Source organism: Chelmon rostratus, chromosome 3, assembly GCF_017976325.1.
Source record: "Chelmon rostratus isolate fCheRos1 chromosome 3, fCheRos1.pri, whole genome shotgun sequence".
Lineage (NCBI taxonomy): Eukaryota > Metazoa > Chordata > Actinopteri > Chaetodontiformes > Chaetodontidae > Chelmon > Chelmon rostratus.
The window spans coordinates 26,548,685-26,692,863 of record NC_055660.1 but is presented as its reverse complement, the minus strand read 5'-3'; the positions used below and the strand labels follow the sequence as shown (position 1 = coordinate 26,692,863).

At 42.8% G+C, this 144,179-nt stretch overlaps 2 protein-coding genes across 2 annotated transcripts; one reads left to right on the top strand and one right to left on the bottom strand.

Moving 5' to 3' along the window:
• The first annotated feature begins 60,188 nt into the window (after positions 1-60,188).
• Positions 60,189-103,062, top strand: neurl1aa (neuralized E3 ubiquitin protein ligase 1Aa). The gene is made up of 6 exons (XM_041933490.1): positions 60,189-60,470; positions 72,343-72,593; positions 72,874-73,195; positions 88,264-88,992; positions 98,600-98,749; positions 99,875-103,062. The coding sequence occupies exons 1-6, from the start codon at positions 60,437-60,439 to the stop codon at positions 100,114-100,116; spliced, it is 1,728 nt and encodes a 575-aa protein (XP_041789424.1). The 5' UTR covers positions 60,189-60,436; the 3' UTR covers positions 100,117-103,062.
• An 8,311-nt stretch (positions 103,063-111,373) lies between these two features.
• On the bottom strand, positions 111,374-142,962 carry LOC121603952 (SH3 and PX domain-containing protein 2A-like). The gene is made up of 9 exons (XM_041933288.1): positions 142,839-142,962; positions 129,003-129,116; positions 125,122-125,205; positions 120,297-120,414; positions 118,397-118,800; positions 118,255-118,269; positions 116,850-116,899; positions 115,792-115,911; positions 111,374-115,416 (listed from the first exon to the last, which is right to left on the bottom strand). Exons 1-9 carry the CDS (start codon positions 142,945-142,947, stop codon positions 113,398-113,400), a joined length of 3,033 nt encoding a protein of 1,010 aa, XP_041789222.1. The 5' UTR covers positions 142,948-142,962; the 3' UTR covers positions 111,374-113,397.
• Between the last annotated feature and the right edge of the window lie 1,217 nt (positions 142,963-144,179).

Below are 144,179 nucleotides of genomic sequence, written 5' to 3'. Positions count from 1 at the left end.
AGGCTTTTTCCCACTGTTTATCAATGATGATCAAACTGGTTTTATTAAAGGTCGCACTTCACATAACAACATGCGCAGGTTGCTGAACACAGTTCAGTATTTTCATCAGAAGTCATTAGATGGTATGGTTGTTTCGTTTGACGCTGAGAAGGCGTCCGACCACATTGAATGGTCTTACCTGTTTCACACATTTAATAGATTCAGTCTAGGTGAAAAGTTTATAAAATGTTACTGTATAATAATCCTCTTTCTGCAGTTCTTACCAGTGGTTAACTATCTTCCAACTTTCACATTCAGGGAGGTATTTGGCAGGGCTGTCCCCTCACCACTATAGTTCGCCATGGCCATAGAACCACTTACTGAGGCAGTTAGCACTAACCCTGAAATACATGGCCTAACCATCGCAGACAGACAACATAAGATTACGCTCTATGCTGATGACGTCCTGATTTTTCTGACTAATTCTGATGTATCGATTTCTACCCTTATTGAGGTCATCAACAAGTTTAGTGCTTTTTCTGGGTATAGAATGAATTCCAGCAAGTCCGAAGCTATGCCCTTGGGTAGTTTAAAACAAAAACCTCAGACTTTATTTCCATTCCCATTCAAATGGTCTCCTGAGGGATTTGCATACCTAGGAATATATATAACACCCACCTTTGACCAAATGGATAAGAGAAGTTCTGCACCCTGATGGAATGTTCTTCCTAATTCTTGGTTGGGCCATATTGCTCTCCTAAAAATGAACATTCTCCCTAGGTTATTATATCCAATCCAGGTGATTCCTGCTATATTTTCACATAAAACTATCCAAAATTTTATTGGCTGGTTTAGCTCCTTTATATGGGCGAAGAAGAAGTCACGCCTCAAAATGGCCATATTATGTCTCTCATCCTCAGAGGGTGGTCTGGACCTCTCAAACTTTATGCTCACCTGCGCATCATAGCAGAATGAGTGCATAATAAATCCACATCTCTTTGGCTGCATATAGAAAGCTCCATGTCCAAATTTCCCTTAAAAGACTTACTAATTATTAAAAACCATAAATCACAGACCCTTATTTGTGATAACCCAATTACAGGCTGCACGGTTAAAGCCTGGAGGATTATTAGAGGTTTAGAAGGTAGATCTCAGATCACTAATATCTTCACTCAATATGTGATAACCCTGATTTCTGACCAGGAATACAGGACAAAGGTTTCCAGGGTTGGGCAACTAAAGGGCTCTCTAATCTGTATGATTTATTAGATGGGTCAACTTTAATGTCTTTCAGTCAGCTGATTGAGTAATACCGCATTCAAAATCAGGACTTTTTCCCTTATCTACAAATAAGGGTTTTTATTGAGAAAAGTATTACAATCCTTGTCAATCAAAATATCCCTCACTCTGAAAGGCAGCTTATCTCACTACAGTTGGGCAATTCTGTAAGCTCCTTCTATAGCATCCTTAAAGGGTACAGTACCACAAGCACCTCCCACTTAAAGAAAACATGGGAAAGGGAACTCAATGTAAAGATTACAGATGACGAATGGAGTGATGCTTGGGAGACTGCAAAAACCTTAAGTGTGTGTAATAAAGCGAAAGCAAGTCAATGTAAGTTTCTACAGAGAGCTCACATATCTCCCTCCCAACATCATAGGTTTCACAGTGACTTTCCCCTCTGTGTCCCTAGAGACTAGAGACTGGCAGTCTCACTCATTGCTTGTGGTCCTATAGGAAAATGCAGCGATTCTGGCAGATTGTATGTGAGGAAATTTATAAGGTCTTATCTGTTCGTGTAGAATGTGACCCATTATGCATGTTACTCGGGATACCAAAAGGTCCTGTTACTGATAAATATAAAAGAAAACTCTACAAAATGTTAACATTCTGTGCAAGTAAATGCATTCTCTTCAAGTGGATAACAGACAAAGCCCCATCTAAAACATATTGGCATAAGGTCATACTTCAACATTTATCTTTAGATTATTTGACATGTAATTTTTTCATTCATTTGTCATGATGACCAAGCTCAGAACAAGTGAGAAGACGCTAAGAGAAACTATGACTTGCTAATCAAAAATAACCAAATATAGCAAAATAGTAACCCTAAATTCATGAAGTACGAACGACCCAAAATAGATTCTAATCTGACTTGCTGTGATGTGATAATGTGTGATGGATAATGTTCTGAAGCTCTGCATTATAACATGTCATCTACATATAGTATATATAGTATACAGTAAGTGTGTCGTTTAAGTTTTCCAAGTGAAAACAAATAGTATACCTGGTGGACTGCAAGACATTTCTCACACTCAATAACTATTGGACGGATTGCTTTGACATAATTGGTACAGACATCCATGTTTCCCTCAGAATGAACTGTAATAACTTCAGTGATCTCAAGTTTTTAACCAGTGCCATCATCACGATTAAGTTTGAATTTGTCCATTCCTTTGGTTTCTACCCAGTACTTGAAAAACTAATATGGCATACCCATGAGCCTCAGCTGTACTATGGGTTAAATGCTAATTATCAATAGTCAGGATGCTAACACACTTAACTAAAATTAAGTCCATCATAAATGCTATAGTTGCTAGGCATCAGCATGTCATTGTGAGCATGTTGCCATACCACAGCTAGCATTTAGATCTTACCACTGCTGTGCATAAGCAGTATGAGCCACACAGCGCAAGACTAGCATTTTCCAATTTAGCAGCTCTGTAGGGTTTTCTCTAAAAGCAACTTTAGGATAGAACTAAACAGCTTAGCACAGATGAAAGAAAGAAATGGAGACATTGCAAATCCATCCACACAGGAAATGGAAATAGCTTGATGCTCTAAATTCATAACCCTCCTAATTCCTCCTGTACTGTGTTGCTCCTCCGGTAGTTTTTGATCATTTCATGTCTGTTTTCTGTTGCAACTGTGACAAAAGCTAATGAGTTGAACTGTGTGGCATGGGGCCTACTCTCCACGTGGGGAATCACAGTCTTGGTCAGGACACAGGCCCGGTGGACATCCATGATTCACTAAATATTTTATACTATTGCCGCTGCCCACACTTCTGTGAACCTTGTGAGGGAAATGTTTATTCCTACCGTATTTTCTCTGTCAGATGTGGCACTTTTGTTGCAGTGCCCCACTATCACTGAATGAATGATGGATGTACAGTGAACAATGACTCTGTGGGGAATTCACATGCCACCTCTTATTACTCTGACTAGCGCTGTGTCACTCCCTCCATTTGGACTGTAACTCATTTTGTTGGTTGGAGGCACTTTCAGTGATGTGCTCAGTCAGACAGATCATAATTGCTTTTTTATAATCGTGGCCTGCTGTTCAACAGCTAAAACATGGGAAAACAGAAGAAAAAGAAACACCAACACACAGACAAAGACACACAGATATTTTCCTTTTGCTGTGTCCCCATTTCCTCTGGTCTTGTCAGCAAGCCCCCCAGTGGTTGAGTCAGCTAGCCGTGAACATCAGGACTACGCTCTCCCCGAAAACCTTCCGGTGCGCCCCACCAAATCCATCTGTTCAGACCTCTGGTGCTGGGCAGCCCCACAATGTCCCCACACAGCCGGGGAACTGTTGGACCCGCACACCTCCCTGTTTGGCCGACTGGCTGGTTGCTGCCTCTCACTCTTTTGCACACACACACACACACACCTCCCTCGATTCTGATGGAGGAACTTTGTATGAATCTGCATGTATTGTGCACACTAAGGGGTTAGACCGGAATGTGCGAACGCATACATAATGATGAATATCTCGTATGGATGCCACTCCATATTTGTGGAATCATGGCAAGGAAATTGGTTGCCATAGGGAGGCCAAATGTTAGAGTGTTTTAAGCTTCATCCACAACAACTGTAACAACACTGAAACATGCCCACACTTTGGCCTTTTCACAGTTGAAAGCCCATTTATTTATACATACATTATGCAAACAGACATATTAAAAAAATGATTTCTGAACTGATCATTTCTTTTAATTTCTTTGCCCACCACCCACCACACACAAATATCTTACATATATATTAACAAGAGTCTGCAGCCAATCTAGCAACCCTGTCCCCTAGGCAATACAGGGCTTTAAGCTTAATGAGATTAATGCTAATGTATGCATGCTAACATGTTCACAATTTAAGCGAGGGTAATGTTTACCATGTGCACCATCTTAGTTTGGACTGTTTGCATGCTAACAGCTAATTAGCTCTAAAAACAAAGTGCACATGAGACTGATGGAATTGTCTCTAATTTTATAGGCTTTTTTTTTTGCTATAAATCAGAGTATTGGACAAATTCAGATTTGTCTTGATGATGGCACAAGTGAAAGCCAGGAAAGCACCAAAGTTATTACATGTCATCTTGAGGGGTGAATGGCAATGCCTATCAAAATTTCACAGCAATCAGCAGTTGTCGAGATATTTCACTGAAAGCTCACAACCTCAAGGTGGTTTCATCCTCTGGGGACCATGCATGTCCCTACAAAGATCAAAGCAATGCAATTTCTACCAGCTGATTGAACATGCTCCCATCCTTACAGTCATGCTGCTAGCATGGCTAATAAAAATGAATGTGCAAGTCCAAAGTGAAGACAGGAATTATCAGACAGCTACAAAGTATTGCTTATTATAAACAGTGAGGCAAATTCTCATCAATTATCTGATACTAACAAGGTCTATGAACGGCCTCCTTGATTTCAAAAACAGACCTTGATGTCTTTAGACTCTTCACATCAACTTTTTGTGCATTGGCATCTCAAATATAATCCTAAATATTGATGCAGCACCTTTTCTGTGATAAACATGTTCTAACAGAATTTAATTTCTGTCGTCAAATTAGAGCCAGATCTCATTAATGAGATGAGCCAGTGCCTGAGCTGGAGGTCCTTCTAAAAACCTGTATTTGCCCAATTATGAAGTCCAAAACAGCTGAATTTTAAATAGAAATAAGCTGAATAGACATACTCTCCAAGAGCACACCTTATTCAGTAATCTAATAGCATCCCTATCTCATGTCATTTTCCAGTGAATCTCTGTTACTTGAAGCTGTACTGTACATATGAAGCTCTTCAATCAAGGAATTGCTTATACTGGTCTGCAGAGACATCATCATGCGATGAATATTGACTATGATTGAGAGCCATTAAAAAGAGTTAAAAAGACCTTATCAGGCCTCTTTTTTCTTAATCAATTCATTTAGGAATCCAGAAAAGAAATCACATATTGCATGCAAGGTTGTTCAACTCTATGTGCCAGTAATTTAATCAAATATTTGACCTGTTATTATTGTCATAAATACAACTCTGCTTTGAAAGAAAAGTCTTCATTTTAAAGTTTACATTATGTATATGTTTCCAACTTGTGAGGTGTAGGTGATGACAGAATAAGGTTGGTAATTGTGCTTTATCGTATATTAATTCAGGTATTTAGGACCACGCATACGACATGTTTTCATCTGCTGCCATTTTTTTTCTTTTTTTTTTTCGTCTTTCCAGTACAGCAGAAACTCGTGTGACATTTCAGCAACATGCTTGTCGTCTTGGCACATGTAAGCTTTTTGTCGTATTTTCTTTTTATTGATACATCCACTTTTCCATCTCAGCCAAGCATAAACAACATTTTGGCAATGTTTCACCTTTTCTGCATTTTTCTGTCCTTCCAATGTACTACGAATAGCTGTCAGTGTTAAAGATGTGTTTTGTCTATTCCTTGATTTTATTTTTTTATTTTATATTCAATATGCTTGGCATTACTGAAGATGATTACTTCAGTCATTAACTACATTTGTCCAAGGGCCAAAATGTTTCCAGGCAGACACTATGTGGGCCACACTTTCAAATAAAACACACACACACACACACACATTTGTAGGAAGGATCAGACTAATTGAAGGAGGAAGGATTAATCATGTACATTCTAACATAAAAAATGCAACGCAGCATGTCAATTTTTATATATATATATATATATATATATATATATATATATATATATATAATTCATTTATTGTTTAATATTTTCACCTTCTTACAAATTGCTATTTTTTTTATGAGTCAGTGTGAAAAGACTCCTAAAAATCCTTATGATAACTAGATAGGAAATGCAGTGCTTGACATGTCCCTGCAAAAAATACTTTTCAGGATCCCAGGAAACAAACAAATGTGTTCAGTTTGAAACTCTATACAACAGTTTTCCAAAAAAAATCAACACAACTGACGCCCTTAGTGTCTGGTAGACAAGCTCTGAGTTACCTCCCGTAGACCAGCCACCGGGCTGCTGTCAGCTCCATGGAACGGCCAGCCTGGGAGCCGAGTAGTTTGATGGCAGATGTAGGGAGCGGAGAGGATGGAGTTGGAGGATAATTCCACTAAATGGGTGAAGTATGAGTGAGGCAGTCTGTGGAGGTTCTCATTTTGGCTCATTGCCAGGGGTTGGCATGCTAATCTACAATAATCACTCAGGACGGGCTGAGAGTCTTCCACTGGTGAGTAAAGTTGTTGCACACATTTTCTGAATTCATTAACTCTCTGCGGGCCGGATTGGAAGCTGCGGCTGGTCAGATGTTGCCCATGGGCCACCAGTTGATGATCACTGGTCTATAGTCAGAAAAGTTCGGTGCACATCATGATGGTACATCTCAAGCCAACATATATTGACATGCTGCATTGCATTTTATATGTTAGAATGTACATGATTGATCCTTCCTCCTTCAATTACTCTGATCCTTCCTCAGTCAAATGGCTGTCATGGTCCATGGTAGGACCACTTGCTTTACAGAACAATGATTATGAACTCCGTTGGTAGCCACTTTTTCTGTTTTTGTATGTGTGTTTTGTTTGGTTTGGAGCTATCACTCATGGTTTTGTAAGGGAGTGTTGAAACTCCTTGATCCTGCAGCATAAACTTTTCCCATTAGTATTATTTCTCAACCCAGGGACCTCCCATACAATTATCAGATAACATCTAGTTTTGTAAATTCCAAATGCTGTAGATATATTTTAGTGTACAAACATTTTTATTCAAATTTCACTATCCTGTGGATCTGAAAATGAAATTGGCCAAATAAATAAAGTTATAGACGTCCAGAGTCATTATTCAAGTTCTATTTTTGCTGCTAGACGACACAACAAAAAGCTCAATGTGTTATTATTTTTTTAAAATTAAGTGAGATTGTGCCATTACAAGTATCATGAATTAATTCCCACAGCTGTGCTTCCTCATAAACAAGATCGTGTTTGTGAGAAAGCACTCCTTTCACACAAAGGACAAAGTTCACTGGATTGAACACAGCAACAAGAACAGTCCTGAGATCAGCGGAAACTCTGAGAATATTGTTAATTCATCTAGTGTTCCATCATTCTTCTCAGACACACATCATGGTTTAGGGCACATGTGTCAAACTCAAGGCCCGCGGGCCAGATGTGGCCCACCATGTCATTTTATGTGGCCCGTGAGAGCTTAAAAGGTTTGAGTGTCTAAAAATAAATACTAAAAAAATTATTTAAGAGCGTGCTTTGACCAAAAACTACATTTCCCACAATGCCTTCCGACTACGCTAACCACGGCAGTGTCCATGCCAACGAGTGGAATTGAGATATAAATAATGATCCCAAAATGTCCAGAAAGAGAAAAGTTGATGCAGATGGAAGACTGTTTCAAGAAAGATGGGAGGGCGAATACTTGTTTGTGCTTCAAGGAGAAAGACTGGTATGTCTTTTGTGTTACGAGGCGGTGTCGGTTGTCAAAGGGTACAATCTGCGTAGACATTTTGACACCAAACACGGAGCTAAGTACGCTAAAGCTAGCCTTCAAGAAAAGCAACAAATTGCCCAAGAATTAAAAGGCAAACTGCGGTCGCAGCAGAGTGTGTTCATGAAATCCACAGGCAAAAACGAGGCCGCGGTGAAAGCTAGCTTCATTGTGGCTGAAGAAATCGCCCACGCTTCCAAGTCTTTTTCAGAGGGAGCGTTTTTGAAGTAGCGCATGCTGAAGGTATGTGAGCAGGTGTGTCCCGTACAGTTACAGACTTTTAAAAATGTCAGTTTATCAAGAAACACGATGGCCGACAGAGTGAAGGAACTAGCAGAAAATCTTACAACACAGCAGGCCGAGGAGACACGCAGCTACACGGCTTTTTTATTAGCTGTTGATGAAAGCACAGATAACACGGACACAGCGCAGTTATCAATTTTTATGAGAGGCGTAAAGTCGGACCTCTCTATCACTGAGCATCTCCTCATCAAAGACTAACCGAAAAACTTGATCAATATAGTTGTGAACTGAGTCAGCCTTTATTTTGGTATTTTTAGTTGATTACGTATTATTTATGTGTAGCTGCTGTTTGCAGGTCTTATGTGTGTATGCAGACAAATTGTTGTCATCAAACCATCAGTTGCAGATGCAAGGCTGTGTGCAGCCTTTTTTTGTAAAATGCCACATGTGTCATACATGTTCTTTGCAGCTCAGTTTTATGTTATTTTTCTTTATTCACTTGGACAGTTTGATCTTTCATTAATGGAGTTATGTGGGTTTTCATAAGCTGACAAAATTTAAAAGGATTTATGTTAGAGCAACAAGCAAGCATATGTTTTCTATGCAACTGTAATTGTCACTTGAATAAGTTATAATAAATATTGAGTTATTTAACATTAAGGAGTAGTTACATTTATTTTACATTACATTCGATTACATTTAGTTACATTTATAAGTTACATCTGGCCCTTTGAGGAAAGCCATTATGCTGATGTGGCCCTCGGTGAAAATGAGTTTGACACCCCTGGTTTAGGGTATGAAGCACAAACAAATGGTCACAGGTTTAGCGGTAGCAGGCTTGGAGCCAGGAGTTCGGTATGCTGTAAGCAGCTGTGGAACGTCAAAAGTGACTCAAAATGCAAAAAAAATCTCAAGACAACAAACACGTTTTTCTGTGATAAAAGAAAATAACATAAAATAGTAGACTAACACATTCTTCCAAGAAATCCAAGAGAAGACGAAGTCCAAGAATGCCGTATTGGTTATGGTGACTGCCAAGACAAAGAGTCGATGCAGAATTTCACACTTTTTTTTCACATTTTTTTTTGTTGTTGTCATTGATAGTTTTTGGGGACACCAATGCCGTGATGAAAAAGGCCAATCTAAAGTGTCATCGCAGCTTGAAACAAGATAAACTGGACAAGGAAATATACATGGATAAATAATATTGTTGCTAGGTCACTGAAACCTCATTCAGAAGAAGAAGAAGAAAAGTATAACTGTTCCAAAGTGTCAGTTTGGCCACTTGCTTTAACTCAGTGTGTGATCTTGGCCTTCATGGTAAATTGGACATTATACATCATCTCTCAGAGCTTCTCAGCTTTGCTTTCAAATGAGAAATCATGATTTAGCCAAATTAAAGTACAGCTGGAAAGAGGAAACACTGTACATTGTCCTACTCTACAAGAACAAAAGCTGCTATGACCTCTGAATATGCTACTAGGAGCAACAACCTCCCTCTGTTCGCGCTCTTTAAACTGCATGTGTGATTGCATTGTATTTTCCCATTCGGTGAAGTTTGCATGTTTGGAACAGCCTAATGCTCTGAGCAGTTCTGTCAAAACTGGCTCTTACAAATATCTGTTCAGATCGACACTGACCGGAACCTGGAAAACCAGCTGCGATTAACATCATCATCATCACCATCTGACATCAGATGCCTCCACAGCATCACAGAGGTTAGTATATGTGTTCAATAATTTATTCAGGCCCTTGAGGGACGTTTTAAAAATTGAAATTGCCCTTTATAGGAAAACGGTTCTGGAGTTCTGCAAACCTCCGTTTTCCTTTCTTCGTACTTCAGACCCTTGCTATCTTTGCAGTCCTTGGACACATTTAAGTTACATGAACTGGACCTCTGTGATCTCTTCTCCAGTTTGGTCACCAGTATGTGCGTGGAGAAAAGGCTGATCATAATCATTCAGTGGAACAGCGGTTGAGCCTTGCTGGCTCGTATGCTAGATAAATTAGCTCTTGCTATCATTACTTTGAAATTAGCATTTTTCTGTTCCCAATTAAACTTCAATTTCAATCCTGTGTCAGCAAGTTTTGACCGAGGTTCAGGCTTGTTTGATATATAGAAGTATTAAAAGAACTGGATGCCTTGCTGCCAGTTCCACTCACAGTGCTGCAACTAAAACACTACCTGTGGCACAAAAAAACATTTCCCCCTTAGCCCTCAATTATTATATTTGGATTATGTTTTTCTTTTTTATATCCATGAAGGTTTTGTATTTGCAATACTTATCCAAGAAAAGTGAAGCTTGTGATGTGGGTCCAGCAAGACAAACGCTAATGTGCATGTGCAGTTGACCACACGATGGGAAGCAAAACACAAAGAGTCTGGGGGAAGGCTCAGGTGAGTTTTCTCTTTAATCTCTGGGTTTGTCTCAGGGTTGTCGTCTGCAGGCTCAGGAACACCGAAGAAGATGAGATTCTTTCCGGATGTTTCCTTTCATTACCACAAATCTCAAAAAACAACATCGAGAAAGAAAAAAAGAAAACAGAACAGCAAACTCATTTAGTCAATCGTCTATTTTTAGCACAGTTACCTGAATTTAACACACTTGCATAAAGGGCTAATTTTAGTGTAAAAATCGTTTAACATGGTGAAGCATGCTGACGTTGTTATTGGGAGCATGTTAGAATGCTAACATTAGCATTTAGCTCAGAACAGCCTCACAGAGCTACTGGCGTGGTTGTAGCTTTGTTTTTTAATAAATGCTAATAAATACTAATAATAAGTCTAATAATAAGTCTACATAAAGCGCGGGCTGTAGTTAGGGTTGAGTTATGTGATTCCTTGTCCCTGGCAAAATGACCTGGATGTCATGATTTTCATCTCATTATCGATACAATTTAACCCTGACTAAAACGAAAAGGGCAAAGTGTGTCCTGTATCAGTCACTTGGTTGGTTGGTTGGTTGGTCAATCAGTCAGACCATGAGAGACAGTGAATGGGACAAAAGGACAAGTAAAAATCCAAGCAGAGATTTCGTCACACATGCAGAGGGGGAGAAAGGCGTGAGGTGGGGTCAGGCCAGGGTGCACCGGGACTCTCATTAAATAATTACAGCCTGTGGTCAGAAAGCTGTGAAAAAATGTGACAAGGTCGCTGTGCTTGTCAGTGGAGGACACCCTCAGAGAAAAGTGGGAGATGAGCCTCAGCCTTCTTTTCAAACTATCAAAGACATGATATGAAAATATGATGAAACCAGAAAGGAAATCAAAAAAACTTTGATATATGCTGTACCAGAACTCTTCCTGTGATTTGGCATTTTGTGACATGAAAGCCTCTCGCAGTCATATTTTCCTCCTTTCCCCCAACAGTCGATGCAGTGCGTTAATATGGCAGCCTCTGTTGGCAGCGCGAAAACGTCCAATTGGTCTGGAACAGCGTTTTAATGTGGAGCAAATGGAACAAGCTCAAACAAACAAACATTAGGCTCCGAGTTAATGAGCTTGGCTGCACAATATAAATGGCCTGCGTGAGGCCGCGGCGCCCTTCGCTCCGTGCAGTGCAGCTGCACTGTCTGCTGTGAGAAGTCCAGTTTGCTGACGGAGGCGGCGTGCACAATTTAATGTGTGGATAAGATGAGGTGGTGAGGCAGGTGAGAGAATGAGAAGGCTCACTGATACTAATGGAGTCATATATTTGTTATAGTCGGAGCTTTTAAGCATTCAAACACAGGTCTCTAGTATATAAAAGTTTTGTAATGGCTTATCCAAAAGGACGCGCTGCATTGCTCGCATGCAATTTAACATCTCGGGCGTGGGAGCGGCGGCAAATACAAAATACTGTCGCAGAAGAGAATGAGTTCTCAGTATATGAGCGATGAATTTTAAAATTAATGTCCTTTGTGAGCACAGAGGATGCTTGGCCTGCTTTTCACTACCCACTACTGTATCTTCATCAGTTTCATCCTTTATTAGATAGAATAAAGAATTCTGCAGCCTAATTTATACAGCTCTACAAAGGCCAAGCACGGCTACTGTGAGTAGATGACATGGATGAAAGCTGAGATAATGGTCTGGTGATTATTGGGACTTCTAAAGAGTTTTTTTCCCGGCAACGCCAAGGGAAGAAAATCCAAGAAAACATAATTTATAGACTGCTGTGACATCAGAAGAATCTCCCCAACAACTTAAAGCTGGCTCATTTAATGTTTTATGTTATTAAACTCATTTTATTATAATGGTAGATTTATTACAGTGCTCTTAACCCCTTGATGCTTGAATTTATTTAGAATTATATTTAAAAAAAATAATTCTTTGTGTTTTTGCTTTCAAATTGATCCTAAATTAAGAGGAGTTTGTTATTTTTTCTGTAGCACATACAATAGATATAAATTTAGGTAGGTTCACCAACGAGAATAGTGTTCAAACAAACAGTATATGTCCACTTTTTTCAATGCTTAAATGCAGTAAAAACATCTTTTTTTGTGTATTCAAAATTCATTTATTTCATCAAAGCAGCCACAAAATTGGCTTACAACCATTACATTGGCCGGTCCGACGAGAAACCAGTGCTTGCAAAAGGTTCCTAGGTGTGTGTTGAATATGCACAAACCGGCATTAGAGGAATGCATGCGCGATTCAGCTGCAATGTGGATTAAAGCGGAATGATGGCCCAACGTAAAAAAAATAATCAAGCTCTAATCCTGTGTCCTACAGTATACATACATTTATCCAATCAAATGTGATTTTGGGATGACCAGTGTAGGCAAACAGTCCCCCTCAGGTCCGTATCACATGACTCCACAAAATCAACCACCTTAGAGCAAAGCAAATTCCAGTTTTTGCTTGATCGTTACACTCTGTTCGCATTTTCTCCTTCAGTCAGAAGCATGGAACGCCACAGAAGCTAACCGTGGCCTCTAACGTTGTGTGCTGTACTTCAGCTTACACGTGACATCATGTCAGACTGGAGTCCTGTTGGAAGGGTTATAAAACTGTTCCCACATATAGTGACACTGCCTTTGTGATGTTATACAGAAAAGCAGCTCAGGGGCTTCTTCAAACATGAGACGATCATAAAACGTCGCTGGCATATTTATGCTGTATGTGTATATAAGAGGTGTTTTCTTGCCGTAGCAGTTCCTGATGTACAGACTCCGATGTTGCTTGAGCTCTGGCTCAGTGACCTTTTTCTTTACGCCCAAATACCACCTTCTTTTCCACATCATGTGTTGCTGCACATATGGAGGTGTCAGAGGGAGAGAGTTGTAGTTTGAAGCATCATTAGAGACAGGGGGCTTATAACCAAAATGATGATGTTTGGAGGGTATTTCAGATTCATATTTCTCTTTTTCACCTCACGTCTGTAGTCAAAAACTGCTACGCTGGCAAAAACCAAGCAGCTACAACAGCCCCAGAGTAAACCTAACGGCTCCCGTTGGTGTTGGATGACTAAAGATGTGTGTTAAAGGCTCTGTTAACAGCCCAGGCCAATTTCAATTCGTACAACATGAGATCAATACAACTTTCACACAGGCCATTGTGTCCCATTTTTTTTGTTTTTTTCCCTACCTCTCCTCTGTCCGGCACAAAGCAAGATAAGAAACATTAAATTACATTTTCTGATCCTTTCCAAATCAAATTAGATTTCTGGGTTGTATTATACTGCTCCCTGTCTACGGTCTGCTAATCTAATCATGCAGTGCCCAGACTCACTTCACCCCAGTCCGAGATAACATGGACAGAATCTAATGATTTTAGTCGAGAGGGATTTATGAATGAAGCAATCGTAAAGCGGCGCCCTATTTGTGTTGGTGAGAAACGCCCCAAGTAACAGTAAGCCAGGAGGAGACGGACTCTGAGTGTTTTCACTGTAATTCTGTGACTCATGAATAAAGAGCGCACTCAAATCCAAAGCTGTTTCTTTAAAAGTAGCTCTGTTCTGGATATCAAGTGAGATCAAAAATCAATGTTTTCTTCCTTATGAAATACTTGTACTTGTTCAGCTTCTTTGGCAAAACAAAAGGCTGAAAGCCTTTTCCTTTCACCTCCCAGGTTGCCTCAGGCTGTGAAGAAACAGGAATTAATGCTGCTGAAAAATGATTGATTAAAAGAGGAAAATTGGATTAAAATCAATACCCGCGCTGCAATGCTCAAGTAGAATTTTATTATTTTAACTCCGCTGACTGCCCCAGCTACAGTTTCAGATCGATTATCAAGTGTTTTGTGCACTGCTGGCAGATTTATAAGCAAAAAGGGAAATATTCATGAATGTTTAAGGGTTTCAGTGACTCAGGGAGCTAGTCAGAGGTAAAGACACATTCAGAAAACCATTACCAGGAGGCTGGTTTCAAACTCCTGCGCAGGGCTTTGTGACAGCATTCACTGTGGCAGCTAAGGGCTGTAGGAGATGTTATTCACCACCCTCAGCTAGACGGTGCTTTAAAGGCCAACATGGGAATATTGTCAGTGGGTTTTAAAGTTCAAATTGAAATGTAGAATTGTAATTTTTTTTACGTCAGACAAAAGTGACAGCTTAAAACCGACCAGAAGTAGCTGCAGTATAACGCGCAGTGACATCGGCAGAGGGCTGAATATGAAGACAGTGAGCAAAATCAAAGTGAAAGTTTGAGAGGAAGCCGACGAAAACAGCGACTTCTGATTCCACATCTGGAGAACTGGTGCACCAAACAAAAGAAAAGAAAAGAAATTACAGGACTGAAATGAAAATCCTGACAAAGGAAATGGAAATGATAAACCCTGACTCTGAGTTACACTGAGTTAAAAATAGGGAAAGCATACTTTGAGCTTTTTTTTCGCTTCAAAGCTACAGAGAGAAGGACGAGCTTAGTTTAAGAAGAGTAACTGGTGGTGTTTTTCCTCTGCTATTGTTCTACAGTGTAACACAATCACACTGGAGGAATAAAACCAGATAATAAGGTGCAGTAACACCACTCCTAATACAATAATTAATCCGTGGGCTTTGACGACTGTGCTCTGCCCATTAGAGAGTGCAGAACAGGGCTGCATCTTGAGAGATTAATGCACATGGCTGAGTGTCCTGCTACTACAGTGCACTGTAGAACAAAGCCTTTCTGCAGGCAGTTGCTGTTTTGAGTGCCTTTTCCAAACAGTTTTCCACTCTTTTAGAGAGACTGAGACGTATAGCTATGATGGAGGGGAGCAGTGAAAATGACTGTAAATGTGTGCAGGGGCTCTGCTGCACTGTCATTACCACCTGGATTGCTGGTTGTCCCTCCTCTCTGTAACATCATTGTGTTTTGCAGAAAGCAATGTATCCAGCTGACAGAAACATGTTGAAATTGTGGGACAAATGTGGCGAGCTAAGGATAACGTCCGTGTTGCAACTAATAATCGAGACAGAGTGTCAGCATATAGCCAGGAGTCGTTGATGATAAATTACCATATTTAAATCAAGTCGCTTCCTTGCTCATTTTTTTCTGCCTCATCGACAACACGTGTAAATGTTTTATGTTCAGCACCCCACATGTTGCAAGTTATGGAGCACGTCATTAGACCATACTGCCGGTGTGTGCCTTGAATTCTAATATCATCTGTATTCATACACATTTGTGTATGAGTGTGTGCGTTGACTAACAATGAACTAAATTCATAAATCCCACAAACCATTCAAAGCTGTTGCTGCATGGGGGAAAAGTCTAACATAACTTCCTACTCCTGAAAGTCTGCTCATGAAGGGAAATGTGTGCAACAAGCTGACACACATATTCTGACATTTGATTTCACATCAGCCAAACACAAGGTACCATTCTGTTGCAATGTGAGCATTTTAAAAAGGAGTTAATACTACAACCCCAATTCCAAAAAAAATCTGGACGCTGTGTAATACATAAATAAAAACACAATGCAATGATTTGCAAATAGTTTTCGACCTATATTCAACCAACTACAGGACAAAGATTATTTTCAAACTGATAAACTTTGTTTTTTGTAAATGTAGACTCCCACTGAATTTGACACAACACACCACTCACTCAGGCAGGGAAGCCACGCTGTGGTGACTATATGCAGAATGGGGCTTGGCATCGTCTTGCTGCAGTAAGCAGGATTGTTCGTGAAAAAGACGTCTGGATGGCAGCATGTGTTCCCAAAGGCTTAATGGCGCTTTCACAGACATACAAATTATGCAATTCATGGATACTAACCTATACCATCACAGATGTTGACTTTTGAAATTCACGCTGGTAGCAATTCGGATGGTGCCTCTCCTCTTAAACCTGGAGGGCACAATGTCCATGATTTCCAAAAACAACGTGAAATGTGGACTCACCAGACCACAGTGCACTTCCCCACTTTGCATCAATCCATCTCAGATGAGCTCTGGCTCAGAGAAGACAGTGTTCCTGGGTGTTTCCTTTCGGTTTGCATGGTAGAGCCTTCACTTGCATTTATGGAACCAGTCACAAACTGTGTTTACTGACAACGGGTTTCCAAAATGTTCCAGAGTCAATGTAGTAATGTCCTTTACAGCAGGCATGTCAAACTCATTCCATAAAGGGCCGTGTGGCTGCAGGTTTTTGTTCCGACCAAGGAGATGTGCTTCAAAACACATTTTTTTCCTGAAAACTCTGTGTGGGCAATATGGCCAAAATCACTCTATAAATACATAGCACGGTACAGTATTTGTAATAAGCATTGCTATGTTTGGTAGCCAAAAACGGATCGTGATCTGGAGAACAAGGGAAAATCACGCACACAGTGCCAGACAGTCTCGTCATTGTCATCATTCTTCGGCTGTCGATGAACTTAGTCTGGTTCTTGAAACAAAAGCTGCAAGTCCTTTTTCTCCTTTTGATATAATGGCACAATCCATTATTGATCAGTGTCATCACTTTGGTATCAGCGTGTATGGCCAATAAGTAAGAAGAAACTGAAATACACAAATAAATGGATTTCAGTTAGCTAGCCTACAGTAGTGAAGATGGTAGTGGCACCTTATGCACCACTATATGTTTGAGGTCGTTCAGAAAGTGTCTCTGTTACTTCTTTGGTCTGATTTAAACTGTATCTTAGTCAGAATTCATTAATAACTAGAGTAAATTGATCCCTATAAATTATGTTTGTTATGTATGTTGATTAAAAAAACATAACATTAATATCTGATCTGTTTTAAATCTCAATTATGCTGTATGTTGGCTTTTAACTAAATCGTGTATGAGTTGGGTTCTATTACATTTCTCAAAAGTATGGATTTGGTTGATAAGACAAGTCAGACATTCATTATATCCATTTTTTTTTTTTTTTTTTTAAGAACAACACCTCCTTTGCTCGTCAATGTCGAGGCTGCTCACACAATCCTGCATCTCTTAGCAAACCAGAGTGTGGCGCAGTGCTGCCCAAGCCAATTAAATATGAATGGGCACTCATCTCCTTATACACAACAACGATACAATATTTAGCACATGATGATCTGTGTCAGGAGTACTCTTTCCCTTGCATCTCACATCGAGAGCCCTGAAGAGCAATTAGGGCCCTTTTTTCAAGAAGAGGAGAGATGGCTGGGACTTTAAAGAGCTGTGTTTTAGAAGAAGCAGTACTCCAGATCAAAGCCTGCCTGTCAAAGCCTTTTAGAAACCATTTTTGGGCTCTGGCTTGTGTACTGTCAATAAAAAGTAGGCCATTGGTCCGTACCTCTACAGGAGCTGTATATTTCTATATGTTTCTATGTTAGGGGAAATCAAGGAGCAGCACAGTTTTCCTCTGCATGCTTGGAGTGCAAACAAAAATATCGCTTTCAGATGCTGAAAGTTTTGAAGAGTCGGTTAACCCAAATTACGCAAATTAAAATAAGTTTGAACTCACTGTTACCCAGTGTTGTGAGGTGATTTGCTTTTATTCGTCCTGGTTTTAAGATATTTCAAGATAGCAAATGGAGTTTAATCGAATGCTCTGCATTGACAATGTATCTGTCCTGAAACAATGTCCTCGTGTATGGAAAATGCTGTCAGCACTTTTCACAGGGACTTTGTCTTTGGTGCAAAGTAAGTTCTAGTAGAAGCCTAGAACCTGATGATCAGCATGACCTGCCATTTACATGTTCACCTTATTTGTCAGTCTTGCATTGTGCTCATATTGACCATCTTCTGTTGTGAAGTAGTTGTTATTTTGTCCTAACCAGCTCTGTTGTCCTATTGTCTTCTACTGCAATTCAGTTTATTGGCACCTCACCTCAGAATTTGCACTGTTAAGTGGATTGGCGGGTCTATTGCATGCTTGGGTGTGAGACTGGGCTGAAGCAGTTAGCGGTTAGCACAGTTAACTATTAGCATTAGGTGCACTAGGCTTTGCGTTTCATGTTGATGGGAAAAATGTATTTGATTTTAGTGTTCTTCTTTCTCTAAGTCCATTTACAATAACCTTTATAGCTGCTTCAATCAAATTTGTCACAGTTCTTCGTCATTTTGCAAGCTCTGGCCCAGAAAGATGACTTCACCATTCTAAATCCCTGCCTACAAAGCTCCAGTTGGCTTGGTTGTATTTCCAAAAGAGAACCAACTCTAGAACCTGTAAACCCTGTGACATGGGCATGGAGGCAGAGGTCTGGAACCAGGCTAGAATAAGCGGGATATTGGAAATAGATGATAGATAGATTCCATTTAATTCAATCTTTAAATGCTGTGAGCATGCACGATAAACTAAATTTCATTTCACCTCTATTCTGCTGGTGTGAAGGCAGAAATCTCTGTGACAAATATTTCAAAATTGAGACACACTTTCTGTATGGCTAGAGACCACTGGGAAGGTTTGTGTTTTTGTTTTGGCTGTTTGTGTATTCTGTAATTTGTGGGAAGTGACCCTCTAATAAAGAACCACCCGGTGCTCGTGCAGCATACATACAGAACAAGCGCATTTACAAAGGCTTTACTGCTTGTAAATACATTCGATATGTGTTCCTGGGAAACACATGTAATGCCAAGCAGCCTGAGTATATAAAATTTGACACATGATGTTGTGCGTGAAATAACATGCCAGGTAGGTCTTGTACTAGTTACATCATGGAGCTGCAAGATGTGTGACCTTTAGAATGAAACATGGAGGGTCTTCATATGGGCTCAAACAGGAAGAGGGAAATGGAAGTGACAGGCTTATATACCTCATCCCACTAAATTCAGAAGCCTGCAGTGAGGCTCAAGGCTTATTCAACGTGTCTCTCGGGCCTGCTTCTCTGTCAGCCTCGGCTTTACTTTTGGGGGGTCTCGAGTTCTGCCCGGGGAGGGTGACAGACAGTGCGCATTGTAGTCAAAACAATTTGCTTGTGACATTTTGATAACTACTGTTTTTCTTGCATGGCGAGGAGTGTGCCAGTATGCCATTTAATTTTGCAGCAGGAAGTGGGCTATGAAGTCTGAAAGCTTACAATGGTGAGAAAAAGCCTATTATTTTTATGTCTAACAGAAAATGATGAGAGTATACATAACAGAAACAGTGCAAAGAGAGAGAGATGGTAAAAGGAAGGACGCGGCACAAGCACATCTCTTGAAAAAGTAAAATGGGGAGAGGTATAAAAAAACAGTGAGGGGCAAAAGTAAATCTGGATAAAAACAAAGAGATCTAAAGGATGACAGGTAGACAGAACAACATGAAGGGATAGAGGAGAGGAAGAAAGTGAGAAACATGATAAGAACAAGAGAGGGATCGCGTCTTTGAAAGCAACAGGGAGACCAGTGAGCATTGCTAAGTGCATACAGTGTCAGAAAGCATGAGCATCTGGGTTGTCATAAGAAATGGGCATTTCGTGTTCTCCCTTTGGTCGCTGTGCAGTGGATCGTGGCTGTTGACCTCCCTGTCAGATCCTGGGCTCCCATCCATCACCTCCGGCAGACATATTAATGTGGCAGCATGTTTTTAACTCATCCATCACAACATCAGATGGCCCACACAGTGCTCAGGTAAGGACACAGTCTAGTCCCTCAGACGATTGATTAATCAGACCTCGTCTCACTCTCTTAAAAGGAAAGGCCATGTAGTATTTAGGTGGTTCTTTGTCTCTCAGTAGACAAGTTAAGTGAACTGAAGTGTGTCTATTGGTGCTTCCGTTAGGAGCAGAACAAAAAGCTTGATTTGACTAAATAAATAAATGGGAAACTAAAAAATACAGACACACTGTGTGAAGGTTTGTTCTATCAGCGGTCCTGCTGCTAAAAAATTACAAGAGCACCACAAGATTTGAAAATAATGGTGCATCACACACTATAGGATATTATTGAAATTGCTGTGGGAAGGCAGATGTAAGCCAAATGGAGAGTGAAAAGGAGTTCAGGAGGTTTAAGACAGGATCTGTAAAGCCCACACATTACCACACAATCTGGGCTGCACATCGGTACTGAACAATCCCAGACCAGATTTCTCCTCCAGCTGTCGGGAGGGGTGAATCGCCCAAAACCCTTGTAGACCGAGGCAGGCTCCGAACAAATGAAGTTGTATTGAGATATCATTTCAGGAGTATTTGAGAGGCAGCATAAACAGAGAGAGAAGAGAGATGGGCTCAGCATTGTATATCCCTGATCTCATTAATGTCGTGGTAGTAGAGAAAAGAAGGTGAATGAATCTTTCATGAGAAATATGATCTCTCTAAGAGATCCATTGTTTCCATCGAAATCTTTTGTGTACATTTTTATTTATCACATTAACTAAAAAGAGAAAACTAAAATCACCTTTTTTGAATAAGTTTGGATGTAGCAAACATTTAACTCACATGACTAATCAGCTGTTTCTGTTCCAAGAGGAGAAGAACAAGAAAAGAGAACAGGAACAAGATGCTTTGAGGTTCTGGGGTTGGCTAGTCTGTTTCCTGTTTTATTTTGAAGGTTACTCTCCTCACGTGTCATGTTTTGTCTTTGTGTGTTTTTTCCTGCCTTTGTGATTGTTCATATATTTCACCTGTCCCTCATCACCCTTCCAAACCAAGTGGAAGTAGCCTTCCAGCCTTTCCTTTATTTCTTTGTTTCGTTTCCCTGGACCTTGCCCAGCTTTGTTGGACTTCAGATTCTGTTTCCACAGAGTGTAATGTCTCCTCATTGCTCCACACTGTTGTGATGGTAACCATCCTCACACTGATACATGAAACAAACTGAAATGTCACATTTCCATCAAGTTTTTCTTCATGTTTTTCACCATCTGAGGTCTGACTGGCGTCCTTTTTGTTGCACCCCTCTTCTTCTGCAGTGGTATAATGGTTTTCTGATTGGAGAATTGGTGCCACCTACTACTTGTAGAACCAATTCCTAATAATCACATAGACCAACAGTAGCAGTGAGACAATGTCATATCCCAACCTGAGAAGAAGAAGACCTGCTTTAAGCATTAAATTCACCTGATTAAAGCCCTTGATTCTTCAGTCATACAATTCAGCCAGTGAAGATACTATGCCTCTGCACAGCCATGTCAATAAGTCAAATAAGTCAACATTTAAAAAGGTACAGATACACACAGATTAGAATTATACCTCTTTGACCTGTGAAGATCTGTCGTCAGAAAGGCGTCATCAAGCTGCTGTCTTTTGGGGACATCAGAGAACCACTGCTCTCCGATGAGCTTGACGATAGTGACGAGGTGTCCGCACTAGGACGGGACAGTCTGAAAAGAGGGAACTTAACATAACGGTCAAAAACATGTTTCACCTGTAATTTCATTCAACGCTCCCCAGCGAGCATGAGGAGACTGCTCCCAGGAAACCGTGAGGTTTCTTTCCAGTCATAGGCTACAGGTGACCTTTGGTAGCTGATGTGAGCAGATGAAGTCCTCAGGTCAGTGTTCTTATCAGGACATCCTTTTCATAGTTGCTCAGATTGGTTATGAAAATTTGGCACTCGTGACATTAGAAAATGGAAAGCAAATTATGCTTTTGAGAAAACTCCAAAAGGTTATTGGTGAGAAGATAATGTTTTGTTTTATTTCATTTTGGGTGATGGAAAATCTGTTATAATGGCCACATGTTGGTCGGCCTACTGTAACATGCAATGGACACTGTAATCATAAAACCATTTACCAGTCACTGAAAGAACCCCGTGGTCCTCAGGATGTGTGTTTTCCCTCCAGAATGTTGCTCTTTGTTGGCCTCTGTTTCACTGTCATCCACCACAAATGTTTGCCTCAGTGCGTATGCTGAATTTCTCTTAAGCTTTGAATTCAGCAAAAAAAAAATTAAACGAAGCCTGGAATACACCATATTGTTCATCTCACTGCCACAGATACAGAGGTCGTTTAGCTTAAAGATGCTACAAAGAAGGAAAGCAACATGCTTTTAGCACCATTTCTATATTAACCCCTTGACGCCTGAATTTTATCAGAATTATATTAAAAAATTAATTCTTTGTGTTTTTGCTTTTAAAATTGATCCTAAATTAAGAGGAGTTTGTTAATTTTTTTCACATACAATAGTTATAAATTTAGGTATGATGCAAATTAGCGCTAGCAGGCGTTAAGTCTTAAATGCAATAAAAATCCTTTTTTTTTCAAAATTCATAATTTCTCTTTGGAGATTAATAAAGTATCTATCTATCTAAAAGACACAAAATTGTTTACAGCTATTTACATTATAGCACCAACTAGAATAGGGTTCAAACAAACAGTATATGTCCACTTTTTTCAATGCTTAAATGCAGTAAAAACATCTTTTTTCGTGTATTCAAAATTCATTTATTTCATCCAAATAGCCACAAAATTGGCTTACAACCATTACATTGTAACAACAACACAACGGATGTAGTTTTCACTTTGACCGGTCCGACGAGAAACCAGTGCTTGCAAAAGGTTCCTAGGTGTGTGTTGAATATGCACAAACCGGCATTAGAGGAATGCATGCGCGATTCAGCTGCAATGTGGATTAAAGCGGTATGATGCAAATTTGTGACAATCAGCGTTAAGGGGTTAATAGTCAAATACTGTAGACCAGCATGGTGCCAAGAAGAAAACCTACCCGAAACTGCAAGAGGGACAGCCTAAGCAACCAGAAGAGAGATGCTGAGCTGCCTGACTGTAAAACTGAGACGGCCCACAGCGCAGCTTCTTCAGTGGATTCAGTGTGAAAAATGATACGAATGAAAGCAAAACATGTCTTCATCTTCCTCATCGTGGGCAGCTGCGATCGGGCTGTGGTGCGTATCTCTCATTCAGTTACGCATGGCTGTCTTTCAAAGTAGTGGAATAGATTGCTCCCATCATTCATCTGGAGCTCAAACAGCTGAGGAACGTTCAGTCCTCAACCGGGACACACGGTCTGGTCCACAGGGACGGCAGTTCAGTAAGGTGGAATCCACGGCATCCAATCCACTCTCACTCTCAGTTCATCACTTGCGGGTAGCTGGTCAGCACCCCTTGGTGTCACTTTTTACAGCATGGGGTACTGTGTTAGTTTTAGTGTTGTTTTTCAGCGTGCATTGTACATAACATACAGATTTTAAGCAAAACCACAATCTTTTCCTAAACCCAATCGCATAGTTTTTGGTGTCTAAACCTAACCAACTATTTTTGTTACCTAAACCTACTTAAGTGTGATTGTTCTCAGCAAGCTTTATTTTGAAAGTGTATCCAAACATTGCTGACCAGACGTATGCATATTTATTATTGCTAACTTGACTGTGGAGCCCTGCATGCTGAAAAATGACAATAAAGGGGTACCCAGGGTCTTAAAAGGTGACTCCAAGGGGTCCTGATCAAGCATTCGTCTGTGGCGAGTTGAGAGTGCGATTGTGTTGCTGCATCCCATATTCTGATACCATTTAAGGTTTCACCAGATGGAGCACCACTCAGTTTCAGTGCACTCGTCCCTGTTAATGGTTTGTGCTTTTTGTGGACTTCCACATTCTTCTAGAAGTTCCACCAGACTTTTCATATTGAGTATGTTGCAGAACTCAAGGTTTGGAGGCAGCAGACCTTTAAACTCAAGAAGCCCAGTGTCATGCATGTCCTGGCCAGTGTGAGACACCATCAGACATGCCCTGACTGCCGCTAAGCTCTTATCTCAGGGTGGGAAACTTACATAAAATATAAATCTTACCAGGAAAAACCTGATGGAGGTTTTTTGATTAAGGTCTGTACACTGTGTAGTCAGTAACACAACAAAAAAAAAGTGATGTTAAGCAGTGTAATGATGCACGCACTAAAATGAAAGTAAAAGTCTGACATCAGTATTGCGGAGGATAAACGTTACTGTTGCTCCCGTCTTCCATTACTGCTGATCAGATGATAAAGGTGGCCAAAGCAGAGCGATAAATGCTCTGTTAAATGACCTACACTGACTTTTTCCTCAACTGCTGAGGTAACTCAGTCAATACTGACAGTGGCTGTTCCACTGCGGCTTAATGGGAATAATACAAAAGGAAAAAACTGATACCTCAACAGTATGTAGGTATGAATAACAAGCTTTCTCTATGTTGAACAAGGACACTAGAGTGCATGTAAACATGCTCACTTCTTTTTATGCTGCCTTCTTGGTCCTGAAAAGGACACTTTCATCACTTCTCCCAGGTTAATTAAAGGAAAAGAAAGAAAGTCAGGACATCTCAGCCTCTGCCACTTCCATCCCTCTTTAAATCTGTCTCTCACAAGCCCCAAAACCTTTGGACGGTGCAGGCCTAAATTGCTGGATGACACCACTGGATGAATAACTTATGTTACGTGTGTGTGTGTGTGTGTGTGTGTGTGTGTGTGTGTGTGTCCTGTGCCTCTCACACCTGTCCACAGATGTGGGTTTCAGTGTCTCCATCAGCAGCCCCGCCATGTGTGCCTGCTGGCTCTCCACCTTGTGAAACTTTTTTTTCTTTCTCCTGGATGACTCTTGTCACTTTCAGCCCTGCAATCTTCTGCCACATCTGACGTACCTGTTCTGCTTTTAACTGACACCTGCATGGGAGGGGCAGGGAAAGCTCTGAAGAAGGCGGAGATAGAGAGGTGGATAATAGATTTTATTGTGTCGCAGGCATTAGGGTTATCACCCTATCTTCTTTGTCTCTCTGGCTGCATTTCATGGGAGACCTCTCCATTTTCCAGAGGATTTGCTCGAGGAAGACAGGTATCATAGTGGTTTGGGAATATGTAATCAACTTCTTTTTCCTTCCTGTCTTCCACCACCCTCCCTCACGTCCCCTTTCTCAACCCTCTCTGTATTTGATTTCTACGTCTCTTATCTTTGTCTTCCTCCCTTTCATAAGTTACGACCTCCGCCTTACAGGAAATGACAACAATCCTGCAGCAGCATGAAGAGAGCTTCTCATGTGAAATCAGAATGCACATCATGTGCCAGTACATCAAAAGCAGGCTGTGCTGGCATGCTCCTCCGCCTCACAAGAGACATTAAGGATGCTTGGTTGCAAAGCTTTCCAGTGGTTTGCATCTAAATGAAATATAAAGTTAAATAGAAAATTTGTCCTGCTCAAGATTAGAAATGATCTTCCATCTCGTGATAGTGGAAAACAAGGGCTTGAGCAGATGTGGTTGTTTTGTCTGGGTCCAACACATGATGAATTGTGTCCAAGCAGTGCCCCCTTGTGGCTGCATGTGAGTCCTCTGACAGATTATCCATGGAAGCATTCAGACATGTTTCCATTCAAAGGAGGAAGAAATAGGATCTTGCCATGCACTCACTTCATCTGAGAATAGCCGACCGCCTTTATTATTTCTATTTGAAATTAAGATGACGTGATTTAAAGATTTATGCGTCTGAAGGTATAGAATGAGGAATCCAGAGCTCTGCCTCGAGCCATAATTTTAAAATGAGTACCATAAAGCAAAGATGTTATATTGGACAATATTGGACAAATTTAGCTGGGTATAAATGTAAAATCAATGGAGGTGGGGGGCTGAGGACTGTTAAGCTCCAGCTAAGCATGAATCATACCCTAAAGAGCAGTTATTTTCAAGCTCTACGCGATACAGTGCAGCAGTCGGATGCAGTCAAAGCTCAGAATGCCAAACCAAGAGCTTTTCTTTTCACCATCCCGTTGCCTGAGGCTCGAGGAGGGTTTTTTTTTTCTTTCTATGGAGATTCTCCCAAAGAGGAATAACATTAGAAACCTCTCCACTTTTCCAAAAAGGTCAAATATCTATCAGTTCGTGTCTCGCTGACGGCTAAAGGAGAGGCAGGACGTGAAAAAGCAGTACTGGACTCCCAGGACTGCTTAGTTTCTTTCTGCTGGCAGCGCCACCGTCCACAGCAAGAACACTTTGAGATGAGAGCGCTGTGCGTGTCTTTCATCTGCACAGTGTGAATCTACTGTCAGATCCTCTACTCCTGCTCCTCGTTCTCTCTCAGGCTCTCACACTCATGAACATGCATGTGCAGACACAGAAACGCCCGATCCACACACACACACTTACACACACATGCACACACACACACACACACATGCACTGCGAACATCAGAGCTGAGGCATGTTCCCCTGCTGCTCAGGTGCGTGAGCGTATTGGCTTCAGGTCACCCGCCGACGTTCCAGTGAGGGCCGCTCATTGGCCGATGCCAGCAACTTCTCACTTGTACGGTAGCTGCTCATTTTTTAGGTTACTTCACGCCTTGACAGGTGGGGGAGGGTGTCTGCGAGAAACAACGCAGGGCAAGATGAGAGGTCTAAATGGCAGGCTGGCGCAACTGATCTAGTATCTGAGTGCAGGGGCAAAGCAAAAGAGAAATACATTTATTTAACAGTTCTCAGCAGTGGGCTCGGCAGCGGCCATTTGTGAAATGTCACTAACCACTTCAAGCTATGGCAAACGACAAATGTCAACAAAAAAATCAGCGATGGCATGCTGACTCAGATTGAGTGCAGCCAAATGATAGAGGCAACAGCTGAGCGTTTATCGCTCTCCAGGCCAGCAACACATCCGATTGGCACGGTGGATAAACTTGGCTCTGCCACACGGCCGAGGAGAAGCAGTCGACGGTGGAGGAGAAGAGGAAGAGTGGGAAAGATTGGGGGACAGATGAAGATTGGAGAGTGTCTGTCTGATTGCACGAGTCTCATCATGTTTTTATCTGCACTAAGCTAGAGACAGTGAGTTGATGTGCTAAGCAATACACACAATACACTCCCTAGTGTGAACTTCTTAGTATACTGACCTGTTGCCAGTGCAGACAGTTTAAATGTGATTGGTATTTGTCAGCCTGGGTCGTATGCTCATGTTCCTGCCATCTGGACCATCTTTGACATACCTGTTACCTAAACCCTGCCACCTGCCCGTCAGGCTGTTTTGCTGTGGACCGGGTTCAGGTTTGGTCATTTTTCTGTCCTTCTTTTTCTGATTACGCCAGCCGCCTGCATCTATGTATGTTATATGTCGCCAGTCGATACACAGGGCCCAGTGGAAAGACTGAAGCCAATGACTATTAGCTAACCATTAGTGACCATTAGCCTGGCAAGCTAATGGTCACTAATGGATGAAATAAAGCATAAAATAGGTCTCGGGTCAGATTCAGGTCTTGCATTCATCTAGCAGGAGGAGCTGGGTTCAGTCTGCATCCATTCACACTCTGACACATTATCACTTTGTAAAGTTGTTATGTTGCATGTGTTAGCAAACAGTGGTATATGTGCACATCCAGCAGGCACGGAGAAACATTATCATTCAGTTTGAGTTGTGTTTCTGGCCACTCAGTGAATCCAGCCCTCTCCATAGCTGCCTCCTTTCCGAAACGCTCGTCTCTTCAGCCATCCACAGCTAAGGTACCAGGCTCTCTGGCTCTCCTGGATAGAAGCCTGCTTTTTTATTCTTTCTTCTTTTAATGTGCGATTAATGTTATACATTTTGTGTGTACGATCATTTTACCTTATGTTAAGGTGTTTTCGAGTATCACGACAAGCACATAAGTGATAAGCACATTGGGCTCGAGGGTTTTCAGGACTCAAAGGCAGAACTCAAAACAAAAAAAGCGAGCATGAAGGCTGAATTTATTAATAGAAGGCGAAACTCCAAACAGCCAAAAAAAAGGCGCTCAGGATACTACTAAGTAAATAACAAAAGGCACTAGGATGGCAAAAAGGGCAAAAGGCTAGAATACAGGTATGGCTAGATGGCTCAGGTAACTGCAAGACAAGGTTCACAAGACGTACAAGACAATGTGGCACAGGACAAAGGGAGACGCGGACGAGGTAACAGTGACCAGGCGGAAACAATCAGGGCGGGGCAGACAATCAGACAGGCGGGAAGGACACCAGGAAGTCAAGGGTCTGAAACGAGGGGAGATTTAGGTCTCACAATAAAACAGGAAGTGCATAACAAGACATGACACTGTGAACGGACACATCAGCAGACATGACAATAAGCTTTATTATTATCAGCTGCATCCACTCTCTTCTTAGCTCTGTTGTGCTTTCCACCAACTCCTGAAGGGAGTATCTGACTGTTTAGCTGCTAAACGTTCCACAGTGTTCACCAGCTGGTTGGTAGCTCGGTCTGTCTGCTGTTTGGTGCGGGGAAGGTAGCGTAGGATTGTAAAAGCAGTGGCACAGAAAACCAAAACAATGAGCTTCAAGGAACTGAAAACCTCTGGGGGGCCGAGGGAAAACAAGCAACTCATTTCATACTGTAAATACGTCATTATATCAGTTGTTAATAAAGAAACAAACATCTCTGCTTGAGGCCAGAAGCTCAAGCTCCATTAGCTGCAACTGGCATAACACACCCAAATCTCAGGCCCAACAGTCAGCAGGGGAGTTGCACTGTGGGTAATGTAGGCGACAGGTTTAATAAGACAGAAGAATGCATGGGTTAAAAAACAAATTATCTCAACCTGTGACTTTCTTCTGTTTGTGTTGGCAAAGATTGCCATGCTTGCCTCCTCTGTAATGCCTGACAGCTGCCGTGTTAGTGTGTACATCCTGAAATGACGTACACGTGTGTGTATTTGTGTGTGTCAGTGGGTCTGTGTCTGGCTGCTGGTCGTGCATTGGCCTTTCCTTCACTTACTCCAGCCTCCTGGACTCTTTTTGGGCCCTCTTGCCCCTGCAGTGTCAGGGCTTCTGCTGGACGCTGCCTGTGCAGCTGCTTCACCTCCTTCTCTAGCTTCTACTTCTCCTTCATTTCTCTGGAGATCACACAGATCAGGAGGTCCTGCTAGAGCTGAATTTGGAAAAACACCAAAGAGCAAAGAGATGAAAAAAATGCTTGACTTGTGGAGTTATATACTGTATACCAATGATGGCCAGTAGGACTGTATCCTGCTGGGGCTTTCTACCTTTCTGGCTGCGCAGTTACTCATGTACAAAGTAACACTTCCCTTATTGATTTTGGCCGTTTGTTTAGCAGAAAGCCCACTGGCTCTTTCTTTTATCTGCTATCTTTAAAAAGACAGCAAAGGTGAGGTATAAGGTGGTGTGATGCAGAGGTATGAACAGAAAATCAGACTCTGCATGTCTAATTTACTGTATCTAACGTGCAACTCTGAAGTCAGGCTTATGCCAATACACTATGAAGGTTCAAAGCTTCCCGCCAAGAGCTTTGAAACGTCTTCACTTTCTACCAATAACTTGCAGAACAATTTATGAGAATGTACCGCATACCAATTATTCTCCACTCGCTCTTTAGGGTGACCATCTCTTACTTTAGAGGATGCGATTGATCGAAGGGGAACTCGACAGATTTTACACATCAGACTGTGTTTACAGGTCTTTGGGAGAACTGCTGCTTTATAAAAGTCTTCAGTGTCTCCAGAGGGAGGTCGAGCTGAACACCATGAGTCTGAAATGAAACAAATCTGCTCAGATTTTGGATTTAAAAAGGGGTGAGTTTACCAGACCTTTATAGTCCTCCCCTCATCTCCGCTGGAACACACCTGAATCTCTCGCTGGTTGAATTGCATTCTAGGTAATGTAGGCATTTTTAGACAAGGAGGAAGAGTGAGTGAAATGAGAAGGACAATATCTCTGGTTCTTTAAAAAAAATGTTCATCATGACAGAACTGTGATATTAATAACAGAGTAAACTATATCCCAGCAAAATTTGTAGGAAAGATATATTTGGAGAATCACCTGAAACCACCTTCACTTCGATCATAACAATCAATTTGAAAAATTCTGTCAGCTACTCAAATGCAGAGAGAGGAATACTGAGAATATGCTGGAATTTGTCCCCCAAAGGACCCAAAGTGTCCTCTCCAGGTTTTTGCCTCTCGGGAGTTGAAAAATGGACTGACAAACTGTCGCTGAATGTTTAAAAGCTAATTGTGTAGGAAGCCTGAGCTAAATCACAGGTTACCAGAGTCTGCTCCCGTCCTAATGGAAAAAGTGAAATCCTACCCACCTGAAATGACGATGTGGCTGCTGCCTGTCCACTCGCTTCATTGCACTCAGATGACATGTGACGTGAAGACCCGTAAGGTCACGCAGAATGTTTATCATGAAATGGTTTTCCTCTTTTCTCTTCACCTGATGCCAACAGCTTGAAAGGCAGACATTTAGGTTTTTTAAATGGTGCAATGTATTAAATGTATCCGGCAATACATCTGCAGTCATGGGCATCTTACAACCAACTATATGTAGGACTGTGGTCACAAAAAGATTGAATACTGATTTGGATTGTTACACAGATACATCAGTTTAAAAACAGCATTTTACTGGTGGAGCTACTTCAGTAGCAAATGTCTGCTGTTAGTGTTATATTATTCTATTATTAGTACTGATGCATTGACATGCAGCTTTTTAACATTGTAGCTGTTGAGATGAAGCTCATTTTACTTCCTGTTAACTTTTAATAGGGCTACAGTTACTTTGTAATCTGCAAAGTAACTAGGAACTATAGCTGTCAAATAGAGCACTTGAGTACTGAGAATATAATTAATTATACTTAGTTACATTCCACCACTGCATTTCAACCACAAAACACTTATTGAAACAACTCTCAGTCTTAGAATTCTCAAGATTAGAATTGCCCAAAACAATATTTTTAGAATTGATTGACTGAATTAACGTAAGAAACATAAACAAGGTGTGAATGTGAAGGCTGTGGTTCTGAAGCTGTTTCACTAACATCTGAAAGCAGAAAGGAATCTTTCACTCCTGTTAGAGGACAAATGATTCACTGGGAGGCGGCACCGCAGGTCTGTCTGAGTCAGGCCTCATTATTTTAATTGTGAGTTCCATCAAAATTCACTAATCAACAGAAGAAAACTGTTGAACTCCTCTGGTCTTACACTGCCTCAGGGTTTCCCGTCAGAACGGGCACCTCTCATCAGCTGTGCAGAGGTGAGACAGAAACCCAGGCTGTCATTGGCTCCTTTTGTTTGGTTGTTTATTGTTGATTTACACTAGATGGCAGCTTTACACAATCCATGAAGCATGATAAAGCGCTCATTGGACATGTGTGTTTGGCCCATGTTCGACGCTGTGTGGTCGGGTTAGGGTTGCACGTCTGGAGGAGCGCAGGTGGTCGCGGCTGAGCGGAAGGTACCTGTGAAGGTGTCAGTCAGGCCTGCGGAGCTGCTTCTTATTCTGTTTCTAGTCTGCTTTCTGTTATTTTATTGCACAAGTTCCGCCTTCACCGCAACATGATGCTAACTACTTAAAACCTGCTGCATGGTGAACTTGTGACTCTGTTCATGAAGCAGCGCAGGTGCTGCGCGGGGGCACGGAGCATCACTGAGTCGTCGGACGCGGCTGCCTGCAGGATTCAGCACCGTCACACCGTCGCTGCACCCTGACTCCGCACACCTGGCGCTGCTGCCTGTTGCCTCTCTGGTGATGAGCGCACACCGTCGTTAAGAACAGCTCCACACACCCGCTCCTGTCTGCCAGCGACGAGCAGAGTGTGTGTCTGCCCACCGCGGAGGGAGCTGCCATCATCAGTCGGATAAGCAGAAGTCCGTCAAAGCCGCGGCGCATCACTGTCAGCATCTTGTCATGGGCAATAATGTGTCTGCTGTGCCGACGCTGCAGAGAGGACAAAAGCAGGGCTTTCACAGACTGCGAAACTCTCACAAAGGTCAGTAACCAGAAACCTAAGCCACTAGCCACAACCTGACCACGTCTGATTGCCACCCTCCTGTGTGTTCCGCGTCCTGAGGCGGCGCAGTGACGCTCCGCGCGGAAAGGTGTTGGAGTCACGCATTGTGCAGCTGCTGTGAGGTGGTGCTGAAGAACAGCTCCCGTCTCGGGCTGCAGGAGGCGGGCCTGTTGCGGCCGCTGTGCTGGTTGGTGGTGGTGGTCGTAGTGAATGGGACATGGAGGTGAGGTGTGGTCTAACCTGCAGCCGGTGACAGCTGGTCAGAAGGCAGCAGGTCATAGCTGGAGACAGTGGGTGGCTGGATGACAGCGTTTTTTATACAATTCTTTGATTATTGAATACTTTGGTTATTGAGCATTTGTTCATTTCCTTTACTATCCCCCTCCTCACTCCGCCCCCCCAACCCCATCAACCTGTCAGGGTGCCAGGGGCAAGCGTTGGCTGTCGGGCCCCTCTTTACTTTCCACCTGCCTGTGCAGTGTTTACAGTCACCTCAAAGTTTCAAGTACAGCGCACACAACACAAACAGGGTCCAGGTTTTGCTCTATTTTAATTTGATCACAGTTTTATTTTAAGACTTTTTAAGGAACACATCTTGATCCTTCAAATGGTAAGGGGCTAAAGACAAAATATGACGTAAAAGGATATTTGGTAACCATCCATTGGATCCACTGTAATTGCTGTAGTACAGGATAGAGATAGAAGACATTTGGACATGTGACAGGAGGAAAAGCACAAGAATAATTATGATGACGGAACTCCATTTAGCAGCCTGAGTTTCAGGGTGCTGGCATGGTGCATTCTGCCTCACTGTCACACTCTAATGACTTAAAGGGACACGTGAATAGATCATCAAATAACCTAAAACCTTTTGACACACGGTTGAACCTGGGGCTTCTGGGACCCCTCGCGGTCTGTGACCCGACGTGGTTCCAGCCTCATCCAGTTTGGCTCAAATGATGTTCAACTGTTTATTCTTGACTTGAAAAACCAGTTGACAACTAACCTCGAAGGGGTCCCTGAAGGTGTTTTAGGCTATTTGGTGATCTATTCACGTGTCCCACTAAGCCATGACAGTGTGACAGAGAGGCAGGCTGCACCATACATGCTGACCCACTTTATGGGTGAGATAATATAATGAATTACTTGGCCAGTGAGAGTTTTCTTTGTGAGTCAAGTTAATGATCACAGTCATTAGCCACGATGTTAGAATGTAATTTTTGATGTAAAGGATTAGGATTAATTGAGATGCGTGTTAAAATGCGTGTATACACAGAGGAGGGCAAACAGTGAGGTTAGGCAGGTGTTTATAAGTACAAAGCCTAACTACGGTAATGAAATCCATCTGAGTACTTTGATCAAAAGTAAAAAAATAGAATGTCTTTGTACAGCCAAACTTATTATTCTAACATACCCACTCCAAAGCTTTTGCAGGACCCTCTGGGCTGAGTCCCATGTGTAATGCAATCATGGAAAGTACAAAAAAGTCCACCTCCACACCCACCCCCCCATCCTGATCCCACTCTTACATCTGGATTACAGAGGGGAAAATGAGCCTAGGGGAGCAGTTTAAAAAAGGAGCTGTCATCAGGATAATCACCATATTACACAGTTTGCCCTTTCACATCCTCTTTCTCTGTCTCAAGCACACTTTCTTAGAGCGCACGGCTATTTTCACATCGCAGGAACACAGCGCAGAACAAGTGAGTCAGGCGAAGAGAGGCAAGGTGATGCATGAGAGAAGAGGGGCCATTATTCAGCCAGGTTTCCTTGACGACCACCCATAACATGTGCAACAGTTCCCATGGTGATGGTTTCCAGAGTGCGTTATCAGCGGGAGATGATGGCTGATTGGGATGAGGGCCAGGCGACGTCACTGGCAGCCATTCAGTAATGAAAGGACAGGGATGTGTTTGTGCTGCTCTGCATCCCAGTTTATTAGGCTGGCATTTGAAAGGTGCGCAGTGATTGGTTGGATACGGAACAAAGATATCTGCAGATCAATACTCAGCTGAGGAGATGATGAATGTACTCAGTATGCATCTTATATTCCCCCCAACACACACACACGCACACACACACACACACACACACACACACACACACACACATCCCTCCAACTCACATCTCAAAGACACACTCACTTCTTCAGTACAGACGTTCATTTGTTTTCAGCAGGATAGATGGGCTTCTCTTAGCTCTGCTGACTCAGCTTTGTGGTGATCACTTCCCATACATTGTCAGAGCAATCTTCATCTCATTTCTTACATAAACCACAAAAGTATATTGAACTGCTGCGTAATATCTGTGCTCTTGGCAGCTCCTTCATGTCTTTGTAATATCTTTGTGCATGTATGCTGCTGTAATGGGGTTACAATATCAGTCTAATATTGTAAGCAAAGTGAGTTTCAATAATCAGTTTTGGTGTAATGTGCAGTTCAGATAAGGGGTGGGCAATATGGATATTGTTATATAAACTGTATGTTTTAGAGAATAATAGGTTGATTAGCTGCAAAAATAGTCAAAAAGTGTAAAACAGTCTCTTGTTTCTGCTTCTCAGTTGAGAGGATTTGCTGTTTTTTCTCATATATCGTCAAAGTGAATATCTTTACAACTTTCAACAGCTTTCAGCATCTCACATACAAAATGATTAAAGAAGAATTGGCTCAGTTTATGGCAGCAACATAATTTGTATATGTATTTCTGGAAATGCTATTTCAGAAATAAACAGATGGTAAATATTTAATTTATTTATTTTATTTTAAAATACCTGGAAAATCAAAGCATTTCATCACATTGATGCTAAAATCCAATTCTGCCATAAAGAATGGCCAAATAGAGGCAGATATATTATGATTGCACTATGTTTGACTTTAAAATGCTGTCTGATATTATCTGAAAGTACACACATTAGTGCTTATTATACATCTGTATGTACTCAAGGTTTGTGGGGGTTTTGGGACGTCTTGTGGTGCTTTTCGGCCACAAGAGCTGATGACGGCATTGCATGCTTTACTTCCTGTGTTAATTGCGCTGCTTGTTGTCATAAAGAGGACGGCCAATGCCCTCAAGCGATGTTACTGATATTCTTTGGCATACAGTTGGCCGCTGGGTCTGCCCAGAAAGTGTTGACGGCAGTGAGGTGAGGCAGCTGGTATAAGCAACAAACAGGTGGAGTCAACCAAACAGGTTTGCAGCAGTGCTGCTTTGCTCCAGTGCTTTTATAACACACATAGTGTCATATGTAATAATACAACACTAACAGAGGACATTTTGCTACATTAATCACAGTACTTTACTTTTGATAGTTTAGGTAATTTTTATTAATAATACTTTAGTATCATTATGCAAGATTTCCATTGCAGGACTTTTACTTGTAATGGAGTATTTTTGCATTCTGGCATGGTGACTTTGGAGGTCGCTTGGAGTGATGGACCTACAGAGAATTATTACCTGAATCTGCAGCTCCCTTCAGCTTTACAGGGTTTTATAGCCAGTCAAAGACTGTAGCTGTTTCTTGAAAGTGGTACATAACTCAAAAAAGGTTGGTTTAGATGATTTGAAAAGATACAATGATGTTGTTTATATGGCAGTTGGTTATTGAACTTGACTTTGGTTTCCTCTGCAGTGGCATATTAATATATTAGCCAGTATTATATAACATATATATATATATAGTCTATGGTGTTTTAAATGGCACTAAGCACAGCTGGTCATGTGACAGAGAGGTAGTGGGACAGCATTTAGACCAGAGTCTTCCTCAGGGACGCTGCCTCACCAAATGCACTTGAACATGGTGTTCAGTCGCAGCTGCTGACACAAACATAATGTTAGAAAGTACAAGCTGCCGTATGTTCACTCTAGGTGCATGCAGAGAGACAAGAAATACTGAGGCACAAACAGATGTAGCAGAAGAGGACATGTGGTGTGATAATGTGTGTGTGTGTGTGTGTGTGTGTGTGTGTGTGTGTGTGTGTGTGTGTGTGTGCGTGTGTGTGCCTCCCTGGAAAAACACAGTGAATGCTAGACAAAGAGAGAGGCAGACATGGGGAATGCACCACCGAACAAGACGTAGAGTAATTCCTCTTGGGCAAACAACAGTTTAGTTCCAGGCCATTCCTCCATCCTTTTAGAGATGAACCCCACCTCACTCAGAGAGTCCTGCCTGAGTAAAGGAACTTAAATGAATTCCTGCTAACCAAGAAAGCAAAGTCAATTATCTTTGTTACTTGTATAGAGGTAGAATAGAGTTCATTTTTTTATGTTTATCCAACCAGGAAAATGAGTTAATTTGATATCTTCCTCAAGGATGCTTTAACTGTGTGTGTATGTGTGTGTGTGTGTGTGTGTGTGTGTGTTTGCGTGAGAGAGAGAGAGAGAGCAAACCACCCACTCTGAATGCTGTTAAATGACAGTGATAAGACCAAGAGTTCAAAGTTGCGCCGTTGCTTTTCATCCTGATTGCCTCGCAGCTCCTATGACAGGACAGGAAATGCGTTTGTGGGAAGTGTTTTATGGGCTGGCCTGGTTTGCCTCATTGAGTTGTGACACAGCCCATTTAGGCAGAGACAGGAGTGAGGAGTTAAACAGCCAGTCTGAGCGGTACATCATCGCTTTTTTCATCTGAGCGAACTGACTCCAGCTCACTTCATTCTGTGATGCTGCTGCGAGGGCACCACAAGGGCATGCTGTTACCTCGTACACACACTGACACACACACACACACACACTTATACACGTATACAAACAGATGTGCTGAATAGTTCACATGCTGTACAGTACATATTTGTGACTATTGTACCTCAAACCAAAGATCAAGTTAAGGTCCCAAATTTGCTTGAAGGGGCTCCATAATCTCTGCAGGGTTCAACACCCTCTATCCCGAGTGCCTCTGTGGGAATATGGAACATCAAAAGTGTACATCGCTGATTTCACATGCACCAGTAAGAGATTAAAACTGACCCAGCTTCCAGCCAGTAAAATGTGGGTGACAAACCTTCACACATGTGCTGACTTCAACCTAATTTGGCTCATCACGACTCCCTGTTGCCACACATACCTCAGTTACCATAGTGACAGGGCCGATGTGAACTGGATTCTGATATTGCCACTTCCACAGAGCGCACACGCAATGGGAAGAGCAGACAAACCTCCCATTATTCCGGCTTCCATGTGATCACGCGCCGCTAGCCTTGTGGTCTCACCACTTAGTAGCATAAATTTGCCACCTGTGACCTCATGCAAGTTAACAGTGTATGGCTCCTTTAAAATAGCTCACTGTATTATATCATTACTGACTTGTTTTCCGAGTCAGCTGCTCATAATTACAGGCTGAGCAACACAATGTGAATATGGTACTTAGCTACTGTACGCTAGCTGATCAGCACTAGTTGCTGGTGAACACAGAGGAGCATTTATATTGTGTTTAGGAGCTGGTGGAGAGCAAAACAGAGCAAAAAGTAGAGCAAATAGTAACTTGCATTAACCAGGTGGCCAGTAACGTAATGCTAAATGAAGAGTAACTTTAGTCCGTGTGTGCTGGATGAGTAAATGAGCGACTGTCTGCTAACTTGGCTATAACAGCTTTAATAAGTCAGCGTGGTGTTCACAGCTAGTTCTGCTGCACCCCAGAGGCAGAAAGATCAATGAAGTGAAATCTGGTGTGCATTGCTTGTTTTTAACTATGGAGGCTGGATTTCAGCTTTGTTCGCTGGAGTTCGTGCTCTGTAGCCCATATTTAATAGTTTCTGCTGAGTAGGAGCAACATGAGTAAAACCTACCTTTTTTGTTTGCTTCTTGAAGAAATTAAAAAGGCGAAATTAATGGTCTTCAAAGTTTAGCTGCAGGAGGAAACTGTTAGTCATATGAACTTAGGACAAAGCCTAATCAGAACTAAGTGTACTCACTCTTTGGGGAGTGGTCATTAAATGAAATTATATTGTATTTGTTTAGTAATTAGGGAACCGTAGACCATATTTCAAGCACTGCTGAGTGGAGTCACAACTATAAAAGGAACAAATAATATACCCCGGTAAATATTCAGAAAGCACCTTAACCATTTTATGCACTTCTTGCTGTAGCAGTGGCCTCTCTGTTTTCTTTATGTGGCAGCTGACCTCGCTTATGCAACGTGGCACCGACAGTACAGCTGCCTGCCTGGAGTGTTTTCGAACATCCTTAACACCTGCCTGAATAAGAAACACAAATACAGGGAGGTGATACGGGCACATTGTCACTCCCGCGAGGACTGGAGCTCCTCGGGCACTGAAATGCACTGTTCACACTTTGTAAACATTAGATATAAGTCAGACAGTTGCCTGTGTTGGATGAGCTCATCAGGTTAGACAACGTGTCATGTTTATATAAGACAACACAAAGGCAAGGAGCTATCTCAAGACTGTTATTAATGTACTCTGAAATTGCTTAAGAGTGCTTTGGTTGCAGTGATGCATTATTTTGCCCTTGAAAATACAACAGCCTGTCATAATATACTGTATTCATGTCATGTATTGTCAGGAATATTCAATGGAATTGATAAAATAATGCATTTATATTACTAGAAGAGAGACACAGTCAAACTGTATTAATGTAATGGCTCTATAGTGGCTTTAGTTTCTTGCTTTGGTGAAAATACCTCTGTCCATGCCCTTACACTATGGTAACCAGGACAGAATTATGGCCGTTTGTTAATCATAAGCCTTGCAGCTGTTATCCAAGGGACCTTTATACTGCCTGCCTGTATGCACAGTGACAGATGTGTGTTTAATGGTACTTTACGGTGATGTGGGGACAAGCAGCTTGCCTCTACAGCTTTTATAAGCGAAGAAATGGAATAATTAATCTCTGTTTGAATCACGATCATGTGCCTTTTATACATGCACGTCAAGTTCTGGGAATCATGGAAAACTCTGAATAGATGCAGGAAGCAGGATGTTTGGGTCAAGAGTTCATGCATCTCTGGAAGAATGCGGTAAAACTGTAAAAACTCTCAAACTCAAGCAACAAACGAATGTACCTATATGCCAACGGATGCAGATGTAAGTCACATTACAGATCAATGTGGAGACTGCAGGTTTTGCCTGTGTGACGTGATCTGTGACAGAAGCTGCATCATGTGCATGCTTACAGGCAGACTGGAGCGTCAATAGAGGCCCACAGTTCATTTTTGGCCCAGGGGTTCCCCCGCAGGTGATGCAGCCTTGTGTCTAGTATCCACCTATCCACCCAGTCTTTGATTTTTATTTTGTGCCTAGAGGATTGTTGATGCTCAAAACAGCAGCCCATTCAGACAAAACCATGTTGACAAAATGTAAAGTTTTCACTCGCTGCATCAAATAATTTGTGCAATGGAAATATCTTTGCATGGTTTCCAATAGTGGAATGTGCAGCGTGGCACTGATAATAGCTTAATTCATGTTAGATCAAATCTCGCTACTCAGCTAGGATCAAATGAAATAGAACATAAAGGCATTTTGTGGTGAGCCGCTGTGCAGAGTGGAGCCAGTGTGGTTGGAAAATGGACTGACTTGGAGAGGCCAATACCTTGTCCTAATGTGACCTCATTCTCAAAATGATTAAAAAAAAAAAAGTTGTTTTTCTTTCCAACCCGACTCCCAAAACAAACAGCTTTTCTATATGGCAGCAGATGAAAGAATCATATCAACCACACAAATGGTTTTGATTGCACAATTAAAAAAGAGAGGAAGTTGGAATGAAAGTTATGTGGAGGTAAATGTTCGCAAAATGACCAGTCAATCAGGATATAAAGGGATGCTTTGCGTTGTGCTGTGGAAGGTGATTATTTTTTAATTAGAAAGGGTCAATTACACCTAATTTAAAATTGATTTGTTTCTGTTGTTGCATGCTGGGAAACAGTAAGATGTGACTATAGTGTGATCATTTCAAAACAGGATAAATTAGTGAAATGCTGTTAAAAACAACTTTTACATAGCATTTGCAGATTAACTATTTTAATTGTGTGCAGATACATAAGTTCTTGTGGAGTCCACAACGAACTGGATTACTGCAGTCAGTCAGCCGCCATAGATGTTGTTGGTGGCTGTTTTTTTTTTTTTTTTTTTTTTTTTTTGAGAGAGAGAGAGGGACAAACACACAGTGTGGATCAGGTTTTAGCCAGAGGTGCAAACTTTTCAATTTACTTTCAGTGAGATTGGGTATCTGTAAAGTCAGAGCCTTTTATGAGAGGCCCTCTGTGAGATTACCCAGCACAGGAGTTGGGGTCACCTCTCCTCAGCACCCAGGAATTTTGTTTAGAAAGTTCAAAATTCACAACTTTAAAGTATTTCTAAATTAAAAGATAGGTCAATAATCATGGTCAGTGATGGGTATGTATGGTTGATCAGCATACTTGCCACCCTCCACACACATTCCTCATTCAGGAGACCAAACCAGACCATTTATCGAGTGATCTGGCGAAATGAGGGATGGGGGCGGGGGGCATTGAAAAAACGGGACCCTCAGGAGAATCTGGAGGAGCGGCAAGTAGTTACATCTACAAACAGCAGCCTGGTGTGAAAAGTACATAAAGAAGAAGACATTGTTCAAAAACGGAAAAGAAGGAAAAAGTTCAGAGCTCGGCTGTCGCATGATGTGATTTTCACTGTTCACACATGCCATGGCAATGCCAGAACAGATGGGGCAAGGGGCGCTCCAGCAGGTGGAGGTAATGCAGCACTTGTAGGTGTCAACCACAAAATGCAGCAGAGGAAGAAGGGATGGATGGTTGAAGTGGAGGGGCCAGGGCCGGATGTTTGTGTACGTGGTGGTGGCAGTGTTTGCAAACCAAAGAATGTGTATTGCTTGTTAGCTATCAAATCTCCCGCGTAACCATAAGCCGATCGTCAGTGGAGTCTTGTGATTGGTTCACTCGCTCCACATGAAAGCGTCTTTTCGCCAGATGAATGTAACCCTTTACATGCTTGTCCCTGCACTGCCACTGCTTCCACTCAACACAGCCGTACCGGCTTTTTCCTTTCTTCGGTCTTGAGGTTAGAAATTGGCGGTACAGATTTTCCTGGATATGGACCCCTGCTCCGATCCACACAGGCCCATGCAGGAAATGTTCCTGAACATTTCAGGGACAGACTGCATGTATGAAAGGGGCTTGAGTCAGAGGTGTGTTCACTGTATTTACTGATAAGACTGCAAAGGCAGTTCATCCTCTGACACCTTGACAGCTAAATTAACCAATGGTACTGTCCGATCAATAAGAGCTAGGATAAATACCAATGATGATTTGATGATTTGATTTTCAGATTTGTAGTACCACCTACTGGGACTCCAGTGTCACGTTACTGACGAGCCTAACCTGTCTTAATCGCATTAAATGTTTTTTATGAACATTTCATTTGGCACAGATGTGAAACTGAAGAGCAAAATGAGACAAAACTCTACATAAATCAGCCTGATGTTCAGACCTTGTCCTGTGTTCACAGAAAGCCTATTTAACTTATGCAACTATGTTTTCAATGAAGGAGTGGCTTTCAGGCTTCCTCTTATTTGAGATGAGATTTTGTAATGTTAAATTGTGTCACATTACTCGATTTCAGAGCTGAGGTACAATTACACTCATTATTTTGCATTACACTAACTTTAAAACCTGTTATTGAGAATCATGACAAGTTTTCGGGCGGCAGACACATAATCACAGGAACTCACTGCCTCTCCTGTTGCATGCATGCAGAGGTGATAGACATGAGCTGTGCGCCAGTTCGTGGGGACGGGGGGGGGGGGGCATCCTTCGAAGGCTGTGTTTGAAGACCAAGTGCGTCCCATTTCAGACCGCTTGCTAGCTAGCTAGTTAGCTACTTGGAGCTGCCTTCACTTTCAAAGCCCACTACAAATGATGGGATGGATGACACAGCTACCTGAACTTGATTATTTTGCTTCTTAAGAGTTTAGTTTGGTGGTGTGAAGCAACATTGAGGCCAGTGTAGCTTGGAGGTCCGGCAACAATAGCCCATTTGAAAAATGAGTTTGAACATCTTGACCTCTTAAGTTTAAGTGGCAATGCCTTTTTTCTTTGTTGTGTTTTTATAGTACTGTCACAGGGATGCAAGCTGTGACCGTCACCGTTTCTTTTCTTTCCTTTTTTTCAATCCAAAATACGACATCCAAGTCCGTGTCACCTTTCCCAGTCTTCCTAAGTATGTTAACTACTGTATGTTAACATGAAGTGTTTCCCCTTTCTCTTGTTTTCTCTGTGATTGGAACAATTCTGGAGAAAATGTCCTAACTTGCCTCCATCCCCGAGGACACACCAGGGCCAAGTACATCAGCAGATGACCAGCCAGCACCAGTTTGGAAAAACAGAACGAGGATGAGCTTCTTCAGCTCATGAAGGAAGATGTGAGGTTGCAGAGGAGAGGGGAGCACAGGAGAGCAGGGGGAATGGGAAAGCTTTTCTCTCTACTTCAGACATTAATTAAAAAATAAATACTGATATAATTGATTAAAATAAATGTTGAATGAATTCATTCATTCATTAAAGTAAAGTTTTAATTACATTGTTAATTGTTGTAATTGTTAGAACTCTGTTAATTTACAGCAATCTTTACAACATAAACAGAGAATTAGCCCACAAGTTCAGGTAACCAGCAGATAAGTCGCCATGTGTTTGTCTTGTTGCCGGGTGCACCTTAACTTCTGCTAAATAAATTGCAATAAGCTATAACAGATATATTTCTTATTTTCCCGCTGATGGTCTGAATACATCACTGTTGCACTATGCTGCTGTTGCACCGTGCTGCTATGTCTTATCTGCTGTCCTCATTTTACAGCACAATGTTATCAGTTCTGAAGTTTTTTTTTTCACTGCATGAAAAAATTAGTTGTTGAGCTAAACTCACAACTGTTAAATCTTTAGCATAGTTAATTGTGGCTGAATTTCCTGATTGTGAACATTGTGGACTACAGAATGTAGCACAACGTCAATGTTTGACCGGTGAAGTCAACTGCTCATAGTTTGATATTTGGACAAACTCTCCGTTAATGCAATGAACTATGCAGCACCAGTTTTCAGCTAGCAGCATGATGACCATGTTAAATGTGATCACAGTTTACTTACTGGACTTCCTGCTTCATTTTGACCTTGCATACTACGGTGGACACAGTTATCCTGTTCAGTGAGGGATTATTAGCAGCACTCCGGGTGCACTCTTTGCCACCTGTCTGATCATCTCACTGCTCTTGTTTTTGGCCACGATGGACATTGTTGTAGTGATGCTGCAAGATTCCAGTATTTTTACTGTATTGGCGCACATGTAAGAATATATCACTTCTGGACATTAGGTTTTTAAAAAGTGACAGGCTGTGTTAAATTGGAGGACTAAACATTAATGAATTGTGTGGGTCTTTTGTACTGGAGCTTTAATGTTGCTAGGCTAGTGAGTTTCTTCAAGTTTGTCTCCTGTCTTTCAGAGTTAGCAGTAAAAGTGTTTAGTTAGCCGAGTTTGACCTATTGGACTTTCCGACCACTTCCTGGTGCCACAGAGGAAATAAAGTTCTTACAAGTGGAAAGCAATTCCCGATGAAGACAGGTTAAAAATTGAGACTACCAGAGAAAGTCATTCTGACTGTTTCCAAGTGCCTGACAGCAGAGTGTGTGAGGATGTGACTGCAAAAAGATGAACAAATACGGGGTTTATGTTCTGCTTTAACTGAACTATTTCCTCTTACATTTTTACAAGAGCAAAGGCTTCAAGGGTGAACCGTCTCTGTGAGTGTCTGCAGAAAAGAGTTTTACAAAAATAGGTGTTAGAAAAGGGGGAGTCCTTCAATAAACAGTACAGTGTTTGGTGAGTACAGTGCTATCATAATCAATAGGAATGATGGCCAAAACTACCAACATAGGGCCTAAATTGTAAAAATTGAATTATCCTTTAATGTCATTGCATTAATGTAATGATTACTACATATTTGGGTGAATGAGGTGGCTGTTATCCCACTTCCTCTCTCCATATAAACTCTGTGGAGCTGCTGAGTACACACGGTGGGCTGTTTGTTTCCAAATCACCAAATGGTGCCATTAAAACACATCTGTCACTGTGCGTAAAACCATGCTATGTCCCTGTCTTTATGGGGGTAAGTCAATACATTGTGTGCTTGGATAACAGTTACAAGGCCTATGATCATAAAAGTGCTCTAATTGTATCCTGGTTGCCGTAGGAAAATCCCAAAGAGGCACCAAAATCAAGGAGCTAAAGCAACTAAATCTCTTAAATGAATACATTTTTAGTGTTATTGGTGTGTGAATCAGTCTTGCGTGATGATAGATGGAAGCTCTTTCCTCCACTGATGGTGACATAGCAAGTAAGCACTCATATGATTTGTGAATACAATCCTATCAAACCTGATGTGTCGCATGTGACTTGATGTGCCTCTCATCACCTCTGCCACTAAAAAAGCATGGGCCGCCACTCAAACACACACAGGCACTGCTTTAAAATCATTTTATACAGGAAGACAAAGAGGGATGTCCCGTCCAGCCTGCTGCTCTGCAGAGCTCCAGCAGTGTTTCTGATGGGATAATCTCTGCGTTGTCCTGCAGCCCATGTGAGGAAGGGATTACATATTTATTTGGGGAGTTTTCATCCTGCCTTTACCATCTGTCACCAGTAGTGTGGCCATGGGACATTTACAAGCTCTTTACAGTGGAGTGATGGGACGAGAGTGGGTGTGAGAGAGATTGGCTTTGAGCGAGAGTGCATGAGAGCGACAGAGAGAAAGAGGAAGTAAGGAGTGGGAGCCAGTATCCTACATGACAAACAAGCAAACAGCTGTAAACCACCAGTGCTATCACAAGAACCCAAAATCCCCCTGACACCTGCTGTGAGGGAATAATCAGTGGCGAGTGCAAAGTGGTGTGTGAAGGCAGGACTATCGTGAGACTTTTCCCATGCTCTCTGTTGTCTCTCCATAGAGCCTCTTTTTAGTGCCAGGGTGATAAAGAGCCAACTCAGCACTGATGTCATAATCCACATCCCTGTCGTTCACCCTGCCAACCTCAGGAAGGGTGAGGGGTGGGGGGTTCATAACCAGTGAAAGCATACATACATTCCATAAGGAATTCCCTTTGATTATATGAAATTCATGGATTCATGAGAAGATTATGGACTGTGTTGTTTAAAGTTATAAATCCTCAAACTTTAATTAAAAAAATCCATGTCTGATATTATTAATAGTCAGTAATAGTCATTCTCTGTATTTGCGTTCTATCGCAGCCCTGGAGGTAAATGGCAGACTCCAACTTTTCAACTACAGGATGTGCACATTTCAGGTTACATGGAAGACATTTAAATACGAATCATATATGAGCAGGAAATCTCACTGTGTGCACTGTCGTCTTAAGTCTTCTTCAAAACAATGTGAGCGGATGAGTGGTTTCAGCCCACAGGGCAGCGCAACAAGTTGTAAGACCACGTTATCTGCTTAGAAAGTTGATATGGTGAACATGTTAGCAAACAGTTTCCTGTTTAGACACGTAGCAAACACAGAGCGGCATTAGCATTCATTCGGAGGCACATTTTTGGACAGCTGGTGATTGAAGATGCGTCTGTTTCCTAAGCTGCTCAATGCTCCACTGTGTTCAATAGCTAGCTTGCATATTATCATATCCACAACAAAAATGTGTTCTGCTGGTTATGCAGATTGCTCAATTCTCTGGCTTGTGATGCGTTTCATCAAGTTACTTTGATTCGGTTTTAGTGGTGCTTCTACCTTTTGTTTACAGTGCGGCTGCCTGTTCTTGAAAGCGCTTGAATGTGCACCAACTTTGATACTTTTGATACACCATCGATCCTGGTGATGGTGTATTGTTTTGCTAAAAACGTAAGCTTTTTCACACTGGATCATACTCACAATATTAGCAAACCAGACAGGCTAATTATGACGCAATAATGCAGCCTGTTATTAATAAGGCCAGCAAAGTAAGCTGTAGTTGTGCAGCTTCACCCACAATTAAATTTACAATTCACACACAAACAGTTCTAGGCCTGAGTCAGTGATTAGCCAAAACAAAATCACTGTAACAGCACCATGTACAGCACAATACATCAAACAAGCAAGAGCACGACAATATCAGGGGATATTTTGATGAACATGACACGATGAACACTGAAAAAGACCCAACATTTTTAACTACATTAAAGCTGGAAGACAATTCTGGAAAATTCCCACAAAAATGATGGGATGATGTGATTGTGGCCTGTTTACTACATTTCGGAGGCTAATGTTGGAGCTAATAAAGCAGACGCCAGTGGAATCTCCTCAGTAAACTGTCTTTCCACTCTGGCTTGCATTTCTTGGTCAGTTCCTTCTCAAAAGCAAAGTGAATTCAGTGAGTTTTCCGTGGGCGTGACACGCTTCTTCGATGCTCAGTGAACACATTTTTCTAAGTGGAAAAAGAGTTCTCGCAACCTTTTCCTGTAAATGTTAAATTCAATGATGCATGCGCCCTAAACTGTCTACGAGGGAAACAGTACGCATCATCGCCTTTCACAGAGCACTCAAGTCGGTGTCTGTTTGGCACCATGCACTGGCCTCCCTGAGAAGAACCGGACTGGAAAACTATCCAGGAGTGTTCTTCTGGACTTGCACTGCTTAATTCTCCAAGATGAGGGTCTGCAAAACTGCTAGCTGGTGTGGCTGTGTCTGCTGAGTGACAATCCTCATTAGGTGATTTTTTCCTGTTGGTAAACCACATTCTCATGATCATTTGCACAGAGAAATTTGATCGCTAATACTTAAACCAAGCTAGCCAGACGCTGGCTGAAGTGAAGAGTCATACTGGCTGAAAAAAAAAAACACATGCACACTGAAGAGGTTGACTCACATTGTTACACACATTAAAACCAGTCTGATCGCCAGCAAAGAGTGCGCTAAGACCATCATAAGATAAGATAAGACAGAACTGTATTTAACCCAAATAAAACTGTTCCATAGAAGTCACAGTATAAAGAGTGCAGGTATGTGCAGTGCAAATATTAAATATAATATCAATATGGTGCAAATCCAAAATATGCACAATGCAACAAACATAAAGAGGTTAACAGTTAACAGAAAGGATCATCTTGATATGTTGCGTATAGATACAGTGTGTGTGCTAATTGGCATATAGCTATGCAGGCAATGTACAGTGTCATATCAGAAGTCCAGGCAGGTAAGTGTATATGGTTCATTTTGAATGTTCATGATTATGTCCATGATATTGCATGTAATTACCAATGAGTGTGCATTTTTTTCTCATGTGTCAGAGAGCTATAATGATTTTAATCTATGAAGAGACATAAATCCAGAAGAAAAAAGCAAATGAATAAAGAGCAGAGCTGACATCAGCACCCCATGTCTCTGCTGTCCATCTCTCAAAACGAGCTCTATGAGTTGTAGATTTGTGGTGCATTGTGGGGGCAACAGTCTGCTGCTGAAGGTGCACCTGTGGTAAGGGTGAGTGTCTTTATCCATGATGCTCCTCCTCTCTGACACCACCACCAAAGGAGATTGCACTGGCTACAACAGACTGTATGAAAAGACAATTTTCACATAGTTCATACAACCAGATACATCTGCACAGTCTCTGTTTCCATGATCACCTCATCACATTCATATTCTGCCACAAAGCCTCCCTCACACCTGTTGGTGTCCCACAAACATCCTTTTAGTGGCTACAGCCTTATTCCCTTTACAGTGAGGGCCCACCTTAGTGATTCTGCCTCTGTTCAGATGACTCTAAATGCAGGATTACTCTCCAATAAAACTGGTATTCTAAAATACTTTCCACGTTGCAACTTTTTCTTCATCTTTTCTTAGCCCCTGGCTACAGTACGGGATAATATTTTTACAAATTGTTTTAAATGTTTCCATTTCCTCCATGACTCCGTTTCTAAGGTATGACTGTTAAAACAGTCTAGTGTAGTGATCTCTGCTGATGTGCAACCCAGAGACATATCAAGTTTAACAAGACCTTCAAAGAAATAACAATCCAAGAAAACCACACAGAGAGTCAAATGTTTACGTATTGGTGGGCAGATATTACTTCATCTTCAGTGTGTTATAAGGACATTTGTAACTAACATTAGCATTGTAACATTAGCAAGGGGTGGAGAAATAGAGAAGGATCCAAGCATTAAATGTCAATCAGCTGCACATTAGCCGTGCAGCTGCTAATATAGCTGACAGCTAATGTCAGTCAGCTAATGTGCAGTTAAAGATGTGCAGTTAAAGACTAGCTCAATGTATATGGTGATTTGTAAAAGACGTGACCACACTGTTACATTATATCCAGAATAGGAAACAGCTAAAATAAAAAATACTGGAGTATGTTTTTTTTTTCAATACTGTACATTATTTCTACATTTTAAAATCTAAAATATTGCTAGATTTGATGTATACATTTTGAAGAGCACATTATGATATGTGATATATATATATACAGTATATATATATAGATAGATAGATAGATAGATATACACACGTGTGTATATGCATGTATATACACATATATGCGTGTGTATATATAGAGACATATCAAGTTTAACAAGAAATATATATATATATATATATATATATATATATATATATATATATATATATATATATATATAAACTTGAATTATCTAAAACAGACTGGCGGAGAAATGTGACTGTTTCCAAATGTCACATCAGGGGACCCTTAAGGAAGTGATACTAAGATAAGATAAGATAACATAAAAATTTAATTGATCCAGCGCTGGGGAAATTTATTTGTTACAGACAGCAAATATAAAAAGGAGAAGTAGAAAAAGAGCAAATAGACAATGCCCGGGTACCGTTCTCCTTTTCCATTGCGTTGCAGACCCAGGGTTTCCAGACATGAGGCATGCATACCACTGACATCCACTCCTGATTAAAAAATTAACCAGAGAGCCATAGCTCAGATATATAATCTCTTCTATCTTTTAGAAAATGGTAGGGAAATGGAAAAAAGATAATCTGTCTAACTGTCCTTGAAACTGATTACATACCACAAGGCTGCGAGAACAGCATAAAAGCATTTCTCTGGCATCTCTGTCATGTCATTTGCTTTATCTTGAAATAATGTGATTAAATAAGATCTTTTCCTTCTCATCTCTAAAATTGTTATTTTAATCCAAAGACCTTGAAAAAGCGGCCTTGCCTCAACTACATACGTTTTGTCTCAACCAAAACAGTGTTTTTGATCACTGGGCTAAGTGGTTTTCATATTACATAATCTGCTCTTTTAGAAGTGTGAAATGGTAACGTTCTGATTCTCGTTGTTGATTCTTCCCGTGCCACTCACACTGACAATCTTCAACACTGGGGAGAATTTCAGGAAGAGGCCCCACAGTTAAAGATCTTGGGAAGCTCTCGTCCTCTTTGCGCTGCTCCAAATCTTGTATAATGTTTATTATATTCCCCTTCAGGGTGTATCATTCAGAAACACAATGTCTTCTTTCATTGCCACACTGATGATGTAACGCAAAGACATTATGTCCCTAAGCCTAAGTGATATTACGTGTAAGATGGAAGTACATTTGTAAGATGAACAAAAACAAAATTGTTTGGGTTGCTACATTCTTGAACTCCTTGCCAAAAATCTGTGTGTTTTCTCAGCTCCACCCTTTGTGCAGGGTTGTTCTCTTACGTTGGATGCTTGTCCTTGGCTCACCTGCAGTTGTTTTTAAGGTTCATTTCAAGGTTTTATCATTGTTTGCAAAACTTAAAATGGGTTAGCAACTTAAATTGTTTCTCCTCTGACCACATGGTCTTGTGAGCCCCATGTAGCCTCTATAAAGCTAAAAAACAACTGCATTTTTTCTATTGCTGCCTTAAAGTCAAATTAAACAAACAAAACGCATTGCACAACACATGTAAGCATTTTCTGATCCAATGCACCTATCAGAGGGACAACATAGTTTGCCAGGGCTGGAAAAATAAATGTGTTTTATGATCTGACAGTGCATGTCCACAAAAACAGCACGTTAGCAGATCAGCAGCAGCAGCTTCAGTCCTCCATCTGTGTCTACACAGGATGTGTTCAGGCGCAGCACCGACTGTAGGTCACCCAAGCTTTGCCGGCACTCAGAGCCAAATGCAAAATACATTGTATTAGTTCCACGCATAAAATGGAAGAAAATAGACGGCAGAAAGATAGAATTGTGAAAATATGCTTTGACTGAAAAGCCGTCAGCAGTCTCCCTTGTAAAAGTCGTTTTGGTGCCTCATCCACCCAAACCTCCTCCAGCTGTGGACAACAGCAGCTTTGTCACTTGAACATAAACAAATGTTTTGCAAAAGGCCTGGTTCTGTCATTTCTCTTAAGTCGTAGATATCTAAAACTAACTTCCAGCAGCCACTGCTGACACTGAATTCACTCAAATAATGAAAGAGATTTCTTACTCAGTTAACGTTTCATCTGATCACGCAGATTTTGATTGTTGTGTCTTGAACTGTCGTCTGATTTCGGCCTCCATCCCGATACACTAGAAGTGATGGAGATTTCAACTTGTTCCACAGACCTCACTGGAAAACGTTTCTTGGGAAACTCTAGAGATAGCACTTTAGTTAAAAGTGGGTTACAGTGAGGTCTGGGAATTGTTTCTAGACAGAGACATTGCTCTGAAATTTTTAAATGTGATTTTTCAAACTTTCAGCACCAAAAATTAAACTCCATTGAGCTACTTAAAAAAAAAAAAAAATCAGTGTGTGCGCGTGCCTACAACCACACAATCTCCCTCTTTCCTTTTGACATATCCACCATTCAAAAGCAGTCATGTCTCATATACTGTAGGATGACCGTATAATATGTGGTGTCTTTGTTATTTTTAACAGGACATCTAACAGGTGATCGTAACAAATGGTGTAACTGTTGTCCTTTTCCATGGATGTTCCCCAAACCCACATAAATAATGTAGAGCACATATTCAACAAGGCCCTAGAAAATGACAGAAAATGGCTTCATCAAGTATGTGTTAATGTATCTAGCACCCTGCTCCTCATGACTTCCTGATTCTTGTACCCCGAAGCTACCGGATCTCAGCTGAATCCTGTGACTCCTCTTTCCTCTCAGTCTTCCGTCCTTCTCTCAGGCTCAGAGCAAAGCATGAGACATCTCCGTGTGTTTTTTTTCTGTCATGCTGGAGAGAAACTGATACTCTGAGCTGTGGGAACAAGCAGAAAAGATGCCCTGAAAACAGTACTTCAATCTGCTTTTCTCTGTTCTGGTCCCAGATGAGAAACGGAACAGTTTAGCCCCTGGTAATATCTTTGGTGGCCTCTCTTGTGTCTAATTAAAAAGGCTAGCGTTTTAGTGAGTACATATAAAGCAGTGATTGAGGTGATTTTCAGTTTAAGCTGTGCCAGCTCTATGGGACAGCTCTATGGGAACACTTTCAAGAACTCCATTTTTATTTGATCATGTTTCTCCTCAGCCCAGCTCCTCAAGGATCTAAACGCAGTTTAAAAACCCAGAGACACAGGTTGTAAATGTGATAAATGAGAGGAAAGTTGAAGTGAGGGCCACGTAAATGGATAAAAGAAAGCTCTGGTATTCTGTCTCTGCATCTGGATACATCCATTTGCCAAACGTGACTTGAGCCAGTGGGTGTCAAGAAGTATACAGTACGCTGATTCACAGAGGGCACAGTTTGGAAACCACTAAACCAGCAGGGCCGCTGATTGATGATCCATGCAAACTTATTCGTATGTTTTCCCACGCAGCAGCTGTCCCATATTAATCTAATGAACAATAAACTCCCCATCATGATTGCAATCGCAATTTAAAAGTCACAGTGATGTGTTCTGAGAGGAATTACAACCACATGTACTCCTTCCCGTAAGAGAGGGACAGGAAACAATGAGTTCCCCCATAAAAACACAGCCATGACATAGCTCTAAAGATGACAATACTGGTCAGTTGTTCAGGTCCTCAGACACTTTGGTGTACCACTTTGGTACAAACTGAAATAGCTAAATATCCCACCTATTGCCATCAAACTTTCTAGTCATTCATGGTCCCCAGAGGATGAATTTTCCACAATAGCACTACCACGAGGCTGACATTTTTGGGTCTTGCTTTTCCCAGTGGTAACAAAACCCATCTATCAGCACCTCTAAAACATATAAAATACATTGAATCCATAAAAGGCATGATAAGATAAGATAAGATAAAACTTTATTAATCCCCAGCCGGCAAAATTCGGCTGTTACAGGCAGCAGGCAATAGCAGTTGGAAAAAAATAGCAACAGAATAGAGATTTACGAAATACAAAATAAAAGCTGACTATATATATGTACATTTATAAAAAGGACTATATAAAAGAAAAAATATACCAAAAATATATGTATTGCCACAAAGAACTATCACAAATATAGCCATAAAAACATTCTGCCAAAAATTCTATAGAATTACACAATTTTTACACAAATTACACGGGTAGAAATTGCACGTGGTTTTAGCTTTTCACTATACACAGTGATAAATACATAAACAAACAAGATATACTGTGTTGCTTTGTGTTGCTGTAAGGCTAATTTCAATTTCTGAAGGCGGCTCACCCGGGGGAACCAGCAGTTGTATCAGGGTGGCCTTGGCCTTCCTGGCCATACTGAATTATGGAACACATGTATCACAATAATCTCTGCGTTGACTGAAAGTGCTTCTCTTGGGAGAGTTGTCTGTTGTTAGATGGTAGTGATGATGATGATGATAATGATGATGCTGGTATTCCAGGTTTGGGTCAGTCGTTCTTGAGCAGAATTGAGTCTTTGCAAGAGTCAGTTTTGATAAGAGCTGCTCTCAGTAGCAGGTCGTTGCTTTGCAGCTCAGTGAAACATCAGCTGCTCCCACATTAAACAGCAGCGAGTATGTTCAGTTGCTTTTGTTGCCTTTTCATGTCCTGAAACCTCTCACCAAATGCCTGAAGGTGTTTTCCACTCAACAGCATATTCAGAGGTCACAGCAGCCTGTGCTCTTTGAGAGTAGGAAAATGTGTTTCCTCTTTCCAGCTGCACTTGCCAAAGCTTTAATTTGGCTTCAGATAATTTCACATTTGAAAGCAGAGAGCTGAGAAGCTGCTGGAGCTTGACGCTCAACTCTGAGAGGTTCTTCTTGGTAATGTCCACCATGAAGGTCAAATCACACAGACGCTTGGTATCATTGAGTTTCATCTCTATGAATTATTCCAGACAAACTGACACTGTGGAACACTTTTACTTTGTCCAGTGCTAGACAACATGTAGACCTTATTAAATCACCAGCCTCATTGATAAATCGAATCCTTTCATATCCACAGTGAAGCCCATCACTCCTCACCAGCACATTTTGCCGCAGTATATCAGACATGGAAATGGTATTTTCAGTTCCCGAGCGGCAGAGACAATAAGGCATTTCTTTGCAACTATCCAGCCCAGGGCCGAACGGGTCTGAGAGATATTAAAGCAGAGTGACAGATCTAATTATCACCTCCCCACTTCTTCTGCTCCAACTCTGATGAAAAGTACTACATTACATCAGACATCCTATGCCCTCAAACTAACTTTCACCTTTGCTAATAACTAGGAGTGTAGTTATCTGGAATACCTGCTGAGGGCATGTCTCAGAATAGACAGAAAGGGATTTGCAATAAGGCTGGATTTATGAAAGGAGGAGACCATCATTATTCCAGAGCTTGCTGCAGTAACTGTGCAAATGCCCCCTACTTGTTATCTTTCACCTTTCCCCCCCTCTCTTTTTCCATGTTTCTCATTTTCTCCTCTCCAGATTACATAATGATCCAAAGTCACTTTTGCAAAAATTTAGAGGGTGTCACAGTTCCTGTAGTTTCTCCACCTCATCACCCGCCTCCTCTCTATCTGTCCTGTTTCTGGATTGTATGGGGTTTCACTGTTCCCACTGCAAGTGGCCTCGTGATGGGGCTCCAGAGGCTATTATGAAAAGGAGGTTTTATTTGCACGCGCGTGCCGAGCAGTACTCTCAGACAATACCAACTGCGGGAGACCCACTCTGCTGACCTCCCCGCCACTCGGCATCTGCTGCCAGATTCTCTTTCACTTCCATAGAAATCCCTCAGAAAGAGGCAGCAGGCCCCATTCTGCTGGCAGGATGTTATATCGCCCCTGTGGATTGGTATACTTTTGCACAGCTCACACCTTGCTGTGCCTTTGTTCCACTAAACTGTTATCTGTTGTGCTGTCTCCTTTTGTTGCACTGTATACCTACTGTTCATAATAACTGCGTTTCATTGGACTAATGGACCCTGTGTGTGCTAGTGTGTGTCCCTGTGCGCTCACATATGCATCCCTGTGAGCCATACGTAATTCCTTTCGAGCAGCGGTTGTCGTGGAAACCTTGGTTAGGTCTGGTCTCCAGCTGCTGTCAAAGACTGAAGCATGCTGGGACATGTGGTGACGAGGTTTGGTTAATCATCAGCCACGATGTCAGATCTGCAGCCACATGACGTGTGATGGCTGCACTCAATTTCAAATCCATGAAACATGCAATATTCATGCAGACAGACAAATTCATCAGAGGTGTCACAGCTAAAAAGGATTTTTACCTTTTTGTCCTACTTGATTGGCATTATGAAGCAGATGCCTGTATCAGAATCCATTATATTGGTTCAAGTATGTTTACATATAAAAGGAATTGGGCTCCAGTTTCCAGCAGCTATTTTTAACTATTGCATTACAAAGGATTAGAAAGGTTGATGGAAACAGAAAAAATTTCAATTTTCAATTTTCTGTTTCTGCTCATGCCGTGACATGAAAGAATTTTTACAACTTGCCCAAATGAACAAAATTCCTGGGGACCTCTCCATTTTTCTCTCATAGATGGCCAAGACGGATGGTTTTGTTGCAATAAATGCAGTAAATGGCAATAAATGTCATGTTACTAAGACATCCTTCAAACTAAATGACAAAATAGTTTGTTTGTCGTTGCCTTCAGAGTAGATGAATATGACCATTTTCTTGCCTGGGTCTGATCTACACGACAATATATTTTATCAGTGCCTCCAAGAACCGCTACCATCACGAAGAGCGTTCATAAATGTGATTTCTGATGTGTCATCTCTATGGTTCAGGTTAAGTTATAGGTTTAGGCTACTAACAATACCTGACAGTGTTGGGGAAAGATTGCAGTCATGGATTAAAGAAGTTGACAGCCAGGGTCAGTGTTGACTCTTGGTAGGGAATGGAATGGGAAGAGTGGCTTCCAAGGTTGGGCACTTTAGCTCCCAGCTCTTCATCCTGAACTCTCAAAGTCTTGCAGCACCACAACAACATAACAGTAGTTCTGCTTCTGCTACTCAGTCATTGTTCGCATGGGCATAAGATGTCACTTATCAGGAAAATACAAACACACTGAAGGTTGGCTGAAGTGTTTCGGCAAATGACCAATGCTGTCATTTATCCCCGGACAAGTCTCCAGAAAACTCTTCATGTATTCAAAGCATATTTGCTGTCAGAAATACACATTAACATACTGCAACCATCCACATATCCGCAGCCTTTATTCTTGTGCAAACATCTGATCACTCTGAAAGGATTGTCAGAAATCATAATGATCCAAGGTTCAGCAAAGGCACATCAAACCTAAACATAACAGAGCTGAATAACATCTGTTGATGATGTTTGTGGTATTAGTCAGAGATGTGCCCTGAAGCTAAGAAAATATGGATGGAATAAATGGCTGCCATTAAACATATAACCTGTCAGAAAGGCAGTGTATCAGCTGAAGCTGTATGCAGAGCCCCGTCAGTTGAACTGCAGTAAACCATGAACCAGACTGCATTATCTGAGTAAGTTATGTAATGCAATTTTATGTACAGACTTTCAGAGGTGCAACTCAGTCATGTTGCAGAGAGGACTGCGGGCCAAAGGAGGCTTTCTTTTTATAAAGGTTAAGGCAAACAGTGCAATGGCTGCATTCTTAAGACAGGAATTAAAAAGGTACTGTACAAAGGAAGGATGTTCTAGCAATGCACTCATGTACACCACCAACGCCAAGCCAGGCAAGGAAGTGCACTTTACTTCAGGCCTTTCCTCTAGTGTGGGTCTGGAGGGTTACATGACATGGGTACGGTCTGATGTTTCTTCCTGAAACGTGCCTTGCCGGTGCCCAGTCACTGCTCTTCTTACAGCTGCGTCCCTTGCATGACAAAAAGCTGTTATACCTTCGTGCAATGATGTCATTTATGGGGAGACTTTTAAGACTCAACTGACTTGTTAGATTATAAATTGTAAATTGGTCAGGACAAAAGCGTAATGTCTTGCCTTGTTCGCAAGTCTTTCTTGCTGTAATTTATCAAATTCAGATGGAATTGCTTTTTTGTTTTTACAGGATAGTTTTCCCCGGATCTTACTTATAAATACTGATGAATGCAATTAGGAAGCTATTTTCAATTCCAGTTGTTTGTGTTGTCTTGAATGCGCACTGGCCTAAGCCAACTGGGCTCTTCATAATCCTGATGCCAGATTTTTACAATTGTCTGCAGAGGTGATACATGGAACCAAATGTGGTTAGCCTCTCATTGTGCTATGAGCACTTTCCACCAACTGTCTTCACCTCAAATGTGCATGCCATGTGTGTGACTACAGTGTCTCATTTAGCAAACCAAACCTTGAGGTTGTGGTCCTGATTTCATCTTGATTAACATCCCAGCCAGGCTAAAGTATTTGTTATGGTTACATGGTTGTAATCATTACAAGTGATGGGGAAATGGGGACATGTAAATATTTAGTGCGTAACATAACATGAATGTACAATATTATGTAGCCTGCTGTTTAACAATCAGGGTTGTATATGTTTCCCAATAGAATTATTGTATTTCTCATATAGATTTCATATGCAATGATATGCATGATGCGTAACCTAGAAAACAATGATGATTTTATGTAACTGAACATGTTAAAAAATGCCATTGAAACTGTGTCAAATTGATAATAATGCAGTGCTAAAACTGAACTAAGTACAGTAACTCAAGCACTGTGTTTAAAGTCCTTGTCATTTCCATTTCAGGGGGAATTGTTGTACTTTTTACTCCACTACAATGATCTAAAGCTGTTGTGACTAGTTTTATGACACAAATGATTTGTTTAGAAATTTGATGAAAACAGGATGAACTCATAGATTAAATTACTCAATAGTTGGCCTACATAAAGAAGCTACAATTAGAATGAGCGCCACCTCCAGCAGCTACAAATGTTAAATGCTCTGTACATATTATTGTATCTGTAATAATCTTCTCTGAATTGTGTCTTACTGCATAAGTAGTACCTTAATTTTTGACAGGCTACTGCTAATATATACTTGTACCTGCATGCATGACTTCTGCTTGTATAGAATAGAATACTTTAGTTGTAGGTGTCATAGAGCTAATTTTACTTAAAGCAAAAGTTACACTTTCCAGTGTAGTATAACCATCTTCTCCTTCTCACCCCAGTGGGGTGGTATCTGTGTCATCCTCAAGTTCGGGTCCTCTACCAGAGGCCTGGGAGTTTGAGGGTTCTGCGCAGTGTCTTGGCTGTTCCTAGGACTGCGCTCTTCTGGAGTGAAGCTTCAGATGTTGTTCCTGGGATCTGCTGGAGCCACTCTCCCAGTTTGAGGGTTAATGCCCCGAGTACCCCCACTACCACAGGGACCGCGCTAGCCTTGACCTTCCACATCCGTTCCAGCTGCTCTTCCAACCCTTGGTATTTCTCAATTTTCTCGTGTTTTTCTTCCTGATGTTGGCGTCAGCTGGGATCGCCACATCTATTACCACCACCCTCTTCTGCTCTTTGTCCATCACCACTATGTCCGGTGGTTAGCCAGGAGCTGTTTGTCAGTCTGGAAGCTGAAGTTCCACAGAATCTTGGCCCTGTTGTTCTCAGCCACTTTCTGTGGTATGGCCCATTGGGAATTGGGTACTTCTACTCCACACTGGTTGCAGATGTTTCTGTATACTATCCAAGCCACTTGGTTGTGCCTCTCTATGTATACTGATCCAGCTAGCATCTTACATCCTGCTACTATGTGCTCTTTGCACAGTCTGCATCTTGGGTCTGATCTCCTCTGGTAGAAGTTTTATATATATATATATATATATATATATATATATATATATATACACACACACACACACACACACACACACACATATATATATATATATATATAAAAAACTTGTAAACGTGTGAAGAAAGCCATGTTTATGTTGTTGGACTGAACTGGCGGTCTGGACGGTACAGTGAGTCACTATCACCTCTTGACGTATAAAGTTGTATGGTATTATCAGACAGGATGGACCAAGGCTAGCTTGTTAGCATGCACACTTCACTTGATATTTCTGCAACACAATACATAGACCAGAAATGCCAGGCCTCCAATTTTCCTGGGATTCTCCTATATTTTAGCCTTCTCTCTCCCACCGTCCTGCCTTTTAAATATTTTCCCTAACCTTTCTTTAAAAAAAACAACAACAACAAAAAAAAAAAAAAAAACGGTTGCTGTAACGTTAATGGGAGGTTTAAAGTCTGGCCTCGGTCCTCATCCAGACTCTAGTCCATATTGTAAACTGGTGGCCCGCAGGTCACATCCAACCCGCCACATTCCCATCCGCCCTGCAGAACTTTAATGAATTCAGAAAACGTACGCATCTAATGTAACTCACCAGTAGAAAAGGTCCGGTCTGAGCCAAAAAGTTGTAAAAGTCTTTCATCATTTTCCCACTTTAGGGACACTCACAGAGAACAACAAAGCTTGTCTATTGCATGCAAGAGGTGTCACTCGGGTTTATTTTCACTGGCCAACTGTTGTATTGAGTCTCAAACTGAGCAGTTTTGTTTGCTTCCTGGGATCCCAAAGACGAGGTTTCTGTTGAGACAAGGACTTATTCATCGTTAGCTGAACTGTGGGTTTTGTACTGAAAAAAGTACGTCATTAATAGTTCACCAGTTCTACAGAAATTCTCACTGGGAATCACTAAGCTTGTCTATAAGATGCAAGAGGTGTCACTTGGGTTTAATTTCATTTCCTTGAGATAAGGACTCATTCATTGCTGTTTGAACTGTGGGTTTTGTACTGAGCACTGGGGTCTTTTCTAGTTCAGTATCTAGTCATCACTATGGATTTTCCATGGAGTCTGCTCACACTGACATAGACTCAGATGAACTCAAATTTTTGGTAGAGTGTTAATGTGGACATATCCTTAAGTAATACATCAATAAACCAAGTGCTGAATTTATGTGTCCTTTTGTGTTTTTGTTTCTATAAAGCAGGGATGTTCACAGCATTTCACTTTCATCCAAGTATCTGATTCTGACCACCTGACTGTTGTCACTTCATGTCGGAACTAGTTCACTCAATCCTTGTTGCTCTTATGTTTTAAAGCAGGTGGTTGCTTGGTGGTGATTTTAGGATTCACTGTGTGTAGCCTTGTCTAAATGGAAGGGGGATGTGGGCAGTGTGAACGGTGGTGGGACGACCCAGGGTGCTGGAAAATTGTCCTCATTTTCAAATCCCAGTGTTGACGGGTATGACCAGATGTCTATACCAAAACTGTTATTTCTTCACATTCTGTTGATAATTTTAGTTTTAAACGATTATACTAATATATTATATATGGTTATATACTATTATAAGAATTAATAATAATTCACCTACTTTAATTATGTACTCCCGTCTTTCACACAGCACTATTTTATTCATAATCCATTAATTCACACATGTAATTTTACGCCACCTCACCCCGTCCTCCACACTGCTGTTATCTCTGAACCTGCAGCTTCAGGCCCGAGTAAACACAGCGGTGTCTGAAACTGAGGCTGTGAGCTCACCGCGGACACGCGATGACAGCTCAAGTCAGAGGCCTGACTCCTCAGGGGTCACCCGGTCTGCCTGCCAGGGGCCTGAGGCACATCAGGAAGTACGGAAGGTGCGCGAGCGAGTGTTGAGCGCGAAGAATGTGACCACTTGCTACCCCAGATTCTGGATCCATACTTAGCTTCAGGCTTGTTGATTTTTTTAACAACAAAGTCTGCGCGGAACTACACGCGCTATAACTATGTATTCTTGACAAAAAGGATAAAACTCATCTTCGCGGTTCAAATGCTGATATTGTGTTTCTTCTTCGCGGTCAGCTCCCGGCCTCGCGCTCCGTAAATACTCCCTGTCTCGGCGGCAGTGACAGCGTTAAAATCGCTCAGCCAGTCTCCACCTTTTATGTAAATAGCAGTGTGAGTGAGTGGGACCCGAGGCGGAGAGAGCGCTCAGTGAATGGAGGGGGGGGGGAGTTGCCTTCACGGATCCCTGCGCTCACAAGAAGGAGGTGTGGGTCTCTGTGTCTAGTGTTTGCATCTATTCGGAGGAAAGAAGCGATACGCCGCCGTTGGATGCGAACGTGCAGTCATGTCACGAGCACTGGACTGTGCGACGACACCATCTGAATAATCCATACAGGCGATAAGAGGACTGGACAGAAATAAAGAAATGGGTGGCCAGATAACGCGAAATGCCTTTTACGGTAAGAAATAAATATTTACGCTGTGTGCGCTTGCGCCTGCACGTCCAGTTTGGGCCATTTGGTTCTAAATAATGATGAAGTGTTTAATTCATAGTGTTAGCTGTGTTCGCAGTAGGCTAGCAGCTGTGTTATCAGGTACCATATTGCCACTATAGCCTATTCTTTGGTCACTGTTACGTCACTCCGGTAATTAGAATAGGGGTCTCGAGACGCGCAGCTGTGTTCACTTGTCTTTTGATCAATGCGATGCAACAAACAGGATGCCACCGCCTCCTCGCGCTCTCACCCGCACATATAGCCCATATTAAAGTGTTGTAAACAGTTTAGACAGTGGGTTCAGGAGCGCGAGCGTGTCGGTTCCAGTGAAGGATGGAAAGTTGTGGGGTTTCCCTCTGCTCTGCTCTGCGCTGTGCTGTGGTTTCCCCTCATTAATGAAACGACAGCGCGTGCAGCTGTGCTCTAGGAAATCGATATATTGATTTCCTATTGCAGTATCCTCTGTGCGAACAGTGAGGTCAAAGCATCTGTCTTACTTGATGATTTATGGCTGTAAGCAAACTGCATTGCTGGGCATGTGGTAGTTTCATGTGGGCTTGAAGTGGGGTAGAGCTTTCACAGTAGTCACAGACGGACCTCAGGGTGTTTGTGTGGGATACAGGGGTCTTCAAGGTTTTAGGTTTTTTTTCTGTTGAAGAGCTTTCAGGGCTCAGGCACGTCCAGCAGAAGTCATCAGTGTGGCTGCTGTGTTCATTGGAGAATGCAAGACCCTCCTCAGGCCTTGTGTGTCTTGTTTGATGCTCCCTGTGGTGACAAACAGAAATACCCATCATGATATTTTTGTACGATGGAAATAGTCCATCCCCTGCTCTCTTTCTTCCTCTCTATCATTATAAGAATATAATAGCTGTGCAGGAGATACAGTGTTAATAGTATGATTCTGAACTCTATCATCCCATATTAACATGTTATTGGGATATATCTTCAGTGAACCTGTGGGAGTTAAGTCCCTGTTCCTAGAGCCTCTTCTGATTTTGACCACCTGATCGTTCTAATTAAAGCCCCAAGATTAATCCTATTAGTTAAAGAGGGACAGACTAAGACAGCAGGGAGAGAAGGCTATAGCTCCTTTGGGATCAAGGTCAAATACCTCGCAAAATTACTTTTAGTAAGGTGTGTGCATTCAGATATTACCTGATTAATTACCTGTTAGCTCATTGTGTAAATATTAATATTAAACAGGTGAGTTTTACAGTTTAGCTTATATCAAACTTCTTCAGAAATGCCAGAAACATTGTAAGTGGTCCATGCTTCCCCACTTTAGTTAATGCATTCAAATACCAATAAAGACTAAACTAAGACTCAAGTTGTTTCTTTGCCTCACAATTCTGATGGAATGAGTTGTATCAAAATCACCTTGTAAACGAACCAGACCACCTCTGCAGTCCCAGTTAGCCATTGCAACTGACTGCCAATCCCTCATGTGGACAAGTTTGGATTGCAACTGTGCTTATTTGGTCCCCTCTGAGTTCTTGTGTTTTATCTCCAGATTAATGTTATTAATTACACCGGCCCTTTCCTGCTATGACAAGCCAAAATGTTAGCTTTAAAAAAGTCTCTTACCTCTCCTTATTGGCAGCTTACTTTCTCCTTGTTCTTATTTCCTGGACCTTCATCTCTTTAGAGTTCGGTCCCCAGAGACATGTGATAGTGGTTTTGTCACAAGTGTACAACAGTCCTATTTATTCTATATATGTAGTGCATATCAGTGCATATACATAGCTTGAACTTCATCCATAACTCAATAGAATATTTGGCTCATTATAAGTCCTTTACACAAAATGCACAAAGAGCTGGTTGTTATTGCAACATATTTAGCAATGCTAACAAGCTTTCTGTACTTTATCCTGCTTATTACACCACTAGCTATCAAAAAGAAATCAGTAACTCAGAGAGTAGCCTTAAAGAGTTTTTATCAGAACAGGTTATACAAAGTTCATTCATGGTAACATAAGTAGTAACTTGCCTGTTACACGTGTAACCAACCGTTCTCAAAAATCATACATTTCAGTTTTCAGTGAGATACTGAATGAACTGAGTATCAAACAAACTAAACTGATGTGATTTCTCATGATGTGAAATATCCCTCACAGCCAGTTATTCATAAACAACTGGCTGCTGACCGTCTTTGTGGACATCTAGAATCAAATAAGGAGCTGTTTGATGTGCGTGCTAAAGCTGTCTGACAATCACTGCTGACTCACATGTAGAAAAGTTGTGTTTACAATGGGAAGAAGAGAGGGTTGAACTGAACTTAATATTAAAGAACAAGTGTTGCTATGGTGACCCGCAGCCACTGAAAAAAAGCATGTGATTGCTTCTTTCTAGAACTGAGAAGAAACACCAAAGTTTACGAAACCAGAGCATCATATCCGAACCCTTCCAGTGATGTTTTCCTCCATACTTGTACTTTCAGGAAATGCAGCTGGCAAAGAAGTAATAATGATCCAGAAACAAGGAGGTATGAGAAAAATGTGATTTACAGAGGAACAGTTTATGCTTTCTAAAGTTGCACCTCTGCAGGCTGTTGTTCTCAGGTGTGAAGCACCAGAGCCCATCCAAACAGTGTTTGCTGAGTTGGTTGCATAATTGAGTCTGCCGAGTGTGTGGGAGCTCCACTTCTGTGCTCCCGATTGACTGAAAGTGGGCCAGTGTCTGAAGCTGCACAGGCTGATTTGATGGAGCGTCTGGCTGCATTCGATGTGAATTGGATTCTGTATCCAAATGCGAAGTGGAGACTGAGCTGAGGCAGTGCTATGTACATAACAAAGTAAAGTTTCCTAACTTCCAAGGATCAGATGAGATCTCAGTAATGTCATGGGATATGCCTCAGGTTATTGAATGCCAAATAAAGGCAATGGATAGTTAAATACAGCATGAAGCCACAGGCCACCATTAAAAATATTTCCATTTTTTTTCTTCCTATATCTTTCCCTTTGTGTCAGTGTTTCTCTTTGTGTGAGTGAGAGCAAGAGTGAGAAAGACTTAGCTTTAATCAGGCCTGCACAGTTGCTATGTAGTGACAGAAACATATGTCTCAGGGTCAGGTGGCATTGTTAAGAGTGTGTGTCTGAGTTGCCCTTATAATACTTACTACTTCTGACTTAGGACAGCATGTTCTGGGGCAGCAGTCTGTCACCTACATCATCACAGAGGGATGGATCCCCTGCAACCCTAACCTTACTACTTGTCCACCATGCATGCAAAATTGTGTGTGTGTGTCTGCAGCCAGCTTTTTCATCCTCATTCTCAAGATAGGTCACCTTCAAGGCAGCGCCCACATAATGACTTCCAGCCAGTGCTGAATAGCATCTTGCCTGCTTTCAGTCAGTACATACTGCATATCATTACGCCTCTCCACCAGCCTGCTCTCTTCCGCTGCCAAAGGAGCATCATTGGATTGCACTGCGCTCATTGCATGTGGCCTTGCAATATTATTACTTATTGATCGCTGTTGTGTAATCCTGCTCCTGAAGTGAATACAGTGACAGCGGGAAGACTAGTGGGCCATAGTGGATGACGTCAGCCAGACTTCATCATCTCCACTGTCTCACCTTTCACTGCCAGGTCATTCATGTTGTGAATTATTGATAGCTGAGTGTCTCTATGGCAGGTAAACCCAGGGTAGGAAACTAGAGAGATATTCCTTTTGATGATAAAGACCAGTTAGTCTCTTTCAAAGCTGCACAATATCCAGTGTCAACATCGCCCCCATACCTCCCACTACATGGACATATGGACATTTTGTGCAAGGCTTCACTGTAACATTGCATCAACATTACAATGTGCGCATCAAGTGAGGCAAGTTAACTCAAACACATCATGCTTAAACTTTTTTGCTTCCGGACACAAAAGCAAAACTCTCAAGGCTCTCATTTTTTATGACTAATCTACAAGAAAAGTCTGTCTGATATTACACAATTTAGCCTGATTTAAGGGTTCTTGGATACAACAGGCCCCACTAGTCCATTACTACAACCTGAAAATGAAGGCTGCCTGTTTTGGTTGTTGGATAGACTGATCAAGTGCTCTCCCTCACCAGAGCATGTAGCAAGCTGATCACTGTGCATGCAGTCTGCCTATCAGCTGCCTGTAAACATGCACGCGACGCAGCTACCGTCACTGATCATGTGGCCTGGATGCTGGAGGCAGACGTTCAGTTACGCAAGGCGGCGTCTGACTGCGTATATTCACGTTACCAGCGGCATCTCGTCCCGATGCTGGTTAAAAGTTAAAAAGGTGGGGCGCCCCGTAGATGACCTGGTAGAGTACATACTATGTATTAAAGCTGAGACCATACCACAGCAGCCCAGTTTAGATTCTATTCCAGGCTTTCTGCTGCTTGTCATCCTCTCTCTCTCTCTCTCTCTGTCTCACTCACTGTCTCTCTCTCTGTCTCTCTCTGTCTCACTCACTGTCTCTCTCTCTGTCTCTTTCTCTGTCTCACTCACTGTCTCTCTCTATGTGTGTGTCTCTCCCTCTCTCTCTGTCTCTCTCTGTCTCTCTGTGTCTCTTTCTCTCTCTGTCTCACTCTCTCTCTCTCTCTCTGTCTCACTCTCTCTCTCTCTCCTGCCTTTCCTGTCTCTCTCCAGCTGTCACTTTCTAATAATAAAGCAGAAATGGTAAAAAAAAAAAAAGTTGCTGTCACGGGGCTGCTCTGTGCCCTAATGTAAGAAACACAGACACACACACACACAACAATCACACTCAGCTGTCCAGATCTATCTGTAATGTTAGTTCAACTTGCTGGTATATCGGTGAATCTATTTGTTGCTTGAGTTTGAGAGTTTTGCCATCCTCATATTCCATCATGCACATTAAGCGTATATATATAAACATTGCTAGCAATAGTCAATCACATGTAAACAACACAACACAAATCCATTTGTAAAGTTTATTAAGAAGCATGCTGTTTTCCCCAAACACCTCTCTACCTATTCTCTCTCCATTTGTTGTTCCATTTGTCTCCATTTGTGCTGCTAGTTTCTATTGCTCATAGACATAAATTGTAATATATATATATATATATATATATATATATATATATATATATATGATTGTTTTTTTTTATTATTATTTTTTATGTTCAGGTCTGTGTTCTGTGTTTTACATGACTCCGAGACAAATTTCCCCTAGGGGACGATAATCAATTGGTCACTAAAGTCCCGGGATAACTACTACCAATTATTTTCATTGTCAATTAATCTGCCTATTATATTCCTAGTTCATTATGTTGCCTGGTCCATAAAACATCAGTGAAAAATGGCCAAAACAACATCCTTCAACACAAAGGGGTTTCGATCGACGAATCGATTAATAGCATAACCACTGCAGCTGTATTTAATACGATTGCTGACAAGGGCAAATGTGCAGCTGTTTGCTGTCAGTGTTATTCTTGTGGCATTCTGCAGCACGTCTTTGCATTTGCACCACGTTTCTGTTCTGTAAGTGTTTTTGAACTGGCATCATTTGTGAAGCTGCAGCACGTTTCTCCTGATGGAATTGTTTTGGGCCGCTGCGACACGTTTGCCCTTGTCAGGGCAGTAATTCATGGCACTGATTTCCAGTCGTTTGCCACTTGCAGGACATCAACTGTGAGCTTTTATATTTTGTAAGTTGAATACCTTTTGGTTGTTGGTCCATGAAAAATACTTTGATGACATCATCTGGGGAACTTGATGAACGTGATTCAATGATTGATTGATCAGAAAGAAACATCTACACAATAATTTTTAGTTACAGCCATGGATCAGACTACAAATGTCATCACATAGCCTCTCCTACATTACTATTAGGGCAAGTCAAAATGTGAGCAGGTTGTATCTTGAGAGGTGTTCTCCTTGAAGATCAACAGAAAGATAAGATTTTTGAGCAGACCTGCTCCTCAGGCCGTCCTTGCAACAGACTTAATGTACTTTACATTCCAACAAAGAAGGAGCGTAAAGTGGGCCAGCAGAGTCTGTGGGAGTACTGGACTTGAATTTTGCTTTGCTCTAGGCAAACACTTTATCATTCTAGGCAGAGAGTAGACATCTGTGAGATCATGAAAGTGTCTTTGAAACATCAATCTGCTGCCGGACACCAGCTAAAACAGGCTTATATGAAGACAGTGACATGGTGAATGAATGAATGAAAACAATATGGCAGGTCAGTCTAATTTTAGGATATTATAATATGAGCTATCGTGAGGCAAAAAAGCTGCCACCAAACAGCACCTTCTCGAGAGTAAATAGTTTTAAATTCCAGGATTACCTGATGCTCCTCTGACTGGTGTCATTATTGAAATCCCCCAACATGCAACATTACCATAGGCAAAAGCCATCTATCAGTGCATCACCACTGAACCAATAGATCTGTCACGATGAAGCCCATCAGCACGTCAAGCCCTTTGGTTACCACCAGCATAGTGAGTGATGGGTCTGTAATGAGTGTCCTCAGGTAGAATAGCAGCTACAGCAACACTTACTGTCCCGCCCACATTAGCAGTCTTCCTGTCAATGAGTCACACACAGCCTATCGAGTTTCACACACACGGCCTGTATCTGTGTAGCGTCTGCCACTCATGTATAACCGTACATATGATAAACTTTGGATATCAGTGAGAACAGGAACCTGTGAACTACACTGTTTAAGGCACCGTACATAACCTGGGAGCTTCTACTAGTGTACAGAGTGTATAAAGCCGTCTTGCCTGAGCTGTATTTGAAGCATCTAAGCCTAAATGATAATGTGTGTGATTAATGTTCGCTATTATTGCATGATTCATTTCACAGTTGGTGTTACATCAGGCTGAAATGCCATTTTGTCATGAGTCAGTGGGATTGAATACATCATCCAGACGCTGCTATGTAAACATCATTAAGATGTTGTTTGTCATTGCCCTCCAGGCTTGTTGGCGGGGTTGTAAATGACACTGTCAAGAGATCTATGGGGAACAAAATCAAATAAAGAACTTGAGCAGGAAGAGTAACATTTAACAACATTAACCTTTGTAAAAGAGCCAGCTTGTGCTTCTATCTTTCATGCGTTTTCCCAAGAGTTGTTCCAAGATAAGATTAGTGTTAGAGCATAACAGTCCACATGACATGAAAATCATTTCTTAATAGCTTGTTTTGGTGATGCATCTACATTACAGTAGTGCATTTACAATAGTTTACACTCATGGCTATATCTGTACACTCATGGTTACATATTCCCAAAAGGCTTAAACATTAAGGTAAGAGACTCACAGATCCACACAGGCTCTGTGTGTGTGTGCGTGTGTCTGTGTGTGAGAGAGTGCGTGCGTGCATGCGTGTATGTGTGTGTGTCTTCTCTCTTAAGTTTCCCAGGATGAGTGTTAAGCTGGGCTTTACATAGAAACGAGTACAGGGGATGGGCTGGTATATGGGCTACCTGTGCCTCATAAGCTCTGCTGCTGTAAACTTAACATGTTACCATGGAGCTCATGTTAGTGGCATAGTGGTTATATATGGTGGAGATCTGGGTCAATTGTATCTGCGAATACCAGTCAAGGTTTGTTCAGTATTCTCATGGACAGGGTCTGCTGCTGAGACCAATAGTGAGAGAAAGCTTAGCTCACAATAGAAAATGATTCTGTACACTAATTTACCACTTTACGTGTATGTGTGTCACTAGGCTATAGCCTCCATATGCTGTTCATTGTTCTTTTACAACCCTGTAAATACACCACACCTACTGTACAATAAATGATACAGTGCATTTAATCCCAGACCTTTTGGTACACATTTCAAAAATACCAAGCGTTAATGATTTGCATATTTAACCCCATTCCATATAATGCATCTTACACCTTGCACCTGTCCTGATGAGAACATTTCATTTAGAGAACGTTTTGCTGTTTCCTTGAACCAGGAAGTCATTTGCCTACCAAATTCTGAGCAAATATTTGAATAGTTTCCTCCTGCCTCTGAAATCCTATTTGGATGGTAAACCACTTAGATGATGGTTGCTGAGTGATGACGACACAACTCTAGATTAAAAAACACACGTTGATGCACACACGAGAACACACACACACACACACACAGCTCACCTCTTGCTCACTGTCGGCAGCCAGATGAACTGGTGAAAGATTAGTTTACTGCACCATGGAGATGTTCATTGGTGTATGACAGGTATTAGCTGCACACAAGCGTGTGTATTGTGATGAGGGATTGGAGCTGGTGTGTGTGTGTGTGTGTGTGTGTGTGTGTGTGTGTGTGTGTGTGTGTGTGTTGTTACTAGTGGGATAAAGACCTCTACACTCTGGGCCAGAGGAATACAAGCTCTTCACTTTGTTCATAATAAGAGATCCTTGTCCTTTGGCAAAATGGCTCCTGTGAATGGCTTTCTCCCAGATAACACATGCATAAAGCTGTATGCACAAACAGAGGTTTTGAAGCGGTAGCTGTCAGATTGATGTTAACAAGAGCCATTTTCAAGCCTTTTACATCAAGGGTTCATATCTCGGGCTCTGTGGACATGAGCATACTCCGGGATTTGTGTTGCTGAGGTAATTGGAGGAATGAGACCAGCCATTAGACTCGAGGCTGCTTTGGTCTGTCTAATAACTTCAAACTACAACATTGGGTTTAAAAGACCACTGAATTTTGAACAGTACAACTGCCATGTGGGGAAAAATGTTTTACCATCCATAAAAGGACTATCTTGCTCAATTTTCTACAATGTAAATACAAAGGTTAACTCTTATTTTGCTGTCATACGCTCATAGGCCGTGTTCAGACAGACTTTAATCCTCAAACCAAGCATATGAAGTGGTGACGGTGTGCCCCTACAGATGAGACAAAGGAAGTCTGGTTTATCAGTTTACATTCATGTAAGGCAGGACTTGGAAGGATATCATGACATGACATTACATTTCTTTGGCTGATGCCTTTACCCAAATAGCCGTACAGAAATTGCATTCAACCATGTGGATAAAACCCCAAAACTGCAAGAATCATGCAAGTACATCACCTCTATTAGATATGCTGAACTGCTTCAAGCGCTACATTTAGAAACCGCAACATTTTTGGCTGAACGGCAGAATTAGCACTATGCTGAAAGTTACAATATGTTGTACCTGGTATATGTCAATACCAATATTCTCTCTCCCTTTGGTTTTGTCTTGCTCTCAATATCCGGCTCTTCAGCAGCTCCATTGTGTCGCTAGCAAGTCGCTAATTTGCCATTTGGTCCTGGTCAGGTAGCTGCAAACGTCAAATGAGACAGAGTGGTGAGAGTGAAACATGAAGGTTGTTTTTACCGTAAGTGTGACGTGGTCCAACATAGAAATCACTCTTCCTCTCCCTGTACTTGCTTACTCGGGTAGCAGGAAGGGTAAAAATGTCACAAAGCACATAAAGACACTTAAATCCCATTTAAACCAGTGCAACTACTCAGTAGTTGACCCGTTTCTTACAAGGTCTGAATCTGTAGATCATTCCACTGACCAGCAAATACCTGCAAAGCTCAAGGATGTGTTGTTCGTCAAGATATTTGGTCAAATAGAGGATTTAAGGCGATATATGAGAATGATACCACTAAAGTAGTGCGTCAGTTTTGCTCTGTAAACTGATGTTCTCCTTTGTTTGTCCGCATTCTCAAAAAAGCGCACACAAGCAGAGTTTCAGAAAGCTAAAATCTGAGACTATATCATTTTGTTGTGTCTGAGTAAACAAAAGGCATCTGTTGTATCCGAGCTGATAGCTGCAGAGAGAGAGTGCACTGATCAACCTTTAGATACAAGGGGTTGCTAAGGAACATGAATTCACACATAGCCTGTTTCTCTCCACAGCAGCTGCGTCTCTTCAGAGCCTGCTAATGCATTCAGCTCAATCTGCCCAGGACCATGTGCACCACATTCAACAACTGCTCTCCTGTGGCTCTGCCTAAGACAAAAGGCCTCAACGATGCTATTAGGTTGGGGCCAGATTGAACGGTAGACACGCTTACAGGATGAAAAACTGGACGGGTCATTACTCGATAAACACAGGCGAGAGGGACAGAGGGGAGACAAAGAAAGAGAGAGGACACAAAGCGTGCTGTTTTTCAGGACTGTGGTGTGTGTGTTCTTATCAGGACTCCACAGGACATCTGCTGCAGCCGCCGTGTTAGCTTTCATCTGTTTGCTTGACAGACCGTCCTGCGTGAATATGACCGTGGATATAAAGGGAGTCCAAAGCACCATAAACTGAATATCAACTATACTTTTACTTTGACACTTTCAATAGCCATTTATTTTTGTGAGCAAGCACCTGCCATGATGTGGGATGGAACTGCAATACTCTCTAAACCACTGTAGCACTCTTAGAAGCAGAAATATATGCTTTCAAGAGTTCATGTTGTTGATTGGTCCATGATTTCGTATTCCCACAGATAGATGGCTAAAGCATTTGGTGGTGAAATGTTTCCAGCATCGCTGACTAGAGTTTGTTCGGAGAAAAACATCAACTAACTGACATATTTGGGTAAATATCAGGTTTTGCTGATGTTTATGCTGATGTATCAATACCTCAGATTTGAAGAGACTGGGTTTCTTTCTAGCCAGTGAATCATACAGGGAGAAATCAATCAAAGAAAAGACAGACATACCGATTTCTCCACTGACAGCAGCTTGAATAGTCCATAATGCACAGCTGGGAGACATATGAGGCTTTGAGTCAGGAATGGGACTCCATCTCTCAGCCTGCAGTCACAATTGCTGTTGCTAGTATTATTGCTCTCTGGGCCTTCAAGTGAAACCCTGCTGGATACAAAATGTCCAGGTGAGATCTGAGGAAAAACCGGATCACTAACTGATGGAGACCAGACAAGTTGAGAGAAAGTGGGTACAACAAAAAGATAAACCATTTCACCACAAGATGCTGGAATGTTCAAACACAAACACTGAAACTTCTGGAAATCATTTCACATCCCAGAATGATAATATAGACCATACTGAAGGAGTATCAGATGATGGAATTTTTAGGATTCCCTGTCAAAACCTTTCAGCTCAGTTCAGCTTCAGAATACAAATTGTGCTGTTTTAATCTGGCAGTTACCACCTCTGGAAAATCTGCGAAAATGCTCCAGTACACGTTGTTTCTAGTAGCTGCTCAAGTGCTGCAGCCAAAGCCCCTCAGCCACTCTCACCCAGACTCCAGACACATTTACTGCCCATGCATCGAAGTATCAAGCCTGTCAAGCTGTCCTCTGCAAGTCCTCCTGACTCTTGGCACGCAGCCATAGAACTGCTGGGTTCTGGATGAATCATATGACAGAATGTAATATTTTAATTTGGTTTGGTGCTTGTGATGGAATTATTTGGTTCATTTGTTTTTTTTATATAATAATAATGTCTTAATTGTCTCAATTTCATTTAGCCAAGTAGTGGATTGTGTTATTAATATGTGTGTGTTATGTAATATTTACAGCCAAGCAGCGCATGGCTTCCGCTAAAGACTTGTGGTGACTGATGCCCGGTCGTCATGGGAACTGTTCAGTGTGTGAACAACTGAAGAGCATCATTTCTGTCTTGGACATGTGTTGTAGTCTCGACCTGCATGGAGATTTGATTTCCAGCCACCCCAGGCTGTTTAACTTATTACTCTGTCGCTCACAAATCATCAACAAAGAACCCAAATACAAGAACTCAGAAATCTTTGATTCTGCTGTAAAATCTGATCTCACTTTCTGTGATGTAAAACGTTTCGTCAGATTTGAAATAAAAACACCAGACACTAACTATTACTAAACCTAACCTCCTAATTGGAATATTTTTGTTTTATGGTGAAGCTCATCTCTCTCTGTGCTTCGCCTCTCTCTGCCTCAGACTCCCTCGGCGGCCCGTTCCCGTCCACGTCACACCGATGTCACCACAAACCCAAGAGGTGCCTGCCTATCCAGTGTGGCACCATCGGTGGGCCTCATCCCATCAGCCCACTTCTCTTCCATCCAAACACCAAGGGGTCCCAGATTGTCATGGACCTTGCCCAGAAGACGGTCAAGAGGCAGGCCAGTTTCTGCAACGCCATCACCTTCTGCAACAGGCCCATAGCGCTGTATGAGCAAGTCCGCCTCAAGGTATTTTCTGTCAGAGTGCAGCACTTGAGCCCCTAAAAGTCTGGGAGCTTTTAAACTGTCAAATCTTTGTATTGTTTTATCTTCGGTTTACACTTGAAATGTGGAACTCCTCAGAGAAGGCTCATCCACACTGAGTGCATTGGAATGAAAATCATGTAAAGTCAGATATGACGTAGTTGAGAGTTTGGATTGATTTGCAGCCTTGTGTCAAATGGCAGAAAATTATCAGACATTTTCAAAATAATACCAATGAAGCCACGTTTGCTTCTCTTCTCCCCAGATTACTAAAAAGCAGTGCTGCTGGAGTGGGGCTCTTCGTCTGGGCTTCACCTCCAAAGACCCCTCCAGGATAAACCCAGACAACCTGCCCAAGTACGCCTGCCCTGACCTGGTGTCCCAGAGTGGCTTCTGGGCCAAGGCCCTGCCTGAGGAGTTTGCTAATGAGGGCAACATTATCGCCTTTTGGGTTGACAAGAAGGGAAGAGTCTTCTACCGCATTAACGAGTCCAGTCCCATGCTGTTCTTCAGCGGAGTCCGCACAGCTGAGCCCCTCTGGGCCCTCATTGATGTTTACGGTCTGACCCGCGGAGTGCAGCTGCTAGGTAAGCTCATTGAAGAAGCACAAGATGCACAACTGAATTACTGACCAGGCGAATGAGGCAACTGCCCCGGGGACCCAGACACTGGGGGGTTCAAATTTACTTTACTGATTAAAATAAACTGAAATGAAGTTTAAAAGGATTGCACATAGTATATCAAAGAATATGATAAGGTTATAGGTCAAACTGTTTCTCGGCCAGCAGCAGATAGAACTCCGGCAAGTCAATGCTCCCGGCCAAGAAGTAGCACAGTATATAACACTCCATAAAACCACAGAATATGACATGTTAATTAGTGAGCTGTAGAGGCGCTGGCAGGCAGATTTAGTTAGCCTTGGACAGAACCAGGCTAGCTGTTTCCTCCTTGTTCCAGTATTCATGCTCAATGACTCTAAGCGGCTGCTGATTGTATTTAGCATGCAAACATGAGAATGGCACCGGTCTTTTCATCCAGCTCTCAACAAGAAAGGGAATGAACGTATTTCCCATGATGTCGAGCCATGTCTTTAAGGTAGCTTGTCCACTTGTAGCTAATCTTAAAGGATAACTGCGATTTATTTCAACCTAAATGTGGTTGTCTTGGCTCTATGAGTCGTGTTAACTTTGCTCTCACCACCTCCTCTTGTAGAGATTTGGGGAAAAGAGGACAAAACATGTATAGGGAAAAGCTCCACAAGCCTCCCACCGCTTTCCAAATGAACATCACGGCCATTCGAGATGGCTACTGTCTGTGTTTACTTTCAGTCAGACTCAGACAATTGTTTGAAGTGATTCAAGTAAAAACCATGTTTACTTGAAAAGTTTTTTGTTTATTGCTCTAAGCAGCAAAGTTTTCACCAATTTTGCCTCGATGTATGTTGTTTTATCTGAGCCCATGTTTCCCTGATTCTCTACAATGGAGGTGGCCAGTGCAAAGCTTGCATAACCTGTGGAGACATCACCACATTTATGGGAAATATTCTTCATTGAAATACATTGAAATTACCCTTAAAGGCCTTGTAGAGGCAGCCTGTGTCAAGATCTGCTTTTAATAGCTTTAATATTTTGGCTAATATTATGTTTACATGGTGCACAATGATTCACCAAACTTAATTTTGGGAACAAAGGGGGGCTCGATATGTACCCACAGTCCATTGTGGCCCAAAACCTGCTAGTGTTTTAATCCAGCCCTGACACTGTGTTTTGGCACTGGGTACCCCTTTAGCATAATTTTTCAATGTGCAGGGTCCAACAGCCGTCTATAGACAGCCCGTTCTCACTCCCAATGCTTCAAAGTCAGGTGGCGTATCAAGAGCGAGAAAAGGTGGTGGGATGGGTCAAGCATAGGGCTTTCACAGAGGAGACATGTGAAGTAACCTTACATACATAATTGAAATAACACAAATTAATCCACGTAATAAAGCAGACTTATTTTAAGCCAAACTGATGTTTTCCTGAACCTCACCAAACTGCGACTGATTCATAACGTTGACCACAAGATAATTGATCTCAGCAAGCTGTATTCTGAAAGTACAATCAGATGTCACATGTGTATTATTGCTAACTTGGCCGCGGAGCCCTGCATGTGCTAAAGTAGAGGTGTAGTCTATGACTCACAGTTTGAAGCACAAGCTACTGACCAAGCCTCTGTATGTTGGGAGTGAGAACATGTTGGTTTTTGGGAATGATATGAAACTAGTGTCCTCCCAGTGTAACCCTCTGCTAAGTCTTGTCTTCAGTTATGTCAGTTTCACTAAGTTTGGCACAATCTTTGTATCGACAGCAGTGACACATTTTTCTTTCTTTCTTGTCACTTTTTCTTGAAAGGGGTTTTTGTGAGCCCTGAGAGGTTTAGCTATTTTTAGATGACCTCAGAGTTTGGTGCTTTTACTTTCCACATTTCTACAGATGACAAAGCAGGTTTTCTTGTGTCTTCATGTTTACTGTAAACAGGTCCTTTCCAGAGGTTATCATTCCTCTTTGTGAACGGTAAAGCCTTCCATGAAGCAATGGCTATCTATATCTGACCAATATTTGGCCCCCTGTTTATACAAAAGCAGTGGGGGGAAGAAAGCCATGCTGCTGTGCATTATCAAGGTATTCTAGGTAGCTTAACACACATACCACAAAGACATAGCACAGGATAGTATGGCCCAGGCTTTGATGTGTGAGAATGTATACACACATTTTCCTTCGAGAGTCAGTGCTGTCATCTTTTCTGCTGCTGTAAAAATAGAGCAGGGGTCACATGTCCCATAGATAGCACATTTGATTGTAGTTGTGTGACACTGATATCTCCAGGCTGGTGTGGGTGAATGTTTAGTGTCTTGAGTTTGGGGGAACCCATATCCTTGTTTCCCCTCTCTGTGTTGGCCTTTCCCTTGTGATCAGTGGCACTTATGGTACTCAGAGTCCTGTTGCCATATTCAACACTGTCTGTCCTCATAAATTACAGTTTGCAGATGGAAAAAAAACATCTTTATCAGATAAAGGGACAAGCATGGCCCACTAACATGGCCCACTAACTGAGCTTACACACTCAAAGCTTTGCTCTGATTGAAGTCTCTATAATGTGTCTTTCTGAGAGACATTTGACCCCTTTGAAACACTGCTCCAAGCACCATTCAATCAAAAACCGGGCTTCTCCTTAGCCCTACTTAAGTCATTTCTGCTATCTTTTTACAATCAGGCAATGTGAAGGCCTGCCTTTAGAGCAGGGTCCCTGTTCCTCAGGCTGACTGACATCTGCCCCCACAAACAGGGGCCTGTTCAGAAGGGCGGAACGCCACCGAAGGTTGAGATAGAAATACATCATCTAGACTAGATGTGGCCCTTTGTGAAGCTGAATGACCAATAGTGTCAGCTCTGTGCATCACATTTCTGCCCACAATGCTTCATGAACCTTTCCCTATCTTCAGATAAGCCCTCGGGCTTTCACATCTGAGGCCTTTCCCTCGCTTTCACTCCTTATTTTATCTGGCATATGGAGAGCTGTTTTTTTCTTTCTTTTTTTTCAGCCTTCGATTCTCAATTAAACCCACAACAAATATAGCAAGACAAGGACGAATGCAGCATTCTCTGTATTCCTTTTTATTCCTGCTATATCTTCCACTACTTAAATAGCCATCTGAGAACAAATTTTGCTCTAGCTGATGCTGAGAAATGTTTTTTTTATATATATATACTACTATTGTAGACACATTAAGCCCCTTTTTACTTAAATTTAGATCCTTTATCACATTCTCACTTAAAACATCCAATTTTCCCCTACACCTCTTTCCTTTGCCGCTGTGATGACCACTTTTCCCACCAGGATCAATAGCATTTATATTCTCTCCATTTCAGCGTTTTTCTGCAGCGAGTGAGATTATTCACTGTGCCCCCTTGGAAAAACTATAATCCTCACTACATAAAGATTGAATTAAAATTCTATGGTGGATTAAGTTTCTTACGCAAATACATTTTGTACAGCTTGTGTATGTGGCCCTTTCATAATGTAAATTAGCAGGCGGCCTCTGGTAGTGTCTCCCGTTTCTCCATTCAGCAGGGAAAGTGCTACACACAAGTATGCACGCACCTTCCAAAGCAGTTTCCACTGCCTATTCAAGTCAGCCGCTCTACCTGTCTTCATATCACTGAATGTGCTTCTGCTTCCAGCTGTTGCATTATGTTGCTCATTTCATATCACTCATTTTATTCATGACTGCTGTGTTTTTATTCTACTCATTATCATATATACAGTATTTGGAGAGGGTTGTTTTCATGAACACATGTAGCTGGGTGCTTTGCTTTATCCAGTGGTGGATAGAGTACTGAAAATCTTTACTCAAGTAAAAGTACAATCACTCCCATAAAAAAGTAAAAGTACTAGCTCAATAAACTACTACTAATAAGTTATTTTTTTCGTTTTAATATTGTTAAGTGTGTGTGCGCCAGAGATTTTCACAAGTCATTTCATGCAAGTTTAGGTCAAGTTTCAAGTCTCTGAGTTAGAGTCACAGCTATTTGGAGCAATTTTGAGTTCAGTATCTTGCCCTAGGACACCTCAAGAGATGGGGATCGAATCACAGACCTTTTGATTAGTAGATAAGCTGCTATACCTCCTGAACCACAGTCACCCCATCTCCATGAAGGTATAGATAAGATCATTAATATCTGGCAGATGCACACGTCTCTTTGTACCTTCCTTTACAATTGACAAAAAAATGTATTTTATCCCTCTTTGTTTTTAGTTTAGTTTTGGTCTCCACCAGTCCTGAGAAAAATATCTGGCTCTTTAGCCACTAAATGCTCCACTGTGTTTACCAGTTAATCCGGTGTCTGACTTCCTGTCTGAGTGCAGATTGACACGCCGGCCGTCAAAAATAGACTCAGCATGTATTCTTTGCAGAGCAGAGCAGAGATACGCCTCGCGGACGCTTCTGAAACAGAGACGCTAGTCGCCCTGTGGAACTGCATGCATTGTCAGGTTGCATGCATTGCATAAAGAAGCATGAATTGATTTTCTTTTGCCATTTGGAGGCAGCACACCAAGTAGTAAACACAACATTGACATTATCACCATCTAAAGTTGTAATGCCAAACATGTTTACAAACAGCTAGCTATTTACATAACCAGCAGATAAGGAGCAACATTAGCTTCTGTTTGGAATCTTGTTTGTGTCCTCATGATCAATCTAAGTCCAATACTCACTCTCCTTTTAGCTCTTTTTTTGGCCTCCCCCAACTCCTGAAAAACATACCTGGCTCTTTAGCCGCTTCACTGTGTTCACAAGCTGGTTGCCACACTGCCATTTGGTGCTGGATAGATGCTGTGCGGCGGCTTTATCAGAGCTTTTTCACTGATAGCTGCTGCCTGCTATGGCTGGAAGTGAGGTTGGTGAGAGCTGTTGAGTGTATCAGAACAGTCAATTTGGAAAAAAACAAAATAATGAAGTGAAAGATGCTAAAATGCTCCTAGGGGGAACTGCAAAGTTAGGTGGTAATTCTCTGGGTTCAGAGAACACCTTTTACTTTACACACAGTCATTTAGCCCATTTTCAATAGATCAGTATTGATTAAGCAGCTATAATCAGTTGAGTTTTGTAAATATTTAGCATTTCAAGTTAAGTAAGCTGATCAGAGCTGATCATAAGAGGCCCCTTGCACAATCTGCTGAAGTTGTCCTGTGATCCATTTTGAGTAAACAAATATTGATTATGGTTGCTAAATTTCATAGCACGTGTTCAGAGCAACATATTGCATGTGCCTTTGTCTCTTGAGATGTATCATCTGTTGAACATCCCGAGGCTGTTCTGAGGTCAGCGCAGAAGCCGAATAGGGAAGGATGACCCCAGGCGACATTTGGAACACCTTTGATGTAGAAAGATTGCAATAGGAGCCGTACTGTATCATGTGATAATCCGCCCCGCAGGAATCACCAGGGGATACATCATACGTAACAGGAACAATGGGGGCAGGGCCGATTTAGTGGTTTCACACCTTCATGAGCACGATAACAGCAATTTAAAGTTGTCTCTTCTCACCTTCTAACCTGCTCATGAAGCTGAGACAGAAAAAAACGACAGAACGTCCACAGTGAGTCCATAAGCAAATGCATCAAGTCTACTAGAACACATCCATATTTTTTTCTTCTGCTACAAAGGTGTCACACACGCTGATGTGTCTGCTTGGTGCCTCAGGTAGCAGGTGATAGGCTGAACCTGGCCTTGAACTGAGCAAATACAATATTGTGGAGGTTTGGCAGGATAATCTTTGGGCCAGACTGAAGCTGTCCCCATAGGCTTGAAATCCAACAAGCTAGAAACGGTTGTTTAATATATACCCGTGTCCTGGTTCCTAAGGTTAGCTGTCACTCTCATATGTACACACTCATACGCACACACACACGCACACAGCAGAACTTTACTCGACATTGGGAAGGAGCCTCAGTAACTGAGCAATTCCAGCTGTTTTGAAGCCAGCACGACTCAGATTGTATGAGTCACTCACTGTGGAGCTTTAATCAAGAGGGGGCCTCTGTGGGACTTCCCTGAAGGACAAGAGAATAAAGTCTGATTGCACAGCCTTGAGGCCGCTAACACCTCTCAACCAGGCTGACTCAGAGAAGGAGTTGGGCAATCTAGCTGTCACCACAAAGAGGCAATGCAGTTAATTTAGTTCATACCAAACATAGTTGCCTGAAAGAGCGGCTATCTCTATATTTCACAAGCAAAACTGCATTTACATTCTGTGGGGGAAACTCTCAAGAGCGTCTGACGTCTATTGTACGATGAGAGATTGTCCTCAGGTGATGGATCAAATTACATGGTAGCTGTTGACCGGAGAATGAGCTCCCACTGTGCCATCAGGAAGCAACAATGTTTGCTGTCACTCTGGATTGGCAGAGCGGCTGTGGTAATGAGAGTATATTTTGAAAATGGCCATTTTTATCAAATCACCCAGAAAATATGTGGCAGGTTTCCTCCAAGCAGAAACTGGTACTCCCGACCGTGTCCTTTTGTGTGGTGTATTTTCTGTATATATGATGGCACAATCTCCTCTGTTTTATGCAACCAGTCATTGTTTGTGTTGCAGGACGAATCACCATCGATTGTAGAAGCATGCTTTTGTGTAAAGATGACAGATGTGGGCTAGGTGTAAGGAAAACTAATCCTGGAAAGTGCTTCAGAGAGTAAAACAATGTGTGAAAACAGACAAGTTACTGTTGTATACATGGAGCTTCTTGGAGCAATATCAGATGTGACTATTATGGGTGATGAGCAACAGAATCAGAAAAGGCTGTACAACATTATCATATTTAACCATTAATGACATGAAATTTGGTTTTAATCAGTTGGTCAGCTCACATGTAAACATGATGCTCGCCTTGGCCGGTTGGTGTAAGGACAGATATAAGTGGCTTTAGAGTGCAGCAGTGTGTGTGACTGACAAAAGAGAATAAAGAGAAGTGGATTGGCCTTCACCAGTGGTATAATTTAGTTTGCTGTGTTTTCATTAGCCCACAGCTACACACAGACTAATTATCACGAAAAACTCAATGAGAAGAGCTCTGATGAAACAACTTTTAAAACTGACCTTAATTATGAAAGTCCCAGAGCATTCAGAAAAACAAACTGCTTTACAGTTTACTGTGTAGTTAAAGAAAAATAGCAGGTTTTCATTTTTCTGGTGGTACATTAGAAACAGAGAACTCCTGTTTTTGCACTTTTGCTCACTGACTGCTTTGGCTGTCTGTGGACTGAGCTCTGGCTACACTCCACAAACATCAAGTTATCAGGAGTGACAGAAGTCTATCGGGAACTTTTGTTGCGCTGTCCAGCTCGGAGAGAGACGGACCAGGGTTCCCATACTTCTGGGAGAAACCGATTACTTTCAGTGAAATGATTATTTGATTATTGTGCGCACTTGACTGGCACTGGTTTTAGACTTGGCAGCACTCGGCCTCTCAGTTATTAGCAGCAGTTACAGATCCCGATGCTTCACGCACACCCTCCAACAAAAATACACAAAGCAGAAAAGCTGGTGTAAATCTGACTTTTTCGGACTCATTTAGGAAATGTAGCGGGCTCGGGGTTGACATCAAGCAAAGCAAATTTAGCAGTGCTGTGTTTCTTGGCGTAAGTGTGCTGCATATAATTTATGATTGTTGAAGAATATGCTGGGTTTGTATGTTTTGGCATTTTTAATCTGTTTTAAATTACTGTACCTTGGCTGGATATTCCAGTACATGAGTTTCCTCTTCAAAGCAACAGATCAGAAGACATTAGCCAAATAATTCCATCTTGAACTTTATCAGCAGCGAGAAATTCAACAGATAACTTTTAATGGGGGTAAACTAGAGGTAACGCATCAAGATAAATGTGGAGTTTCCTGTTTTTCCTTTACTCTGTGTGTTTTTCCGTGCGCTCAGAAGAAGTGATTTTTCCCACAGTTCAAAGCATGATGTTTGGTGAAGATCCTCTGAAGCATCCAGCCGTCGAACACTGCTCGCCCTCTGAAGCAGCGCTGGGGGAATCAGCACCATATTTACTGTGCCCTGCTTATACCCTTTTAGACCGAGACCGAATGACAACAGCAGTCACAGGGTTTCTGAGTGTTCCTTATGACACAGTTCAAGCAAGCGAATGGCCGTTCAGTGCCTGATCAGAAACACCATTCAAAAATAGGCAGCCATGACTGTCATGTGTTGTGATTATGCTCCTGTTTATGGAGAATTGCAGTTTATTACTGACTTGGGTCATATTTTGTTAATTTTGATGCCTGGAGGTAATAATGACAATGAACTCACCATGTTAAGCACTGAGCTCTGGGGACATTGACATCAGTAAAAAGAAGTCAGACAGGATAAGAAACATGAGCAGACAAACACATCTGAACATAGAATTATTACCTCCAAATAAAGATCAGAGCTGGAATGATTAGTCGATTCATCAATTAGTCAATTGGCAGAAAATTGACTGGTAACTCTCTTGATATTAAATCCTTCCAGTCATTTTTCAAGCAAACCAACCCGTTAATCAAGAAAATAATCATCAGATTAATGAATAATGAAAAGAAGTGTTAGTTGCCACTTCAGATAATGTGTCTTTGCTCTTGGCTTGTTTACAGCCTGTCCTCTACATTGGTGAGGGTGATGCTGTTATAACTGATAGAAATGATTTCCATCTTCACATAATATCAGAAACAATGTTCTGAAGTGCTATTAATTGGGGTTTTGGCCTTTTGGGGGCAACATAACAAGCTGTAAATGCAACTAAAATATAAAATATCAAAACTTGTAAAGTTTATACTGCAAAAAACAAAACAGTGAGCTTAAAGATGCTCTGTGAGCTGAGGGGAGCTGCAGAGTGCATCGCTACAAGCAACAGCTTCCACATTACAGATTTCACTTGGTCCATTGTTCATATAAAACTATGAATTAATGCAGCTTTAACAGTAGAACCAGTTTTCTGTAAATGCTGTATGAATGATAGCAAAGCAGTGGACATGCGTGTGTTGAGAGTGTCAGTCATCTCCCAGCAATAAATAATTAGCCTAATTTCAGCCTTTCTTCATGCCTAAGCGCAGGAATAAAACACGGGGCTTTAATATAAGAACCATATGATGGAGGTTATTAACGCTAAGGTCCTGGCATGCTGATTGGCAGAGAAGGGGCGGACCACGCTGCATTCTGCTGATGACCTAAGGGACAGGGCTTTTGTGACTTAGCGGGCATGTTGCCTGGCTCTTTGTTATGGCCATGTGTCGCCCTGGGAGCTCGCTGCTCTTTCCAAAAGCCCCCGGTTCAAAGCTGCCCAGCCTGATCAGGGAGCAGGGATTGGGCCAGCGCCAGGGAATAAAGAACATCCCAAACATCTAGTACAAAGACCCCTATTACTCCATCTCTCTCTTCTGCTGTCCCTCCTCTCTCCCTTTCTCTTCGTTGTTTTGTATCTCGGTCTCTCATTCAATTGGCCTAATGTTGTCTCCCTGACCCCATGCTTTATCTCTTCCTAGCAAAATCTCCCTGGATATCCATCTCTACCTTCTGCCTTCATAGCTGATCCCAACTGAACAGTCCTCACCTCTCCTCTATTCTCACTTTCAGATCACTCTGAGATCTCTCTTTTCATTTTCTCTTCCTAGTTCCAGCTCTCACTTCACCTTTGCTGACATCAGATGAAACCCTCCAGAGACTGTGGATAGAGATAAGCCCTGTGAGATAGATTGTGTGCACGAGACAGAGTAAATCCGCAACCCCCCACCCCCCCACCCTGCTCCAACACTGGCTCAAAACCCTGGCACGTTCCGTCTGCTCAAGCTAGCAAAGCCACTAAGCCAGACTCTGCCTCGATCCACCTCCCCATGCACAGCATTAGCTAACCTGCTTTGCTATTCCCTAATCAAAAACATTTACAGCGTGAGCCAGTGCCTGTGCGGGCCAAAATAGATGCGCTGCCATTCTCCCTCCCATCACCCACCACCCTTGTCCGTGTATTTGCAATGGATTAGCCCAACAGGTGCCTAATTATTCTAATCAAAAAACGCTCCAAGGAGGAACTGGGGAAAAAAAGGCAAGCCAAATAGGTTTCAATTTTTAAAAAGTCAGATGAAAGAGCTGACTATAACACTCACGATCCCCTGCATGAATTAATTAATGGTTCAACCCAACAGGTGCTACATTTGCTTTGAAATCCAATCAAAAGTGAAGAATCAGGTGATGAAACCCCCGACTCCCCCCATTCCACAACCCCTCCAGGCTCACAGTGTCAGCAGCTGCATCTTCCATGGCCCAATTACAATGTCTTCCTACATGAGGGAGAAATGAACACACACACACACACACACACATACACACACACACACACACTGTTTAATGCTGCTTTTAAAGTGCAAAATTCTGTCCTCAGCCAATGGGATAGAGCATCTGTGAGTGGTGGATTTGAAAAGGACCAATAGGACAAAGGGATTGTATCAGCTAAAAACGCAGGTGCACCACGATTAGCGGGCAGCAGCTGGTGAGGTCACAAACAGACACGGATAGACACACGTCGAGTGCACAAACACACACAAGCTTTTTCAAATGCACAGTAAATGTTCTGCAGTCCTTTCATTCCTCTTTCTGTCCTCCAAACTAACAACGAGCGCCCAAAATACAGCAGCGCCTCCATCTCACCAGCCTTTGATGAATAAAGAAGCAAAAAAAGGAGAATGTGTGGCACACAAGCCAATATGGGTTTGAAATGACTACTCTTTGAAAAGTGAGAGAAGAAGAGGAAATGGGAGGCGATATAAAAAGGAACATAAACCCTCAGAGAAGCTTTTTGAAAATAGCTGATGAAAGACTATATTTTTTAGAGGAATCAATTTACCGTGTGTTTGAGTTTGTGTTCAGACTTTTTGCGTTTGAGTTAAGAGTCGGGCTGACACACAGAGAGAGCAAGATGATTTGTGGCTCTTGGAAGCCACCACAGACTCCTTTCAACACAGATCCAGCATTGTCACAGACAGCCATCCCTGCCTTCCTGGATTTACCTCTCGTCTCTGTTCTCCCTCCCAACTGCTGTTATCCCCCGAGACATGTCATCATCCTCTCTGCAGCTCCGGTCCTCCCGCATGTCCCGGAGGTCCTGCAACAAAGTCTATCCCATCGTAATCCAATTTAGGATGGAGTGATGGGCAGCAGAGAAATGGCCGGCTCTGGAAGACACACACAGTTCCGTTGATGTCATTCAAATCCCCCAATAACTCGGAGTGATTGGCCGCCGACGGCTGGCCATCGCAATCGGTTTGTGGTTGAGCAGTTAGCATGCCTGCTCCTCACTCTTTGGCCAAAGGAAAGGGTCCACCCTAATCATCAGAGAACAGGATTTGAGACTTTACCACATTAAGGTTTCTCCACTTCATTAAAGACTTCCCTTCAGCAAATGGCTCTCTGTCTGAGGAAATGGCATGATATCAAAAAATGAGCTACATGGCAGATTGAGCTCTTCAGTTGCAACTTCGCAGCAGTATACGTTGATAGGCTCTGTTCATGTCCTCTAAGTCTTAGTGAGGGTTTTCATGGAGACTGAGAGTCCATCAGGGGGAATTGATAGCAGAGGAAATACTAGATGCAATCCAAGCTGGCATGCTAGTCATCTTCAGCTCGCCTCGGGGACATTGTTAACTGCTGCACACTTCTGAGCAGTGAGGTATTTAATGCTTGATTGGTTGATTAGCAGTCTCTCGGAGCTGCCCTGTGCACCAAAGGCACTGTCCTCTCCATTTTATGCCTCTCTGAAAAATCAATTAGCACAATTACAGGGCCTTAGTTCCATTAAACATTAATCACAGAGCGCCACGCTCAGGGTTAGCAGCTAACATTAATTGAAGGCTGACATGACTTTGAGGTAACGGCGATACCATCTCTGCTTTGCGGCGTACAAAGACTCATCAGACGGCATGTCAGTGATGATGCAGTAAATCAGACACGTCAGTGGAAGGGGATCAAACACTGAGGAGACTGCTGTCATCTCCAGTTCAGTTTTACACATACGCAGCATGGTACGTGCCTCTGCCTTTGTAGATGACGAAGGTAAAGTACAGTATACTGTCTGTGGAGCTGGATATTTAAACAGAAAGTCTTTGGTGGATAGAAATATCTCACTAACTAGAGTGCGGCTGGCAGTTATGACGGTTGTGTATTTTTGTGTTTATTAGATGAATTATAGTTAGAGTCCAATAAATGCATAAGGTTTTATTCATTATCAGCGCTCCTTACAGAATTTTGACCTTGGTGATTGGTTGTTTTTTCCTAAAATGCATCTGAGTCATAGTTGACTATTCTCTGGACGTTTTGACTGCTTTGACTTGCTAACCAGAGAACTAGATACTTTCAGCTGCAACTGCTCATTGTTCATTCTATTTTGATTGGATTTAATGTCCATCCGAGCCTTGAAAGTGCCCTAGCTGGCAGGTACCAATAACTGTCTAAACAGGAAATGAATAGGACTTCTGACACCGTGTGACCCTGAAATAGCTCCACTTCCCAACTGCCAAAGCTGTCCTGGAACGTTGGGTCATTTTATTGTGGCAGCGTTCTTGTGAAGCTGCTTGTGTTAAGACAAACTTTGCAATTTTTTTGCAGTACTGAGCTAAGGAATAAAAAAAGTTTTGGTGTCAGTATTGAAGCATAGGTACTGTACTGACACTTACTGAATCCTTCATTCCCTGTAAGACATTGTTCATTGTCCTTATCCTCATCCTCATCCCTCGTAGTACTCAAAGTGTACTAGTATTGACACTGGTCTCGAAAAACACCTCGTATACCTCGTCCTACAGTGTCTGTAATCTTCTTAGACGGCAGCGTATAGATAAGGTACATAATCCTGCCGACTCTGTCAACCTGTTGCTGCTGTATTTAACTACAACTACTCCCACATTATACTTGTGCATGAATGTTTGCTGCTGTGTAACCTGATTCATGCATGAATGAAATGAATCGTTTCTTTGATAAGTTCAGCGTAGACCACCGCAAATGTGGTGGTACTGTGGTGCAGCAACCTGGCTGGGGCCTTTCTGTGTGGCATGCAGGTTCAGTGGTGACTCTAAACTGCCAGTAGACTCATTGCCCAAAGAATGGGAGTGTGAATGGTTTTCTGTCTCTATGTGTCAGCCCTGTGAAGAACTGATGACCTGTCCAGGGTGAACCCCGCCTCTCGCCCAGTGTCAGCCGGGATCAGTGTTAGTCCCCCGCAACTCCACATGATGAGTAATTGTAGATAATAGAAGGATGCAGTTAAATAAACTAAACTAAACTAAATCAAGTTAAAACTATATTGAGAAGCAAAGTATAAAGGTTGAACTGTTACTTTTTCAGCCAGTATGATAGCTTTCTTCAGGGCTGTCATGAATCTGTCTTCCCTTGGCTTGTGTCCCTTTCAGCTGTGGGAGGGCATCATAAGAGGCTTGGCTGTTCTGTTTTCACTGCTACAGTTTACAGTTAGTGGTGGGCAGTCTGTCCCACAGCCCTGGTAATTGAGGCTAAGAGGTTTATCTGGAGTCAGGCTCTCAGGTCCTGGTCAGATAGAGGGGCTCGGAGCTGACCAGGACTGGCGAGACTCTCCAGAGACAGTCAGCGGCTGGTCGCCGTCTTTCATCCCCTGTCCTCCCCCCTGTGTTTTTTTTTGTGTCTCAATTGCTCTCCTCCACCTCTTACTCTGACTGAGGAGGGTCTCACAGTATCTTGATTACCTTGTGTAGAAGAGGTTATTTTCTCTTTCTTCTCTGTCTCTTGTTTCCTCTGTCTGTCAGTCCTACAAATACACATGTGCGTGCACCACACACAAACCCAGACAGCCCACCCCTCCAGCCCACTCAGGGTAACAGGGGTCTCTCTCAGGACGCCAGGCTAATTTTACCCTGACCACCGGGCTAGGAGGGGGTAGGTGGGAGAGAGAGGGACGGCGCATTTAGAGGTGTTATTTTGAGCAGCTGTGTCAAGGCGTAGGATGAGACCACAAAGCTGTTTTCTCATACAAGCTTCTCAGATGAATGTCTGGGGAATCCGGTCTGGACATTGTCTGGAGTTCACGCATGTAAGCACACAGCAGGAGGTCGTCTTTGTCAGACACATTCTCACCTACTGGAAATACACAGATAGTTTAGTTGAGGGGTGGTGCCTGGGTGGAGCAGGCAGGAGGCAGGAGAAAGAAGAAAAAGAATGTTGTGGAAATCGCAGTTTGTCTCTTACATTAGCAGACATTTTCAGTAGCGTGGCTCTATAAATGAGCCTTCTTCTTCACCCTCGGATGTTCCTCTGGTTTCGCACCAGTCACATGTTACAGATGTCATCAACACGCCCACTTGCTGGTTGACCTGCTCTATTCACACATGGCCTCAATCATACATTACACAGATTTCGATCTTGAGCGAGCTGTCAGGGTAAACTCTGTATAATCAACTGTCCAACTGATTCGGACATTTTGGTTCTGATGTGCAGCTCCTCCGGGTAATGTCTAAATAAGTTCAGGGTTGTAGTGTTAGAGGAACTTAAGATAATGTATTTAGCATCCTGCTGTTCCAAACATGTAATGGCTGACGTTAATTGCTCCCTGCAGAGTGATACTGCACGATGGATTGTAAGGAATGCAACCAACACAACACCCACACACACATACTCATCCACACATGTACAGTATTCAGTTGTGTTTCAGGAAAATAATTTGTTCTTTGCTAAATGACACCATACAGCATTTTCTTGCGTAAAACTAGATGATTCAGCTCTGTGCAGATATAGGGGCAACCAACTACTTTCTTTCATTTCTTTATCTGTAAAAGCACTTCCTGACACTCTCATTTGCGGCAGCGTTGAGTAATTAGAGCTATCCTGCACTGCATTCAACTCGTGCAACTGAAGTTAAATTGCTCTCTCTTTTTTGTCATTATCTTGTTGTCAGACGAGCTGCAGATTCAGCCCTTGGAACAATTGGGATTCAGCTGACTGCAAACTTTATGGCCACAGGCCCTGAGCAGATTGCTAATCAAAGCAAAACGCTGTAGGACCACTATTAACCGCTGTTCTTTTTCTGTCTCAACCCCACCTCCTCTTCTCTCTCCTTCCTTTCCAGACAGTGAGATTGTTCCTCCCGACTGCCTGCGCCCACGCTCCTTCACCACAGTGCGCTCCTCCTCGCTGCGGCGTGAAGCCGACGATTCCCGCCTGTCCGTCAGCCTGTGTGACCTCAACCTGCAGCAGGAGGATGGACGCCCCGCCCACACCCACTCCCACCGCCACACCCTCCACCTGGCCTCGGCCTCCTCCTCCTCCACCTGCCCCATACCGCAGAACTCCCTCAACTCCCAGCAGTCCTCTCTGCTGCCGTCCGCCCTAGAGAGCGACCTCCACTTCCACCAGCTGCGCGGCGCCCACATCAAGACGCTGGACGAGCAGACGGTGGCACGATCGGAGCACGCACGAGAAGAGCGCACTCTCGTCTTCACCAACCGGCCCCTGCGCACTGGAGAGACCGTCTTTATCAAAGTCACCAAGTCCAGCCCCGCACGCTCCGGCTCTTTGTCCTACGGGGTGACGTCCTGTGATCCAGCGGTGCTGCGCCCCAGCGACTTGCCCTACAATCCAGAGGCTCTGGTGGACAGGAAGGAGTTCTGGGCGGTGTGTCGGGTGCCAACCCCCCTCCAAAGCAGTGACATCCTGGGCTTCTTGGTCAACCAGGAGGGAGAGGTCATCCTCAGCCACAATGGCACCAACGTGGGAATGCAGGTCTGTGTGGACAACTCCCGCCCACTCTGGATGTTCTTTGGTCTGCATGGGGCTGTGACTCAGCTGAGGATTCTGGGTAAGTAAGCACCACATGATGTTATATTACATATTTAGGGTTAGACAAAATAATATGAAAAGCACCTGAAAAACTCGAGGGGTACTCAAGTCGTTTAGTGTTGCTCTTTCACACAGTTAAGGGAGGCAGGATGATCGAAACGGATACAGACTGAGATACAGTCCACTGACTTTTAGTCCCTGATATTCATCCAAAAACTCTGTATCCTACACTTCCCATAATGCAACCAGTAGTTTCTGTTTGCTAGATCCTTCCTGCCAGGTGAACACATGCACCTTTCAAACGCCATGCCTTCAGTTTGTCAGGCTTTCTGTTAGAGTTAGACAGATAAAACCGACCAGGCTGATATGTCGGCCGATATTAGCTCATCTGTGAACGGTGTAAAGTAACAAGAAATTGCGTAACAGGAAGGCCAAACTAGGCTTAACGATGTTTAAAATCAGTTACATAGTTTTTCCCCCAGAGAACACAAGTAAGTTAATTTTTGCTTTGTAAAATGTTCCTCTCAGCATGACAAATCAACAGGATAGCTATCAAGATTATTTCTTTCTGTTGTGTGTTTGATAATCAGCCAACATATATTCTTATTTGAAGAAGTCATGAGGGGATCATTTTCTTAGACTTTAGAGAGCTTTAGAGAGTCAGAAAAAGACGTTATACAACGGTTTTACTTTGCATTCTTCCTGATGAGTAAACAGATTGATCTGAGCGCCATTTTAAACTCTGAGGAAACTCAATTGCACTAAGACTGTTTTTCAGAACGGCAATAGCACTGCATCAGTATGTCAGGTGGAACAGCATCCAAACATCATGACAAATGTCAGACACAGATGAAGTAAACTGGAAAATATGAAGTGTTTACAGTTTCAGAGTCATCCACATAACCGGCATCCGAATATGACCATCTTTCTTATGAAAATGTGGTGTAGTTCACTAGAACTTTAACTCATGTTTCAACATTATTTTAACTACCTCCTGTCAGTGCAGTAATGAGTACCTTTGTTCTTTGACCACTTGCTCTATCTTGTGAATAAACCCACTTGAAAGAGTAATTTATGGTGGATCCAACTGTCCTTTTAGCCCAGTGACGTGTCCCAGGTCAGGAACTTACAGATCAGGATATTGATCTTCATTTGGCCCGGCACACCGCTGGTGAGACCTCCAAGCTCCGTCCTTAATTCACTTACTCCCTGAGGTTGAAATCTATTTGTGCAAACTGTTGATAGCTCTGACAGTATGCCAATGGAGGCAAACCATGTCTCCCCCAGAGTTAGGTGGCAGTTTGCTGCTTTGTTTGTCAGAATATTTACAGCAGGGACAAGAGACAGAAAGTGTCCATACACATCATAGGATTAGCGAGAAAAGTAGATGCTCTGTCACGACCCGGGTAAATGAAAAACAGGAAGCGAGCGATCAGAGGTGAGGAGAGGCTGCGGGAGGGAGGGCTATGACCTGCACACAGCAGGGACGACAAGATGTCTCAGCGGGGTGGACACTTTGCCTGCCAGTGGTGTGCCGGGACACCTGAGGTTTGTTTACCCTTTCTAAATGCTGATAATGACAGGGGGAAAGGTGTGTGTTAGTTCTTGCGTGGCACTTCATCTTGCCCTGCCAAGCATATTGCCTTCCCACGAGGCGCAGGCAGCTGTAGGGGGGCTGCTCTCAAGAATCTGAAAGGTGGGAGACAGCTCTGCAACAGGCGATCCTCACTCTTAATGGCATTCACAGAGTCAGCTGAGTCCTATTCAAATGACAGCACCACACACAATTTACACGTTCTCAAAATGATCATTTTTTAACAACACACTATTGTTCTGTGTATTTACTCTGTGATAGCAAAGGGTTGACAGTGAAAAGGCAACATCTTTGTCAGCTGTATAATGCAAATTGGCACGCGCAGCAGTGGATGCATAACAAAACAGCACTGGCCTTTCAAAGGTGTCACAAGTGTTTTTCTGTGGAGGAAAAGGCATCTATAAATACATCCTGCTTTTCTTCGGTGACAGGAGCGGAAAAGGAAGCAGAGGTTAAAAGACGTGACAGGAAACAACATTAGCTTTAACGAGACATGCAGAGAGAGACCGAAGAGAGGGCTTAAACTTTCCTCTCATCAGATATATTGTTACAGGATCTTAAACTTGGCTCTTGCGTGTTACACACAGGGATTCAGTGTGTTCACTGTGGACTAATGTCCTGTTAGCATGACCCACTTATCATCAACTGACAGCAAAGCAACCATGTCAGCCACGTCAATATGAATCACAGTGAGCTTCAACACACAGTGGCTTGGATTTGTAGAGCGATAATATCAGTCATCAGTTCAGCAAGTGCAAAATATCAGAAATTCAGCTTTCATGGATTCAACTTCAAAAAAGCAAACCGTGCCTCCTTTGATGGTAGAATCAGCACTTTTTCTACTTTTCCTGTGTTATCGCACAGAGAGATCACCTACTTTACTGTTAAATTACATTTTGGCTCAGCAGCTTTGCGTAACAGACCACCTGGTTCTTCTTTGTGCATGTCGTGACACTAGAGAGCCTTGACAGCACAACAAAACAGGAATAGCAGAACAATGAGGCTGGTCCAAGGCACATCGTCTTATCAGAGCAGATCTTGGAGTTCCCACTGAGGTGTGAATCATCTTTACCTTCCAGCTGCTTTGAATTAGGAAGCATCCCTTATCTCACTCTTGCAACTCTTGATCTATTGCTTTGTTGACTGGAGAGCAATTTAGTTTTCAGTTAAGCTGAATGCGAGCCGTGTCTTCGGCTTCGATTGAGAGATGTTAAACTTGAAAGTCTGGCAGTCCCAGTGGGCTCCCGCTCCTCAGGATGGCAAGATAAAGCAGTCATCACAGAGGCCTCTCACTTCAAACAAAGCATGAAGTAATGGGCCTCTCTAATAGGAACAGGCATACTCAAACAGATATATCAGAGTGGCTCAGGTCAGCCATGAGTGCTTGGACAGGGTAAGGACGGTAAGCGAAATCGATACTGCATTAGTTCTAGCAGTACTAGTGGCAGTGAAAGTAATGCTTATTTTATCATTCTAAATGAAAATGTCTTTCTTTCTGTTTGAAATCCATTTGAAGAAATGTATTCTGTACATACAGACCCTGTTTACACGTGGCAGTAGCATGCATCATGGGTGTTCAGTTCACAAGTGGAGAGCTGTCAGTAGAGATGTGAATGCACCCAGGACTGCCTCACAGGGTCATGTGATTTAGGGGGCAGGACTGCTCACCCTGTTTTCACGTGACCCGAGAGCGACAGTTGATGGTGATAATGGACCTCGATGCATCTGTCGTTCACATGTGGAACCTTAAAGCTTCCATTTTGAAGGAAAGTTGCTTTTCCTGTTTTGAGTTTTTTGTTTTCGGGAACATTTTCTTTACAGAAATATGTCTAATTTGACATGTTCAGTATAGAGTTACTAGTATGCGCTACTGCTTTGTCAACTGCATATATGTATGTATGTGTGTATATTTACATGTACATACATACATGGTGTGTATATATATTAAATGCATTAGTAAAAAAAAATCCATTATCCCAAAGCATTTTGTTTTGTGTTTTTCTTCTTTGTGTGTCCCTCTCTAATAGAGTGACAGCAGTGGCAGGAATGTTAATCATGTTGCCCGTGTTCCGGCGTGTGCATGCGTGTCCTCGTGCACATTGGTCCACAGCACTGCTAGTGGTCAGAATCTCCACAGGGTGCCCTTAATTTAGATTCTGAACAAGACTTAAAGTCAATAGCTGTGAGGCATTAATTCCCATTACACGCAAGTAAACAAACCTGGACGGATGAGTAATAGAGGGCCAAGCGTGGCAGAAGAAAGCCATGTTTTCACCTAAATCCAAAAGGGTCATCTTGCTCGGTCCTATACAGACTTTCTCAGCCCCAGCTGGCTTTGAGCTGAATGCTCACATTATCGTAATGACACTAGCATGCATGTTAACTCTTTGATATGCACATGCTGGCCTTTAGCATGTTACCATGTTAACAGGTTCAGTTAGCATGGCAATACAGCATGTTAACCTTTAGCATGTCAGTGCAACTCATGCTAGCATGCTGCATTAGCATGAATCTGTTCACATGTAGAGGTGAAGCAGGCTGAAAATTGGTGGTTAGTTTATTCGTTTCAGATATACAGCAAGTATTCCAGTGTAAAACAAAGTGTTGGTCTGACAGACCGACTGAATGACCAGCCATCCCTGCAGCCACACCGATAGCGTGACCAAAAGGCTCCCTATATGTAGCTGGTTCAGTCTAACAGAGAGAAAAACTGACAGAATCTGTGTTTCCTTTTCCAAACTCCATGTCAAGACATGTCACCTACAGTTGTACCCACTGGGACACAACAACTCACGGACTGCATGTCACCACAGTGTTTCTCCTTTTTGTCCAAATATCTCCCATTAGTGCGATTATACCAAACAAAAGCTGAAAACCGAGCCGCTGACAGTTAAGAGAGATATTGAAGGGACCTTGTGCCTCGTGGCATGGAAATAGGACACCCATCCAGTGACCCACTTCGCATGTATTATAGATTCCATTAAAATGTCAGTGCGCTCATGCTCAAGTGAAACGTCTCACCACCCACATCCTCACACTCTGCAGCTGCCACGCTCCTCTCTCCTCCTCTTCTCAACTTCTGTCATCTTAGCCGATAGCTTCTTCTCTTCCCTGCACTGTCAGGTTTTTGTTTGTTTGTTTCGCTCATCATTTTGTTCTCCCCACCTTTTTGTTTCTGACCCCGCAATTATCCCACATGTACCCCTGCTGCAGCGTCTGACACTCAAACACGCATACTGACATTCATAGAGGCTGTGACGCATACACACACGCACACACACGGACAAGCTCATTTTTCATCCATAATTAAGTAAGCATACTGTCTATAAATAATACCAGGCACTCAAATATTTTTCATACCAGAAAACACGCAGAGGTGTTTGCAGTATTTTTACAGCCCTGCGTAATGTCTGCAGGTTGTCCTCTTAGGCCAAAGATATAATTTCCACCAAGCCTGAGAGGTGAAACCCGGGCTAAAAAAAGTCAATGAATCTCTCCCTGTTCCTTATAAAGCATAATTACTGAACACACTTGAAAGAGACCTAGCTGAACGCATCAACGCTTTGAGCATTTTAAACTCATCTCTTCTCTCCTCTGGGCTTCTGCAGCTGGACAGTATGAAGATTCTGTTTAGAGAGACTTTTAGTGACTAAATCAAACTGAAACTGCATAATTGTGGGGGGCATGTCCCCCATCCCCAGTGGAAATAACGCCCTTAGTGAAAGAAATTAACTTTCACATATCTCCCTCCCCCTCGAGCTATAATGATTAAATGATGAGCTATGCTTATTTTGTTGTATATTGGCTAAATCAGTGAGTTTGTGCCAAGATTTAATTTATTTGCACTGCTGGAAAATAGTGGCACGCCTTATCGAAGAGACAGTCCATCTTTCACACGTCAGTTGTTGAATATTGTTAATGTATTATATGAATATTGTTGCTGGTTTCATCATTTGTTGGTGCAGCGGTTTGTTAGCGGTGGGCATTTTCTGCTGCTGCAGGCAAAGAGAAGGCTCAAATTCAGGATGAAAAACAAGTCGCACCTAATTCTCATTTTAGTAATTTCAGAGGCTTTTTTTAAACCTTCTGAAACACATCCTTTTCTTTTCAACCTTCTCTCTAGGCATACTTCATGAATGCATACGTATATACATGTGTTAAACGCATGTATGGAAGCACACACACACTCTCCTCACTACACCTGATAAAGAGAGAGAGAGCTCTTTTGTCTCTAAAGATGATATCTCCACCACAGAAAAACAGAACATTTTATGCAGCGGGGTAAGCGTTGACCTTAAACCGCTACCTTCTGAGCGGCTTTTCCTCTCATCTCATCTAAACACACACACAAAACCGAGCCTAAGTGCACATTTGTCCCGTTGGTGCCTCAGAACAAGAGGTTCTCCGCAATTAAATTGACGGCCACCCATCTTGAAATGGTTTGTGTTTGAGGATAGAATTTCATCATGGAAATGTTAATGTAAACTATTTGCATGGGTACTTTCCCTCTTCTCTGTGTGTCTTTCTGTTGCTTTTTCAGTTTACAAACAGGCATGGAGATTTTCCATTTAACCCCTTCCATCCCCTCAGGCTGTATTGTAAAAAGGGGCTGAAAGCTATGACTCACAGAAGCCTGAAGGCTGTCAGGGGTGATCCTTGTACACACAAACACACGCTAAGCCCCCAACCCTTGGCCTCCACTGTCCTCCACTGCAACCCTCAGCCCCAGCCCCACCCACCTCCCTCGTCAAATACTCTGCATACCTCCCATGCTTTAAAGGAGAAGGCTCTCTCCATAGATGTAATCGCATGCGCTAAAGATGGACGGATGCATGATTAGATGATGGGTGGAGGTGGATGGCAGCAGAGATGTGGCCACAGAGAGGCAGCCTGCCTCTCACAGCTGTTCACACAGGTCGGTTTAATCTCATAGTGAACAGGCGGGGATCAGGGCTGGGCACCACAGATCCTGCCTCAGCTGCCCTGGATGGGAGGTGCCCGCCTGCCAGGGGGATTAACAGGGAGAGATGAACAGAGAGAGGGAGGGGAGGGACGTGGAGGGAAAGAGGATTCAGTTCCACAGGGGAACCACTCATGCTGCAGGGCTGTAGGATGATCAGGCTGGAGTAATCCGGTGAAAGGTGAACACGCCGAGTCCAGTAGCTCCTTGTAGGGGCGGCACAGTGATTTACTGATCAACACTCACAGCATGGTGGTTTGATTCTGAGCCTTTCTATACAAATACAGTTCACATGTTGTACATACGTATAATCACTGGTTTTCTCTAGCTGCTCTGCTCTCATTTTACATGCTTAAAACCAAGAGCTTGTCAGATCAGAGTCTGAAACCCCATTTCCATTGGTGGAAGTTGAGGGCCGTGTCCAACAATGAAATCATGCCAGCTTTATCCACACTGTAGGAGTGAAGTAGACCGGGTTTGATGTTCTCTCTCAAGATCCTTTTTCATTCTTGACTCCACTTCTCATTTTGTCGCCTTTTGAGACACCATGAATGCCTTCAAGGAGCGACTGTAAGAGTGTCTGCACTGTTATCCTCCAGGATGTGGACATTAAAAGTTAGAAATTTATCAGGAGGAAAGCAACACAGGAGACTGTGGTTTATTACAACTTTGGTGCTGTTTTCCTATCGCCAGCAAAGAGTTCTATCGATTATAAAAACTTTGTACTGAGAACATGGAGACAGCAGGAACAGAAGTCCAACAGGCGCAACAAGTAAACACTCTTCACACAGGTTGAAACAGCCCTGCAGGTGAGTCAGATTTAATTAGAAAACAGATAAAAGTGAGGGGTAACACAGCAGCCCAACCTGATTCAACTTTGACTGACTAGAAGTGTACTAAACTGACGGCTTGTCTTCAACCTGGAGCACTGTTAGACCTCATGTACTTGCTGCCCTGTTTAACCTGTTGTTTAGTGAGGTTGCCCCCTTTAAAGATATCAGCATTTGCCTCAGTGAGCACAGTGTAAATTTAACCAATACATCCGCTGGCTAACAAAAGTGAGACTCAAGTTGTAATACACTGTGGTTTTTAAAATATTTTTCAGTTTTACCTTAGAAAATAAAATTCAACATGATACTTAGACACAGTTTGGTCAAGTAGGGACAGTAGTTTGGGATGCATTGTGGCTGCCAGGCAGGCTACAGCCGAGATGACAGTTAGTGAGTTCGCTTGTCATGAAGCAGCGGTCCACCACTGCTGAGAAGTGTGTGCATATACCTGTGCTCTGTCTGAATCTGTGCATAGACAATGGCACATCCCAGTACAAACCACACACACACACACAACAAAGCCATGAAACAGCTCCTGATATAGAGACATGGGCAGCAGTGACATGACAACTCACCAACTGTGAGAAAAGCACCGCTACTGTTCATGACCTGGCAGTTATGGGACAGTTTCTCTAAATTCAATGACCCATTACTGGCTTGGGTCTAAAGTGAATTAGGCCGTTGTGTGTTGGCCCTGGGCACCAGTTGGATTGATCCGACTGTTGGTGCAGATGGCAACAGAGAGATGCAGCCTGGCAGACTGCTGGGACATTCATGAGCGTGGGGCTTGTCATCATGATGTTGCTGGTCGGTGTTGACGGAGACTCTGCCATAGACGCCATGAATTGTTCCTCAGTAAGGTTCGCCACAGTGGAGTGATGCTTTCTGGTCCTGAAATAGGATGGGTAAATGTCCCATGTGCACACAGCAGCTGATTTCTGATGCAGTTGTTGTGCTATTTTTGACAGCAAGCTGCAGGGAACGTAATTAAAGTAATCTGCATTTATGTTGAGAGGCAGCAAAGCATTGGATGGGAATTCTTTGTTGATCATTACATGCTTGCTCTACAAGACAGCTAATTTGCACATTAATTTGTTGGGTATTTTGGTGTCTCTGTACTACCTGTGATGGTAAGTTACTTCCAATAACAGCATACTATACGTTTAAAAAACATTAAGTGCAGTCTTTGGGAAATAATTACTTTGCATATCCCTGCTGAAACTGCACATTTGAATAAAGTTGAGATTTTAAAGCTGCATTATTGTTTGGGTTTTTTGTTTTTTTTTTTGTTTTGTTTTTAGGCCAAAGGAACAAGCTGAAGGGACAACAGTTAACAGATTATCCCCCTATTAGGCTGCTAATGCTAATATTTTAGCATTAGCAGCAAATCTTAAAGTCTACTTCTAGATCCATTTTGGCCTTCATCAGCTGCTAAGAGAAATATCTGGCTGCGTAGGTGCTAAATGTTCCACTCCTCTTCACTAGCCAGCCGCTAACCAAACAGCTGTTTGGCGATTAGTACATTGATTAATTAGTGCAGCTTTTAAGTCACATGTTCGTTCAACCTGTGCTTCGTTAATGACTTTGAGTCCAGTCTGTCATGTCAAGCATACGGCAGCTTCTAACAGCCTGACCTGTCTTTCTAGGCATCATTGGCATTTCAACAAGTGTTCCCTAAACTTGACCTTGGAATTCCCATTTGTGTCCCCGTCCATCATGTAAATATAGGATGTGGAAAGAATGAAAGAATGCCTGCTCTGTTTTGAAATACGCCCTCCCAAAAAAGAAAGGAGGGAATAGCTCTCCAGTGATGAATATGCGTGCACTTCTAAAGTGACTGCTCTCACAGATTGGAGTGCTCTCATGACTATAAATGTAATGCCTTAGTGGGGAAAAAAGCGAACCCTGCCTTAGTTCATTGTCTGTACTATTGTCGGCTAAAGCGGAAACAAAAATGTGGGAGAAAGAAACAGCTGTACATTAGAAGACCTATTTGCTGTAATGTGTTTTTCTGTCTTTGTCTTTCTGTGAACTTTTTCCGGGAGCGCACTCTTTTGTGTGCTATTTGCTGGGCCCTTTCCACTGTGTGTTGCATCCTGTTAGACTGGTACCACATCAGTCAGTCTGTTTTTTGATGATCATTGAAGTACCACAGTGTTCTACTGCATATTGCAACTGGCCACTGGAGCTGTTCTACTTCTGATCAAACGTCTAATCCTACACCTTCGTCTGCCCCGACCAGGTTCCACTCATCTCGGGGATCCGCGGACGACGTCGAACCCGAGCTCGCCCTCTTCCTCTCCGCACACCCCCAGCGCCCTGGGCAGTGGCAGCTCTGATCCGGTGCTGAATGGAGGCCTGTGCTCCGCAGCTTACTGCAGCTCAGCAGGGGGTAGGTACACCCAGAGAGAACTACTGCTACAGGAGCACAGAATCAATCACCCCACAGGGGACTGAGTGGAAGCCATTATGGGATAGTGAGCAGATGTCATCCTGCAGTAGCTGGGAACAATGGGCAACACTTCATGGTCCCACCGCTGCTGCAGCTGCAGCTGGATGTAGGAAAATGTTCAGCACATGTTGTTATGTCACATGGAGCTGTTACGTAAATGGTCCTGATGCAATGACTTTTTTTAAAAATAGTTCAAGACACAAACATGAAACAAAACTTCCTACACACACTTGTTTTTTAGCCTGACAATTAGACTGAATTGCGAGTTTGTTTCACTTCATTTACTCAGCTGGATGTCGTTTTCATGTTAGTTCATTTCTTGTTGGGTACAGAGAGGTATATATCTTAAATGGACTGACATTGTACTGAAATGCACTGAAAATGATGTTGGTGGGATTGCAGTAGTGAAAAAAGAAATATGTAGATTTAATTGCTGTTATTTCTGTAAGTTGATTTGCAACAACCTGTACTGTACATCAGTGTCATCCACACTAACCCTAACGCTAGCTAACTATGTAGGGAGCTGATATCCTAATTATTAATCTCGCTCTGGATTGATGGATTGGTTTCTGCTATCAGAGAGAACAGTCATCAACAAGCACAACATAAGACCAGACGCGACACAAATGTTCGGCTCAGGTTACGTTACTAGTGCAAGTTTGATCGCCGGGCCGTTTGCGTTTATTAGTGTTGCTCATGCAAGTAAGCAGCTGTCTGTGGGCAAACAGCAGCTCTGGTCCTGGAATTTACACACATTTTTCACTCAAGTTGAATATTTTTATCTCTTCATACTGTCACCCAGCGCAAATTCCCATCGTTGCATTGATTTTTACAGTCGGTCTGAACACACCATAACTCTTGAATTGTTGTTTTCTCTCTAGTCTTCACAAATTTGGTCTTTTATTTGTTCAAAACTTGTACAGTAGCTGAGATAACTACTCTTGTTGTCTTTGGCACTGCTATTTCATGACACACACATCTAGCTGTGTAAAACTTTTAAATGTATTTGGCTATTTTACTCATCCCGTTTTTCCTCATTTAACATTTTATTTCAATTCACCACAGGAACAACCCCAAATTCTCCAGTCAGCCTCCCCAAGTCCCCTACGTTCCCATCAGGCCGCGGGCCTTGGTCCGACGAGTGTTCCATATGTTACGAGAACGCGGTGGACACGGTCATCTACGCCTGCGGACACATGTGTCTGTGCTACACCTGTGGCCTCAAACTCAAGAAGATGTCCAACGCCTGCTGTCCCATCTGCAGAAGGCAGATCAAAGACATTATCAAGACCTACCGCAGCACATAAGGGGAGGCACGGCCTCGCCAAGAACAACAAAATCCCAGAGTCAGGGAAAGAAATGTCGAAGTTCAGGGAATATGAACTCTGGTACTTTCATTTAGTATTTTCATATGATTATTGTAGGTTGGTTCTCTTGCGTGACCTTTTCCAAAGCTGGTACTGCTTTGCTTGGAAGGTCTCTTTCAATTTAGAGTCGCTGTCACAGCCTCCCTGCAGAGGCGGCACTTGAAGTGGCAGGCAAGTTTATTCTTAATCGAAGAGTGTTCGCTCACTCCTAGGATCTTGGAAGACTTTGAAGGAGAGAAACTGAAACAATTCCAAAATTCTTTCATTTCTGGAGCCATGTTGGAAGAATTAGGGACTTTCACCCATTTGTGCCGAAGCAAATGAGTCACTTTGGGGCTGAATGTCTTGATAACAGTTCTCGTGGAGGATGACTGCAGCTCTGAAATATGCCGTCGCGCCACAGCAGGTAATCATCTCAGTATGTCACAACTTGTGTCTGTGTGTTACTGAGCATAGGAAAAGAGAAGTCAGCGTGATGGTGAAGTGTTGAATTTCTGTAATTGTCGTGATTATCAGTGAGTGATGTGCTTAGAGATGCAGGCGGTGCTGAGTATATTAATTAGGATTGTAACACCTCTTGTACTCATATAATCTAATGTACCTTTATGGTAGTTCTATTGCAAACGTTGGTGGTAGCTATATTGTTGTGCTAGCTAGCTGCTTGCTCTGCAATGTGGTATGTTGCACTGAAATCAGCATCGTCCTCTCAGAAATGCCCCATTATTGACAGAGAGGATGAAAGACATTCATTTGCCTGTGTCCAGCAGACTCAGCAGCTCCAAATCTATGAAAGGAAACAGGAAGTGGAAAACAATAATTTGGATTCTTCTCCTCAGGGCCAGCAATCTTTTTGAAGAAGATGTGAACTATTTTCCCTAACTTTACCTACAACCATGCCTAATACACTGTGAGCGCTCATGACAAATTGATAGGTCCTCTAAAATAGTTCCCATAACAACACATAAGGGATTGTTGCCATGGTATCAGATGCTACCACGGATACAACCCAGCCTCCTGCCTTAACCCACAGAAGGTTCATTTGTTACATGCGGATGTATCATATTCTGTGTTTTCTGCCATTCCCTTAAACAAATTACCAAATAATGCTGTCGTGTGGCACAAACTGACACAAAATGTTCACTCAGAGGAGAAAAAAAGCACACAAATGTTATTTTTGTAACAAACAAATCCCTGACATTTCCAATATCTAACTATTACAATGTTGAATAACCCTTGTGACAGGCCTTTCACCAGCAGCAAAGATCCTTTACAGTAGTTCAGGGGCAGGGTTATAAAAAAGCGTGTATTTTAAATATTTGTATGATTCCTATCCCCTAATTTCGGTATAAAATGTTGTGATACATCCCCCAGAAATTTCAGTTTCAGCAGTAAGCCATAGCTTATTACAGGACACCACTGGAAGCTGAGAGGCCGTTTTTTGAAAACGACATTGAATTTCATTTTGTAGATAATCAACAAATGGGGCTCAAACCTATGCTGCTATGGTATTTGTCAGCTGTCCTTTCTGGGCAAATGCTGACAGTGATGTTCACACATCCCTCCTCCCACATCACACTTTCATTACACTACTGGTTGAAGTGTTAATTCACATTTGAATGTCAACTTGTGTTTTTAGAGAGATAAATGATTTTTATCTGTGTGCTTGAATTGAAAAAAACAAAGAAAAAAGTTTTGTCTGGTTTGTTTTGTTTGTTTGTTTTGATTGATAATCATGATTCTAAGATTTCTTTTCTTGTTTATCCAGAACAATGAGAATCTAAATTTATTCTTGTTTTCTAATAGTGAGAATATAGAGAGTTGCTTGTACCTTGCCGCAATAAGAGATATTGCAGTACACAATCAAAACCTCATTGCTTTGGGGTGCAAGACATAAACTCTTGGTTTTATTACAATCCCTGAATTTCAGGTGTTCTTTTTTGTAGTTTATCGTCTTGTGTGTAAGCCCACGTTAAGGAGCCGTACTACCATCCTGGTTTTATATCTCTTTATTGTTATAGTCTGAAAGCCATCACTGTATGGTAATGATAAATGTCACTTTATGAAGCTACTGATTGTAATCTTGTAAATGTTTAGGCCAGCGTTGCTCTCTAAGACTCAAACGTGGCATGTTTTATTTTGTGTTTTGTTTAGTGCAGACACTCCGACCAAATCCAAAAATAATACTTTTTTTTCTTATTATTTTTGAATTCATTGTTTAAATGTAATCCCCATTGTGCAAAATCCTGTATTCAGTTGGGCTTTTTAAAAAATTTACATCCAACAGTTTTTGGATCACATTAATTGCTAAACTACAGTTCATACAAAGATATTGTCTGTAAATTAGTCTGTTCACACCTTCATGAAAGGATGTAATGCCATTTTTAGTTTTGCATCCAGAATACTCCACGGAGTCCTTGAATGTTACTGATCCTGTAATGTACTATTTATTTGTCCATCAATGATGTGTGGACTGATTCCTCCAAACCTGCTTTTCTTGCGTGTTTGCTTTCTTCTACATTGCCACTATACAGATATGACTCCTGTGTGTGTGTCCAGCCAGTCGCACAGCAGCACATTTAGATTCTTTCTGTAGCTCTTAGTACTTTTCGTCATGCATGAGTAATCGGTTCGCTCTGTGTGAACATCGGGACCAACAGTAGACGAGCATCAGGGGCAGAGTGGAACGCTGTTAGTGTTCATGTAGACTGGAACCAGTGGCTAGAAATAATATATATACTGTATGTCCATTGTTGTGACTCAGCAGCTGAAGTACTTTGCAAAACCTGTATTTTCTTTCTTTCTTTTTCATTTGAAACAAGTGTTTGTTTGTGAGCTGTGTTCAGTGTGAGTCGGATGATTGTGGTTAATAAACTTTCCAGATGTGTTTGAGCAAAAATAGTTTGTTTCATAATTGAAATAATCTATCCAGTCCGGATAGCATCAGCTAACGTTAGCTATACGGCAGCTAATGGCAGCTACAGTTAGCATCCGTTAGCAGTTACTGTATCAATAACTAAAGCTAAAGTAACTGGTAACTGCATGGCTAAGGGTAGCTACTGTTACCAGCAGTTAGCAGTTACTAGAACAAGAGGTAAAGACATAGTAACTGCATGGCTAACTGAGCTAACTAGCTAATGGCAGCTACAGTTAGCATTAGTTAGCAGTTACTGTATCAATAACTATAGCTAAAGTAACAGGTAACTGCATGGCTAAGGGTAGCTACTGTTACCAGCAGTTAGCAGTTACTAGAACAAGAGGTAAAGACATAGTAACTGCATGGCTAACTGAGCTAACTAGCTAATGGCAGCTACAGTTAGCATTAGTTAGCAGTTACTGTATCAATAACTATAGCTTAAGTAACAGGTAACTGCATGGCTAAGGGTAGCTACTGTTACCAGCAGTTAGCAGTTACTAGAACAAGAAGTAAAGCCATAGTAACTGCATGGCTAACTGAGCTAACTAGCTAATGGCAGTTTGCAGCAGTGAGCAGTAACTATAACAATAAGTAAGCTATCGGTTTATCCTGAAATTCCCTGAAGCACTGAGAGGCGGAGCAGCTGGAGGACATCAGAGAAAACCAGAAGACATTTTCTCTATAAATATGATCCAGGTCCACCCACATGGCCCTGTGTGACTCAGTGCCATAAAGCCTTACACACTTCCACAGGGGATCACACCAGACCACCCAGGTTAGAGTGGGAATGACAGAGACAGCTTTCTCTCTAATACAAGTCACACACCACCAAAATGAGGATGGAGCTCTTATTTTAAGGTAAAATAGCTACAGATTGTTGCTTTAAGCTCTGGTTTGGTCCCCACCAACCCCTGAGAAAAACAATTGGCTCATTAGCAACTAAATTCTTCACCCTTCTACTGTCAGCTGGTCGTTCGGATGGGGAGCGTACAGTTTCCTATTTATTTGCTGAAAGTGAGAGAAGCAGTAAAGTTGTGGGCTGGAAAAAACAACATCAGAATACACTAAAGTAGGCTAAAAGCTGTGCAGAGCTGAGGGGAACAGCATTTATCTGTGGCTTTGATTCACTGATGGCATAAAATATTGATTTAATTTCATTATGTAGTTGATTGAAAATAGATGTATCAGTTCCAGCGTTTTAGGAGCATTTCTTTCTCCATTTACCATATCATACATAAGATACAGTACATAAATCATATATGCAAATTATGACACTAACACAAATAAGTCTAATATCACTTGGCCAACGATTGTAGACGCCAGAGCTTTTCTTGTAGTTTTTAATAGCCAAACACTAGACAGATATCCATTTTCCACAATGTTTCTGTTTGCAGATCAGGTGCATTTCTCCAACATTTTGAATAGTTTATAAGTTAGTGGAGCTCAGGTGGAGACTGACGGAGAATGAAGTATCAAGCTCAGAAATACTTTTAAATAGTAGCATTTGTTGTGTGACTCTTGCATCGCAGTGTAAAGAGGTTCCTTCTTGTCTGTTCACTCAGTGTCTTTAATATAATTGCTTCCACTTCATATTATGTTTCATGGTCTTTTGTCCTCTAATAGTGTAATAGTGTTGATATGCCCTTGACCTTTGGCAGAGACCTAAAGAAACCACAGTGTGAGTTCGCCTACACCACAGATGTATCCAGCCGTGCCTTTCAGGTCCAGGTGAAACACAATCGAGGGGCCCAGGCCCTCTGTCGCATCATGTGCTATGACCTCTGTCCCAGCCACAGCTGCTGGAGGGCCTCATTGTGACAGGTAGGGGATTAGGAGATCAGTGGAAATACTGGAATACCTTGAAACTTGCTCTCCTACTAAAATGACCTCACTACAAATTTATGATGCACCTCATTCAGAGCTCCCTGATAGCCATCTGTCTATCTGCGTCCGCAACAGACAACTCATGACATCTCCACATAAATGAACTGACTAAGGGACATGAATAACATGAGTAATAATGTCATGAAAAGAATAATTCAGACAAGTGTAGCTAATACTTGTCATTGTTCAGCCAGAGATCATCATCCTTCAATGTCCCTATCCAATATTATTAGTTACGCTGTATAAAAAGAATTGATCATAATAGAATTTCATCTCCAGACTCAATGTCAGCGTGCATTTTGAGTATAGAATGTGCAGGTCTATTCATATGAAAATCTGACTGTGCTCGCTGTCTGCCAGATCAACGCTGATGTCTGGAGGAGGCTTTGAGGCAAGTCTGCTTCAAGAGAGCCACCTAGTGGAGGCTCATTGGTATGGCGACATGGACATGATTACTTACCTGTCTGACAAAAACTGTCACCTGATTTTCACATTTTCAGCAGTCACAAAAATTAAAGCAAATACAACTGCAAATACATGCTGATGTTGCTCTGCATCTGCTGGATGAACATTTGCCAGAACATATTTGTACAGTGATGTCACAGTCAGCATGTTGACTATGTTTTCAGCTCTGAACATTTCCAATGCAGCACCTCTCAGAGCCTGGACTGTTGAGTCCTCCTGAAAACCTGCACTTTCCTGATCAGGTGCAGATTTGTGGCGCGTCTTTGGGGCAGAGATATGAGCACGTATCTCATGTAACTTTGGAGGCGAGTGATGAATCTCTCTACACACGTCTGGATACAGGAGAGCAGAAATTCTTGCCTCTCCTCTTTAGTGAGAAACTGGGGCTGCGAGAGCTCATTCGTCTTCATTCCTCGCTCTCAACCTCCTCACACTTTTTTCTCATAAGTCATACCTCGCTTTATATAACCAGCTGTATTGTTCTGCTCCTCCACATCTAAACTCACTTAATCTGGCTTTCACAATAAGGCGAATAGAGATAAATGTCTCAATCTGTAATATTACTGTCACACACTATCTAGCTATAGTGTGAGCCGGGAGGCGCTCTGCTGCTCTTTATCTGCGGCGGCTCATGTGACTGGAGGTGTGACACAAATGAAAAGGAGCCGGTCTAAAACAACAAAGATAATACATTTAATATTGTTTCTCTTTTGGGCAATGCGAGATACAATGTAAACATGTACAAGATACAAAAAAAAGGGAACGAGACTTGTCAAAATGAAACGTAGATAAGAAAATGCCCTGTTTTCAAAAGGAATGCACATGTGCAGAACGTCTCCAATCACACAGGAATCTGGACAGCGTTTGCTTCCTAACGCACTGGTGTGCACTGCTTTGAACAGATGAGAGCGCGGCCCTGTCACCGTGCAGGATTTGGCGGGGAGATGACTCATCATTGGATGATTCATTGACATTTACAGAGGAATGAAGCCGCCTTAGCCTCCTCATGGCAGATCTTTTGAAAACAAGGGGTTTGCAAGAGTTAAACGCAGTTTGCAGAACAACAAAGGTAATCAAAAAGGAAAAGAATAGCACCTCCTTTTGGTCCAACTCGAGGCCTGTAGTTGTTACTGTGTGTTAGTGTGGCTGACATGCTGGTTACAGATTGTTTTTGTCAGAATTTACAGATCAGGAGTTTGATGGCATCGGGCTTCCAAGTTTTTGTTGTTGTTGTTGTTGTTGTTTTGGCATTCTGTGGTGGTGACGAATTCTATCCTATCAATGCAACATCAAGGCTAAACACAGGCTCCACCTTCACATAAATCTCCCTCAGCTGCAGCTCTGCATCAATCACGTCTGACAGCACACCTCCAACCTCAGAGACGTGGCTGCGACTGGCAGCGGAGGCTCCCACGCAGAATGGCGGCGGCCGCGGCGTTTTTGATTAGAAAGCTGTTAGCGCCGGAATATCATCTGACTGGCTGAGGTTAATTAAGACGCACTGTTGTGCTAATTAGAAACAGGGATTCAAACAGGGACAAAGGAAAGTGCCACAGAGACACGGCGGCGCGCCTCGTTCCTCGACACAGCCTCTTTTCTGGAGCTTGGAGACAGCTCCCGCTGATGCCCGCCGGCGCCTCAAACAACTGAGATTCTGTGAGGAAGTTTTCAGACTGACATGAACAATCAGCATTCCCAGAGCCCTGCGGCTTCTCTTGTTTTTCCCTTTCACTCACACTCAAGATAGATATTAATTAAAAAACATACAAAATCACCCCCCTAAATACCTCCCACCTGCTACCACACACTTACTCAAACTTTCTTCTCAAACCTGCCCCTCCCTCTACCAAACAGCCGCCTTTATTCACTCACAAATCACTCCACCTCAGAGCTGGGTGCCCTTTATTTCATTTGCTTCCATTCTGAATTAAAGCCTGTCTCAATAGATGTGAATAAACCTTTTGAATCCTGTGTTACACGTCACCTAAAAACATTCAATTATTTTCTCTATGGCAAAACTCAGAGGAAGGGGAGTGAAAATCCTCCATTTGAAGCCATTTTTGTCTGATTCCAGAAAACTTTTTCGACACCCAGCTCAACTCTCACACCCTCAGGGCAACGTAAGATCTGAAGACACTGACAGTAGAAGCAGCTCAAATCAGATGCAGGATCAGTTTTAAAAGTTGTTCTATGGACGGAGGGTGAGACTGAGAGAAGAGAGGGGGGGGGGGGGCAGTTTCTTGTGAAGCAGCTTCAGAAACATCAAGTGCTGCAATTAAAGCATTGTTTGGAGTAATGAGACTTCACAGCTCAGGTTCGGGAGCGTGGAGCTCATTACGTCCGGGGCTTTTAGAAGGAGCCGGATGAAACGGGCTCTCTGTTGGAAGGAATTATTTTTTATAGTTTTGGAGTGGAAACAGTCCCCACCAGCCCTTCATCTCCCTCCTATGGAAGCACAGCTCCTCCTCACCTCACTCTCACCTTGTCTCCTAGAATCCACTATCTGATCCATCTTGTGTCTCCCTACATCCTGCTCTCACAAATCTCCTCCTTGACCTCCAGATTCTCTTCTCCTGAGCGCACCTGCAAACAATCCATCTCATCATGCAAAAGCACACACATGCACGCAAACAAGCCCGCCCCCCACCGCCCCCACACCCTCCTAGATATCTCAATCATTTCACCGGGAATAGACTGCCGGGCTGTGTCGAGGAAGGGGGAGATGGAACTACGTGGCGGGGGGAAGAAAGAGAGGAAGTACAGCCAGGAGGAAAACACTACGGCAGCAGCTGGTGAAGGTGCCTCACGCCTGAGAGACGCCGTCCATTTGTTGAAATAAAAAAAAAGACAGCGAGGATTCAAACAGGGAGCTGCCTCACACGACTGACCCCTGCGAATGTGTCAGGGAACTCGGATGCTATTTCCTCCGGCACGAACGACTTCTCATCATCGTGCGTGTTGGCACGTGCGCGCACACCCAGCTGTGCAGGTGGGGTGCCACAATATCACCTCCGCCAGCTCCACTTCCATTCTGCCGGGTGGAGGCACGCGGGTTTAAGAGCGGCGTGGCCGAGACAGGCTGAACTGCTCGGCCAAGATCGGAAAACGAGCCTGGAACTTGAAGAAAGAGACATTTTGGGAAGTAAACCTCATTGCGTTCTGACTCCAAGAGTCAAATAAGCAGATTGATGTCACTGTGATGTCTGGACACTGAATATAAAGCTCAGTCCAGAAGATAGTTAGCCTGGAAACAAGTTAAGTAGTGACCTTTAGAGGTGTTCGCCAGTTCTTTTAACTTTTCCCAGAGCCCGGCTGTTCTCACCTGCTCCCAGTCTTCATGCTAATCTACATTAACCTTCTCCTGGCTTTAGCTTCGTATTTAAAGATCCCCTGCAGACATGTTTTTAAACATAGAAATACGATCTGACTTGAGTAATAATTCATCTGACATGGTATTTCAACAAAACAGCTAAGCTTCACTTCACTCTCATTAAAGGTTGGAGGAATAGTCTGGATTATTTGACGTGGGGTTGTATCGGTTAGTTTGTGTTATCGTGTGATGTGGGTGATTCCTAAATAACCCTTTAAAACACCGAAGTCGCACAATAACACAAACAAACCGACCAGCAACTCCAGTGTTCTGCGAGGTAAAATGACAGTTTTTGTGAAGGGAGTCTGGTTTGGGCCTTGGCTTTGGAGAGAGCGATACTGCATTAACGACATTTAATCAGATTTTTTTTAGTTGGGCCTTTAGATTAGCTGCTGCCCCCAGTCTATAGCCAGACATTTCTTAGCTTCCTACACAGGTACTCCTGCTGCTCCTTCACACTGGGTGCGTGCTGACTGCCATCTGCTGTCGCTAATACTCTGACTACTGATAAGAGCCTCGAACAACCCAACTTCAAAATATCTGAAGTGTTCATTTAAAGTGAGCGCAGAGAAACTTTTCCCTTCAGCAGATAGATGTGCAAACAGAATTCTGGTACCAAACTCTGCTCATACAAAGCTCAGACAGTTCAAACACCCAAGTGAGGTAACAATAAGCAAAGCATGTCTGTGAGTGATGAGGGGCTTTAACGATGTTTCAACATCACGGGAGTGGTTGTAGATCTTCTTGTCTAACCCTTGGCGAGAAAACAAATCAGGATATTTCCCAAAATGTCAGACTATTTCTTCAAGGTGGAGTTCAGCTTCAAACAATCCCGACAAAATGATTTATGGACACAAGCCCCCCCCCTAACAATACAGGGAACTCTGTGTATTGGCCTGTACACACAGGAAGTCTTTAGCACAATGATGTATTCACCTGTCGCACATCGATAAGGCCTGTGTGGGGCTCAGCGAAGAGACAAATAAAGGTTTTTCTATTTTTGGCGTACATCCTGGAACTTGATGTTTTGAACTGAAATGGCCTGAAGGAGCGTTCGACTCTCCCGCTGACGTCTCTCTGTCCACCGCTGGTTCCAAATATCACCTCCGAGGAAAAAGTCTGGGGTAAAATGTCAACAGAGGCATCCGCGTAGGTGCAGAGAGGACGCACTCCGGAGGGAAAACCGAAAAAGAAAACAACAACACAAAAACAAGAAAATATCAAAATTCCATTCAGGCACGAACGTGACAGCTCAGAGCAGGGCCACTGAGGCCCCTGATGAAGAGCCCATGACTCTCCATCTGTGAAGAAGACCCCAGATGGCTGTAATGTCCATACAGAATGGGTCAGCGGGTTTCTGCCGTGCCATTCACAAATGACTGTCCACTGCTGATCCCGGGCAGGAGGAGCAGAGTCAAAGTCCATCACGTCAGGATAATAATGAGATGTCACATAAGACTGCTTTGGTCCAATGAGTTTTCCAATGCTTTTAGGGTCTTTCACATCTGCTCCTTCAGATACACTCAGAATGATAGACTTGAAATGACGGTAAAAGCTCATGACTGGCAGTTTGGCTGGGAATACCTACTCCCAACAGATGTAATGGAATTGTTCACGTTTTTCGAGACCTGTGATATTTTTCCTCTTGTTGAAGCATGATGTGCTTCTATTGCACATTTCCTCGAGGGTATATTTCAGAATTTGACAAAAAGGGCTAAAAAGGGAAATAAGAAGAGAAAAGGTAAAAGCGTGAATGAAGATAGATGCTACACAGCTAAATGTACGACACAGAATGATTCCCTTGCTATTTCAGCCAAGTAAATTCAGCTTGATCAAACAAAGCGATATGCAATAATAATATATGCTGGAGCGAAAAGCTAAAAGTGATTCAACACATTTACATAATGCCTTCGTCTGGATGGGAAGGAGTAAATATCAACAACCTAATTCTTAATTTCAATATTTATAGGTCCTTATCAGCTTTTTAATTTTCATTTATGAATTACAAACAGCTCACATTCTCAACTAAAGGATGGTGTTTTTGAATTTTGTTGACCGCTGAGTCGGGATTTTGCATATTCAGGTAAGTGAAGTCCAATTTTTGTTGATAATCTGTATAATGATACACAGTAATAATTTGAATGGGGGAATGTGGTGATTGTCAAACTGTGACAAGATATAAAACTATTCAGAATAAATATACATCAAAAATCGGGCATTATGTAAAGCACAATAAAGATGAAGGAAGTGTCCATGATTTGCTAAAGTTGCAGCACACAGCATAGATGAAAAAAGGAACTTATTTAAGATTTTCAAAAAATAAATTATTGCCCGATACAAAACATGTACTACAAAAATAATTTTAGCTGCACTGAGATTTAAAAAAAAAAAAAAAAAAAAAAAACGAGAGAAAAAAAAACATTATATTTCTGCACAATTATTGGTGAGACTCACTGACCGGCAGTGCATTTCTTATTGCACTGAGGTAAGACAGCTGGTAAGCCTTGTGGTAGGATAAAAATCAAGTTGTAGTACCTTTGACCTCCCACAGGAGGTCTCTGTTTCTCCAATTCTACTCAAACTATGACGGTCTCTCTGATAGAGAGAGCTCATCATAGAGTTCCACCTCTCATTAGACATGAGACGGAATTAAAAAAAAGAATAGCAAGAAATTAAATAATTACAAAATCATATTCAATAAATAATATGCTGAGTATTTACTGCATCTTTACATTAGTGCACCATAAAAGCAGGTTTAAAGTGCACTAATTCACAAAACAGAACCACTTCGTTCCTCGTTATTGTCACTGTGTGATCACAGAGCAACAAATGAACAAAAAGTATGGTTTCGCTAAAATAGATAACTGCAATCTAGCAGGTACTGTACTTTGTTTAATACTATGATACTGTCCAGCAGAAACATAATGGAAAGTTAGTGTTCAGCCTCGCACAGAGAGCTCACACCTATCGTTAGAAAATGTATTTCAGCAGTCTTGAACATCAGCCATTTGAATTTTGAAAGTTGGATTTAAGCTCAGAATTTCAAATTCTCATATTTCACTTCTGCATTGGGGGACTAATTTCTAATGTCTAAGTCTTTTACAAGACCTTAATACACTATGCTGTCTTCTATTGAAGTGCTTCCAGGTACTGACAGGAAAACTTTTTTTCAGTTCAGAAGCCTTGTTTTAGGCATTTTGTTGAATACACTGTATTATTTGTACCATAAATAAATAGTAAAATCACAAAAAACTCGCTTTGGTTTGATCACATTTTGGGCTAAATGCTGTGCAAATACAATCCCTGGGATTCAATTATTTCACCGCATTTCCAGTATTTATTCAATACATCTCTGCAACAGCAGTGTTATTATATGTCTACAAAACAAAATATGTACAAAATCAATTGTTCCTGGAACTACAGTAAACCTAAACCTTTGTAAACTAATTGTTTTGATCTTTTGAGGTTATTAGCTACTCGGATAGGAGGTTGTTTTGTTCTGGAGAGCACTCAAAGGTGCCTCTGATTTTCCAGGAAACTCATTTCCAACTGTTCTTTTCAAGTTTCACAGGTTCTTTTATACATTTATTATCCCAGATAGTTACATCTGGGATTACAAACATGAATATTAACACATGTTTCAGGGGCTTGAGGATCTTTAAAAAGAAAACTATCCCCATTTATCAAACCTGAGCACCTACTGTATATCTTGCCATGTCAGATGGTACGAGACATGAGGCAGGAGCTTTAACTTTTCCAATTCTAGGCTCTGGGTGGAAAACAGATGTCACAAGAAAGCAGAAATAATTCTCTAAGGAAGACTTGCATCAACACAAGACACTACAACATGAACAATGAAACTAAACAAAAAAATATCCATAACGAGATTAAAATGTTTCAGTTTGCTTGATGACTTTGTGGCTTAAAACAAATAATTCCTTAAGTCTCTGTTTTTCTCTCTGTGTTGGACCAATTAGAGCACTTAAGATCAAGATGTTGCACTTTGTTTAAACTCTTAATTGGTTATGGAAATACTCTTGGTGGTGTTCATAGGCCTATGGCACTCAAAAGATTTGGTTGATTTAATGTTTTGCCATCCACCATTTAGGACTTCCATTTAGGTGAACAAATACAAAAGGCACTTATCGGCCATCATAGTCAGTGATGGGCAGGAATAAGCATAGCCATTACCCTGCTCAGCTTCTGTATTACATGACGCACACCTCTTTAAGAGGTTATCACTCCCATTCCTACCATTTTTTTTCTCAAAGACACTGTCCTCCTCAAATTTCCTTGCTCAAGGGTGACCAATCCCATGTTTCTGTCTGTCATTCCCAGCCAAAATATTTAAAATCTTAATACTCCTCTTCGAATACATTTTAGTAAACCAGCACTAAAAGTGTCCTTCCTTATCAGATTAAAACATCTTTCTTTTTTACACACAGTCTTCATAAATGTACATTTTCAAGGACATATTGCTTAGGGGAGGTGACGGGTAACATTCGTAAGAATTGATGTCACCCACGTCCTTGAAGACATCAAAAGGGGGAGGGGTGGGCAAGGGTGGGGGGAGGATGTGGGGTTTGCTTTATTTTTTCCGCTCTAGGTAGTTGGAGGGGACCCAGCCTTTGCGGGGAAGCAGGCTGTCCTGCACCTGGCAGTACCACCATCCATTGGGGTTTCTCTCCAAAACCTCCAGACAAGTGCCCTCAGTGAAACCCATAGTTTCCTCATCGCCGCGATAGTCAGCGATGGACACGTACACATCCCTGCCAAGGTTGTTGTGGATCAGTTGGCTCTTCTCTATGGGCTTGGGTCGGACTGTGGACACTGGGATGCCATTGCGTTGGTTAACTCTGCTAAGGGCGTCCTGGACATTGCTTGTGCTGAATGAGCTCCCTGAGGACCCCAAGCTGGAGCGCTCAGCGGGCCTCGTCTGACTTTCAACAACTACATGTGGCCGCACAGTGCTGAAGGAGGCGTTTCGGCGTACACCAAGCGTGGCAGAACCGGAGCCGTAGTGATCACTTCTGCCAAGTGAGTCATTTCGCCTCAGAGACCCTGTCATGTAGTGCCCATCCTTGGCTGGCTGTGTGGTGGTCACAAATACAGACTGAGGCCTCACCGCCACCTGGCGAACACCGTTCCTCATCCGAACACCTCCGTTAACCATTCCCGACGGCTTGGAGAAGCCACCAGGAGGCTTGGAAGGAATGGGCGGAGTGTTCCTCCTCAAGCCTTGATGCTGCTGGCTCAGACCCTGAATATTGATGTTATTGAGGGCCAAAACATGCTGCTCATTCTTCTCCAGGCTGTTGGACTTACTCCCACCACTCCCATGTCCATCTGATTCTAACCCACCTGCATCACTCACTTGTCTGACAGGTTCCAGGTAGTATGAGGGAGCCCAGCCCTCTTCAGATCCCCAACGGATGTACCACCAACCACTCTCCTGTTTCTCCAGAACTTCAACCTCCACCCCGGCTGGAAAGCTGACCTCAGAGTCCTGGACCTTCTTATAGGCATCCAGGGAGCGGTAGAGATTGGGGCCTTCCACATCTGAATCACCACGGCTCCCTTTGGAGTAAACAGAAGAGAGATCTGAGGTACTCCGCGAACACATCGAGTCCTCTGATGAGACAACGGAGGCCGTTTCAGAGTCGTCCCCACGAGTAGGTTTGAGGCCATGTCGAAACTGACTTGTAGGCCTCAGTTGCCGTCTCAGAGAGCTGATATCCATTCTCTCAGGACTCTGAGGCTCTGATTTGGTCAGCAGTGGTTTAGGTCTGACAGAAGGTTTGGGCCTGGTGGAAGGGCTCTGGCCTATTCTCTGTTCCACATCTCGGCTGAAGGCAGGGCCTTTCTTGGGGCCTCTGCTCAATTCATCTGATGAAGAGTGGGGGCTGTTATCCTGGGACCTGAGGCTGATATCTATGTGTCTGCCCAGGGTCTGGCTTCTCCGGTTCATCTCAGGCGTCATGGTCTTCATAGGTCTACCAGCTAAAGGTGAGGACCCCGAAGGTTTGCGTGGGACTGTCGAGGAATGGTAGCTCCTTGGGGAATTTGGCTCACTGGAACCTTTGACTGACGATCCTTCAATGCCGCTGCTTCGCCTGAAGCCATCGTTCTCATAGATACACTCCTCTTTTGCAACCTCCTCTACAGACCTGAAGGAAGCTCTTCTATGAGTGAACACAGGGGACGCCTTGCAGACAGGAGGAGAGGCCTTGCAGGAAGGAGGGGAGCTGCGATACTTGTCGCTGACAACGTTGCTGATCTTCACATCAAGCGTGCGCTCATCCTTCAGGGAATCTGTGTCCGATTCACCTTCACATCCGATTGCAGGTACATCATATTCAGGTTCCTCATATACAGGCCTGCTTGGCGGCTCAGAGGCTTTAGAAGCAGAGTTAGCAGCAGGGGGAGTCTCCTCAGAGTCTTGTTTTTTGACAGGCGGAGCTGGGGGTGGGACTTTGGGTCGGGTCAGGGTGCTGGTCCGACGGCTGAGGTTGGGCTTCTTGCGCTTGTCGATGTAGGAGCAGGGGGCCCAGCCCTCCATCTCTCCAATCTGCACATACCACCAGCCTCCTGGATTCTTCTCTATCACCTACACAGAAGACATAGAAGATAAAAGATATCAAAAAGAGTCTTTTTCTTTCTTAATGATTCGTCAAATTTGCTAAACACTGGAATAAGTCAGGGTTGGATGACCAGATGTCACAGACACACTGTTATTACATGTACTAGTAAAGTCTTGGTTAGACATTAATGACAAAAATGAATACACTGTCTAACAAACTTGAAGAAAACATTTCCTTCATCTCTCAACAATTCTGTCAACATAATCATGTTCAAACACAAATCTCAAGGTCCCATCTTGATTGCCTCAGCTTTCCTATCTGGGCAGCATGCAGTTGCATACATATTCGGTGAGACATGACTGTCTCATCTCAGTGACAACAATGTACATCCGGCCTCTTACATCAGCCTTTTGTCCTCCACGGAAACTGATGCCATCAGAGATCGAGGACTGGAAATCTGCTATAGTGTAATACTCTGCTTCCACAGCAGGGGGCTCTGGTGGCTTGGGTAACTGGAATCCCTGTACAGCAAAGGGGGAGAGACGAACAGCTGACATCATATCCAGCCATCAATATGTTGTATATAACTATGACTTAAAGGGCAGTTCACTCCAAAATCAAAAAAAAAAAAAAAAAAAAAAAAAAAAAAGTTTTTCCTTTCCAGTAGTGCCTTTTATCCATCTACATTGTTTTGGTTTGAGTTGTCGAGTTCTGGAGATATCTGCGGTAGAGACGCCTTCTCTTGAATATAATGGAACTAGATGGCACTCAGCTTGTGCTGGTCAATGCGCCAAAAGTATACATCTGAAAGCTCAACAGCAATGTCCCTTTCAGAAATCTTGACCTGGTTTCTCGAATTAATACACAGACCTTGTTGTGAGCAGTTTCATATAGGACCTATTTGTCTTTCTACTGAACTACAGCCACTAACTGTATCACTACGCCAAAGGAGAATTAGGACTCAGCAACTCAAACCAAAACACTCTAGATAGATAAATAGTGCTACAGGCATGAGGAAAAAAACATGTTTCATTTTGCACTGAGCTGTCTTTTGAGAATCAGTTTGACTACAGATATAATAAAGGAAACATCATTCATTTAAGGATTTTGGATTACAGCTGCATGATATTAACACATTTTATAGTATGTAGGTGTGCATGGTGGTTGTTACAGATGCTGAAATTGTACTTTTGTTGTTACTGTTCTTTAATGGTTGCTATGCCAAGCAATGTCTCTCGGAGTAGCCTGGGAGCTAATTAACAGTCTTTCTTTCTTTGTGTTGCTATCCCTATTTAATGTACTCATTCAGCTTTGAAAATCTTCTTCAGCTGGAACGAGTGTTTGTAAATGTACTGGAGCATTATTTAGCTGTTCTGTGGTGCTTACATATTTCTGGTGAACATACAATCACATTAAAGAAACCCCTCTTGGGTATTGTTAGGAAGCTCCAGATACATACCAAGTTGGTTTCTCTTCTTGGGGGAGGTTTTTGTCTCAGATTAGGAGAGCCTGAAAAACGAAGAAACATGTCATTGAAATGTATCAGCAGTGTACTTAAATTACATCCTAAAGTCAGGAATTATGGAGTTGTATTTGTCTCATTCCCTCACATGCAAAGGCTGAAATGCTCAAACCATTAAGGCAGGCATCTTACATTTGACTGATGCAGCCTCACTCATCCTTTAAAATGAGGACAAAGCTTCTCACTTCACCACGGCAGCAAGAGAGGTGGTCCGCTCAGAGACCGCTCACCTAAAGTTCTCTCTCATAGCACTCGTTTCTCATGGAGATATGGAGAGTCCCGTATTGCCAGACAAGTGTATCTCAATGACTGACGGCCAGCCCATCTCACAGAGAATGTGTGGATGAAGCAGGTCCACACTCAGGACGGCACGAGCAATGCTCCAATCAGATTGCTAGTAATATCGAATAGCGGTTACTGGGGAAGTAGGGAAGTGCCCCACAAACCTGTTGGTACAGTTTGGGGTAAATACCCAGTTTTTTTAGCCTTTATTCTGGTATAAATGAGTCTGTAGTTCATTATCTTGCAAACCAACTGCCATAGATGCAGTAGCTACCGAAGCTAGTTGGTTACCTTGATGATTGCCAGCTCCACAGTCTTGGCTTTATAGTCATACTGTTAGTATTTGACTACTACTGCTACTATTTTAGTATGCTACCACCTTATAGCATGCTTTAAAAAACTAGATCTACACTCTGTTCAACAACATCATATCTTAGATTTATTTCAATTTACAGAAACTATAATTATAGGATTATAGGATACTTTTTAAAGCATCCACAGTACAGTAATAAATGTAATGCCGTAACGATGTAGCCAGGATGATCAAGTTCACCAACTAGTTTAGACCTTAGCTGGCTACCAATAAAGAGAGCTGAAATAGTACAAATGGAAATTCACAAAACTAGATCAGTAACCAAAACTGTCTCAACTAAAACATGCCAATACCACTAGCAATCAGAAATGACCTCAGAAATGAGTGAAAGTGGATGAAAGAGGTTGTCAGTGGGTACTGTGGATACTAGCAAACCGCAAACAAATGTAAGGAGCACAAAATAGATTTGTGTTTGCTCAAATTAAAATGTTATTTGTATGATAATAATTATAGTATATTTCATGTGCTCATGCACTGTGTGAAAAATCTTTCTGTGCTCAGCATGTCCCATCAAACGCTCAGGAATGAGGCACAAACATAATGGCCATACACTGTAAGTATGTGAGTAAAATGGACGTCCATATTAAAATCCCAAGTTAAAAAGCTTCACAGGTTAGTGTGACAATGTTTATGTTGTTAGATTACACCACCACCACCACCTCCACCAGCAGCAGCCATGTAGCTTACCTATAGCATCAAAGCCTACACAAAAGGAAAACGACACGTTTGAATGTCTCGTACAAAGTCCACAACTCCTCCTCTCCTCAGCTGCAATGAATTTACAGCTTTATTCACTGCTTTATTCTACTAACACACCACAAAAACTCACCAATCTCCACTCTATGTGGTGCCACTCTGGCAACAGCTGGGGACCCTGGCTCGCCTCTCCCTTTGTTTTCATTCAGGGCAGCACTCGCTGCTATTCCCAGACACGGGCTGTTGGTGTCACGGCCTGCACTCAGCCTCCTGCCCGTCTCGGCATTGATTTCAGAGTTATAGGGCATGGGCAGGCTGATCTCGCTCTTGGATATGTGGCGTTCCGGTGTGGAGCTACCCTCTCCGTCTGTTTGGATGTCCTTTTCGCTGACGGACTTCTTTTGCAGCAGGTTGCTGATCTCCATGATGTTGCCGATGATCTCCACGGGGCCTGTCAGGGTCTTCTTACGAGGGGAGAAGTCCTCTTTCACTTTTTTCAAGTAGGAGGCAGGGGCCCAGCCCTCTTTTCCTAAGTATCTGTGGATAGAAGCATAAAAATGGATGTTTAGTATTGTATACTGCACTAATTTTACACATAAAGGTCAGTTTATGGGGATATGGAGATTGAAAGGCATTGATATCTACCAGGCAGCGAGCGTAGAAACAAAATAACACTACCGACCACATTATAGAAATTAGTTTTTAGAGCTTGACTCATACAACGAGCAAAGAATCTGGATGTCTTAGCCTCTGTGGCGTGATTTTGAACATCCTTTTTTTTTTCATCTGCCATTTGTGAGTACCCCAGCTGAACAGTACGACATTAAATCACCAGTGTACCCCTTTATAAGATGATATTTGATGGACCATAAATGATACCTGGAACGAATAAACAACTAAATTTCCACGTCCCCTGGCATTTAAGAGGGCAATAAAACACACCAAGATCCTGTTTACTGAAAAACAGACATTATTTTAATTCTAGTGGTGTAGGGGTAGCCAAAGGCAAGTAAACAGGCTGCATCCAGTAATATATGCAAAGAGACGCTGCTTCCCCACATTTCAACATTCATGATTAAGCTAAATGAGTCATTTTAGAGTGCTTTGTGAAACAGTAAGTAATGTTGCCAAATGCAACTCTGAGTCATTTGCCTCCAGGTGGGCCATTTTCTGCTCAGGAAAGATGCGATGGTTTCTGCTCCCCTGTTGCATGACTCCAACTGTGACCACAAGGAGTCCCCATACCTAAAAAAGGCCCAGGCTTGGACCTCACTGCATTAAAACGGTCCCCTGAGGGCAGCATGACTCAGAGGTACAGCTGGAGGATTATTTCTTGTTGGACAACGTGCTCTAAAATGCAATGCAACAACGCCAAGGAGTGAACAAGTCCAGTCCAGTCAAGCCAATTTTATTTATAAAGCCTGATATCACAAATTACAAATTTGCCTCAAAGGGCTTTACAATCTATCCTTAGAGCGTCGATTTGGATTAGGAAAAACCTTCTGCAAGTAGTTTGTGTACATATACTACAAATATCACAAGCGCACATAAGCACCTTTGACAATTTATGTTCACGTGTCTATACAGTAAGCGTGCACGCTCGTTTGTGTGCATGCTCACTACGTGTCAGATGCCGCAGGCAGCATGTGATAGCAATCAACTGTGGAGAGGAGCTCCGCTCTCTTTTGCCTCCGAGGACACACGGAAATAAACAACTGGCAGGAAACACACACTGGCTGGGTAAACAACACACACATGTGCAATCAGGCAGACACACACACACACACGCACACATTAGAAATCCCAGGAAGGACGCAGTTGATCTGTGGAGAGTGTCGTATGCTAATGGTTTCCCCTCAATACCATTACGCAAACGAGAGCCGCAGGAAACCGCCGCCTTGATCACAGCACTCAGCAATGACGGGCGCCAACAGCGTCACTGCGCTCTGAGGACTCGCCCGCTCACAAACTCAGCTGCTATGCATCGATGCTCCTGCTGCGGCAGCACCTTTTACTCATCAGCGTTTACTCACCTGATGAACCACCAGCCCTCCAGGTTCTTTTGGATGACCTCCACGGTGACCCCTTTCTCAAAGCTGACCTCATCCTTCCCTTGACTGGTGTACGGCTGTATCGTCACATACTTCTCCTCTGGAGGTCATGAGGGTTCAGGGAATAGAAAGAGGAGCAAAGTGAGTGAAAAGTTGTCATCAAACAGTCTTACACTGAGGAGTCAAACCACTGATAGTTTACATCTTCCCACAGGGCCGTATGAGGGGAAAAAGTGTGACCTACTTAAGACGCTCCCACTATTTCCATACCAACACAAAAACTCTTCCCTCGTCCTACACAATAAAAACAAGCGTCTCCCTCTACTGGCTGAACCTCTCTCCCTCTCTGCTCGTTTTTTATCCATGCTAGACCTCATTCAAGCTATTTGGACCTTGATCCAGTCCTCATCTCTCTCCAGAGGGAAATTCCTCTTCTAACAGCAGGCCTACATCAGGGTCTCCCTCGAGGAGATAAGATATTTGGGCCGAGATCTCTCTTCTCGGATCCCTATCTGACTGCCACTCCTCTCTCACACACTCTGCTAGGCTTCCAAGATCCTGCAGGGAAGGAAATCCTACAATGGGCTTAGTGGGGAGCAGTAGAAAGTTAGGGGATTTATAGACACCGAGGCAAGAGATGGGAGCAGAGGAGGAGACGAAAGATTGGCAGAGAGGTCAGGCGGCAGCGAATGTGACCTTAGATGTCTGGCTGTAATCACATTGTTGAAGGAAATGTGAGGGGCAGGGATGATTTCTCAGAGGTACGTGCTTATACATCTCGACGCATGCTTTCAATAGGCGGGCTACGTCCAGACGGCGGCGATTCCTGTCATTGCAGAGCAGCTGACGTCAATAACGTGGAGCGGAGTGGAATGTCTGGCTCTGATCCTCGGCTCGCAAAGCATGTTGTGTGCGTTCGTGTGTCTATGTGTGTGTGTGTGTGTAGAGGTTGGGGTGAGTACTTGCAGATGGACAGGGAATAATAAATAGGGTGGCTTATAGAGAAATCTGGAACCTCCACCTAAATGTCTGTGCTTGTTATGTGTGAAGTGATGTACTACTAACAAAATCTTTGGCACTGTGTGAAAGTACAGAGAGCTTCTTGGTGAGTGTGTGTGTGTGTGTGGTGGTTAATTGTTGTGTTAATTCCAGGGACTGGAATAAAAGATGAAAGATTAAATTATCACATCTGTGTGTGTAGGTGTTTCATGAGAAGTACACATGCCTCTGTCCATCTGTGTGTGCGTGTGTGTGTGTGTGTGCGTGTGTGTGTGTGTGTTGGTGCAGGCGTCACGCTGCAGGGACAGAACAGTGAGTTTAGAGGGCGGTCAGTGGGACTCTATAAATCAGATTAGAGACCCGCTCTAAATGATAGCGCTCTGTGAAAGCGCAGACCACTGCCAGCAGGGCGGAGGGATGACGGCTTCCTTCAAGCCTCGGAGTGTGAGACCCCAGGCCTGCAGAGAACACAATGAGGTCACTTCGCCGTCAGTAGCCAATCAGCACCCCCAGAGAGGTCAAGACACCCTGACCTGGCTTTGAGTCAGGCCACAGGAGAGTCAAAAAAAGGAGACGTGGTGTAATTTAATTTGCATCCCGAGCCCACCCTCATTTATTGTCAAGATCTCAGAATCATGTCCCCATCTTCTTTATGAAGCATTACGCACAAGGCAAAGAAATCTGTGTCAGCAAACGGGCTGCAGAGTATACGACCGCTTTCTTCCATTAGCAAATTACATCCTGAGAGAACATAAATCCTACGTGATTGCTCTTTGTTTTTGTCCTCTGCCAGTGCTGCTAAATCAAACTGTATCTCAAGTGTCTGCACAGAGCTGTAAAACCTCACTCACCCATTCCTTATCGCTAACTCAGCAATGCATTATCAGGCAGGGACAGTGGTGCCTCCACTCGCAGGGCGAAAAATGGGGGAATAGAAGACTGGGGAGGATAAGACAGGGAGAAAGGTGGGCAGAATCCTTCTTGTGGTTTTCTTAACTCTCTGGCACACATTCCCAACAGCAAACCCAAGCCAGCTGCTGTGCCAGGTAATCAAACACCTGCACACAGTGGAATCTGATCCAGGTCTGACTGAAGCACAGAACCGAGCCGAGGCAGAGACAGGCAGACAGCGTGCAGTAATTGGACAGCATGTAGACAGTAATACAGTCACAAAGGGAAGAGTGGTGGTGAATGAAAAAGTTGGAAAATGCACAAAAACAAAAAAAAAAGTTTGACATGACTCCAGTCAGCAGCAGCTGCACTTTTCATGGTGAGACTACTTTCGATGGTGGAAACAGGGCTGCTGGTCCAGGAGCCGTTAGCTTGTTTGTACCGTAGCCAATAACAGAGGCTGCCATCTGAAAGTCCACCGTCCTCAGCTTCTCCAGAGCCCTTTGCAACCCTCTGTGTGGCTTTAACACGCTTCTTTCAACCAATAAATGGGAACCGTCACACAGGAGTGTTTTCAATTCTCCAAGCTAAACCAGGACCGCCTGACTGAATATGTTATTATGAATATGAATATGTAATACCACCCACATCAAAAGGTCCACAAGAAGTAGCCTGAGCTCCAGACCTTAGAGACCCACAGATCCAACAAACCTCTTTATATTTTTATATTTTCTGAACACGAGGGCCCCAGTAAAAACGAGACAAGAACCTATGCTGGCCAATCACGTACATGCAAGTGCACATTCCTGGTAGATCACTTAATGACAAGAACAGTGTACTGCTACTGTTTAGCTTGCAGTTGTTGCAAGAAAGGTAAACTAGTTGCCTTCCAATTTATGGATCTGTTACTGAATTTGGACTTGCTGGGTCATATTTGTCTCGCTAGTACCTGAGGCAACCCGCAACATCACAGCCCCCTGCAGTGTTGTAACACAGGGATGTTCGTGGTCTCAATGCCCACTAAGTTTGGAGCTTTCCTGGACCAGAATTCCTCAGAAATTCAGCCTTGCATGGCAGTGACCGGAAAATGTTTGGCACTTAGAAGAAAAAATCAAAAGAGCCGTCTCACTGTAGAAAACAAAACGATGGCGGAGGGCAGGTTGAAATAAAGCAACACAAAAATGACCTGAAATATCTTTACCCTACAGAAGTGCGGGGGTCTAGAAAAGTAATTCAAGAGTGTGGCCTCCAAAAGTGCTCCATGCCCTCATTCTCTGGTGGCGACAGCTAGCCGGGTGACTCACCAACGCTCGACAGAGGTTGAGGTCTGTGTGATTAAAACCAGTCCACAGATTGGGCCGCTGCCCCACTTTCACACTTTCCACCTCTTTCTCACTGCTCTGGAAGACATACAGCCTGGTTAACATAGCAGACCCGGCTAACACCGCCCCCTGAACCTGCTGTGTGTCTCACGACGCTACGATTCCACTCTGTGAAAGACGAGATGCTGTAAACAGGCACCCTTTAATATTCCTGCTTCCACTTGAGAGCAAAAAGGCTGCATGAGTAATGTCCCTCTGCCTTTCAGCTACCACTATTCTTCCCCACAAAACCAACTCGGATTAATTTCTCTGTGTCAGCGCGTGTGTTTTCTGGAGAAGCAGGAGCTTTCTCTCCTGCGCTGTGCAGCTCACACGAGGCTCTCGAGAGTAGAAGCACACAGCATTCGACCTGAGGTTGCCCTGCATTCACTCTCCTCTGATTAATTACTATTCTGGGCCCTGCTGCCTGCTGGTCTGAGGTAAGGTGGTAACACGAGCCAGTACAGTGAGGTTATATTATGATACTGAGAAACAAAGTGCGTTTTTGAAGAGCTTACAGAAGTTGCACTGGCCCAGGGTCAGCTTCCATAAACAAATTAAAAGTACAAGGTGTCTGTTAGGAGCCCTGACTAATCCTGGCACCAGACAGGTGCCGAAGTGACAGAAGCCCTGACTCGGCCCTGAGAGTTTTCAGGCATAGACTCATGTCACTCTTTCAGCATTAAAGCAAGAACCACTCGACAAAACCGCAGGTGACTTGCCAAATGCAAAAAATAAAAATAAAAGCATGCAAGAACATTTTCATGTTTGTCTTTTCTTTTTAAAGAATTACGAGCAAAATGCGAAAGTCATTAGCAGCATTGTAAACCTAAGGGAGCTTGCTTTAATTAAGCAGCACCACTGTTATACAATCATTTATGTTCACATGGCTCAGCGGCCGTCAAGGTTGTTGCGTTTGTGCTGCGGGAGCCAAATAGCCTTAATTATCCAAATGTGTTTAATGCAGTCCAATTATTTTGTTGCTCCGTGTGAGTTAAAGAGCGTCCAAGTTTGATGGAGTGTGATCTGAGAGTTTACTGTCAGAGCTGACTCATGGCCACCCAATAAGCTGCTCCCTGCAGATACTCCAGGCCAGTTGTTGTTGGCTGGCCGGCGAGGGTGTAAATGAGGTTGTTTACCATGCGGCCGCAAAATATGTGAAGAGTGGGGCCACGGGAGGGGCCCGGCAGTGTACTGTACCTTTGTTTCTTACAGTTTGCGGGGAAGGTGTGTACTGTGTGGGCGGGTGAGTGACCTCCAGACATCTGACAACATTATTTCTGCTATTACATCCACATTTTCATCACTTCAAATAACATGTGTATGGGATAAATGATTGTCAACTGCTAGCTTTGTCTGAGCCTCTGCACCTCATCGGCTTCATTAGCAAAACGAACAGACTCAGGTGCCATTAAATGAGCCAGTGTGTGTGTGTGTGTGTGTGTGTGTGTTTATGTATCTATCTATGGTCCATCCATGTGGGATATGTATGCATTGACCCTTGCTGTGTATTCAGTGTGTGTGTGTGTGTGTGAGCCTGCTGTCTCCATGTTCACCTCTGCTCTGCTGGCGGTTGACTATACCCCCGAGGGTCCAGCGGCGGTCCAGCCTCTTCAGGTGCGCCTTGCGTCTCTTAGTGACTGATGATGATGAGGAGGAGCAATCCAGAAGGAAAACAAACAAGCGGATGTGGAGTTAGTGTAAGAAGCACAGATCAGCAAAGCGAACAAATGCAAAACAAAGTTATTAGCGGCACCAAAGGAAATAAACAGCTTCTGTATGTAGGTCATCTCAAGAGGGTCTGAGGATCTATGATGGTCCAGAACACATTCTGCAAACTTCCACTACGTATGCAGTACGTACGTAAGCCACAGCTGTTAATCCTGACGTGGAGCCAAAAGAAAAATCAAAACAGCAAATGAAGAATGAATTGTTCCTTATTCATTCAGTACTGGTTATAGCCCACATGTCACACTGTAGGATTATTTGTTAGCGGATGTGTCCTGTGCTATTACTTATGTTGTGTAAATGGATTTAATAAGATATGTTGTCTTATTTTCTTGCTTTTGTAGCATGTGGACAGGGACAACAAAGACCGTCTACCTTGAGCTACTCATTATAAGGTAACACAGCACACACCGCTGTCCTCGTCTTACCTTTGGAACTTCACTCATGTTTAGTTTTTCTGACAGTGTCAGAGAGCTCTCGATTTAAACAACGCTCATCTTTATTTACATCCATCATCCCACCTCTCCACAGGAGCCGCCGCATGACTGGGAGATAAAAACAGATATCACTGCTGCCTTCTGGCTGACGCTGGTAGTCAAGTTTTCCACATCTCTCGCGGCACACATATCAAAGTCAGCTACTGTAGCAGCACCTTGGCCCAGTGATATGTTTCACTGTGACAGCTACAGTAGGACTGACAGAAACACACAGTGGCGGCGAGGATTCACGCTACAAGAGCGAAGAGTTTCAGGGTGTGCCTCAGACACATCAAACCAAATCATTATTCTTACCGGCAGTTACATCATTGATGTCTTTTACCCAATAATGATTGCATGTTTAGACTATGACATGTTTATTCACTTTACAATTATATAAAACAGACAAAATCTATAAATGAGGAATTCCCTCTGTGCACCTGATTAAGGATAATATTATGCAAGGATCCATTTATTTATGTATATACACAGAAAATGATCTTATTATCTGAGTCATTTGTTTATAATTGAGTGAAAAATCTTACATCCTAAAAATCTGCCACTGCTGGAAGAATACTTTAATAAAAATCAACTTGTTCCAGAAATGAGCATCTTCAAGCAGGTTGAAAATGACTTTTGCAGCCGTTGTTGTTGGCTAATGATAACTGACAAACCAGCTGATTAACTTTACTATGTTCTGAGTGTTGATCAGGTGATCACGCAGATCACAGGGGTCTACATACAGTGTCTCAGGGGGACTGTACAGCCTCCAGCTGTTGTCTGCTGAACTCTCAACCTCTTTCACTCCTTATTAGTTCAAAGCCTGTATGATAAAGCTACAGATAGAACACGATGAGTCATTTTCCTATCTTTGTGCCCTTTCTGAGGCCACATGAAGAGCAAACACATTAATGCAAGGCAGGATGGATGGAAACAGCACTTGTCTGCCTGTCTGCTGTGGTAATCTAATTCCTTCTCTGTTGCACGCTTTCTCCCTCCTCTGTCGTCTCTTCACCGTCTTGTCTCTCTATCTCACCCTCTGCTCGACATCCTCCCTTTGAGTGCTTCTGCTACTTGTCATTTCCTCTCCCTTTTGATTCCTCTCTGCCTTCCATCCATCCCACCGAGCGCCACCCGGAGCCTGTTGACCTCCTAATTGAAATATCAGCTAAGGGAAGGCACAAAGGGAAATGTTATTTCGAGGTAATTTCAGCGGGGCCGGGCTGAGCCTGTCGGTTCCTCTCCAGCGAGCTGAGCTGTCAGTGGAATTAGGTTACAGACCACGCAGAGATAATGAGATGTAAGAGACGACAGGTAGCGGGAAGAGGGAGATCAGCAATAAGGAGTGACGATGTGTGCAAACACAAAGACACCAGGTCTAATGGGAAAATGGGGGCCACTGACAGAGGATGGGGTGGAGGGGAAGGAGTGTGTGTGTACATGTGAGCTCCGACACTTCCTGCAGAAATTTACTTGAGCACAAAAAAAAAAAAAAACCCAAATGTGATGAGTGTTTTTCTCTTTTAACATGACCTCCAGACTCAGTGGACAGTTCAGAAAAGGATCATAATCGACGCAGCAGGACTGTCTTTTTTATTCCACGCATTCTTCCTGCTTAAAACCTGGAGCCTGCTTTACCCAGAATGCAACTGAGCTAAAGTTTGGTCAGAGATGCGGGCGTGTTAGTAGCAGCTGATGTATTCTCGAGCCTCTGGCCTCAAACATAGACGAGGAGCGGGCCGCAGAGGTCTGGTAAACACATTTCATTCTAACTCCTAACTCCAAGATTTCTGTCATTTCAAAACTTCAGGCATTTTCCAGCCCACGCTGACTCAGGTGACATCACTTGATGACATTTAGTTATGTTCGACAGAGGATGTCATGTCGACAGTGGCAGATGGAATTAACTTGTGCCAGCGGACGAAGTAGAAACCAGCTCCGACCCAGTGTCAGGAAGCTTTGCAGCCTTGGCCGGCTCAAATAAATGTAGTCCGCTGTCACAAAACCCCTACATACGAATGCATTAATATGTTAAAGGTTTTTAGGGGCTTTCTCAAAGAGTGCCTGCTGCTGTAACACCAAAACAATAAGGCCATCTGCCATTGTTGTTCCTGTGCGTTGCATTGTAGCTGTTCCCGTGTGTGATATTGCTCGTAGTGGTTGGCTTATTTCAGGCAGAAACGAGCAAATCTTTGAAAAGCCACATCATCAGAAGTGACCCAAGTTGCAATAAAGCGGAATTATCCTAGAAAGGGATGAATTTAATATGTGTATATATATATATATAAACATCTAATCCACAGGGTCCATGTCCATGAAGCTGTGTCACCTCTAGCATTCAGGACTGTAAGACTGTAAGAGATTCCACCATTACAGGCACTGACGACGTCTATTAAGAGTGTGTGAAAGTGTGCGAGAGGGAGAGAAATCCAAGAAACAAATGAGAACAGCAAATAACAGTGACTGTGGCAGCTGTGCAGGAGCTGTCATCAATTGAGCAGAGTGTGTGTTTGTGTGTGTGTTTGTGTGTGTGTGTGCGTCTTGCAGAGTATGTACAGTTCAATGAAGCATAGAGGCTTGCTTGTCTTAATGAGGGACAGGAAATGTTTGTTAGATAATCCAGCGGCTCTCTGCAGCATATTAAAGTATTGCACCATTCCTGTTTAATTAGCACACAAAGTGTGTGCATGTGTGTTGTGTGCCTGCATCTCTGGGCACGCATGTGGCGTGTTTGCACTTTATTTATCTCTGCTGGAGTACCCTGGTCTAAAAGCAGACGGAGGCTTAAGACACCGTGATGAAACGCTCCATCCCAGCAGTCAGACTAAACATGAGGGAGGAAAGGGTCACAACAAAACGAGGTTCCTGCAAGAGTTGCAGCCTCCCGGGGGAGTTGAAAGGAATTTTCTGTGGTGCCAAAATATTGCAAACCCTTTGGCTGTGGTCTGGTACCATTTCACCATGGAGCTGCGACTGTGGTCTTCAAGGTTCCTAATGTGTGACTGGAAGGGTGTTTGTAAGTGTGTGTGTGTGCATGTGTGTTTAGCGCTGACTTCTGTATGCTGCTGTTAGTCTTAGATTGAGATGTGAGCACAGGAAAAACTCCCACCAAGAAACGCTGCTGAGAAACCCTGGCCTGTTCCACGAATAACGAGCCGGTCGGAATGACGTTTATGTCTTTCTGTGTTTTATGAATCTCATAATGTCGTGTTTGCGTGCGTGTCTGCGCTAACCTTCTCCAGTCCTGGAAGTGCCCAGATCCAGATCGTCTCTGGTTACATTCTGGGAGTCCAGGTATGTGGCCGGCACCCAGCCCTGCTCCTCTGCTGTGCTGACAAACCACCAGCCTAGAGACAGAGACAGACAGAGAGATGGAACAAGACAGTGAACGCATCAGTACTGCTAACAATCATCAAGGCCTGAAGGATAGCGGCGAGCATCGCTCCCACGTGGTGATTTACACCAAACAATGGGAGTGACACGTCACGGTTGCTCATCTCTCAAACGTAGCACAATGTACTGTGACTGTGGACGAGCCAGCGTTCGCACTACAGCAGATTTAAGCCTGTGTGTCGATGGTTAAACTAATCTGACGCTGGGCACGTCTGGGTCAGCCTGACAGAGAGATCTGAGGAGGACTCATGGCGGCTGGAAGTTTCACCTACTTGGACGAGGTGATCGTTCCTAAAGCAGACACTGAAAGAAAAGAAAGATAGTGGAGAGAGGAAAGAAAGGTTGAAGTGAAACAGCACAACGGTGCTTTGAATGAAAGGCTAATATCAACATAGCAACAGGGTCACAATAATAATGTCAACATGCTAATGTTTACCAGGTATAATATCATGTTCACTAGCATAGTTTAGTGTGTTAGTGTGCTAACATTTGCTAATTAACACTAAACACACAGCACAGCTATGGTTGATTTTGTCAAATCATCATACTATCGTTGCTAAAAACGCCCTGGAGAAGCACATACAGCACTTTAATCTACAGAGTCATCAGAGCATGCTGACTTGATGCCATCAGAGATACTCAGTGGATCATGTACTGGAATTATTTTCAACATTGTAGATCAATGACACATTAGTGCTTTGGAAAACAAAGCCGACTCTTACTAGACTGTCGACATTTTCCTAGAATATGCTTTGTGTCCTTACGCAAATCTGACTAATCTTGTGTCTTTGGGGAGTTAGGGTTAGAAATTACTTTTGTATCATATTGTATTGCATGACATTTGCATTAAACTTTATTTACTTCATCCCTACCCTGGACAAAGCTGTGGAAGACAGATCGTGCATTGAGTAGTACCCACTAATAAGAAGTTTGTGGTCACATGCATGCTATTCTGTTACAGCTGACACAACTACAAAAAACACATGTCCCTCTGGGCGGCAACCACAACCAAAAGAATCGGGAGGCAAGCAATTCACATCGATCACATTTTGACAACGGGCGTGTGTCATGTTGTTCTGGAGGCTGTGCTTACGAAACACAGCGGCGTGACGCGGATCGCCTTTGTAACATTTGGGATCACATCAGTGGTACTGAATAAGTTGGACATGTCTTAAAATGGGGAGCTGTGACCTCATTGTTGAGGTTGCTCCAGCATCTGGCTGGAAATCACTGCATGACACATTCCTCCAATACATACAATACAGCTGACTCTGTCTGGGGCTATGTATCACAGCACTGTACGTTTTTACAGTGGAAAGTTGATAAGACATATATTTCTATTTCCAACAACAGTGTGGAAGAGTATATTTGGAAGGACTATTGTGCGCTTTATGTTTGCTACATGCCTCTGGTCTTTAGGTCTCACAGCAGAGTGTCCTTCTGGATGCAAGTGTGCTTGAATGTGTATGTACAGTAGAAGTGTCAGAGTCAGAGAGATGGGTGGAGGTAGACAGGAAAGTCAAACAAAAATGGCAACAAAGTGATTTTTTCTTTCTCCAATGGAGTCCAACCATTAAGTCATCACTGCTCCAATGTATTTACAGCCATATGGCTCAGCTCTCTGATGTGGTTGGAGAAGCCCGGGTGAATCAACCTGCCACGCCCTTTTTTATTAGCTGGCAAGACACCAATCACATTAACACATACAGTCTTATGAATGATGTGGAAAATATGCCTGCAGCATGGAGCTGTATCATAGGGCAAGTAACAGTAATGCTAACAAGAGGAAGGTGTGTGTGTACTGTCCAAAGCAGCCAACAGACACTAGGACCGGTGGGACCAGAGACTTTATCTTTATTAGTCATTATAAAGTGCTTGTTAATTACTTATTCTGGGAGCTACGTTTATTAAGGGTTAGAGCTCAGTTGTTCAGTTCATTCATGTAGAACATCTTCCTTACTTACTATCAATGAGCAGTTATTAGCAGGCTATTGAGTGAAAACTCTTGTCATGTGGAATAAGGTATTAATAAGTGCCTTTAATGTGTAATAAAGAGTCAATATGCTACTAATATGAAAGCTGAGAAGCAACTAGCTAATGATGAATATGTGTACCTGAATATAAAGCTTTACCATATGCACAATCTGTGCTAATGAAATATGAAAAATACTTTCTTTTTCCAGCTAATTACAGTTTGTTCACGGGTAATGTGAATGCATTTCAGGAGCATTTGCAGCTAAAACAGGAGCACTACAGAAAGCTGAATATTCTTCCCAGAAACATAGTGCTGAGCTTCATTTAAGCCAGACTGTAACAACGACACTAACAGGCATTAATATATTATTGGGTTGACAGTTAACAGACCACAGCAGAGGAGCCTGGCCAGCCCCCTGCATGTGGCCTCATCTCTCCTTATACCCATTTAAGCACAGTGAGGCCTGAGCCACCCTGACTTTGACAGCTTATAGGTGGCATAAAAACACCTTCGGACAGCACACACACACACAAGCTCACACACAAAATCATGTCCCTTGAAATCCCCCACAGCAGGTCATGTCTTGCAGTCAATAGAGGAGTTAATTCAACCCAAGGGGCTACAGACACATGGGGGCAACACACAGTAGCTGCAGTGTAGCTCCCCCAGCCTGAACTTCCTCACAGTCACACTGGCTTTCTGTGGAGGATCTGTACCAGCGGCTCCTGCAGAGATGTTTCAGTGTAGTCTGGACTCAGCAGAGGTTAAGTGTGGTTCACTTTGGACACGTCAGGAACAATTTAGGACCCTTGTTGGCCGTTACAGATGGAGGTTATGGTTTTGAATGAAACTGTGATCGAACAGAACAGTTACACTGCAAATTAAATCTTATGGCATAGCTCCTGCTTTAAGAGGCCCGCTGTTAATGAACAGTGCTTGCCACAGTGCTAGGACTTGAAAACTCAGGAGGGGCTGTCAGACTTTCCTGATGAGGAGTCCTGTGCAAGGTAAAGGTTAGAGGAGTAGGCAGGGACCAGACAATGGCTTTAAATTATGAATTTATGATCTTTTATATGTGTGTGTGTGTGTTCATATGTGAACTGGTCAAGCAGCCTTGGATGCTTCAGCGGAGAGTCTGAGCTTTGATTCCTGAAGGTTTTAATCTATCTCCTGTTTTGCTGCAGTGTGAAAGGTCCGCCTAGCAGCAAGAATAGCTTGCCCCATGTGAAACACATTAGGCTTTTCATGGGCTGATTCATTGCAACTACTCAAAAAGCTCAAGAAGAATTGGAGCCACCTGTACAGAGGAGAGCGGTGGTTCTGCACAGAGACAAATGCAGGAGTTCTTCCTCCCTTTAGCCCACCTGGCACGCAGTGGAAAAACACAACAATAAATCTCCTGTGCGGATGGAGGCTTGTGGGGACTGTTTGCCATCAACAGTGGCACGTGTGAGTTCCCCAGCTGCTGCATATCTCGACCTGCCTTCAGTAACATGCTTCATCTTCAGTAAAATGAGAAATACACTGATAGGCGGGCGAGCTTTTGCACAGTTCAAAGGTCTGATAATTTGGAGATGAACTTAATCAAACTCCAAAATCAGGAATGATGAGATTTCCACAGTTTGTGCTGGTTAAAATCGCAGCTGCAGCACAGTCCACATCAAGACATTGTAGACATTTTTGATTGATGCCAGAATAATGAGGATTGCAGAAGTCAAACTGCGGAGGATTAAAATCGTGAATGGCTTTCTCCAGACCACTAAATAATAAAAACTGGTCCAGTTCTTTAGGTTTGATTGAAGACTGCACACAGTCTCTTTAGCTGTAATGCTGATTAAAGCTGACTTCAGAATCAATGCTTATTCCCAAATTCGTACCTGCTGTTAAAACCCAGCTGCAGCGGCCAGCAGAGTGCTTTGTTCATTATGAAACCACTTCAAGTGTTTCAGGGGAAACTTCTGATTTGTTATTCAGCGTTGAAGAATCTGGTGACTTGCAGTATTATTGTGGGAAACACGCATATTCGCTGTAGCTGTTGATGAGAAAACTGACACCGCTCTCACATCTGTACGGTCAATGTTTAGCAGGAGGCAGCAGCCACTTAGCTTAGCTTAGCAGTAACACTGGAGAAAGGCTGGAAATAGCTATCCTAGCTTTTGTCTAAAGGTACATACATACAACATAATCCACCCCAGCACCTCTAAAGCTCGTTAATTAACATCTTATATCTACATTATATTAAATTTTTTGATAAAACAAAGACGATGTCACATGTTTATTACTGAGCTTTAGAGGTGATGATGGGCATTTTTTTTTTTCCCTGTGCTTCCTGTCTTTATGCTAAGCTAAGCTAACCGGCTGCTGCCTCCTGCTAAACATTGACCGTACAGATGTGAGAGAGGTGTCAATTTCCTCAACTAACGCTTGGCAAGAGAGTGAATTTCCCAAAACAACCAACTGTTGCCTGAATTCATGCTCTGCTATACGGTCACAGGTTTTCAGAGGAAAATTATGACCGATGAGCGATGGCATGACCAGTTGTGCAAATAGTTCACAGCATAAAATAATTTGCATGAAAATGATTTGTTTCCATTGTAAGCATGTGTGAAGAAAAATGAACAATAACATTTGACCATCGCTAGGCTGGCAGATTTTTGGTTTCCTGTTTCCGTCACATATGCACACCAAAACAAAACATCCCAAAGGCCAGGAACAGCCAAGCAGCCTCTCTATCTCAGTCACACATGCCAAGCTTCAGACTCCATCGTGTGCACACATGGTAGTGCAAGGCAAGGTTTTGACAGGGCCCAGTTTGCCTATAAATCCAGCTCTGGAGAAAGTGGGCACAGTAAAAGCAGATAAATGAGGACCAGAAACAGAGCTGGACTCGCTCAAATATACACATGCACTTCTACTCTCACAGCCGGTGGAACAGACTGGAGATAAAGGGTAAGAGAAGCGAAATGCAGATGCAGATGTGGGTATAACAGACTGAACAAGAAAGATAGAAAGCAGTCACTCACTGCCTGTAAGAGCCAGTTGGCAGCACGGCAAAATGGGCCCTGAGAGAAGTGGGCTGACCCTTATGTGTGAGAAGCCTTTAGTTAGATTACAGTTTTCACAGAAAATCTGTCCCGCAGGAGGAGATCTGGGCCAAAGATTGGCAGCCAGATGGAGAAATTATTCAGTCAATTAAAGCAAAGCATAACTTGGCTCCACATGCTGTACGTGTGGAATCATGCATAAACTGACCAGTGAGGCTCGATGAGGGTGTGGTGGGCCCAATTACTGTAAGGGCGGATATGCTCTCTTGCAAAGAGAATTGACGATGAACAGTAGTTTGTGAAATGTGTCATATGATGATCCCTGAAGCCAAAAGTATGTCCAGCTGTTTGGAACGATCTGTCACCATAGCGAAGGGTTCAAATGAGGATAGGAGCACACTTCTGGGCAGTATCTCCTCGAATGCATTCACGGTGAAGCTGTCAATGAAAAAAAGGAGCTTGAGAGACAAGTTCTGACCCTGGATGTTTGGTCAGCTCCACACGCCTGGCCAATTTCGTAGGAGATAGGAGATAAAGCAACACCTCCAAACAACAGGCTTGTTCCATCATTTTTCTGAGAAGAAATCAGACAAAGATATTCACAGTCCTCAGCGGTGAATCTTGTTGTTTTTGATGAAACTGGGACTTTTCCTGTAAGACCACCATAAGGCAAAATCCAACAAGTGCGAGGTCATTTGCATTTTCTGAGCACATTCATGCATCCTCGAGCAACAACCGCCTCTGAGCCTCTGTGAGCTCTCCTACCACCCTCCAGGAAAAAACACCTCTTTGTCTGACAGGCACATTGCCCTAGACTCTACAGAGCACATTCATGCTCCCGAAGTGATGCATCCTTTTAATTTACTATGCTTAAATACTGCTGCACAGCTTCAGGACACAAGTTACACTGTTAGTTCCACAATGTGCTAAACACAAAATCACCAGTATGCTATTCATTCTGCACCCCATGTTTGAACCGAAGGATTTTCTTACTTCTCCTTTTTCTTAAGATTGTGATCATCTTGAATCCTGTGGAGTTCAGTGTGGCTTCAAATAAAGTCTAACTGCACCCCTGAATAGGCTGAAGCTGAGATCAAAGACCTACTTAAATGGGACAAAACATATCACTTTCCTTCTGAAACATGACAAATAAGTGCACATGTACACGTACATGACCTGCTGTGGAAAAATAAGAGTCAAAGGCAGGTGGCGGGCTCAGCAGCAGCGGCAGCTGTGAACATGAGCCAGTGCAGAACAGGACAAATAAAGGGTGTTCAGGTAATGGAGTGCATACTGTAGAGCCATCTGTACATACAGTGGAAGGCAGGGGTGGACTGATGTTTTAACTGCTTGAAATCATATACCTTGTTATTGGTGCCTGGGTCCTCTGTGTGTGTGTGTTTGAGTGAGTCACATCGATGAGCAAAGCGTCCCAGATGCTCTGTGAGCGCTCTTGACTTTAACCTGAGCTATAATGCGAGGTGTTCGATAGCATGAGAACACGAGTGCTCATTTCCTGTTCGATGTCAGGTCTTTTTATTGTCCAGGTGCTTGGTGAAGTGGAACCCAGCCTACTTATTCACCTAAAGCGAAAACTAAAATAGAACAGGTTCAACAATCGGGTTGTTTCCTTTCAATTGAAAATTCTTGCTAGTTTGTCTGACATAACAGATCCAACTGTTCCAGAGGATTCATAAGGCGCTGAGCAGCTATATCCTGCAACACCTGCTGTCTCCAACATTTATACACACGGCACAAAATATGAATATGTAAGACAGTGGAGGGACTGGAATTGGCATTTCTTACAGCACTGAGCTCTAATTGGAGTTTATAGCTACACCATGTCTTGGCAGCAATAATTGCCTGCTTTCTCCCGCAGAGGCAAAGTGGAGGTCAAGGTGAACACAGTAGTACAGTAGCTGAGCAGAGCCAGCTTATCATTGACCGTCACAGGCCTGGGCCCGGTGGGAGAGGTTCGGAGGAGATGCACGAAGTGACGCAGGATCCAACAACTGTGGGCATTAAAAAAAAAAAAAAAAAAGGCAGAGGGGGGAAGGAGAGCAAAGGAGTGAGGGAGAGAAAGAGAGATTTAAAAGAGTGGTACAGGGAAAGACAGAAAGAAAAGAGACAAAAGAGGGAGAGCCAGCAGATGTTTGGCTGAGGCTTCAAAGCCGGAGAGTTTCAGGCTAATTCCTTGTACAAGAACAACACTGCGCACTTTCCTTTCAGTCCTCATTTTGGGATCGTCAGAACAGTTTTAACAATGATGTCTGTTAAAAAATGCGATGTTCTGGGGGGTGGGGGTCTGTCATTCTTGTTTTCTCCTCTCAGCTTCTAATTAGGAACAGATCCCCTGGAGAGCAGGGAGCGCTGGAACGCACTGCCTCTCTTCAAGGCAACGTATTGAATTGCCTGCTTATCTTTCTGCAGAGTAAGCAGAAGCAGGGATTCAAAGATGCTTAAAATAGCAGTACAACAATTGTTGCTGCCTAAAACCAGCTGTGAAATCAGCCTCAGCATTAGCTTTAACATGGTCTACGCTAGCTTCATTATGGGATTAAACGGCAACACCGTTCTGACCTCATCGTCATCATTTAAAAAAAAATGATCCAGTAGCTATGCTGATGATGATACAATGTTACTGTGAGAAACACAATCTCCTGCAACGACATTTATCTATCCATCGAGCATTTGTGTGAGAAACATCCAATTACTGAGCCTAAAACACTGCCGGTGCTGAGCTGAGGACTCATGCTACACACGAACTCTAGAATATCATATTCAGCAATTAAAATACATTTGCATTTGGCTTTGGGTCAATTTTGGATCAACTTAGGAACTACAGTATGGTGTGGTGGATTGGTCCTGATCCTGGAGTGAACTTCTCCACAGACTGTGGCTCTTGGTTTCTGTACTCTTTAACAGTCATTTACCATTCAGAATTGATACAAGTCTAATTTTTAGATGAAGAGTTTAAATACTGCATTTATAAACTGCCAAGTAATTATTGTCCAATACTGAATATCTGAACAAACTTAACACTAAAATGATGGCTAAACTGTTAAGATGCTAGGATAAAGGCTAATACTTATTACTTCATAACAACAGGTTCTTCCTTAACACAACTTTGCTCCATCAATGTGCATGAAGGATAGATTTTTTTAACTCTTCTCTTTACACCGCAGGTGGGAGTTGGGGTAGTGGGGATTGGGTATTCAGGGTTAATGTGCATTTCTTGTTATGTTGAGTTGTTTTATTGCCCGAAAAAATGAATATATAAAGATTTGAAAATGAGGACCCTTAACAATAGTATGGTCAGAATATCCAGGGGCTCTAATGTTTCCTCCTGTTTTGAGAAATGTTAAGGTTATCATGATAACTTTTAAATGTCACCTTACAATGGGGAATATACCTCCACCCACTTCTCTACTCTTTGAAAAGTTCGAATAGACGATAGAAACTGTCTCCTGCTTTTTTCTGCTGTGAAAACTTGCACCATGAAGAACCGAACTGCAAACTTTTTACAACTGCCTCCCAAACCTATAGGGGGTGAGTATTTCATATTCAACATACTGGGTGTTTGGATGGAGCGCCACTTAAAGTGACTTCAAAGCTCGTCTCCAAGTTAAAAATAGGGTATATGAGGGGCCACCCAACCCCGTCTGTGACTTTCTTCCTAGAAAGTCAGAGCCAATTTCAAGGTTCTGGTCTTTATTGACACTGTAGGATTGAGGAATTACATCCCAGTTTGAAGCTCATGTTACCTGGCTGAAGTTTTCATAAAATGCAGGGGTCTCGTTACTGAGCCAGACTTGTTACAGTGAAAGGGGATAGCCAGCGGCGGGGCCTTCAACAACCAGCGGTGACTAAACATCACGCTCAGTGGGGTCATGCTAAACCTCTGTATTAATCCTCCATATGGTCTATGATGTGTGCTAACATGTGCTACACCACCCTCTAGCTAAAATATCCTCCTGACACACACGCACACCCCCTCTGTGCCAACACAACCATCATGCTCATTAAAGACGACAGACTTATTGAGACATGCTGCTTTTAACCTGAGCACCTAAAGGTGGCTCCTTCGTCGGCTTAAAGTAGTCTCCTCTGAGCCTCCGCTAACCCCAGATTGTCTGAGCTCAACTCCAAGAATGAAGTGACTGAAGCAGTTTAGCACGTTTTCACTGCCTGAGGGTGAAGCTAGCTAACACAGCTAAGCTAGGGTGTTGTAAGAATGATATTAGGGCCATCTCTTGACTCAAGACGTACCACCCTGATTAATGCTGGCTGGCTGTTTTACAGCCAGGAGGCAATGCTAATGCTCGCCTCCAGCCTCCCATGTGATCTCTATCCAAAACAGCATTCTCTGATCCAGAACATCCTTTAAGCTAGCCCTTAGTGCACCTTGATTAAAGACATAGGCTACGTATGACAGCCTAAAGCAAAGGGTATGTCAAGCTAGCTTCATTGCAAAATCTTTTAAAGCTCCCTCCAGAGGAGGCTTTAAAAGGGAAACGCTGAATCATTTCACATTTTTGGCACTTTGATCGTTTTTATGGTGCTTGAGAGTATAACTCATTCTGCAGTTAAACAGCTTTATTTTACATTGGTTCCATAAACCAAAGATGTGTCATTCATATCTTCAGGCAACATGATCGGATATGTTTATTGTATAAATGGGCATACTGGTGTAGCTCTGAAACAATTAGTTGATTAACTGGTTTTTTTTTTCATTTTAGATTAAAAATGGTTACTTCTTGTTTTGGCTGTTGACTTATGATGTGCATTGTTAATGAATGATCATGTTCGGGGCATCAGGGCCATAATAATGAATACTTTACCCCAAACATCAAAACCAGGTTCCTGCATAAGCTTTTTGGCCAATATGTGTATTGTCAGTGCTTTGATTCAGAGGAATTTCTCAATATTTTCAAGCCACTAAAGCACACAAATGCTGTCATTATCTTATAGATAACTAGAGCTTATGGTGCAAATGACCTGTAATGCAATGCAATGAGAGGTTCTCATGCTAAACTTTAGCTCAGGGCTTTCTCCTCATGAAACTGATCTGCACAAGCAATAGAAGCCAGACCAAGCAACACACTGAAGACAAACCTTTGGAAAAGCATTCTGGGTTAGACTGAGTGCTGCCAGCCTCACCAGATCTCCTGGGCACTGGGGAAGGTGTGGTGGGAAAATGCTGCCAAAACTCCTGGCAATGACTCTCCCTAAAAAAACAGAACTGTACCTGCTGACAAGCAACGTCTTAAATGTTTCCATATAGACCACAGAAACAAATGATAGATATCCACAAAAATATAACTCTCATCAATTTCCAAAATACAGGATTAGTATCATCTGGCAACACAACAGGAGGTCACAGGTCTATGTGAGGGGTGGGGTCAAGTCCAAAGAGAGGTACGCAAATCTGTCTAATATCTTTTAATCAACTATGACAAAATGTCCCTAAAACTTGGCAGCACGGAGGGCCAAGATATTTGGGCAAATGGCTTCTCCGGCTGGCATTGTGGCTTAGGCCGAACACTAACCCAAAGGATCCTGTTTGCAGTTTAGCGTCAACGTCCTCCTGGCAGATCCATTAGTCTCGGCTGATGAAACAGGGAAAAAAAGGTATTTTTCCCCACATATATTCCCCCTTCTGTCACTGTGGTCACTGCGGAAGACTAGTCACTTAAAATTATAATTCATTCTCTGAGATGATATCAGAAAGTGCAGAAGAGGAGAGGACATGTGTTCTACACAACATCAAGTATTTGTTGGGCATCTGTGCCTTATTAGGTAACGGACAGTAGAGGGCTTACAGAAAATTCCCCTGCCAGGACCTGGGACCAATGCAATTACGAGGTGAAGGTCTTAGACCCCAGCGAGACAAGCCAAAGCTACAAAGTTTAATCAAGGTTGTCCATACATACCTTGAACTAGGTTTATCCTCGATGCAGCACGAAGATGCATGCACCAAAAAATGATGTCATCATATTCACATCAGCATGCTAACAAGCTACAACATTTTCTGCCAAGCACCCGCATACCAGGATATCAGGATAGTCATTTTGAGCAAGTCAGTATGCTTATGTTAGCATTTAGCTCAAAGAACTGCTGTGCCTGAGTACAGCTTCACAGTTGTGTTACCATAGCTGTAGACTCCTTTGTCGTGTCTTTCTCTGCAAATAACGGCTTGTTCTGCATGATGCATGAGATTGCCCATGGTCCATTGTTCAGGTAAATTGTCAGTCACAGAAAATTAAAATAAATATGCCTTTAAAAACTTGCACCAGCATCAGTTGTACTAGTGCGTGCCCCAACTGCTATCCCAAGAAGAATTCACATCAAGTACTATCTGACACAGGTCTGCAGCCTTTAAAACACACTGACCTTTCCTCTCTGTCTCCTCCCCATCACTGCCTCCTCTAAGTCCAACACACCATATAATTTAACTGGTCACATATGCAGATTTATTTTCTCCAGCTGGGACATTCCTCTCTCCAGACGCTCTATGGTTCCCATGTCCGAGGAGAAACCAGAGGGAGAAAACCAGGACAGTGGCTCAGACGAGGCCTCTACTTCTCTCTCTTAGGGACAATTCTGGCCTGTGCTACCCCCACCCCCTCAGTGCTTCATAAATCTCATTTAGGATGGGCAAGATTATGTAGACACAGAATTCACACACACAGGGGAATAACCACTCATGATACCACTCATGCAAACTCATCCATACACACCAGTCTCCCTTCTCACACAGCTTATGATTTAACTAGTTTTCAATATGACAATGGGTCTTCTTGACACAGTGAAACAGCTGGGTCTAGACTTGCAAGGTCAATAGCTTCTCACAGGATAAAAACAACAACATCCGACTCTGGAGTTGAACCCATAATTACATCGGGTCAAGCCGGCAGACACTTAAAAACTGGTTGAAATAGTCTGCATTGCAATGAGGAACAGCATATTAATGCATGACACCATCTGTGCTCAATATGTAGAGGCAAGAAAATCAGCGTTTGAAGAGAAAAGCAGGTAAAATATGGATTTCAGCTTTGTTTGGAGGGACCAGGAGGCTGCAGTAAAACCTTGAAAGCGGGAAGGGGGCTTTGGGATACTATATGAGCTCTCAGATGTGTTTGTCTTGGCAAAGCCTCCGAGTGATGTCATCATCATCGTCAACATGGCTGTTACTCCACTTCTTTGGCCCAGTGAATGACGACAGCACACATATCCAGCTCTTGGACCAGAGTTCCTCTCAGTTCAGAAGTTGCTCGTATTGCTGTAAGAGCTTCAATCAATGTTAAATGTTGTCGCTCAGATTGGAGCGTTCAGATTGGTCTGGTGAGCAGATGCTGTCAGGCCAGATATTCAGAAATGGAATCACCAAAGAAAATGACTTTGTGGCTGAGGAACACTCATGAATATCAATCAAACAAAGCATTTAATGATGCATGAAACTTCGAAGAGTTTCTGGTAATCAAAGTTGCATGAGAAAAATGAACTTCCCCTTAGGTCAAGAGTTAACAGGAACACTTGACGGAAATGAAGACATCCACGTCCTTGAAGTCAGTCTTCAGAAGACACCGACTTCCTTGAGCGCAAGTTTGACCGAAAGCCACATCACAAAAGTTTCCCATGCAGCTTCTTTACTCTGTCAAAACTTCACTTAACAATAATGGGACAAATTGGAAATACATCAAATGCTGAATGTGAATCACAAGCTGGTTCAACACTAAAACTGACTCATTAAGGCACATAATCGTTGGAGGATGCGCCAGCAAGATATCTCAAAGACGGTGAATTCACACATGTAAGATGTAGATAAGAGTAGATAGAAGGACAGGGTAATTTGTGCCAAGCTTTCTCCTGAGTTGTGCAAGCTGCTGGCTGTCAGTGGCTGCTTGCATGGAAATGAGATCCAGCTCTGGGATTGCTAAACAGAATTTCCACAGGAGGGGAGGCAAGGTGAAAAGGTCAAGTGCTGCATCATTTGATGATGCAAATCAGTGCTCAATTGGTCAGCATCATTCGTTAAACATTGTCACTGTAGTTCAACATTGACATGACACCTTCTACAGCCTGGCTGTATTTAATTTACTGACATTGTTGTTGCAAAAGGCAAGAGATTGGCCGTCAGCCATAAGACTGCGTCGTCAGCCATAAGACTGCGTCGTCCCCCCCACCACCACCACCACCACCACCACCACCACCACAAACACACACTGACCGCTGCCAGCCAAACAGCACCTCCAGGTGGTGCCAAGCCAACCCAGCTAGGAGATCAGGAGATTGGGAGAAAAGGGGAGAGACTGAGGGAGAGCAGAGGAGTGGGAGGGAGGCTGGAGTGGGGGACTCTCGTGGACAAAGGGGTTAGAAAAGGAGGGATAGAAAAGGGAGGCAGAGAGGTGCTGAGTGAGCATACTTCTCTCTGGATGTGAGGAGTGTGTTTATTCTTCTAATGTGTACTCAGAGAGAGGAAGATACAAACAGGAAGAAACAAAACAAATGTCAGGCAGTTCTGAGAACAAGCCAGTCATTACAAAGCCATTTTTTTTTTGCTTTTCAAGCAGCATTTGTTTAAAATAATGCTATGCTATGGATCTTAGAGTGTGGGGGGCTGTCAGAGTTCATCAACAAAAGCAGAATCCACTCACCACTTTCGCTCTTCTCAATCACGTCCACCGTCTCGCCGGCCTTCAGGCTGATCTCAGAGTTCTCCTGCCTCTCGTAGTTGGCCACGGCCACGTACTGCTCCAGCACCATGGGCTCCGAGCTGTCAATCCCTGAGGGGAAGAAACAAGCTGTCAGCCACCTGCCCGCCGTGGCACCCCGCGAACGACTGCCGCAACCAACTACACTGCCGCCGCCGTGCACCCGGTACGCCGCCATCGGCCGACTCCTGCTCCCTGCCGCCCTGACCAATCAGAACGCGAGCTCGCGACTTGGCTGCATAGTTCCAAACGTCTGGCCATATAGCTGAGTCGACCCCCAGCCCACAGCGAAGGACTGAGGAACATCGGAAGGAATCAAAACAAGAGGAGGGAGCGGGGTGAAAATGTTTGCAGGGGCTGCATCTCACACCTAACGTGGATCCATGACCTGAGGCAAACTGTCAGACCCACAGAGAAAGAAACAGAGAAGTCAGAAGGAAAAGGAGAAACAGAGGAGCTGCTAGCGGTTGGCGGGGAAGACTGGGGAGCGAGTGAGTGGAAGAATGGTGAAGTTTCCCTGTGGAAAATCAACAGTGCGGTTGAGAGGAAAGGCCTCCCCTCCACTGCCTTTGGGAGCCAGCCGTTGGACAGCGAGTCGGGAGGGGGGTGAACACACCAATCATGGCAGTCGGCACTGCTGGCCTTAAATAGAAACATATGAGTGGAGTAGAGAGAAAGAGAGAGAGAGAGAAACAGGGAAGGAGGCTGGGTCCATGTTTATGTGAAACAAAAGAAGAAAGCATTTCAGTTGGGGTTAGGCCACTGTGTTTTCTCTCTCTTCTTCTCTCTGATGTTTAACCTTTTCACTGCCATGTAAGATTTCATTTACGCACCTCACGTGGTGCACATCTGATCTTTGCAGACATGCTCATTTGCTTGTTTGGCCACGGAGAGATAACACACACAGATTCAGCAGATTACGCCTCACAGCCTGCTGTGTTTTGTGCTTTAAGTCTCTCAGTGTGTCTGTACAGTGACATTTATACAGGAAAAACAAATAGATGGATGCTGTGCGGCTATTTACTAAAAGCATATATTCATAACTGTAATACAATTTGTTACAGTGAATCCACTCCATGACTCCAAACATGACTCACACAATGTGACCAAGAGCTGATCAGAACAAACCATCGAGTGAATGCAGCCCACTCAAGAAACAGATATGGATTGCAATGATTAATGTCATTTTTTAAAGAAAATTATGCTGCCAACATTAGCGCATGAAAGCTGCAGTTAAGGCACTGTGCAAGTTAAGTGTAAGTTAAGGCATGGTTCAGGTTAGGC

Bases quoted from the DNA above. Each gene is read 5' to 3' on its own strand.
- neurl1aa (XM_041933490.1), top strand. From the start codon at position 60,437: ATGGGTGGCCAGATAACGCGAAATGCCTTTTACG. The intron at 72,594-72,873 runs GTATTTTCTGTC...TCTTCTCCCCAG, and splicing joins ATGAGCAAGTCCGCCTCAAG to ATTACTAAAAAGCAGTGCTG. The intron at 88,993-98,599 runs GTAAGTAAGCAC...TGCCCCGACCAG, and splicing joins GACTCAGCTGAGGATTCTGG to GTTCCACTCATCTCGGGGAT.
- LOC121603952 (XM_041933288.1), bottom strand. From the start codon at position 142,947: ATGGTGCTGGAGCAGTACGTGGCCGTGGCCAACTACGAGAGGCAGGAG. The intron at 129,117-142,838 runs GTGAGTGGATTC...CTCTGTCTCTAG, and splicing joins GATTGAGAAGAGCGAAAGTG to GCTGGTGGTTTGTCAGCACA. The intron at 115,417-115,791 runs GTAAGAGGCCGG...TCTTCTGTGTAG, and splicing joins GTGGAGGACAAAAGGCTGAT to GTGATAGAGAAGAATCCAGG.